At 29.1% G+C, this 144,179-nt stretch overlaps 8 protein-coding genes and 1 long non-coding RNA gene across 12 annotated transcripts; 4 read left to right on the top strand and 5 right to left on the bottom strand.

Annotated features, from left to right (window-relative positions):
• Positions 1–10,066: 10,066 nt before the first annotated feature.
• LOC141535895 (pancreatic triacylglycerol lipase-like) lies at positions 10,067–12,212 on the bottom strand. Its single transcript, XM_074256060.1, has 6 exons — positions 11,793–12,212; positions 11,314–11,417; positions 10,802–11,109; positions 10,639–10,734; positions 10,254–10,514; positions 10,067–10,180 (listed from the first exon to the last, which is right to left on the bottom strand). The coding sequence occupies exons 1-6, from the start codon at positions 12,156–12,158 to the stop codon at positions 10,116–10,118; spliced, it is 1,200 nt and encodes a 399-aa protein (XP_074112161.1). The 5' UTR covers positions 12,159–12,212; the 3' UTR covers positions 10,067–10,115.
• Positions 12,213–50,476: 38,264 nt separating this feature from the next.
• On the bottom strand, positions 50,477–51,491 carry LOC141536487 (uncharacterized). Its single transcript, XR_012480735.1, has 3 exons — positions 51,442–51,491; positions 51,305–51,370; positions 50,477–50,572 (listed from the first exon to the last, which is right to left on the bottom strand). It is a non-coding gene; the product is annotated as an uncharacterized LOC141536487 (long non-coding RNA).
• Positions 51,492–53,457: 1,966 nt separating this feature from the next.
• On the bottom strand, positions 53,458–54,802 carry E(y)2 (enhancer of yellow 2). The gene is made up of 3 exons (XM_074256676.1): positions 54,547–54,802; positions 54,008–54,070; positions 53,458–53,833 (listed from the first exon to the last, which is right to left on the bottom strand). Exons 2-3 carry the CDS (start codon positions 54,055–54,057, stop codon positions 53,605–53,607), a joined length of 279 nt encoding a protein of 92 aa, XP_074112777.1. The 5' UTR covers positions 54,058–54,070; positions 54,547–54,802; the 3' UTR covers positions 53,458–53,604.
• Positions 54,803–55,234: 432 nt separating this feature from the next.
• On the top strand, positions 55,235–56,715 carry LOC141536271 (uncharacterized). Its single transcript, XM_074256675.1, has 3 exons — positions 55,235–55,651; positions 56,045–56,273; positions 56,468–56,715. The coding sequence occupies exons 1-3, from the start codon at positions 55,392–55,394 to the stop codon at positions 56,579–56,581; spliced, it is 603 nt and encodes a 200-aa protein (XP_074112776.1). The 5' UTR covers positions 55,235–55,391; the 3' UTR covers positions 56,582–56,715.
• A 91-nt stretch (positions 56,716–56,806) lies between these two features.
• On the bottom strand, positions 56,807–60,378 carry LOC141536270 (intraflagellar transport protein 81 homolog). Its single transcript, XM_074256674.1, has 10 exons — positions 60,075–60,378; positions 59,846–59,988; positions 59,602–59,713; positions 59,399–59,515; positions 59,104–59,316; positions 57,691–58,441; positions 57,409–57,557; positions 57,252–57,332; positions 57,011–57,174; positions 56,807–56,941 (listed from the first exon to the last, which is right to left on the bottom strand). The coding sequence occupies exons 1-10, from the start codon at positions 60,177–60,179 to the stop codon at positions 56,845–56,847; spliced, it is 1,932 nt and encodes a 643-aa protein (XP_074112775.1). The 5' UTR covers positions 60,180–60,378; the 3' UTR covers positions 56,807–56,844.
• Positions 60,379–60,518: 140 nt separating this feature from the next.
• Positions 60,519–63,641, bottom strand: LOC141535719 (solute carrier family 66 member 2). Of its 2 annotated transcripts, none has more exons than XM_074255814.1 (4): positions 63,246–63,448; positions 62,347–62,483; positions 61,859–62,075; positions 60,519–61,016 (listed from the first exon to the last, which is right to left on the bottom strand). In XM_074255814.1, the coding sequence occupies exons 1-4, from the start codon at positions 63,434–63,436 to the stop codon at positions 60,830–60,832; spliced, it is 732 nt and encodes a 243-aa protein (XP_074111915.1). In that variant the 5' UTR covers positions 63,437–63,448; the 3' UTR covers positions 60,519–60,829. The 2 variants fall into 2 exon arrangements, with proteins under 2 accessions (XP_074111915.1, XP_074111914.1); XM_074255813.1 differs by having other exon boundaries at positions 60,523–61,016; positions 61,859–62,042; positions 63,246–63,641.
• Positions 63,642–65,346: 1,705 nt separating this feature from the next.
• LOC141535720 (mitochondrial import inner membrane translocase subunit Tim21) lies at positions 65,347–67,865 on the top strand. The gene is made up of 4 exons (XM_074255815.1): positions 65,347–65,495; positions 65,690–65,898; positions 66,102–66,436; positions 67,433–67,865. Exons 2-4 carry the CDS (start codon positions 65,691–65,693, stop codon positions 67,577–67,579), a joined length of 690 nt encoding a protein of 229 aa, XP_074111916.1. The 5' UTR covers positions 65,347–65,495; position 65,690; the 3' UTR covers positions 67,580–67,865.
• Positions 67,866–68,891: 1,026 nt separating this feature from the next.
• Positions 68,892–79,073, top strand: Tg (transglutaminase). Of its 3 annotated transcripts, none has more exons than XM_074255809.1 (9): positions 68,892–69,256; positions 74,192–74,541; positions 75,762–75,894; positions 75,976–76,519; positions 76,597–76,866; positions 77,283–77,362; positions 77,439–77,583; positions 77,664–77,970; positions 78,096–79,073. In XM_074255809.1, exons 1-9 carry the CDS (start codon positions 69,118–69,120, stop codon positions 78,399–78,401), a joined length of 2,274 nt encoding a protein of 757 aa, XP_074111910.1. In that variant the 5' UTR covers positions 68,892–69,117; the 3' UTR covers positions 78,402–79,073. The 3 variants fall into 3 exon arrangements, with proteins under 3 accessions (XP_074111910.1, XP_074111912.1, XP_074111911.1); XM_074255811.1 differs by lacking the exon at positions 68,892–69,256 and adding an exon at positions 70,543–70,581; XM_074255810.1 differs by lacking the exon at positions 68,892–69,256 and adding an exon at positions 73,429–73,800.
• A 27,588-nt stretch (positions 79,074–106,661) lies between these two features.
• Positions 106,662–140,689, top strand: LOC141535718 (uncharacterized). Its single transcript, XM_074255812.1, has 7 exons — positions 106,662–106,889; positions 106,982–107,177; positions 114,730–115,210; positions 121,505–121,778; positions 128,725–128,895; positions 129,414–129,490; positions 139,681–140,689. The coding sequence occupies exons 2-7, from the start codon at positions 107,000–107,002 to the stop codon at positions 140,102–140,104; spliced, it is 1,605 nt and encodes a 534-aa protein (XP_074111913.1). The 5' UTR covers positions 106,662–106,889; positions 106,982–106,999; the 3' UTR covers positions 140,105–140,689.
• The last annotated feature ends 3,490 nt before the right edge of the window (positions 140,690–144,179 follow it).

Raw genomic sequence — 144,179 nt, 5'->3', positions numbered from 1 at the left:
GGCAGTAAAAGAGGCCTGTCAGGTTGCAAGGAGAACCTGATAGTGGATCGATGCGTCTTACAAGATGCGATCTACTATCAACGCAACCTGTCAATGGCTTGGATTGACTATCGCAAGGCATTTGACTCAACTCCACATGAGTTAATTTTATATCTACTCAAATGCCTGGGAGTCAATCCCGAAATAGTGGAATGTATTCGGCGTACAATGCAGCTCTGGCGAACGCGATTTCACATTGGAAGTGGAAACGCATTGCACGTAACCGGAGTTGTAGAGTACAAACGAGGGGTCTTCCAAGGCGATTCCTTGAGCCCTCTGCTGTTTTGCATTTCACTGCTGCCTATATCTGTTGCTCTCCGTAAAACTCGTGGGTACTCTGTGGGGCCTCCGGGTGATCGAAAATATTCGATCACCCATCTGCTTTACATGGATGATCTGAAGCTATATAGTGCTGATGAAGATCATCTACAAGCAGCCCTCAACATCGTAGCAGAGTACACACGAGATGTCGGAATGTCTTTTGGGTTGGACAAGTGTGCGGTCGTACATCTGGCGAGGGGTAAGTGCTCTGATACTGGTGATGATGTCGAATTAGTGGATGGGAGCGTCTTAAGCCAATTAGACGCCGGGGAGTTGTATAGATATCTAGGAATGGAAGAGCACCGCATGCATGCGGTCTCTGAAGTCCGAACAACTCTCCAGAGCGAGTATGTTAGGAGACTCCGGAAAATTTGGTCCTCCGAACTTTCCGGCAAAAACAAAGTCTCAGCTACTAACATGCTCGCTGTCCCAGTCTTACTATACTCTTTCGGTGTCCTGAAATGGACCCGAAAGGATTTACGAGATCTCGACATCAAAACCCGTAAGATCATTAATATGAATCGGAGCATGCACCCCAATTCATCAGTCGCCAGATTATACCTCTCCCGGTCCATCGGTGGGAGAGGTTTGCAGAGTTTGGAGCGGCTTCACGACCGTTTGGTCCTGGGTTTAACTCACGAAGTTGTCAATTTCACTGCAGACGAGGATGACTTTCTTATGCAAATTGTACATAAACATGAAAATGCGCATAAGGGGTCATTCTTGTATAAGGCAGCAATATATGCGGCAAGAACCCTTGGTCTTGGAGAAATAAACGCTCTTATGGAACTCCGAAAGGAGGAATTTAAGAGCGTCATCAGGAACGCCGAGGAAAAACTACTCCTTGGCGAACTGATGGACAAGTCCATGCACAGCGTGTTCTTTAAACACGTGCGTGATCATGGCTTGTCCATCCAGCTGACGTTTTCCTTCTTAAAGTCAGCGGGCCTGATGTCCGAGACTGAAGGGTTCATATTTGCCTGCCAAGATGGTGTCATTAACACTCTTGAGTACCGTAGCAAGGTGCTCCAGGTGCAGCTTCCGGACACGTCCTGTAGGAGGTGTAGACAACATCCGGAGACGCTTATGCACCTTTTGTCGGCATGTCCAGTGCTGGCGAGAGGTGCATATATCCAGCGTCACAATGCTGCCCTGAGAGTACTGTACTACTATCTTCGTCATTGCTACGGTATTGACGTGACACCAGTGCTGCCTTATTTGCCAGGAGATATTCCCCAGGTTGTTGAGAATGACAGTTGCAAAATTTATTGGAACATGCCATTTGCAACAACCCGGCGGATAGATCACAACAAACCTGATATTGTGCTCTTCGACAAGGCCACTCGTGACATTTATGTCATTGAGTTCTCGGCCCCGGCTGAATACAACATCTCAGCCAAAGAAGAGCACAAAAGACAAATATATCAGGATCTCCTGTTTGAAATTGGTAAACTTTACCCAGGTTACCGTGTCAAGCTTGTCGTCCTGATTGTTGGCGTCCTAGGAGGGATGAAGCAGTCTTTTGTATCCTCACTTGCCAAAGTTCCAGCTTGCTCATCAAAAGCTGAGTTCTTGGCAGTTAGGATGCAGAAGGCTGTTTTACTTGGTTCTCTCCGTCTCTTAAGGGAAATGACTTTGGCCTGCTGTGATCACTAACCGCCTTTATTATTATTATTATTATTATTTTTATTTTATTATTATTTTTAATAATTATTATTATTATTATTATTATTATTATTATTATTATTTTGTTATTAAATGCTCAGGGGGGTTATCCCCGGAGTCCGATTCTCCGAGGGCCCAGCCTGAGCTCCGTCCGTTACTGCTGGACCACTCCGCACAACAAGGCGGTTAGTGATCACAGCAGGCCAAAGTCATTTCCCTTAAGAGACGGAGAGAACCAAGTAAAACAGCCTTCTGCATCCTAACTGCCAAGAACTCAGCTTTTGATGAGCAAGCTGGAACTTTGGCAAGTGAGGATACAAAAGACTGCTTCATCCCTCCTAGGACGCCAACAATCAGGACGACAAGCTTGACACGGTAACCTGGGTAAAGTTTACCAATTTCAAACAGGAGATCCTGATATATTTGTCTTTTGTGCTCTTCTTTGGCTGAGATGTTGTATTCAGCCGGGGCCGAGAACTCAATGACATAAATGTCACGAGTGGCCTTGTCGAAGAGCACAATATCAGGTTTGTTGTGATCTATCCGCCGGGTTGTTGCAAATGGCATGTTCCAATAAATTTTGCAACTGTCATTCTCAACAACCTGGGGAATATCTCCTGGCAAATAAGGCAGCACTGGTGTCACGTCAATACCGTAGCAATGACGAAGATAGTAGTACAGTACTCTCAGGGCAGCATTGTGACGCTGGATATATGCACCTCTCGCCAGCACTGGACATGCCGACAAAAGGTGCATAAGCGTCTCCGGATGTTGTCTACACCTCCTACAGGACGTGTCCGGAAGCTGCACCTGGAGCACCTTGCTACGGTACTCAAGAGTGTTAATGACACCATCTTGGCAGGCAAATATGAACCCTTCAGTCTCGGACATCAGGCCCGCTGACTTTAAGAAGGAAAACGTCAGCTGGATGGACAAGCCATGATCACGCACGTGTTTAAAGAACACGCTGTGCATGGACTTGTCCATCAGTTCGCCAAGGAGTAGTTTTTCCTCGGCGTTCCTGATGACGCTCTTAAATTCCTCCTTTCGGAGTTCCATAAGAGCGTTTATTTCTCCAAGACCAAGGGTTCTTGCCGCATATATTGCTGCCTTATACAAGAATGACCCCTTATGCGCATTTTCATGTTTATGTACAATTTGCATAAGAAAGTCATCCTCGTCTGCAGTGAAATTGACAACTTCGTGAGTTAAACCCAGGACCAAACGGTCGTGAAGCCGCTCCAAACTCTGCAAACCTCTCCCACCGATGGACCGGGAGAGGTATAATCTGGCGACTGATGAATTGGGGTGCATGCTCCGATTCATATTAATGATCTTACGGGTTTTGATGTCGAGATCTCGTAAATCCTTTCGGGTCCATTTCAGGACACCGAAAGAGTATAGTAAGACTGGGACAGCGAGCATGTTAGTAGCTGAGACTTTGTTTTTGCCGGAAAGTTCGGAGGACCAAATTTTCCGGAGTCTCCTAACATACTCGCTCTGGAGAGTTGTTCGGACTTCAGAGACCGCATGCATGCGGTGCTCTTCCATTCCTAGATATCTATACAACTCCCCGGCGTCTAATTGGCTTAAGACGCTCCCATCCACTAATTCGACATCATCACCAGTATCAGAGCACTTACCCCTCGCCAGATGTACGACCGCACACTTGTCCAACCCAAAAGACATTCCGACATCTCGTGTGTACTCTGCTACGATGTTGAGGGCTGCTTGTAGATGATCTTCATCAGCACTATATAGCTTCAGATCATCCATGTAAAGCAGATGGGTGATCGAATATTTTCGATCACCCGGAGGCCCCACAGAGTACCCACGAGTTTTACGGAGAGCAACAGATATAGGCAGCAGTGAAATGCAAAACAGCAGAGGGCTCAAGGAATCGCCTTGGAAGACCCCTCGTTTGTACTCTACAACTCCGGTTACGTGCAATGCGTTTCCACTTCCAATGTGAAATCGCGTTCGCCAGAGCTGCATTGTACGCCGAATACATTCCACTATTTCGGGATTGACTCCCAGGCATTTGAGTAGATATAAAATTAACTCATGTGGAGTTGAGTCAAATGCCTTGCGATAGTCAATCCAAGCCATTGACAGGTTGCGTTGATAGTAGATCGCATCTTGTAAGACGCATCGATCCACTATCAGGTTCTCCTTGCAACCTGACAGGCCTCTTTACTGCCACGTTGTTCATATATCTGTTGCCATACAGGCTCTATCTGCTGCAAGATACGGTTATTTAAAATTTTTGTAAAAATTTTATAAACCGCATTCAAGCAGGTGATAGGCCTGAAATTCTTAGGGTCAGACAAGTCACCTTTTTTAGGTATCAGTACGGTTCGCCCTTCTACAAGCCAGTCCGGAATCGGATCGTCAGCTCTAATGTATGATGTAAATATGCGGGCCAGATGGAGGTGGGTAGAAGTAAACTTCTTCCACCAAAAGACATTAATGCCGTCTGGTCCCGGGCAGCCCAATTTTTGCTGCCATTTAGAGCTGAACGAACTTCATCCACACTGACTGCAGGGCTCTCTTCATCAGCATTCTGTCGACGGTGTTCCCGACAGAATACTTTGAAGTCGTGCAGAGCTGGAGTGTTGGCGTTTACGTTTGGTTGATCTCCATACAACTCAGTCCAAAAAGCTTCCACCCGCTCAGGTGTTGGATAATTCCCGGTAACATCGGTCTTTGGTGTCAGAAACCGTGAAGGGCTGGATCGAAACAACGAGTTGTCGACCAACCGCTTCAGCCTTTTCTCTAATGACTTTTTAGCAGCCACTAGAGCCCGCAATTTATTAAGAGACTCTTCCTTGATGACATGAAGAGTACTCTTGTTCAGTGTGTGATGACGCCACCGAAGTTCAGCAGCAATGCGCCGAATTCGGGGCGTGTATGGTGTTTGAGTTGTGTCGTACTCAATCACACACTGAATGCGGGAGACCTGTTTCCGGACATGTCAATTTTCAAGCCAAGTTGTGAGATGCGCTGTTTCAACCTTGCCTCGATCGAGAGACATTGTCTCTCTCTCGGAAAAGCCGAAACTGCTGCACCATACACAACCTGGCTCACAGTGAGCAGGGTGGAATCCTCCAGGATGTTTGCACGGAGATCTTCGTTTACCGCGTCAAGCTGTTGTTGGGAGTAAGTTATCTTTTTAGATATACTTACTTGCCGTCCTACAAAGGGATTGTTGTTGTCCAAGGAGGAACGGCGTCGCTCTTGGTGTAGTTGCGCCGGAAAGGAAAGTCTATTAGACTGCCTTCTGTCCGGCACAAGCGATCTTCTATTTCGCCGAAGATGAGCGGCATAATAATAATAATAATAATAATTATTATTATTATTATTATTATTATTATTATTATTATTATTATTATTATATTTCGTGGTTTGTAAAAAAAAATGAAATCAGCTAGAAAGTAATAAAATGATCAATGAAAAATTTTCATACTGCTTTATTGAAAATTGGAGATTAAATTCATTTATGTAATTGATATATTTTGTGGGTTTTGTTTCTGAAAAATCAATTTAAAATTATTTACTTTGTTGAAAAAAATTCTTATGTTTGAGTTCATATTGCAAAGAAATTACATAACATACTTAAATAATAATCAACTCGAAAACTTATTGATTAAATTAATTATGTTTCATTTCATCACAAACATCCCATAACTAAGCTTTATCATCCGCTATTACCTTATCTGCTCATAAAAACAATTTATTACCCAAAGATTTTTCGAAAGATTTAAAACAAAGTTCCTTTATGAGTAACACCATGTTGCTGTGGATGCAAGTAATTTTTTTCCGAGATTTGTGTTAAAAAATTTACGAAACTAATGTTGTACAAAAATGTATCATACCCGTACGAGTGAGTCTAAAGTGTAGAGTTTTTATTTTAAATATTTTTTTTGTTGTCGGAATGCTATTTAGTTTCGCGCCAAGTTATAACGGCAAAAGTTTACCCGGATACTAGTTTCATCGAATTCTTGGCGCTTACACTTGTAAACTTTTTTTTATCCCAGCCCAGAAAGTAGGCTCACTACAAGACTTTAAAATTTTTTTTTATTACATTTCTCTTGGCAAAAAAAAAAACAAAACAAAACAAAACAACATTTGAGGCAATTCAAATAAAATCTTTGATGAAGAAAAACTAAACACGGTTAAAGGATGTCTGTTAAACTTTGATACCGAGGAACAAAGCATCCCGATATTTTTCCCAGAGAAAAGCTTTACTTAGAGTACAACGCGCGTCATGTAGTACATGTCTAACTTCTGTTTGGTTTGCTCGAGGCTCAGCTCCGTGCTAATTACGGAGTACTCTAATCTACTCCTCGGCACATCTGGGAGACATAACAAGCCATCTTGAATACTGAAACATTCGTTTGCATACAACTAAAGTAGTAAAGTAGTAATGGTACCTCTGCATCCATCTTTTCGTTACACTTGTCGAATTATGATAAAACTAAATTACGGTTTGTAGATACAATGAACACACTCTGTTAATTTGTGTTAACTATTTCGAATTCCTTATCCTTGATTTAATTAACCCACTTCGCTTTTCACAAGAACATACATTAGCTGTAAAATAGTGGACAATTTATGGTTTACATTCTGATAAGTACAAATTTTATAATAAAAATTAATTCATCAACCCTCAGGCTAGATTAGTATGCGTTTGACGCAATATTTGTAATATTAATTTTTTTTGTACGATTTAATTGAGTTGCATCTCAAATATTAATCGATATAATTTTTCGGAGTAATTTTTTATAGTTTGTTGGTATTATAATTTTGTTCAGTCCACATTGATCATTATATAGTGGGTAAATAATCTTATCATGTTATTATTATTTTTTAAATTTTTATTCACAATTTGTAATTCTCGAGAGTCACATAGTGACTGCAGGCTGCTAATTATTATTGATTGCAATCACAAATTATAATCATTTATTAAATTGGCGGTAATATTTACGTATATTATTGATTTATGTTAATTTCATGAAAGTAAATTTAATTAATTGAAGTAAATAAAACAAGATGAAACTCATTCAATCAAAACACTTCGCCGAGTTCCACAGTGAATTTACTCATGTGTAAAGTTTATCAAATTAACGTAAATATTTATATATTAGCGACTAAATGTCGTATGCTCGCTCACACTAGTCATTACTCATCATAAGTCTGTGTGCAAACAAACACTTGTGCCGTCAAATGAACACGCAAGTGCCATTAGACGAATGTTGTAAATCCGAACAAACATCAAACGTAACTCCAAAGCTGAGTTTGGAAATTCAATATTTTCTCGAATGATGTTAAAATTTAACAGAAAAAAAAAATAAATAAATTATTTTTCTACTATTATGATTGTTTGAATTTCCTCATCAAAACACTCAAGTCGCTTACGAAATAAAAATATAAAATACGGAAAAGTGCCACAAACATATGAATAATGGATCGCCTGTTTTCGTAGACTTTTTTACTGTACGCGTACACGGTTGACAAGAAAACTCTAGAATATACTTGACTGATTTTTTATTTAACCTTTTTTTTTTTAATTATATATAAGTTTATATTTTTTTAAGAAGACGTTTTTGTACTAAGAACGTTATTTATAATGAAAGGTTTATTGCGTGTATGATAATTTTATTTTTATCTATTCTTTTGGTTTCTTCTATTCAGAAAGAAACGAGATTTAGAATTGACAAATAATCATTTGAAATTCTATTTATGTGCGACGTTATAAAAGTTGATGGCACTTGATCGAGCCTTATAATGGGATTCTGCAAATCGCTCGTAAACCCAATACGTTTTATTTTTCTGTGAATAACGTTCAACATTTATTGCAACGCATTTTATGGTCTACAAAAAAGCTATAGATTATGTCGTATATAAGAAATGAACATTGAGAATTTTAAATAGGAATTTTTAATGCATAATCTAAACATTTTCGACTTAAAAATGTACCATTATTTTTTTTAATAAAATTTTTTTGGGCATTATTGGAAAAAAACAGTTTGCAATAACATTTTCATAAATTTAATTTTTAACTTTTAAAAATTTTTATAGATTTTACTTCTAAAATTTTTTTCAGCTTATTAAAATTTATTACAATATATAAACAACGTACTTGGATATTTTTTGGATTAAAATTTCAATTCACTCTCGATTTTTCATAGTCTAAAAATTCTATTGAAAGAATGATTAATTTATTGGTATCCGATAAACATTTTATCTCCTTCGAATTCCGGGTAAATTTTCAGGGTTTGTCTTGCTATGATTAATGTTTGACATACATTTAATCTCTTTTATGTCTTATTTATCTCTAATATGAAATGAGAATTCCGCAAAATTTATCAGCAGACAGTAAAAAAATGAGCTGGGCTGAGTGAAACATTATTTCTAAGCGTAATGACATTTTCAAATAAGATTCCACAATTGTAAATGAAATTTTGAATAAAAAATCCAAAACCAGTGTTTACCTCTTAAATAATTTAAAAAACCAAAAAAAAGTAATTCAGCAGTTATTACTGTCAGACATTTTCTTGGAATCCAGCCAAAAAAGGGACTTTCGTAATGTAAGATTCCTTACATTTGGAACACTCTCCTTGTTTTCCTCTTTGTCTTCTTCACCAAACGATTTATTGCGCAACGCGGCATAATCAGTAGCGAAAATAAAGAATCACCCGGATATTTGCTAAGATGAACACGCAAGCATAAACACACTTATTTGACAACATAAAAAATTTTTAGTCAACTAAATTGTGAATTACTGTCAGTGTTTCTGCACTAAAAGTACATAAAACAAAAGTAAATATAAATATCAAAGAAAGCATCTGTTTGAATATAATAATAAGAGTGTATTTTAAAAAGATATGACTACGAAAAAAATATTAATTCATCACGAATATTTATATTGAGAAATAAATATATGACTTTACAATAATTTTGACAAAAAGTCATTGGAATTTTCTTGTAAAGCCGTAAAAAAATTCAGTAAATTGAATTTCATGAAACTTTTTTTTTTATTTTGAATCAACACAGTAAAAATTATTATTGAATCTAATTTGACTATTGAAATATTAAAAATAACAATATAAAATTTTTATCCAATCTAAAATCCGCATTTGACATTAAAAAAAACTTCGTTAAATCCAGCTCATCATTTTTTTTTTTCTAAATTATTGTTAGAAAATTAGAGTGATTTAATACCAAATTCATTTCAAGTTAAATTTCTTCTAAAATCTGAATTTCATGTAAAATTTCTAATGAATGAAAAATTTTTTTTCACAGATGTATAGTAACTTTGTATCTGTAACGCAAACGCGATGCAAAAAAAGAAGTGTCTATCTTACTTTACTTTTTACTTGTAGAAATTTTAGTGAAACGTGCCTGAGTCCTGGGTCATTATTCTCAGTGATAAAAACAATGAGGGTCAACTGTATTGCAACCGTACTAATAAACCGAGTTATTATCACGTTTGTGCTCATTCATTGTGCTTATAATAACTTTATACCGCGTTTATTCCTGTTTTGTTGTGGTGGGTTACAATGCGACACCCCTTTTACTTTATATATTTATATATCCATGTATACATAGAAATACATAGAACATAGTACACAGCACACAAAACTTCACTAGCACTCTACAAGTACGAACATAAGTCCTGTTGTCATTTGAGGAAAAACTTGTACAATAAATAATCGGGTTTGTAGCCTTTCTTCGTAGTTGCCTGGTTTTCCCGAAAATGGTAAAAACCTGGAAAGCAACTGTTTCGTATCGAATGTAATAAATAGCCGCGGATTTTCTGTGAAATTGCCCTACGAACTATCATTTTCTCTCAAATTTTTTTTGTACTTGTCATTTGTCGCTTTAATATTGTAAGTAATGTCACAGAAAGAAAAAGTTTCAATAGATTTCAAATAAAAAACTATCATTGATAACCTAAAATGTTTTTTTTTTTTTTTTTTTTTTTTTTCGGAAATGGGAAACATATAATTTATTTCTTAATTTAAAATAAAAAAAAATACTCGTTTTATAATTTATTTACAATAATTTATTATTCTATACATTTAACTTTACTTTACAGCAGAACCTGCGACAATTTGAGCCTCTAAATTGGCGAGATCATCCGCGGTAACATCTGAAAAAATGGAGCCATTAAAAAATCAATTACCAAGAAAATATTATTTTAATATCTGTTGAATATTGTTTACTGTAATAGGGCGGAGAGCTAGCAGTGATAACAAAAAAGGTCCCCAGCACTGGATTATCTTTATTTCGATAGTTTTCAGCGTTGATACCCATTTCAATGCAATTATTTTGGTCACAAGTCTCATGAATAATTTCAATAGCTCTCTGAGCAGATCTGTCCCACTCGTGAGACCAAAATTTTCCCGCATTGTACGCCGCGGCAATTAGCGACTCTGTGAAATACATGTGTGACAAACCGTGGCTGCATGTTTTTTGTTTTATCCCTAGAAAAAAAAAAAAAAAAAAAACATCCAAATGTTTAATAAATAAACTGCCGTTAAGTTTTATGTTTATAAATACAAGACCATAGAATTCAGTGTTTAAAAATAATTTTAAGTAAATACGTACATTTTTTTGGATTAAATAAACTTGCATACCAGGGCTTTTTGGTTCTACTGCATGAAGGTTGCTTTTTCCCTCCGTTCGGGTAAAAGTCAACGTGACCTAAAGATATAAATAAACAAAAATGACTCGGTTCTATTTTTATTAAAAAAATATTAGTTATAGCTACCGATGGGCTCCTGCATCCCGAATGAAAATTTAGAAGACGACTTTCCGTGTGTGTGAATTATGTCAACAAAATCAGCGTCGTTTTTTGTTAGTGAAAGGTTACTTCTCAAAAAACACGGCCTTGCGGGATCCAAACCTGTTATGCGAAAAACTTTCCATGGTAAAGATTTTTTTTTTAATTCGTCCGCGGCTATGCCACATATATGGGCGCCAAGACTGTGTCCTACCATGTGTATCGGACCCCAATTCAAATCATCGAATTTTTCTGGCGAAGAATCACGAGTTGCATTGATGATATGAGACAAAAACCTAAAATATTTTTGATGATTGAAGTTTTTAGTGATCGAAAAAAAAAATTGAGAAATTAAAACGATATTAATCAATCCTTTGAAAAATTATTCAACAGATTTAGAGATTAGCAGCTACAAAAATTTGGAAAATTGGACTAATTTTATTGGTGCATTATTCCGAGTATCGATAGTTATTTTACATTAAATTTCATAATTTACTCACTTGACTATATTACGACCTACAGTCATCACGTGCTCAGCAGCTTTGTAATAATTAACTGTATTTGCATGTTCGCCCCAGTCTACAATTACAATATTCACGTCGCCCTAAAGATAAAAATTTTTAAATTAACATCATAAGCAGGGTAAACACTGAAAAGCTATTTTAAAATTTTTTGACTTTAAATAAAATTGCAGAACTACTGAAAAAATAAAACTTTGATAAACATTAAATTAAAATTTTTAAAATACAGCTATCATTATAATTTAAAAAAAAGCGTTAAGTTTTGTGAGTACAATTTACTGTCAATCCTTTTACAGAATTATGTACAATTAAAAATTGAATGAATTCAAACAGCAAAGAATAATCAAAATTTAAATTTGTTTATATATTCAAGAATTATTAAAAAATTTTTTGAGTCGTTCGCAATCTTTATTAAATAATTTCAGCAAAATTTAGTTAAAGAGTGTAAATTTACTTACCCACAACCGAAAAGCGGTTTCCATTCGGTCGACCCAATTTTTTTTACCACTTGACTTGAACCCATGCACAATCATAACAGTCCGACGTTCTATTCTAAATCCAGTTCCATCCAACTGGAAATTATGTCCTAAAACAACTTCCGTGCGAATAGGATTATCGCGGGATGTTAAATAAAATTTAACATTCACAAGATTTGGATTTATTTTTGAACCCAGTAACCACTTAAGCCCGCGCCCGAATTTTGAAAAACAATGAACGCTTCCATTTTTCGAGTTAGATCCATTATCGATCAAACTTTTAGCGTTCAATAAATTAAAAAAAATGGCGACTAATGTCAAGAAGAGCACACGTTTACTGCTTGACATTCTGCCGCGGAAACTGACAAGCTTATGATATAATTCATGAGTTACAAGATGCAAGTCATGCGTTATAATAATAATAACAACAATGATAAACTAATAAAAGCACAGTAGTTAGTCATGACGTAGATACGTTATCAGTTATCCACGTTTTAAATTGTGATGATTATTTACTATTATTGTCGGACATTAGATTTTCGACAAAGTAATGCTTGATATAATTTGTAAATTGTTTTATTTTTTATTTATAAATATTGTGCGTATGTTAGTAGGTAAACTTCTCGGAAAGTTTCATTTATCCGTTATTCAGCTGGTAGGTGACCTTGACACTGTTTATAGCCTCGAGGAAAGTCAAACGCAGAGTGATTACGCGTCATCAAATAATAACGATTATAATTGGATAAAAGATCGAGACCGGAATCGTTTATCATAAATGATTCATGAATAAATAATTATTTTACGGATTAGATAATCAGACAGTGATAAAAAAATATTGTTCTTGTCAAAATAAAAAGTGTCATACTAATTAGCGTATCAGTATCTTGCTTAGAGCTATGTCGAGGTTAGTTAGAATAATACGCTACGTCATAATCCTATATAATTTAATCAAGTATTAAAATTTATCATAATTATCATCAACAGCTAGTTAATGCAATACGAATATTAATGACAACAAATTATTATTACGTAGCCGATTGTTTTTATTTTTTATTAATTTCAACAGCGATCAAAAATGTAAATATAGTTGTCAGCAATATATCATGTATTGTTAGCAGAGCAATACCAAGTTTAATTGTCAAAATAATAAATATTGTAAGTGGAGAAATCCTGTTTTATGACAACATTAAAATAAAAAGAATTATTATTAGAATAAAGAAAACAAAAATTTGTTAAATATTAATGAAGAACAATATTATTAAAATTGTTATTGGAGAGGAGTCAGCTGGCCGAAGAATATTTTAAGACAATGGTAGCGCTTTGAAATTAATTAACGTTATTACTTTTTCATGAAATTCAAATTTTTTTTGGAGATTAATTTTTTTATAGAAATTTACGGTTATTTTGGGAAAGTAAGTTTTTCTTAATTTATTTGAAAATAATGAAGTTTAAAAATATTTATAAATAAATAACATTTTTTTTCCTCGAAGTTTATTAGGAATTAAATTATTTAAGGGAAAAAGTTTTTTTTTTAATGTCAATTATATCAATTTAAAAAAGAATTTTTTAAACAATGAAAATTCAAAGAACTTACATTTGTTGAAAATTTAATTCTCCGATGTGTGATGGTCGAAAATAGCTGAAGCTCTAATGCTAAAGAATTAACGAGCACTCTTCTCTTCAAATACTGTAACAGATAAAAATTTCAATCAATTTAGACTTGCAAAGAGATCGATTCAATTTAGGATTCCTTAAATGAAAAAAAAATAATTCCAATTTGATTGATATTATTCCTTCACTCGTGAATTTAATAGTATAAAAATGCAAATCAATTTGTTAGGACATGCTTGAAAGCAAATAGAAGTGAGACAAGATTTATATAATCCACAAAATTAGCAGCGGGCTATAATGAAGCCTAGACAAGACGTGAATTATTAGGTCGATATAAAATTCAATACTGGGAAGAAACGTGAATGCGCTATACAGGTTGTTATATTGCTATATTCTGAGCGAGGTAAGTAGAGACGCTCGATTCTCGGTTCACTCTAGCTCGACTAGCATCCCCTATTAAAGTGGAGTTGAATCTACGGTACGGCATTAATGAAGTTTATTGGCTAATTTATAAGAAGCTAAGTGCCCGATTTAGCAAGATAACTGATCTATTTTTTCGTTATCCGTATATCTTAGCACACAATACTGAGCGCGTGCTTTTGATGGGCTACAGGTTGAAATCGCAAAACGTTGCGTGCTTTTATTTTAGTGATCATGAAATGACAATCATGAAATATTTTAATTGTCTATGAAAATTATCTTATACAACCACGCATAACCTGATTTGGCAATTTATGGGTATAAATGGCTATAAAATAAAATAAAAGAGTAATTTTAAATAATTTTTTTATTCACTATTTCAATAATTTAAAATTTCTTTAGTTTATTTTTCAAGATTACAGACACATCAAAAATTTTGTGATAGATCAAACCATATCAAGCTATTTATGAACATCTCCTGATATGACTATAATAGAACTCTTTCTCACAGATAAAATCCCAATTTAATAAATATCGAAGATGGATGTTACATCCTAGTTTGTAGTGACATGCCAATCTCGTTGAACAATCAGAACCGAGCAGACAGCAGCAGAACCTTAGGTGAGGAATTCTACAAATCGTATCCCTCGAATAGTATCCCAATATCCCATGGGTATGAGTATCTGAATCTGAATAGATCACAATGTAGTTCAAACCACAATCTGCTTCGGACGTTGATGATGATGAGAAATGCGAGGAGTAACGATAACGTACGCATGTAAACCTAAACCCAAACATTTTGTTACACCGATAGATACAAAATTCTACACGTGTTCATTTACCTCTTGGACAACTGGACACATAATAACCAAGCTTAATGAGATATCATTTTAGCGTGGGATAATATGTATGGTTATCATATGCACAACTGGCTTTCAAAATGGTCAAACCGTTTCATTCATTCTCTCTTACTCTGCTCTGATGAACATCGCTCAATGTACCATCACAATCTACAATAAGTTAACTCTTTAGCAGTTTACAGAGTATGACGTTGTCAGTGAACAGGATACTGCAAGTACAATCGTCTATTAAATATGTTATGGCTGTGAAAGAAAAGTTGACTACCAGGTGGATGTAACTCACTCAATTTGTGCTTCACAATTTTAATTATTATTATCGAAAACAACGTTACATCGACAGGTTAACGGGTTAAATAAGTTATTTGTCTCTTCATGTACAAAAAAATATATCTCACATATAGGCAAACGTATCAAGAAATGGTCACATACGTTTTGGGTGAAATTACATATAAATTAGAATCTGTGAGATCTACATTTTTTTTTAACTCGCCATTTCGTGAAGAAAAAATGGTTTTTTCTTTTTTGTCAGAGGGTCATAGCGACATCTATGCTGAATAAGATTTTTTTTTCTCATTTCTAATAACTATAAGAGCTAAAATAATGCCTGGCAAGGCATGTTATTTTTTTTTTTACCACCTACTTTGTCTGTCTGTACCTATAATATTTTTGATACCTCTTTGATCTGATTATTATTGGTATACTAATAGTCCTATAAAATCATATCAATGCAAAAGCGATGGACATAGGTTAGCTTTCTATATTCATGTAACAAATTTTTATAATTATTGTTATTATTTTTTTATTGTTACAAATAAAATAATTGTTTTTGTTAACAAAAAAAAAAAAAAAAAAAAAAAATCTGGTTTCAATTTTTATCGACAAACTAGTAATAATGACATCGTTAACTTCAATAATTTTTAATTTTGTAATATTGCATGTTAATCAAAGAAATATTGTTAAAAATGTTTTAAATTTATTAATTCTCAAAAAAATAAATTATTATTGAATGAAATGATTCTAATTAAAATCCATCTTCTATTATCAATGATAATGTCAAGTTCAAGGAAAACTGACAAACTCATTTTTCAGCATTGTTGTCTTTAGAATAAGCACAAAAAAAAATTAAAAAAAGGATGGATTATTTAAAGTTTAAGATGAATAGGTTGAAAGAATAATAATAAAATAAAGAAAAAAATATCAGCGTGTTTGAGCAAGAATAACTCTGGTACGGAGAAAACTCTGATTGTCTCGATTACGAGAACAATAGCCACGATATCTTGAGTAATGAAGTACCCAAGGGAAAAAGGAAAATGGGTAAGGAAGTGAGAGTAACGGATGAGAGAATAAAATAATAACAAAAAGAATAAACTATAAGTAAAATAAAGATGGAGAGAAAGTATATAAGCGAGAATGGTCCCTTAACCCACGACAACCACGTCTGATCGAGCGTTTCCGTTTTTTCGGATATATAATTCGAGTCGCGTACAACCTGGAAAATGAAAGCGTCTTTCTTCCATCCTCTGATTGGAAAACTACCAATTGCTTCCTGCGGTCGACGGATTGCCAGAACGACGAACTCGTTTCTTCGTCTAGAGATTAACGAAACCCGTCCCGTCCCGTCTTCATTGTCTTTTTTCTTATTTCTATTTTAAACTCTCTCCAGTAGCTTAATCTCATCGTATTTCTTATCGCTGTAAACGACATAACAAATAAGCTTGTCCACGTCTTTACTAAATATCTAATCAACAATTTCATCAAAATAACAAAAATAATTTAAAATTTACGATAAATAATTCATACACCATTCTATTGAATAAGAATTATTAATTACGAATTCTTTACTGACAAATTGTAGTCACGATGTAGCTGTTGAGAATTACGAATTGTGAATAAAATATTAAATTTCGACTCAGTGATTTTTTAATATTTATAATCATAATATAGATACTTTGAGTATTTTTGAAAAAAATTTTAAAAATAATGTTGCTATGATAAAATTATTTACCAATCATTCAATGAAAAATGTGACCAAGAAATTATTCAAAATCACACCAAAAACTTAACATAAAAAATTAAGTATGATCAAAAAATTTATAGAATCGTGAAAAAGCACAAATTTAAATATAAACCTTTCTAATGATTAAAAATTTAACTGTAAAATTTCTTTTTGAAATCAAACTGTGTCGGTTACAAATTTCATTGTTAAATCAATTATATAAAATATATGAATGATGAATATAATAATTTTGTATGAATTAAAGATTTATAGCCTACTTTTAAAGTCATAACACCCAAATAATTTTTATTGCAGGATTTAAGCCCTAAACTTTTTCCATGATCGCCATCATCATGACAGGTCATTAATTTCCAATGAATTTAAATGAGGGTTGGATATTTTATCAAAGTAAAACAACCCTAGCCTTACGGCCATCTCCAGAAAAGGGAAAACGTCTTCCTTTAAAGATGGCTTCAAGTTAAGCCATTAGTATTTACGCTCAGCAATATATTTTTCAAGCATAAATATTAAATAAGGCATCAATGAATTGCCGAATCTCAATTAGATATCAAGGGCGCTTGAATAAAGTACACTTTTAAACTAGTTTGTATAAATTGAGGTACACTTATTTTATATTCAGCTGTAATATAAGCTGAACTATAACTTTGCTGTATAGTATAGGCTAAGTATATTACAGTATACAAGGCACGTTGCAGCCATTATAATATCCAACTATCGGACTTGAATAACATTACTCACCGACATCAAATATTTTGATCTGATTTAGAACTTTTCTGACTCCCAAAATAGCAAAATTCGGGAAAGCCATTATAAAAAATGAATCGGACAAATTGGAATTATTGAAAAATTTTAAATGGCAATTAAAATACTTGAGGCATGAATGATCATTGAAAATAACGAGATACCAATGGAGTATGATAGTTAGATAAAATGCATGTTGCTGGAGTAGATGATTAGAGAACTAGATGTTATGGGAAAGAAATTACAGTGGTTGAGTTGGAATTCCGGCGTGAGTACGCCGCGAAATAGTTTTAGGTAGTTACCAACTTTTAATTGGCAGACAACAGCTTTGTTGCCAGAAAACTGACATATACACATATATATGTGTACTACGGCATTGACGGCGGGAATAGCTGCAGGCAAGTAGACTGTAATGTTCCTTTTCATACATGCGTACACTGATGGAAGGATTTCTCTGAATTTGAATTAAAGATTTCTTAATATCTTACAAATTCTTCTATCAATCAAATTCTTCTATTACTAAATCCTCAACAAATTCTTCTATCAATATATGTAAAAAAAAAAAGATGAAGACGATAGTTGCTTATTGTTCAATAAATTAACCAGACAAATCTTTGTTTCGGTAGTTTAATGAACAATCCTTTACTTCTTTAGTTGCGTCGACCTACCACAGAATTTAGAAGCTCCAGAAGAAGAGGGCGCAGCAGGTAAATGACTATACAAAGTAATGTACATACGCGTAAGCGAAAAGGATGATACTGGTATTGCTGCAGCTACATTCACTACAATTAACCGGTAATGGATTAACTGCTTATCTACCATTCCTTCCTTACAACTTTCAAAGTCTACCCGGCTGGAATTGTTGGTGGTCTTACTTAAACTTTCTTATCGCTAATGAACATAACTATTTGGTTAATTAAATGATCGTTAGATTTTCATTTAATTAAATTTATTATTGTTTTATTTAAGAAAAGGATGACTATAGCTCTGGCGTTAGTTCCTGGTTTTCTCGTCGATATCAAAGTACCAGGTGTTGGTGTAGTTGATTATTAGATTGCAGAAGAATTGATTCAAATAAATGGAGTTAATCGCAAGTGCATCACAAAAGTAGAAGCTAACTGGTAATGAAAAGGCTTTTCGCCTTAGAAATTGCTTGGAGGTTAGAGATTGCCTCACTGCTGCAGACGTTACGTAACTGTAAATAAGCACGACAGTCGCGAGGAGCAAATGAACTTGTCTCAATGCTTCTTTACTTTTCTAGTATTCGTAATAGGAGACTCTGGATTACTCATTTCTCTTCTGGGAAGAGATATTTATCTTGAGCAAATATAATAAACATACTCATTACGACTGATTGTAAGACTTTACTGCAATTTTTAAGTTAGACTATTTTTTTTTGTGATAATTGTTTAGTTTTTCGACATAAAAATTTTTTTTAATTTTTTGATGTTCAATGATATGTTCAATCATATGTTCATCCATGGCCTCGTATGCCCATAAATAATTTTTGATATACTGTTAAGCTTATATCCAGGTATATAAAGACTAATACAAAAATAACATACACATATGTGGCTTAATATGACTTGGTTTATACATAAATAATTTTTCGACTAAATTTAGTTTAAAAAATCTCTTTAAAAATCATTTTTTTCGTTAAAAGTTTTTTCTGATTGGTACATAAAATCTAAGTTATTTTTCTTAAGAATTAAAAATGTCAGATAAGAAAGAAAAACTAATGAATCTCGACGATAATGATCAGAGTTATTTCATACATTTGTATGTAACAATACTGCTCGACATAAATATTCATAATATTCACAAATGTCTGAACTCGTATATACTCGTTCGTTTTGCACACTAACTCTCGCCAGTGAAACTAGTAGTTGCTAAGAAAAGGTTTTAAGAGCCTTAAGCGGTTGCTATTTTTCAAGCGCTACTGCATAATCCACACAAAAGCTTGGAGCAAATTCGGAAAATTCAAACAACTGAAAATACGAATATTATACATAGACTGATTAAGTATCCAAACGTTTAACAATCTGTGAAATAGTCGTTTGATATAAAATATCTAAAATGTAAAAATGAAAAATTTTGTTGAGCGCGTAAGAAAATTGAAATTTAATAATTTCAAAAGTTATAAATTTACAATTTATCATTTTATCCAAAAGTTTGATTACAAATTATAAATTTTTAAAATTATCTAGCCATGCTGAAAATAACATTTTCTACATTTCAAACTCTTAAATGACGAGAAAATCTTCATATTATTTGTATATTCTTTGAAATGAAGATAAAGTTTTCATATATAACTTAGTTTTGAATAAGACTCCATAAAACCCTAAAACCCTGAAGGCTAAAAATTTACGGTCTGAGATAAAAGCTCAAAGTAACAAAACAGAAATAAATTTTTTATAGCTGAAACAAGAAACAAGGACTAAGACCTGTTGACCGGAAGGAAAAATAGAATATAGCTTTGAACGATCAATAGCCCCGACAGAAAATGAAGAAAAAGTTTTTTTATTCGGACGTCAAGGTTCTTTGATCTACTGACTTGTCATCGCGATAAAACTTTACCGAAGATTTATATAACATAAAAAAAAAAAATTCGAACATATATATTCATACATAGTGTTTATTATACCGAGTGATACTGACTACAAAATTTTTTCTGTGTGATCCCTAGACGTATCAGCCAATATGTAATTTTATCTCACTCGGGTTCTTCTACTCGACTTTGTTTTCCATTCACTTATCCCACTGACCATTATTTGGGGATATTTTACTGAGAACTTGATGTTCATAGCCTGAAGCGACTGATTTTTTTCATCAATTTCAACTTTCTACAGCTTTAGCAATAAAAAATCACCGGTAAGCTAGATGAAAGACTTATTTAAAGAAACGATATAAATATTTTAAAAACAGACGAAAGACCAATGATCGTAAAAAACATTTAGCACAGGATCAATCGGTTTCAAGAGATGAAAGTGATCCGGTTGAGCTAAAATAAATAGCAGATTTTCTTTGATATATCCCACACACATAAATATACATGGTGGAGGAGATGATTGGATAAAAAGCAAACAATAGTTACTTTAAACTCGTTAAGAGTATCGATGTAACCGCACTCCTCGATCGTGTTTCCAACGTAAACTAGACGAGAACTAAAAGGGTTGAGTGCGGACCGTAGATACGGTGAGCAGTAGCATAGATAAAATAAAGGATAGACGAAAGGCCAATTTGGAAAACCCGAGTTTCCAGTCGCCCCTTCAGGCAGTATTTTCAATGTCAAGCGTTAAGCCAAAGTGATCGACCTACCGGTAAAGTATAGAGATCAATTGTCGATAGTTATCGCATCTGGTTGTTTCTCTCCGCATTTATTTTATCTATTTTTTATTTCATTTCATTTTTGTTTTTTTATTTTTCTACTGAACGCGATAAAATCTGAAAATACGATTTTCGGGTTGATCATAAATTCCTGATGCCTGAAATGTAAATGTTCCTACAGCTAAAATAAATTTACTTTTTATCACACACTTATTACTATTTGGATTTATATTTTTACGTTAGTACGTGGGCCCTCTAAAATAAATATTTATCCAGTTTTAAGTCCGAAAAGAGGGGATTTTCGATTCCGAGAATGAAACAAATACTGTTTCAGTGATTTTTTTATAAATTTCAGCTGAATTTGTTTCGGTAATAAATTACGGCATATAATTTTTTTTTATCGCCAAACAATCAGTATATTTTGATAACCGATCGACAAAAACCTCAACCTCTCACAATTTCTTATTTACGGGCCATAGATTTATCTCGGCGAAACGATGAGAATGGGCAAGGACGTGAAAATTTATACGAGGATGCTTCCTCTTTTCCTCCCTCTCGCTCACTTTCTTGTAGTCGTTAAATTTACCACCCGATTACACACCATGAATCGGTACACTTTTGTGTACTTACTACCCTTGTACCGTACCCCTTCTACCAACAAAATCCAAATTTATGTTAATCGATTGTGTCGAAATTTTTAGAAACAAAAAGGTTCTGACGATAAAATTAAATCGTTATTTTGTAATTAATAAGACACAAAATTTACTGATAAAATTTCGAGACCATAACGTGAAAAAAAAACTAATCTACAATAAAAAAAATATTTTTATTTCAAGAAAGAATAAAATAGGAATCTCTGCAGTGGAATTTTTGAGACTATTATAATCACAATGTGATAAAAATTATACCAAGGCTTAAAAGTAATAAAATTAAACAAAATAATAGGAACAAAAATAAAACAACGTCCTTGCATTCATGCATTGAGTATTTTAAATCATAAAGATGATCGAAGATCAGTCATGCTTAACTTTGAACAATGCTCAACCGATTTAACGGTATATAAAAATACTTTGAAGTATTATATTTGGATCCTTGTCGAAAAAACCATAAGCATGAGTGGTCAATAAAAATTTAGCGATACGTAAAATCAAGGCAAAGCATCTGAAATAATTGACCAAATTGTATTCTCTATACAGCACACATGAAGTTAAATGAATTTCTATATAAATAAAAACGAATTGCTGTATCTTGTTAAGCCCATAAAGTGAGAACAGTTAGAGCAATTTTAGTTTTTTATTTTTCTAAATATTCGTAACATGCCGAATTAAGTTATTTTATAAAAAAAAAATTTGGATAACAAACCCCTTAAGTAAGAAATCTAGGTTATTTTTAAATACAACGATATTTATTTTTACTACATTGATAGAAAAAAATTGACTTAATTCAAGAAAAAAAAAATTAAATCAAGAATATCACTAAAGAAAATTTTACCTTGTTAAATCAAGCAGGGAAATTTTAAAAATGATGTTCTTAATTTTTCTTTTAATGATCGAGAAATTTAAGTTTTTTGAGACTAATTAATGCTCAGTGAAGCTGGCAGAGATTCCTAGTACATAAAAAAGGAATAAAACCAATCGTGTTAATTTAAATTGTTTGAGTGTTAACATAGACCGCGTTTCAACATGCCGTTTTGAGCTATTGACTTGACTATTAAATTATAAATCTCGAACATCAATCGAATAGTAGAGAAAAGCAAGTGAGCTTAAACTTGGCTTAAATGTTTGTAAACTGACCATAAAATGATCCCGTCCATGTAATTTGAAATTCATCCATTTACACAAAACTGCCAACTAACTTTATAAGCAAGCTTAGTTTGAGTTTGAGCCTCATTAAAATAGCCGATCAAAACTTTCCAAATACTGGATTTATTTTCAGAAGAATTAAATGTTGAACGAATTAGGTTGATAAAAAAGCGCTTGTAGCAGGATTACACATTATGTGTAATAGCGAGGAGAAATACTAATGTATAAGGAAATATATAGGACGATTAATCTAAGCAAGGAAAATAGACTTCCATAGTGAGAGAGAAAAGCCCCGCAAGCGAATAATTGTTAGTACAGGCAATACATCACGGGTCTGTGGGCAGGTATGTGAGAATACCAGTGTGTAAAAGCACATAAAGGGATGCTTAATTAAACGTTTGTGTTAATTGCAACAACTTGGCGTCAAGGTACCTTTTCCTTCCATCCACCCATACCTCCTTACTTTAGCAGGATCGCAAACTCAAGAATTCCTTCGTACCATACCATTCAAGTCATCTTGATTCGTGCGAGGATACCAAGCGCTTTATTTGCTCTACTAACTCTCTAATACCAGTTCTCTTTACACGTCACCCATATATTAGAGTAAACTGTATTTTACACTATTTAAGGATGCTTCACCAGAATATATTTTGAGAAATTAAGCCCTCATGAAGCACCTGGAGGGTGAAGATGCTCAAGAAGATATTTTATTTTAGTGTCAAAATTCGTTCGTAATTTTGCTGATTTAGAATTTTGGTTGTTCTTAAAGTAATTAGCAGGGAAAAAAAAATTGTTGAATAAAAATTTATTTGTTGCATTATAAATGAATTCCTATAATAAAAATTTCCATCGTACTATCAATTATATATATATATATATATATATATATATATATATATATATATATATATATATATATATATATATATATATATATATATATATATATATATATATATATATAACACCTAAAAATAATCGATGATTTCACTTCAGTGTCTTCTAACTTGTTTTTATTTTATTTTTTAAAACATCAAAATAGGTCAATTAATTTTTATCTTCAAGTCAAACTCATAAATCAAAGGAACAATAAAATTTATTATTATTAAAATAAATGGAACAAAAAAAAATCATAAATCTAGCTTGTATTAGGTAGTCGAATACTTCAGTTAGTGACAAAAGTACAGACACAAAGATTCAAATTCGTTAAACATGTCTAGAAAAATTTTTTTCTACTTTTAAAGTTTTATTGTGTTATCGACCAACATTTAGTCCAAGCATGTGGTTGTCAGACATATACATACATATCAACCATACTTGGAACGAAACCGGTTTTTAGGAAAATTATCAGATTATATAAAATTAAATGACCTTTCTTTGATCGGAACTTATCTATCAACTTCATACACTGTTAAAGACGAAAGATTGCGTACTCAGGATTTGACTATTCCACAACAATTGAAGTATGGAGTCAGGGTGTTTGAAATTTGGGTCTGTCCACATTTATCGCATTTCGAATTTTATCCAAATCCTGGAAAATCAGGTTACAGTTTTGACGATCTTCTGTTTGACATCAACAAATTTCTGGATGATTTTCCTGGGGAATTTGTGATAATTTTTCTACATGAGAGTGAAATTTGTGCATCCGCTTGGGCAAAAAGACATTGTAATCTCATAAGCGATTATATTTTTAATGCTTGGGGTGGATGGCGAATGGAGACAACATGGAAGCTCAACGACATAATTGAGATACATCGGAATAGAATTTTGCTCGCTAGTGCAGATCCGTCATTTGCCAACTGCACTTTCAATACTAAGCGACAATGCCAAACAAGGAGTCTCCGTCGTGTATGTATATAAACAAAGGTATACATATGATATTAATAACGACATAGTAATCAATGCCTACTTAGAATTTGATCAGAATATGAACGTACAGTCTAACTGTCACATTTTCAACATACGCTTCAATATTCCTAACTTTGATCGTCGAGCAATCGCAAAAGACGGTGGTTTTTGGGCGAAAAACATTTGTGGAGTACCTGTTAATTTGCAGTTAGGAAAATTTTTCAACAGGAATTGTCGTGGTATAGTTATTGTTATGTCTGATTATGTCACTCAAGAATTAATCGACAGAATAAATGATATTAATTTCAAAAATGCATCTTGGCGAATTGGATGGGACGATTAAAGTTTTTCGCCGTTAAAAATTATTAATAAAATAGAATCATTATTTTGCAAAAGTTCAGTTTTACAAAATATGAAAGTTGACGAGACCAATTATCAACTTTGTGTTTATATTAAATCAATGTTATTTAAAGAAACTAAATTTTTTAATTATCAAAATTTACACGGAAAAAAAAAAAAATTGTTAAAATGAATATCCAACGTATCCTCAAATAACGTTTTCTTAAAATAATGATCCGGCTTAACCCCAATTTTCCATAATAGTTTTAGTTCTTGATATATCATAATAAGTTCTTTTTATTTAAAGGTGAGTCGTAAAATAGAGGATCAATAAAACTTTTTATAAGTTAATTAGATGATATGGACAAATGTTATTTTGAAATGAAATGAATTTTTAAATATATCTATCGATAGCCCAAAATGTTTATAAGTTAGCTACAAAACTAGACTCGTAGTGAAAATTTGATCAACATGTCAAGTGAAATTTTTCGTATGATTTTAGTGCTTTATTGTATTACCAACAAATATTTAGTACAAGGATGTAGTTGTCAGATATATACATACAAACCATACTTAGAACGAAACAGGTTTTTGGGAAAATTATCAGATATGAAAAAATTTTACAACCTTGCTCTGGTCGGAACTCATCTATCAACGTCATATAATGCTCAAGATGAAACGTTTCGCACTCAGAATTTAACTATTTTGCAACAATTGAAATATGGAGTCAGAGTGTTTGACATTTCAGTGTGTCCGCAATCAACTCACTTTGAACTTTATCCAGACCCTGGAGTGAAAGGTTACAATTTTTACAACTTTCTATTCGAGGTCAACAAATTTCTGGATGAGAATCCTGGAGAATTTGTGATAATGTTTATTCAACAGAGCGATTATTGTGATTTTTTGGGCTCGATAAAAAGTAATTGCGAGATCATAGCGGACTACATTTTTAATGTTTGGGGTGGGTGACGAATGGTAACAATTTGGAAACTAGATGACATAATTGGGATCTATCGAAATAGAATTTTAATCGCTAGTTCAGATCCTTCATTTGCTGAGTGTTCGTTGGATATCAACTCAAACTGTTTTACACATCAATTGCAAGCTATGAAAGATAAAAAATTATACCAAACTCCCCTATTAACATCCATTGTTGTCAGAAAAATCAAAATTGCGAACCGGATATGCAATACAAAATACCAATGTTTAATTCGCGATACTACTTTTTTGAATGAGTATCTCGATCGAAAATCTTTGGCTCGAGATGGTGGTTTCTCTCTGGGAGAAGAATGTAGACTACCTATTAATCTGCTAATGACTAATCATTTCAAGAATTTGAACTGCGGATTGGTTATTGTAATGACTGAATTTGTGTCTCAAGACCTGATTGATAAAATAAATGACAGTAACTTTTGAAAAATTAATTTTGGCGAAGTAAATTTCAGTTACAATAAATCAAAAAAAAATTTTTATCAAAAATTAACTAACATATTTTCAATATTTTGAAATTGAAATGAATTCAAAACTTTAAAATAAAATTATTTTCGAATAAAATAAGTTTAATTTTAAAAAATAGGAGTGACGTAAGGTACATCAATAACGTCTATTTTTTTCAATTTATATTAATGTCATATAGCCATTGAACTTAAAAGTTCAGTATAATAAAAAAATTATCGTGAGTGTTTAAGTAAGAACGTAATAAAAATTAATGTGAGTATAAAAACTGTAAAATTTGAAATATATCAAATAAAATACTTACAACTTTATTGATTGCCTAATAACTTTAATTACGTTATGTTTTAAAGTAATGAAAAATATAAATTTACGTGCAGAAAGCCTTTCTAGGATCAAGAATATTTTTCTTCAATCAAATAATTTTTTTTCAGAGTAAATTAAGTTAGAAGATTACGTTGATTAAAACTTATATTTTGAAATACACTTAAAAAAAGATTTATCCATGAACTCAAGTGTAACTTTTCATACTTACGATTGGATGCACCATCAATCGTTATTTAAAAAAAAAAAAATAAAAATTGTAAGTTTTTTCAGTAAATATTATCAAATATTTCAATTTTTGAAAATATAACACACTAAAAATTCATAAATAGAATAAATATTTTCCATTCTACCCCAGAAATCCACTTCACCTTGCGACCCCATATGTTACATATATCATAAATAAGAATAAACCTGAACCATCTTTATTTCTCTATTTTTTTTCATTTTTCTCTCTCGCTTCACTTCAATACTAGAAATACTATCACCAGAAATACTTTCAGATCCTAGTGGAGTATCAGCAAAGATTTGCATACAAAGTAACTAAAGTTGGAAAATACGAAATGTGTACGATGAAGCTAAGACTCTTTCAGCATGCTCCACTATTTTGAGAATAATATTTAACCCTTTATGCACTTGAATATTTCAGAAGTTACGCGTTAATCGTTTTAATACCCCGAAATGGTTTTATCTAAATATTTATCACGACAATTGAGCAATCAAATCAACAATAAATTATACTCGGAATTTGCCGGAAATTGAATCAAATGGGAATAATCTTTGGTAACAATGTTGACTATTTCTGAGTATCTTTCTTTCTCTCTCTCTCTCTCTCTCTCTCTCTCTCTCTCTCTCTCTCTCTCTCTCTCTCTTTCCCGGATATTCATTCTCTTCAAATTGGATTCTCTTGTTCACTTACTCGGTCGCTTGTAACCGAACACCTCTACCGTAAATCCCCAGGTGAATTTAATGGGTATGAGTGAAACGCAAGTTAGTGGGGAAATGAAAAGGTAAATGTGCAACCCGGCAAATCGATAACAATGATGATCATTATGATTACTGTACTAATAGTAACGCTACCGGTCAACTGTTTCTCTCTGCAATGTTTGCTTCATTTTACCTCTCGCTTTACTTACACTGATATATACATATATACGCTTAGTAACGATGTTAAGTATACTTGTACACTGTTTCACCTAGTTATTATCGAATAATCGATTATTGTTAGAGTGAATTGCAATATTTTTTATTTTACTTATCTACGGCATAATTAATTAACGCACTTTAATCATTTGCTATTTAATTTATTCAGTTGTTCATTCATTAGTGTTTGTTGCAGTCAATAATTGATCGACTGATGTATATTTCTTTGTTCATATACTAGAAAAAAATTTTTAAAAATTTGAAACTCTTTTTTCATTTTTTATCACTAATAAAATTTTTAAATAGAAAGTTTTTCTTTCTCTTATTTTGAAATTTTATTTTTTTTTATGTGCGAATGAATTTTTTAAATTCTCAATTCAGAATGAAATTTTCAACACATTAGAGTAAAATTTTACAGAGAATATTTTTCTTGAACCAGGTAATTTTATTTAGTGCTTAAGTTTATTGTTGACCCGAGTCTAAAGATGGAGCTTTAATGAGATTACATCAATCCTTTTCGAATGAAATTTAGCTCACAAAAAAGGGACTACAACGGGTTCTTTGGGGATTTATACGTCAAATTCAATATTATTCTAAAGAAAATGATCCTAAGATCGTACAACAGCCATGTCTGAATGAATATCCAGCGAAATGGTTGAAAATTAGCTTTTAGCTGAAATAAAACAAGCTATTCTAGATTTTAGAACTTATCTATCAATTTTAGTTCTTTTAAAAAAAAAACAAGCCTGAAAACGTGAAACATGTTTGGATGATTATCTATATTAAGAATTAATTTAGATAAGAACATCCAAAAGATGAACAGTTGGTAATGTTTAAAGACTCGAATCAAGTGAACTTGAAAAAATCTTGAAAAAAAAATTAATCTATAAACTCTGGATGCTGCATACCTAAATGTGTGTGTACAGAAATAACTAATGGAACAAATAAACCAATTAACGCTCTTATACAAACATTAATTTAAAATTAGAGCTAATCCGTTTAGCGAATTTCAGCTGAACGATTTTGAAATGTCCTGTAAGTACTATACGAAGTAACAGAGAAAATGCAGTAAGCCGTTACGCGAATCGTGCGACCGGATCCACTGAATCCACTAAGCAATGGTCCGGATAATCCGATACGCTTACTTGTATTTGCTATCCCCTTCGCTTCTCTAGTAGAATCAACAACAATAATAATAATATCACTTTAAGTTAAGAGTAAGGGATAATTCTTGATGGTGGTGCACACAACTTGTATTATCTTGCTTACCCGAATCTCGAATTATTTTTCAAGATATATACTCAACATTTTTATGGACTCGTTACTTTTTCCTGGAGCTTATTATGCTAAATCAAGATGTTGATACGCGAATATACGTAAAAATACACTCGGAAATTTTAGGATAGAAATGTGTTGGTATCGGTGGTCGATGCACCTAAGAATGATGACTTGAGTGTCGCCTAAAGCGAAGTGGGTTGTGTTTTGTTACTTACTGAAGATTACCGGCTTACAAGAAACCTCGTTGCAGCTAAGAGAAAGATCAAGATAATGACAGAATGCGAATTGGAAGGAGAAAGATAAAGACAAGGCGGTATCCTTATCAACGCCCCAGCCCATGGGTCTTATTTATCCATGCCACAGTAGCTCGGAGGTGAACTGGGATGAGAAGCCAGGAATTTCGCTTCTCAGTACATATACTATGCTATAGTAGTTTATTTCGAGGAAGAAGGAACAGATCTTACGACGCAAACTAAGATGCAAATTACTTAACTGCAACATCCTTTAATGACTAATACTTTGTATATAAGATTATATTTTCTGTGAGAAATTAATATTTTAATAATTCACTTTAATTAGTTAGTTGCTTCTTGTATAAATTATTTATGATGTTAATTAATTATGCCTTTGTCTTAAGCTGATTTAATTATTATTTTGAGAAATATGGCACTTTGTTTTGTCAACTGCCTCTATTATCACTATGATGATTTATTGGAGTAATTAGTAATTACAAGTTATCAGAAAGAAGCTAATTAAATTCAAGTAAAAAATATGTAGATATCATGATATAATGCGAATTTAATGAATGTCTGAAAAATTTGTAAATTTTGATCCAGAATATAAAAATATTTTATTAATTTCCGAACAAGCTTATCTGACATATTGGTTTTTTCGTTAATCATCTACTAATAAGACAAGATCATTGATGTAAATATTTTTTCTATCTTCATGTGGGCTGATAAGCCATTTATGAAAATTTTTTTTTCAATCTAAATGTTTGGTTTTTTTTTTTTTATTTATAGTAAAAAATCACCATTTTTTGTTAATATTTTATAGAAAATGTCATCAAACAATAATTAAAATTTATGAATAATTTATTTTTTCATTATCACAAATATTTCATAATTAAACCTTGTTACCCTTCAGATCTTATTACTCGCAGATATACCTTATATAAAAATTAAACTCAAAGAGACATGAGTGAGATAAAATAAATATCTGTTTGACGTAAAAATCTAAATGTTATGAAGGTAAAATATATTAAAAAATTTAAATAAAAATATTATGAAATAGTAAAGTTTGTTTATTATGATAGTAGAGATTGAATTTAATTTGAGGAAAATCCAGGGTGAGGTACAAGAGTGTTTCGTTGGCCCAGACCTACATTATACGAGATATGCAAACGCTTTTGGTCTTGTTGAAGCAATCCTAGAGTCTAGAGCAGTGGAGTTGTATCTCCACGGGCTGGATCAACTCAAGATGAAAACTACTCTCTCTCTACTGAGACTTTTAGCCCGGTACACTACTAGAGCCGTCTTGCCGTATATAAAATAAAGATTTCCTCGACATCAAACAACGTGTACGAATCTCGTTACCTTAAAGACGCTTAGTTCGTTTTACTCAAAACTGCATAGACTTATACATATACATTTTTATGGCTATATATGTATATGAAGACAGTAAAATAATAAAATACTTCAAGTACCGAGTCAAGTAAGAGCTTCTTCTTCTTTTCTTCTATATCGTTTTATACTCGTAAACTCAAACTCCCGTACTTTATCCTCTCTGCTACACTAAATCACATATTTCGCAGAATTTTTTTTTTATTCTATTCCATATTATATTTTTCCATCAATTCAATTCTCTTTACAGAAATAATAAATAACAGCGCTAAGTATAATTCAACTCGTTCTGGCATCAAAATTTAATGTATTACCGGATGATTTTTGCTCTCTTCGTGGTACGAAATATGAAATTGAATTTTTGAATATAGAAATTTGACTGGAATATTCATTATACTAAAACTGTTTTTTAAAAAAATTCAGAAAATTTAAATAAACATTTCTTCACTTGCAGATGAGAATATTAATGAAGAATTTTACTTTAAATTCGAGTTGTTGGTGAAGCTTATACATTATTTAGATTCGTCGACTTAAAGAACAAAAATGAATGTTATTTTATTAAAAAAAATTTGCGTTTTTAGATTTTTTTATTTTTATCCAGAAAAATCTAAAAATTAATCTATCTCACTCTGCAAGGCTAGAAAAATTATATTTATTGCTTTAATCGCATTTCTAAGGATCTTTGGATACTTATTATAAAAAATCTATACTTCTGTTTAAAAGCTGAAATAATTCTCGTTTCAAAAAAAAAATTATTGAAAAGTTTAGAAAGGCTTAAAATTAAGGACTCAAATTTTTTATTCGAATTAACAGAACACTTTCACAAAATTTGGAAATGATTGTCAGCTGTCGCCTTATAAAAATAATTTAATCTAGTGGAGTAACCTATACATAAACCCATAATAAGTAAATAAAAATGTATGAAGTATAAATTTTTTAATTCACCAGACTATTTCGGTAATAAAACTCAAGTATTAATAAAAAATAGCCATCACCGATAAAAATAAATTAGCAATAAAAAAAAAGGTTTTTTTTTTTTTTAATTTTTTTTGACGAAACAAATAAAGTGACTTTGATGTGCACTATACGAATGCATGAATGCATGGAAGGGAAAAACGTTTTAACACGCCCGACACGTGAAAACAATTTATCGCGAGAGCACGGGTGGCTTGCGGCGTAGAGTGCACCAGGCCTGCACCGGAATAAGTTTGTAACTCGGTGGTGGCAACTAGGCACGCCAAACTATGTCCCTAACTTGTCTACTTCACTCTTACTCCCCCGGCGAAATACATACATATGTATACACGACACACACACACATGTACAGCGGTATAGGTGGATGTGAACATACGAACACGCCAACCAGCGCTGTCGTCAGTCTGCATAAAGAGAACTACGCGCAATAACAACGTAACTATAACCGTGTCGCAGTCGTGGTAGGTAACTAAGTCTGCATCAGTGAAGCACGGCTAAAGTTCACCCATCCAGCCCCAGCCATCCTCATATAATTTCTACTACAATACATGGATGTCTATAGAAATTTTCTGTTACTGCTGTTTATTTGCGTTCTTTTTTTTTTTTTTGATTATTTTCTTTAATTTTTTATACTTTAAATTGACAATACTAATTAATATGCACTAAAAAAAAAATTTTTTTTAATTTTTTATGAAAAGTATTTTATTTTCGCAAGAAAACCTTTAAAACCTTTAATGTGCAGTAAATTTTGATTGTTCTTAAGCCTTTCGAAGATTTTTAAAATTAATGTAAACGTGTGTATATTTTAAAAATTTGTTATTTACAAAAATTATTGAACGAAATAATAAGTAAATAACTGGCGTTTAAACAACTTGAATACAACAGTAAATACTTCGTTAGCTTGATTAACTGAACAGGTGAAAATTTAAAAATAAACATTTTTAAGTACATACTGTACGACATTTTTAATTTAGTACTTCGGTTTTTATTTATTTTTCTCCTCGGTAAAATTAGCAAATATTTTTTTAATTTCGCCGAACACACTGAAAAACACCGTTTGTTCCCGCGAATTAAATATTGTTATATCAAATAATTGCTTGCAGTCTTAATTACACGCTGCGTGTTTTTAAAATTTAAAGATAAACGGTGACGACAAAAACGCACGTGAAAAGTTTAAAGTGGTATTTAAATTTTAAATTATAATGGATAAATGCCGAATACCAACACCCGTAATAAAAAATAATGTAATCAAGAAATTTAATTGCGAGTGAGTTTACGCAGCCACTGTACGACAATTATAAAAATTATGTAAAAATGAAGGATTAAAAAAAAAATAATATAAAAAGTAAAAGTCGGAAATAAAAAAGCCTATCAGCTTTATAACTACTTCCTGACCTTTTTATTCTAGTCTTTTTTTTTCTTTCTTTTTCTCCACTTCTATTCTTCTTTGCATTCGAAATATTCAAATTATATAGTACAGCATCGTAACTTGGAGTCTACTCTACCAACTTCACGGCTGGATTATCCCTATTATTATTCTTCAATTTGGATTAAATCCTTTTATGCGGATATTGGAAAATACGGAGATCAACTCAATCTTTTCGAGTAAAAAAAAATTTGTCGTGAGTTAAAAGTTTTCGAAATCTAAAAGTCCTGTCCGAAATGCATGTTATTATAAAAGGCTTTATAATTATTGAAATTAAATATTTTATCAACTTGATCATAAATAATTCCGAGAAGTAATTTTCAATCGTTCGTTTTTTTTTTTTTTTTTTTTTTTTTAATGAAATAATCAACGCTGTCGAATTAACATTCTAAGGAAAAATATTTTTGTTTGAATTACCAGTATATTGGATTTAATGCAGAAGTAATTTTAATCTTTTAAAAATACATTTTATAAAATCCAGTGAAGCGTGAAAAGAAATAAATGTTAAAAAATTTTTAAGTCCTTTTTTCGTTCCCAAAATGTACTGCAACCACGAGAATGAAGTAACGGAGTATAAGTTTGATACTTGGTAAGCTTTTTATCCAGTATAAAGTGTGCGTCTGACCGCGTCACACTCACAGTCGTCGAATATACCATCGAAAACGAAAAATCGATTTCCATTTGAACGAGACAGGAAACTCTTTGTCACGCGGATTAACGCTTCAAGTCTCTCGGCTATCGCGCTTTCAAAAAGAGTTTTTAGCTCCGTCGACTGGTGGATCAGGCCAGTGAACATAGAAGCCACGTTTCTTTCTTCTCGCAACACCTTTGTTCTATTTTTTATCTTTACCCACACAAGAATTACCAAAGTTAAAAAACGGGGCCATGCTTGGGTCAGCAGTGGGAACCCAGCTTCGGCGCACCTACATTGAACCATTTTTGAATCGAAACCTAATGATTAGCTGAGCGTGGGCCAAGACCGGGAAGCTTAGATTTGGCCGTTTAATAGCGACCTAGGATTGGCCAACCTAGCCTTGACCATTCAATAGGAAACCCAAACTTGGGCCAAAACTTGGTAACCCGGTTTAAAAATTATAAGAAATAAGTCAATTCTTTTTTTTAACGAAAAGATTTTTTGCATATTTAGTTCGGAAATACTATGATCAGGAATGAGAAATTTTTTTTTCATTTTTATTAATTTTTTTGTGTTTTACTATTTTAGTAGCAATTAATCATTCAACAGTAAATACCCGAGTAAAAAAATATTTATATATATACAATTATATTTGATTCATATATAATTATATGGAGTTTTATATATAATCAAATAAAATTTTATATCATTATGTACGACGATATTTACAGAGAAATATTTCATGAATTGATGCTTGATATATATGAAATGTAATATTTACCAGTGATTAAAAACTGAATGTACTTCGTTCAACTGCTCGACTTTGACACGAACGTCAAATATTTTTTTTCTACGAACGTCAGATTTTTTTTTTATTCAATGACAACTTTTCATGAATTTACATTTTATAATTGTACAAAATGGTACTTTTCATTCAAATTAATTGAAGAAATTAATTTCGGAGAGTTAAAATACATAAATTGTTTCTGTTGTTTAAATAAACTGATAATTTTTTTAACCAATTAAAAAAATTTTTTACACGAAAAACATTTAACATTAAATGAATATTTTTATTGAAAACGATACTAAATATTTTACTAATTTTTTTGGTATGTTTTTACCTAACTTGAATTTTCATTCAACCCCAATCCCCGGACTAAGTTGTTAAGAAAATAAAAATTTGTGAGAGTGAAAAGACCATTTAAAATTTTTTTCGAATTGCTGTAAGACAGACTAAAATAAGAATTGTTTGAGAATATCAGAGTTTTGTGTTTTATATTCTTATATTATGTTTAACGATCTGAATGTAATTTTTTGTTATACATGTATTGTCATAAAGCGGCTTGTATAGAGCCACTTAGCGTTAACAAGTCTACTTTTACCAACGAGAGGTCAAAAGAACTTTCTTTGCTAATTCTTTGTGATATTTTTTTGTTGTTTCTAACAAATGTCATTATTGATTGGTAATTATTTGATAAAAAAATATAAGAACATTTCTATTTTATTAATGAACCCGAAAAAAAATAATTAAACTTTTAAATCCGTGTATAAATTTTCTAATATTGGCAATTTTTATTTTAATAAAATTTTTTTTTATTTTTATTATTAATATTTTCATTGATTTTTTAACTAAACAATTAAATATAAATATATCATAATTACGCTATCTTTTGTACCCTTTTGCTATTTCTTTTTCTTGAATTTTTTTTCTTACACTTACAAGAGACCGTGATTTCAGCTAATTACGAAAAAAAAAATGGTAAAATAAAAAAAAAGGTGTGTCAGTAAAAAAACCACATTGTTCCTGGTTATTTCGGCAAACTCTCTGATCTTTTTTTTTATTTCTCCAACATGCCATGAAAAAGAGGTCAGATTTATGAGAACGTTTTTTTTATACATAAAAGAAAATGTAGACGAAAAATAACAAAAAAAAAAAAAAAAAAAAATATAAAATAATTGCTCCCAAGACTAATTGACATATCTCGTAAGAAAAGACAATAGAAAATTATAAATAATGCTTTGAAAACTTAAAATCAAGCCAATATTTTCTTATAAAATGTAAAGATCAAAGAATAACTTGAATTAAAATATTCAAAGAAATAAACCAGGGTTAATGAGATGGAATGAAAATATTAAATTAAGAAAAACTTCTAACTCATTCAACAAATCTTTTAGGTAGTTTATATAAGAGAAGACACGGAGGAGGAAGAAATTAAATTCCCGGGCTATATCAGATAGACGTGCGAGTATTCGTTTGCCTAGTCGTTGACCTGTATCCCTTGTAAGCGTCCCAGTTCTTTCTTCATAGTCAGAGTTTAATTTTTCACAACGTAAGCGATAAAATAGAAAAAATAATAAAAAAAAAACGAAATAATAAAATTCAACCTGCTAAGTGAATTTTAAACGAGGATTCTTGTTATAAAACGAAGATACAGTCTCGTTATCGTAAAAATAAAAAAAAAATCAATCACAGGTATCAACAAAATAATAAAAAATTAAAAAATATCGGATTACACTTTAACGACAGCTTTAACGACTCGGAATTCTCTGAAAAAGCATTTCTGTGTACAATGAACATGAAAATTCCCTTGGCAGTAGTCACGAGATCATACGTTTTTACTGTCAATTCCCAACTGTATGTTCATAAAATATATATATCTTTTTTTTCACATTTTGTTTCTGTTACTATATCAGAATAATTTTGTTGCAATGCGAGCGTATTAATATAGCTAATGCTTAAACATACAAAAAGATTGAGATTAATGATCATAATGATTAGGAGAAGAAAACAATAATTTTTTAATCCCTATTAAAATAATTTATGTAAAAAATATAAAATATTTTTTATCACAGATATCTTAAGCTAGATTTAAAATACATTGATGAAAATAATGATAAGTGTAATAATTTAGGTTAAACAAACTAATCACAAAAGCTATCAACATTCTCAGTACATTGTTGGGCATCAAAAACATCCAAAGCGTATAACTACAGATCGAGATTGCCTTGCATATTGAACTGGTTTTGTGTTTCTAACTCAACTCATTTTCATTTGCTCGATTGGCCCGGCAGTACGCAAGAGAAACCAATTCACAAGTTCTAACAACGACGGTTGTAAATACGAGAATTACAAACTTGACTGAATAAACACACAACAACGATTGGTAAAAAAATCTGCCCGCGAGTTCTATTCCAACAAGAAAATTAATTAAAGTACTGCACACTTCAGTAGAGCTGAAGCACGTAACGAGATAAATAAAAAAAAGGTGAATTAAAGTAATCGATCAATTGACGAAAGTCCTGAAAGTTTTATTCAAAAACTGTCCAATATTTACATTCAATTGTGATTGGAATGGAAATAAAAAAAATATAGTCAAGAAAAATAAATAGGTGCAATAAAAAAATTATAACTCAAGCTCGAAATGATTTTCAATTGAATATCACACGGGTTTCGACAGCATTCGTAACTTTTATAGTTTTTTTTTTTTTTTTTTTTTTTCCACGCGTGCTCGAGTGACGATAACCGTCACAGTCCAATGCGCATTTTTGTTCAATCCTCTCTCTAGTACTCGTATCGATTTCAAATCACACGAGACTTGCAATACATGCCTAATAGCAAAATTTAATTCCTCCTCGTTTCTTCTATTTTTATCATTTTATTTACTTTGTTTTCTTTGTTCTACTCTCGTTCCTCTAATTCCAATTCAATCCATGTTAAAGTTTTGAACTCGTTTAAAACATTTCCATCTGTCAAGTAATTTTCTCAATTTAACTGGCTTCCCGACTGTCAGCGATTATTCATACCAGTGTTTTAAATATCCTCTAGTGAAACTAGTGGACATAATTAAAAAATTTCCAATCTAACTAGTTGTCTAGCTTTAGAATTTCATTTCCAAACTTTGATAATTTTATTACATAAGATCGTTTAATCGCGTTATTGTTGATAGAACATTCTTCCACTTGTTTTTTACATTCATGTTAGTGTTACGACTTTCAAGTGTCGCTATCTCAGTCTCTAACTAGCGTGAAATAAAATCTTGATTCTCAAATTGTGAGGATGTATAATAAAGATTCAATAAAATTAAACTCCGATCAGATATTTAGATAAAACTTACACGGATGCAATTAACGTCCTTACGAAATAGCTTCTCGAGTTCTTGATTTTATTTTAATAGTAATCGAAATTTGTACAATCAAAGTTTTAATTAATTAGAAATTGTTCGCCTGTATTCTACGATAAATTAATTATAACTTATAACTTTTCATTAATAACTATTTAGTTTAATTTAATTTAATTTGCAATGATAGGATTTTTTAATTCAATGGAAAATATGTTATGTGCAAAAAAAAAATATTTCATTGTTTAAAAAGAGCCGTTTGGTAGCCAAAATAAAAGTAGATTTATTATTTTCGTTCCTAAAAACTAGAGAAGTCTTAGAAATTGATGCAACAAAAAAATTTTGTTAAAAATATGAAAAATTTTCATGAAAGATTTCATGAATTAAATTAATTAAATAAGTTACATAGTTCAAAAATTAATTATTTAAATTGTTAAACCCTTTCTAAACTAACCGACGAATTTTGTTTCATGAAAATTGGTTAAGAATTGTGGAATTTACACTGGTCATATTCGTATACATAAATGAATAACTTTTGATCTAAATGCATTTTATGACTTAATTTGACAAACTAAATCAAAACATAAAATTTTCCAAAAGTTCCGTCATGAGGATAAATACAATAGTTAGATTTCTATGACATCCACCAATAATAATAATAATAATAATAATAATAATAATAATAATAATAATAATAATAATAATAATAATAATAATAATAATAATAATAATAATAATAATAATAATAATAATAATAATAATAATAATAATAATAATAATAATAATAATAATAATAATAATAATAATAATAATAATAATAATTATGATTATTATTATTATAATTACGAAGAGAAAGGCGGGTGAACTGAATCGAGACATATCCCTGGAAAGCGTTGCATATATATTCAGGTGATACGAATTAATTATTTGCCACAACAGTCGCTTGATTAATGTAGTACAGCGAACTTGGACATTTTCACAGAATCCATTCAAGTATTCAGCTGTTATCAAACTGTGTCCATATCCTCTTAACAAACGGACAATTCTATTTATGTACGATTAATCAGTATCAGACAATTATCGATAAGCTTATTGATATATATGTATATGTATTGTTGATGTCGCTGTATATTTACTGTACTTGATAAATACAAATATCCATATATTTATGCAGATAAAATCCATCGATGTATTATATTAGATTATTTATAATCGTAATTCATAAATGATAATTCATTATTTTTTTTAAGTTATCAAATTAATTCTGATATCCACTGCTCTTGTTTATTTGTTTGCATATCTCTGCTCGAGAATTATTATGTTATTTGTGGTTTCAAATAATCAATTCCAAAGTTTAACCTATCCCATGACCTAACCGATAAAATAACAATAACTTTTTTTATAGAAAAACATAAGAAATTTCACAGAGACGGAAAGTTAAACAAACGATTGTGAACTGCATAAACTTGGTAATAATCTCCTGTGGGAGCCTTTGGTCACAAATGCAAACGATAAAACACATTATTCTCAATATTTATTTACTATAAATGTTATAGAGCTTATCATAAAATGCTGAATTTACGACACAGTTTATTGTATTTTGTAGAAATTATTTCAGACTGGTAAATGTTTACTCAAACTTTGAGAAAAATAAATTTTCTAATTTTTCAGTATAGGTAAAATTTTTTAACATTTAAAAAAGAAATCCCCAGAATTTGATAATTATTTTAATCAACTTAAAAAAAATCAGACGAAGAGTTTTTGTGTAATTAATGCTTAAAAAAAGCTTTTGTAATAATATAATTTTTCGGTTCATTTCAAAGAGAAAAATTAAAATTATTTTTCTGTGTAGACGAATGCATACTTATGATCACGCTATAACTTTCTTTATATCTTCCCACTCATCCAATGTACTATTCCTCACACCTTCGCTCACATTTAAGCGTCATATTTTTTATGACGTCAGTCTTTGATATAGCTTAGCGGATGTATTGTGACAGTGGTCAACATAACGTGAAGCTTAAGTAAACAGATCATGTATATTTTAAAATAACATTTGTTTACCTCTATCTCTTTCAGTTATCTTTCATATCCAATACTGAATCTATAAAAGTAAAATATGTCTCCAGTTTATAAAGAAAAGTACTTGGTGTATAAGATAAGAAATAGGTCTAATGATATAAATGAATATTTTCGGTGAACACAATACTAAAAAATTCCCTCGAGATATTTGTTGTCACTTGTTTTATTCTGAAAATAGAATTTTACCTGTGAGTATTCTCGCGAGTCCTATTTGCCAAACCAAATAGTATCTCGGTTCTTGTACTACACTAGGTATCTCATGTCCTCTTATTTTTCTTCTTTAAGCTTGTTTCTTTATTTTTTCTGCTTTTCTCTGAGGAGATATTTTATTTATTGATTTTTAGAAAAGAGTCGACTATTTTGTGTTAATCATTTACCATTTTTCAAAAATTCAATTTAATATTTTTAGCACACTACAAAATATTTAAACGCGTATATATTTCTAAAATGCTGTATTAAGCCCCAACAATTGATTTCATAATCATGAATTATTACAAATATTACGTTATCCCTCAGGGAAACTATAATGCTCACACCTAAATTTAATTAAAATCCATTTTTAAGCAGACTCAGAATTATGATGTTTACAATGGTTAATGAGATTATATGTGGACTGATAGGTATATATATATATATATATATATATATATATATATATATATATATATATATATATATATATATATATATATATATATATAAATTAGCATGCGCATGAATGAACTAGAAATAATTAGTTAGGTAACATTATACTCGTATCCTGAAATTAAATACAGTCTAGTGTGATTTACATTTAATGAACTCACGTGTTTAGTATGCTGAGCATTGAACACATCATGTTACGAGATAACTATATGACTTTAATATTACTTCTCATCATTCATTATTGACTAGAAATATTTAGAGGATCTCGCAATATGCTAATAACAAAAATTAATTTGAAAAAAAAAAAAAAAAAAATTTTCTTAGTTCAACTTTTCATCTTTCAAATCAATTAAAAAAAATAATAAATTGTTAAATTTTGAAGAATACGGCGTATTTTTGAAATATTCTTCTTTATACCATCAGTTTTTTTTCAAAGGTACACAAGACTCATTTTATTTTCAATGAAAAAAAAATAATTGTAATAGAATAATAGCATGTTACTAATGATATATAAATGCAGTATGAAATTCGTAGAAACGATTAAAGTAGAGTAAATCGCGTGACCTCAAGAGTTCGATGATAAGGCATTCCTTCAAATTCTTTTCATGATACCATGTCCGAGATTTAATATATGATAAAGCTAAGAAAACTTTTCTCGCGCTTATTTTGCTAATTATTTCGATAGTGATTTAATTTTTTATAAAATAAAAATACATTATTTGTGACTTGGATTATTTGTGCCAAAATTACCTGTATTTTTGCGTAATATAATGTCAAACTAAAAAAACTGAAAGCTTTTTGCAAGAAGTATTAAAATTGAATATTTTTTATACTTAAAATTTATTTAACACTAAAATGTTATTTTTACGGACAACAAATATATTACTATATTATCATATAACAATAAATCATGGTGAAATTTTAATATCAAGTGACGTTTACTTGATCGCACATAATCTCAATAACCAGCACTATTTATTGAGCCGAATAACCACAGGATTTTCGGCTTGCATGTATACCATTTACCGCAAGATATTGTGATCCTGATAAATGAGTTAATTTATGTCTAAAGCTTCACTATTATTTTAAGTATAAATTAACATAATTTTTCTCTTTTTATGTTGCATTAAACACATTAATCCTGACTCTATTAATTAATAAAAATAAACAATTTAAAAAATTTTCAAATTTTTCAAAATTCTTGTAAATAAAAAGAAAATCAAAATTTTATTTTAATTGTTATTAACAATTCAATTTACCAGTGGCGAACAAAATAACCTAGTTTTCCGTAATTCTTAGCTAAAAATACGTAAATATCAGTTATCAGAACCCGGGGACCTAAAAGTGCATACGGGCTTTCCTCTTCAGCCGAGGGACTACAAATGAGAACTAGGTCAGGCTATATCGGTAGTTAGATACAAAGAGAAGGACAGAAAGAGAGAAAATTTAAAGAAAGAAGAGAGATAGAATAATGTGGTGGTGTATACAACACAATGCCAGAGTATCAACCAGAACGGCGTAGAGCTTTTGACATAAAATACAGATGTCTACAATAGATATGATTTCTTTGATACAACCATTCTATGAATGTGATTCTATTCCTTTTTCTCTCTAAAAAAAAAAAAACTACACAATAAACCGCAAAAAAATTCTTGCACAATTTAAAAGAAAAAAAAAAAAAAAACTCATCAAACGAATTAAAAAAAAAGTTTTGATACAGTACAGCTATAAATTACTTAAAGTCTTGGTCATTTTTCTCTGAAACTCGTTGATTAAATTTTTAAACGTTTATTGAATACAAAAATGCGTAAGCGTTGAAAACTAAACTTTAGTTATTAGTTATTATTATTAACACTGAAAACGTAATTTGTAATTTACAATTTGAGGGAAACCGAAGTGTAAGTTTGAAATTAAAAATGAAGGTATTGAAAAAAATGACGATAGGAAAAATTGTAATAAAATAATATAAGTTTCAACACATCGAATTCTGGTGGAAATTGGACTGCATCTTTTATGATCGACTCATGAATATCTTAACCCCAGGCTGCACCAGCTGCGTTGCATCCAGTTGGAAAATGCAACCAATGTCGGCGGACATGTGAATAGATGAGAATCGAGATAATAGTGAGGAGTATATATGTAAAGATCACGAGCGTGCATCTCCCCCGAGAAATTTACTTCCCATTATTATACTAAAATACTAATTTTTTATTCAAAATCACAAGAGTATTCTACCTACTGCATTATCTGGATAATTTAGTTTTGGAACTTTATTTTGAATCCAGATTTTTCATACGGAATTTTTTAATCGATATTTTTTATCGTTCAATAAATGATACATGGATAACTTTTTTCAAAAGCTCTACAAGTTCAGTTTTTAATTAAAGAACTTTTTGAGGTGTGAAATTAAAAACATCACGCGTTAGGATATGATTTATTTGTCGAAATGAATTATTTTCAAACATGTTTTGAATCAAATAGAAAAATTTCTTTAAGCTTTACCAATATATGTTTCTTGATTTGAGAAAATTTTAGTCTATTACGAAAAAAAATTTTCAAATCGAACTTTCGGGTTAAAATTTTTTTTCTTGAATTACGTTACCTTTTTTATCTGTGTACTAAAGTCATCTATTATACTGCAAAAATTTTTGGTAAATCACGCTAATAAAACATATGTTTAAGCAAAATCAATAAGCTACCAAATATTTCGCTGTTCATGAAATTTATATCACATGAGGATGAAACGGGGATGTACTATTAGAAATTAATATTCAAGCATATTAATAATTCATCAACCGCTGATGAAAGCGTTAATGCTAAAAAATATCTCTAATTTAAAATTCTGTATCAACAAAAAACATTCATTTTTTATCATTTTCTTTGTTGAAAATTAAAAAAAAATGCATAAAAATTTTTAAATCAAAAAAAGGTGTGAAAATTAAAAAAATAGTGTTTTTTTAAACTTCTATCAGAATTTTGAGCTCGAAGAGCTCAAAAACGTCAAAAGTGCAATTTTAAGCTGGCCTTCAGTGTCAACCCTTTTCCTAATTTTTTACTTGATGCTTAACTTAATTTTAATCAAGAGCTATCAAATTACCAAAAATATTTCGTTCAATTTGATTGCCTTAATCCAAATTAAATAAATTTATCTAAAATTAATTACAGTCTGCTGAAACGCTTAAAAATTATTCAATTGTACCAATAATAAAACTAAATAAATCCCGAGCTTTATTTCCAAATTTTCTCTTTGGATCATGCATTCATTTATTTTGAATGCTAAATATACAACGGGAATAAGCTCTCGACAATTCAGTAAACACAGATCCAGTTGAAATACGCGAGCACCCATCAACATGGTTAACAAAAAACCGAGCGTTTATAAATAAGCTTATCGTTAAACAAAAAGTTATAATGCGAATAAATTGAATTCCCGTGTACACATTTTATTCATGATATTATAAGTAATCAAATCATCTATAAATCCCGGACAAAATCGAATGATCCAATTAAATTTATATCATTTTTTAATTCTAAAAATTGGCGATAAATTAAAAAGTCCAGCGAAATAAATTTTTAAATTTTTAAATAAAAATATTTTCAACTTAATGATTGACAAAGTATAAAATAATAAAGTAATTATTTAATAAACATGATACGCGACACTTGAATTTCCAATAATTGCTAACGACACTCGACGAGGCACCCAATCAATTACAAACTTTTCAAGGACTAAAAATCAATGACCTGTCAACATTAACTGATAAAATGAACATATGCTAATGCTCTTTATTTAAATTACTAATTAAACATTTGAATCTAAATAATCATTGCTCTGGATGGTTTATTATTGAGTACACATCGTATCAAGCCTATTTAATTATGAACTAATAAATAAATTAAAGTACTCTCATTTAGTGATAAAATATTTAGTAATTGAGACATAAATCACTGCACTAAAAATAAATTATTTGAATCAAGAAAAATATTTTTTTTTTTTTTTAAATTTTGTTTCAAGATCTTCAGTTCGAAGTTATTCAAAAAATGTATTCGCGAATCAAGAAAAATAAAACCCGAGAGGAAAGAGAAAAATTTTAATGTTCAAAAATTTCACTGTTATTTTAACTATCATAAAAAAAAAGTCTCAAATTTTGCGAATTTATGGGAGCGTTAATAAAATAATTTTCCAGAAAAACACTGACCGGCAATTCTTTAGATTTTCTGCCTTGCCTCTAAGATATTTTTCTTCAATATTAGTTGCAATATAAATAAAAACTAACACAACAAATGTTTACTAGCACACTCAATACAGATCGATACTTAATAGCATTAATGATCATTGTATATTGTGTACATAAAATCTATCTGTTGAAAGTGAACCAATTGGAGTGAAAATAAAATAAAGAAAACAGCTACAGCAGACAGAAAAAAATAATAAAAGAAAAGCTGTTGTATATGTTTCAAAAGTATCGGATTCTTGAGTTGTTTACGCGCTGGCAGAAATGAGAATTTCACATCAGAGAGTCTAGTCGAGTAAAACTCAAGTTAATTCTGCACCGCGAGAATTGATTTAATTACCATAGTAAGAAGTAGAAACTCTTACGAAGGTGATGTTGGCAGCGAGTGTACTCATTCGTTCTTACTTTATCTTTTTAATTCTTACTATTTTATTATTTTCCTCTTTTACTTTACTCGAGTTGTTATATATCTCGGACTTTGTTTCGTTTCGCTGATCCAAGTGCGCAGCTCGAGGAAACTACGAAGAAACAGTAGTAGTAAAGAAAATCGTCAGACATCTTCACGAGTCTGTTTTTTACAAATTTTATTTTCTTTTATTTAATTGTGTATTTATTTTTTTTTATGTTTCTTAACACTTGATACGTTTGATGAAAAAAAAAATTAATTTTTCGTGATGGAAAAAAAAGAGAAAATTAATTTTTCTTTTATTACTGTTTTATAAAATAATAGATAAAATCAACGCAATTTCTTTAAAAAATATCTTTAAAATACTCGTGAGTATTATGATTAATTTTTCTTCAGATAATTATTTTAGTTCAGAGAAAACAGAAAAATATTAATCATCTACATTATTAATTAATTAGAGTACTAAAAACTTCTACAGCGCGTAGTTCATAAGTTACAAGTAATAAGAACAAACTAAGAGAAGATTGAAGATTGAAGAATGAATGGAGGAGACAGTAGTGATAATTGTAAATAAAAAATAATTGAGAAAAACCGTCGACAATTTAATATCTTCGGAGCCGTGATTCCATTTCATTTATAAAATACATTCACTGCACAACATATAAACTCACTTCTATAGACATATATTTATAAATAGGAAAGTTGTCTCATTAGAGAAAATTGATCAAGTTAAAGGAAGCAAGAAGACAAAGAGAATTCACTTCACCGTCGTGTAAATTCACCCAATATTCCGCTTAGACTTTTATTCAATAAGATTCAATTACGTAATTACATAACATTCGCATGAATTATTGGAAAATTTATAAAGAACTCGGTAAATTCACAAAACATTAATCAAATTTAGTTAACGTAAAAATAAATAATATTTACTCTTTATTTATTTTTTGTAATTCTTGTATTATTTTTATTATTTTCCAGTACACTCACGTCATTAGAGACAAATGAGAAAGCGGCCAAGGCGACGATCAGTAAGAAATAAAAAAATTCACAAGTCCGAAGGGCAAAAACCAAAAATTAAAAAAAAATATTGAGTCTATAGATCGCAGGGCCGATGTTCACGACAATTTCCAGTCACCACCACTAATTGCACGTCAGCCTCGATTTTTCGCATTTCATTCACACTGACCACCACGGAAAATTCAACAATTTTATTTTCACAATAAATTTTTATTTGTCATGTAATTTAAAAATTTTTACTACCGCTCCCAGTCACAATTACTGTTTCAAAATGACATTGAGATATTATATTACAAATAAAAATAATTTTTATTGCTGTCGGGCATTTCAACAGTGACCTTTCATCACTAATTAATTTTCTGAATTTCACCACTGAATTTATAAAATACGTTGTAATTAAATAGCTTAAATATTTCACGTCAAATTTTTATCTCTCTATGCTTTTAAATTAAAAAAAAAAAAAAAAAAAAAAAAAAGCTGTAAGTCTTTTTTCGTGTTTCAATTTATATAATAAAAATAAATGAATAAAAATATTTCTTTTAGTCTAGAAATAATAAAATTATTCAGACTAAGAATGAAAAAAAAATTAGCAAGTTAAATTAATGCGTGTCCATAATATAAAATCAATGAATAATTGATCGATATGTATTGAATAAATAAAGTTTAAAAGTAAAGTAGAATTGAAAAGTAAAAAAATATTCGTGAGAGGCGGCACCAACTGTGTTTTCCTTATTTCTCATTCAGTTTTACGAAAAAAATTAAAGCTAACTTGGTGAATAAATAATTCGCGATAAAACCCACCTTTCTGTGATACTTGTTTTGTTAGTCGTATACGCGGTTGGTAAATTGCTTGGGTCTATTGCAACCAGAGCTTTTATTTTATTATCTTTCTCTTTTACCAAATGAATGCCGACCTTTCGGCTTTATCTACACAATACAAGGTGACTGGAAGTTTCCACGACTGTGCTTATCGTCAATTGATTTACCTCTCAAGTTGATGCTACGAGATACCGCCTACACTGAGAGAAATTCCCAGAAAATCCCAAAAGTTGCCATAACTATAAAGGGACAACTATTTTTATTTAGTTGATGTAACTAATTAAAATAGTTATTACAACTATTTATTGTTCACATAACTATTAAAAAATTAGAAGTAAATTTGTGAGAAAGAAAAAATATTTTCACGATATTTTAGAATCTAAACTGATTCTGATAATTCATAAAAAATAATTAATGTATATCAGAATTTATTTTGAAATATTTTCTAACTAGGAAAACACATCGAGTTTAGTAGGAAAAAATTAGCTAAAACATGTCTTTCATATTATCGAACACAGCCTGAACACAGCCATAGCATAAAAGAGACCCGAATGAACTGGAATAACGCAAGCTCTGGTTATTTCGCTAATAGATTTTTCAGCAGAATGAAAAGATCGCTCCTGATACAGAATAAATGGAGTAGAAATATACGTGAAGAAAAATGAGTGGGTGAAAACGAGTGAGAACAGCGCATACCATAATATCGAATAAGGGAGAAAGAAAAAAAAATAACACGAGTAATAAACCGGGTGAATGTAGTCAGCTTTAACTATTATACTATTCCCATACTTTCTCTCACTCCCTCACACTTTTTTTCTACTCCATCTATTCGTTTTTAATCTCAGAATTATGTTCGACAATTATTTGACTAAACTTCAAGTATAGAAGTAAAACTACGATTTAAAAAAAAAAATTTTAGATAACCGTTAAATGTCTCAATATACTTTTTGTTCTTAGGATTTCTATTTTTATCAATATTAAACTTCAGATTTACAATTATTAGATTTTTAAAAATTTGTCAGTGAATTTTTTGGTTAAAGTTATTGCTTTGAACAAAGCTTTAAAATGTTACTAAAAGTCGAAATAAAAAATATAAAATTTTGACAAAAAAAAAAACTAAGAAATGAATAATTTTTTTTCAACTCACGATTCTTTTTTTTTTTTTTAATTTACATGTTTTTTTTATTAAAAAGTTAACCTTTATGTATATTTGCGATTGAAGCATATTTTTTAGTTTTTTAAACAGTAAATTTTGTTCTAAAAATTTCGTCGTTAAATCGTTAGCTTATGAATTTTTAATAATGCATTTCCTAAAAAAAAATTACAAAAGTTGGAATAAAACTTAACCGGTGAATCACTTAAAAATTTCAATACAATTCTTGAAACCCGTACAGCGCGACTGCATCTGAAGTATGCAGTGTAAATAATTAAGTTAATCTATTTCCTTCGTCTCTAGTCAAGTATACATGTACGCACTGAGAAGTTTATTGGAATATGTAAAGCTTCTTCCGCCTTGTATACCGAAGAACTACCTGCAGACTTTGAACGAATCGAGATTGACATAAAAATAAGTAGAATAAAAATAAGCTGTAAGGATAAATTCCACGATAAAATATTCATCACATCCGCATCTACTTCTGAAGAAGTACAAGGACAATAATCCTGTTTCATTATACTTTCCTATTTACTGTACATGTTTTTGTTTTCTAGTTCAATTTTCATTCTTTTGCCTGCTATGGATCCGCTTACATAAAACGAAGCATTTGATATATAAATAAATTATTAAATAGGAGCAGAGAATGCAGAACTCTCTCAAGAGACAGTAACATTAAACTTGGACATCAATTGACAAAACGTAACTCTGGAGGATGACAAAAGTTTGTTTGTTCGCAAACTATAGCATTATCCCTTTATACTCAAAGAGTTCTCTACCATTGAAACAGTATAAAGTGTAGAGAGAGTTTAGAGGAGCAAGTAAAAGGTACGCGCCTCTTCTACTCTTTGTCCTTGGACATTGTTCCACCAATTTAGTAAGTTTAAGTTTGTTCCTTGAATCTATCAGGCAATTATTGAGGGTCCATTCTATTCACTCGAATTCGAAAATATCGCCTCAAGTTTTCACAACTAAGCGTACTAAAGGCTTTTAATGTTATTGATTCACGAAAATTCACCATCGAAACTACCGTTTGCTTTTCACGGTAATAAAATTAAGGGGTAAACATTTAGCCAACTAAATAAAGTGCTATGAAATATTTAACGATTTAATTAAATCGTTTGGAACTCTAACAGTTAATTTTCGTGATAAAAACAGGAGCAAATATTTTTCCACTAGTTACAATTAGAAGTTGTGTAACATTTAAAAAATAATTGTAGTAAAATGATAATAAATATCAAAACTTGTTAATTTAATAGCATATTTTTTTTTTTTTTGATCAGAAACATTTCTCAGCTAGATCTGACTACCCTTCGTTATCTAATTTCGAATAGCGCGAAAGATATTACCGTGATAAAATAAAAGAAAAAATAAAAATTACGGTAAATAAATAAAGGTTATTTAAGTTAAACGGAATTTATCAGTGTAAAAGTAAAATAATTTTATTCGTGAATTAATAAAAGTAAAGCAAAGAGAATAATTAACGAAAATGTACTTAAAACATTGAGAATCCCCGTGTAGAAGCGAGGACGCTTACCCGGCCATTAGACAGGCGATTTGCATATTCTATCAGGCTTCGAGCGTCTGCAGTTCTGTTATTGGTGTAACTTTACCCTTTAAAGTACCTCCTAATATTACACCCAGCTATTCATGAAACTTGTTCGATGCTCCTGGACTTGCAAGCGTTATTATCCTAACAGATAACACTCTTTTGCCTAATATGCATATATACACTACTTACACTCCCATTTACTTGAGACCAAGATCTTGTTCCAGTTAAAACTTATTATCCCTCTCTTCTTACTGTAATACATTACCCGAATATATACTTGGATCTATTTCTGTTAAGTGAATCCTTCAATTATATTCTGATATTTATATATCTATCAAGCAGTCCCATCAATAATCGCAAATGGATTTCATCCAGTGATTTATACATCAAGATATAACACCCTCACCGCACTATTAAATCTCATTAAGAACTTATAATCCTTTCTCGTCTTCGAAAGCTTGATCTTAATCTTAATTTATCTTGTCATATACATATAACTTAATAACTTTAAATAATAAAAAGTTTTACTTTAAATTATACTGAATCATGACTCAAACCACGTTAAATTGTCTATATAAGTTATTGATAATAAAAATTTGTAAAACGTGATATGAATAGTTAAATTTAAAATTATCCGTGGAAATTGTAAGTGTAATATCAAAAATAAAAAATGACTTTTTTTATGATTATGACTTTAAACACCTAAAAGCGAGCATTAAATTTTTTATCTGAAGTAATGCACGCAATAAAACTAAAAAATTATTCTTTAGATACTAAAATTGTAAAATTTTATTTAAAGAAAAAAATAACGAACCAGTAGAAGATCTTGATGAATCCTTCGATCGGCCATGGTGCAGCTGAATTAATAATTGATAATTATAGCTGATAAAACTAGGAACAGTGGAGATTTCTGCATCTATAATGCGTAAAAAGAAATAAAAAACAAGAGTTATAAAAAAGTTCAATAGTATTTTTTTATGATTATAGCCCATTACTGCAATCCTTAGAGGATTTATGTTACGTGATATTGTAATCTAAGTACTTGAAGAGTTTTTCTTTTCTTAATAAGCATTTCAACAATGGTAGCTGCCGTTTTAGTATAATAAAAAGAAATTACTTGAATAAATGCAAAAAGCGTTAATGTTTTTAATAATCAAAAAGGATTGACTGTTAAAATTGTTTTAAGTATTCTGAATGAATTTTATAGAAAATTTTTAATAGGAAATAATTTTTAAATAAATATCAAAAATAATTAGCTTAATTTATAACTGAAACGTTTAAGTACGTATTATGATTTAATTTAAAGGTGAAGAGTGAAGTTTGCTACTCAAAGAAGCTTATTGACACAAGTCGGCACGTAAGGTCGAGCCCTAGACCTTTTGAATATTTAATCATTGATTCAATACTTGATAAATGATTTAATAATTTAATAACGAAGTTTGTAAACTATTTTCTGACAAACATCAGTTCAGTTTATGAGAAAACCGATGCAACAAATGATTTATTCTAGTTTGCCTGCCAGTAACCATTAGAAATTATTCATAATTTTTAAATGCTATATTTTTTATAAATTTTTTTATTCTCTTATATTTCTAAAAACTTGAATTTTTCATCAGAGCATTTAGTCATAATTAACAAAGAATATTACCTATTTGAATTTTCATATTTTGAAAATGAGCTTCTAGATGTCACGACTGTTCTCCAACGCATGTACCTATAGAGCAAAAAAATGTAATTATTAATAAATGTCATTAATAAAAAAAAATCCAAAAATTAAATACTTACTTTACAAAGCATACAGTTTTTTGATCATGTTCATAAGCACTATCTTCTTTAATAATTGCCACTACTTATTCACTTTTTATAAAATATTAAAGTTAGCCGACGTTTCTAATTTTTATATTTATTAATTTGGATCAAAAAAATATATGACATTAAAGTTAGCTGTCACTTAACAATTTTTTAATTTAAAAAAAAAATTTTTTTTCCAAAAAATTATTTTTAAAAAATGGCATTTTTAATTTATTAAAATTTCTACAAGTATATTTTTTTAATAATTTTTTTTTTGCTACAATTTATTTGTTAAAGAAAATTAAAAAAATTATAAAGTAACAGCTAAATTTAGTGTCATAAAGTTAACAGCCACTTGACAATTTTTTAATTTTATTTAAAAAAAAAATTATTTTAAAAAAATTGTATTTTTTTTTTTTTTTATTTCTACATGCCAATTTTTTTATCATAATTTATTTGTCATAAAATTATTAAAAATGTGCTAAATTAATTTTCATCTAAATTTAATGTCATAAAATTTTTTTTAATTACTCTTAAAGATTTTCAAGTTTTTGAAAAAAAAAAAAAAAAAAAAAAATTTTTTTTTTTATTTATTTGTAATAAATTTTTTAATAAAAAAATTCTAAACATTTCAAGATGTCGGCTTACTTAATTTTTAAACACTTTTTATACCCGCACTAGTGTTTTGAATTGAAAAAAAAAAAAAAAATGAAACACGGCAAATTTTTTTGACAAAATGGCGGCGCGGACTACTAGCATACTAAAAAATACTTTTCACTCAAAAAAAAATAAAAAATACTTTGAATTCATAATTTGTAATTAATAAATATTCTAAAACAAATGAAAATGACTGTTGAGAATTACTACTAATGGCTAAAACCGCGGACAACGCGAGAACTATACGACGCAATAATGTAAAAGTGACTCGATCGGCTTTTGTTTTTTTTTCATACTTATCTTTTCCGCATTTTCGAAATTATTATCATCGATTGTACGTCAGAAGCTAAGGAACATTATTCTGTAAAAGTTTTATTTAATTTTATCACGAAAACCTGTTAATTAATTAATTAATTCCGAAGATTGAATCCTGCGACGTGTCGACACTGCTGCTAGCGAAGGTTTGAGAGTGACCGTTGGAAATTGAAAATCGACAGTCACGCCATGTTGCGCAGTACGTTCTGCGCAACGCGGAAGTTTGTAACACTCCCTTATATGGACTCAGTTGTTTACTTCCTCGAAAAATATTGAAATCAACTACTTTTTGTTTTTTTTTTGCAATTCATTATTAATTAATGATTAATGAAAAACGAAACTAAAATTTTTTTCATTGAAAAAATTCTTACGAAAAAATTTAAAAAAAAATTCGAACATTTTTTTTAATAATTTTTTACTTGAAATTTAATTATTAAAAAAAATAAAAAATTGTTTTTATGTTTTTACTTTTTTACATTGCCAATAAATTAATTTCATTTTTATGAATTAGAAATAAAAAAATTATTTTCTTAATTCCCATCGATATTTTTCAAAAAAAAATCTAAAAAAAGACGAAATTTAAATATAATTAAATTTTATATTTTTAAATAAATTGAAAAATTTGTGAAAAAAAATTTTTGTAAATAAGTATTTATTTTTTTTTTTTTTTATTTAATTAACTTGAAATTTTTTAATTATTGATGCAAACGATCTTTATTACTATAAATTTTGATATATACCCAAATTTAATTTTTTTCACTGTTTTTATCTTCAAGTATGACGAAATTTTTTTTTTTAATTTTTTATTATGATAGTTTAGATAATTACTGGTTGTTTTTTTAGTAATTATTCGTGTATATACTTTTCAAACTTTTATTTATTTTATTTTGATGATAAAATTAAAAATTTATAGTGTTTTAATCAATCACTTGTATTTTGGACTATAAATATTTTTAAATTTAGTTTATCAGATAATTTAAAAATTACAAAAAAAAATTAAAATTTCATCAGTCATTCATCATAGAATAATTGCAGAAAAATATTTCAATAATTTATTTTCTTATAAAATAGCATCATTTATTATAAATTTTAACTGAATAACTCAGAAAATAATTGAATAACAATATACTTCCTCGATTACTGAAGTAAAAAAAATGTATTTACAGTTTTTAAGTATTTAAGTATTTAAATCTTCAGCTTTTCTTCTTGAGCCATCAACTGACTTTTTATTTTTTGCAATAACTCTTTTTTAACTGAGTCAGGTACAAGAGTACGGGCTCTGCTGGTTACAGTTGACAACATGCTGTCATAGGTGATATCATTTCCTTTCTCTTTGATCAATTCCTTACAAATTATTTTAACTTGGTCACGCCATCCGCATTCAACAAGGCGCCGTCTAAGGAGCTCTTTCAATCTGTAAAATAAAATCCCTAATAAAATCCGTAAAACAAGTTATCAGATGTCTGCTAATTTCAAGATTATTAAAATAAATTGTAAATAATCTAGAACAAAATAAACAATTGATTAATAATTAATGGGTCAATTATTTAAAATTTTATAACTAATAATAAAATGTATACAGACTTACCCATCACGATCACCAACCATAACTAATCTTTGATGCGGTGCAGTCTTCATAATGATTATTTTTCTAGAAATTATTTTAAATTAATGACAATAATTGGAATATTTAAATGACATTTAAGTTAGCATTCACTTGATCATTTTTTAATTTTAGTCAACAAACTGACTTGCTCCAAAAAATTATTTAAAAACAATTGCATTTTTTATTTTTTTTAAATTTCTGGCATTTTTTTTTACTGTAATTTAATTGTTACAAACATTTGTAAAATGATCAAATATCTGCTAATTTAAATAACACTGAAGTTGACAGACATTAAAAATTTTTTTTTTAGAATTTTGTAGCAACTAAATTAGTAAGAAAAAATTTAATTAAAAAAGATCACATGTGAAAATTAATAAAAATTTCAAATGAAAATTTTTAGAAGCATTTTTTTATTGTAATTAATTTGTTAAAAAAATTTTTAAATTGACAGCTGACCGCTAATTTCACTATTATTAATTTAATTTTCATAATCAAACAATAATTGATAATTAATAATTTACCTGTTTACTAAGTTGATGAATAAACAAAACACTGCTCACGGCTATTTGTTGTTGCTGTTGTTTGGAAAGTGTATTATTTAGGTTAGGTGGTCAGTGTATAATAATAAAATTAGGCAACGTTTAACAATTTTTTTCATCAATTACAAGTAGAAAAAATACTTTTTAAAAATTGCACTTAAAGTTTTTTAAAAAGTGAAATTTTTTTGCAATAATTTTTTCAATAAAAAAAATTAAAATTATAAAAATTTTGGCAAAAATAAATAAGAAACAAAAATTGACAAAATTATAAATGCAATTTTTTAAAAATAGTTTTTCAGAAAATGAAATTAAAAAATTATCAAGTGGCTGCTAACTTTAATGTCAAGAAGTTCACAGATATTATAAATTTTTTTAGAATTTTATAACAACTAAATTATTATAAAAAAAAATTAATTAAAAAGTTTCACATGTGAAAATTAATAAAAATTACAAGTGAAAATTTTTAGAAGCATTTTTTTATTGAAATTAATTTGTTAAAAAAATTTTTAAAATTGACAGCTGATCGTTAACTTTATAGTATCATCTTAATTTTTTAATAAAATGACGGTAATTTACCGATAGAAATCAAATTTAATCTTCTACGAAAAATCCTCACTAGATAGCAGAGTGATGTCGTGGAATTTGGAATCGTCCCAGTATTATTTTTATTATTTTTATTATTATTATTGTAGACAGTTGTTAACGTTCACATCTTCCGCTGTCATGTACTCCTGATGTATTTTCTTGTGTTTCATCAAATGTTTTGTGAATAATTACATTAAAAACAGCAACATTAACTGAACAAATAAAAAATAAGACAAAAAAAGATGAATCTACCAAGTGACGATGTTTTTGGGTTTACTCAACAAACAGCGATGATACTCGAAGGTTTCGAGGCCGCTGACTTGATACCAGAGTTCAAAAAACGTAATATATCAACATCAGTCCTGTCCGAGTTATCAAAAGAAGATTTTATGACACTAGGTGCTTCTGAAGAACTTGCTGACAAAATTGTCAAGCAACTGGGTTTTAAATTACGTAAACCAAAATTGCAGTTTAATTCTTTGATTGACAATTCAACTATCAGGTTAATATGAATAAAAATGACACTGAAATTAACTGACATTAGAAAGTTTTTTATAATTTTATAGCAATTAAATTATTTTTTAAAAAATTTGGAAAAAAATTATCAGTTGTCAGCTAACTTCAGAGTTAACGGTAAAACAGACAATTGGATTGTTAGAATTATTTTTAATAAAAATTAATTTAGCAGATATTTAATAATTTTTTTAATAAATAAATTATGGCAAAAAAATTGACACGTAGAGATTTTAAAAAATTAAAATGAAATTTTTTAAAAATAATTTCTGGGAAGAAATTTGTTTGTCAAAAAAATTTTTTAAACGATCATATGACTTCTAACTTTAATGCCATTTATTTTTTATTAATGATTAATTTTTTTATAATTTATTATTTGCAGAGAAGAAAAATTGACGGACATGTTAAAAAATACACACCAACAATTAGCACTTCTTCAAATTTTTATAAATTTTAATCGCGTTAAATTGTCTAAGCTAACAGATGACTTTGTAATTGATCTGAATAAAAATGTTCGAGCAAGTGAGGCACTTCATTTGGTGACTAAATGTGCGATTCAACAACTAAATGATCTTCAATCAGATATACGTCAATTGGTGACAATTGTTGAAGTAAATATTTTAATCAATAATTAAATACTTATGACACTGAAATTGACAGACATTAGGAATTTTTTTTATAATTTTATAGCAGTTAAATTATTATGAAAAAAATTTAATACAAAAATTAAAAAAATTGTCTGTTGTCTACTAACTTCAGTATTATAAATATTTTGATTATTAATTGCTTTATTAATTTTTTTTAGGCCGATGAAACTAAGAACCAATCACAGAAACATAAATTAATTGGAGCTGGATTATTTATTGGTTTAATTGGATCTTCAATACTTATAATTAATATTCTTAAAAAATCTCACTAGTTAATAAATTATTTTCTTACTTATATTTTTTATTAAATATTCTTAAATGTTTTTCTAGTTTCATAACTTTGTAAAGGCGTTATCTACTTAAATAATAATTAACTGTTTATTAAAAGTTATTAATTCATTAATTATTATCATGCTGTGAATATTATTGATTGCTAAGTGTCAAATTAAAAAGTGATTTTTAGAATTTTTTGATCAAAAAATTTTTTATGAAAAAAATTTTAATCTCTACTAAAATGAATCAATATTTTAATTTTTCACTCCAAAATTAGAGTTTCAGTTCCATCTTTTCGTAAAACAATACCATCTCGTCGTTTGTTTTCAGCAAAATTTTCAATTTTTGTTTTAAATATTCTGCAATAAATTATACAAATAATGTAATAACTCGTTAAAAAATTTTATAAATTATTCTTAAGTACTTACGAAATAAGACTCGTCCATTGGTGAGTTTGACTAACACTCTGCTTAAGTAATTCCTTCAAACTTTTTTCTTTCTCTTTCAACATTTTATATTTCTTCTCTTCACTAATTATAGACTCGTTCAACTTGTCCTGAAGAGACTTTTCACCATTAGGATTTGCGTAAGACTGCAGCAATAAATACAAAATATGAGTATCTTATCTTGTTCAAATTAATAAAATTTATTCAAGTGCTAGAAACTTACTCGAACTTCATCTTGGATATTCTTCTGTATTTTCTTCATTTTCGCAATTTTTTTCTGAAGCTCCGTCATTTCTTGCGTGTTCTAAAAATAAAATTACCACAAAATAGAAAAAAAAAAATTAATTTTTCTAAAATAAACCAAAAATTAGCAGCAATACCTCTTCTATAAGCTTCCTAGTACTTTCAACTTCGCTGATCAAGTTGGATATTGCATTTTGTGTACTTGAAGCAATAGAATCATAGCTGCGCTTTGCGCGTTCGTATTTATCATCAACATCATAATTTTTTTGTCTTAGCGGCTTCAGATCTTGAAAGTAAAATTATCAATAATTTTTATTAGTTACATTCTATTCGATTAATTAATAACTGCCGAGATTGATAGATTATAAATAAAAAATTAGTGGCTTAATGATGAAAAATTATTAAATAACCAATATTACCATTCAGCAAAGAAGATAACTTTGACTTCAACGTCAATAAGTTACGCGTCAATTGTAAATTAATATCGCTAGCATTGCTTTCATTAAAATTATCAGAAATGTTGTACTCATAGTTCATCATATTAACAGCATCCATAGTCTTGCTATCACTCAATTTATTCTGCAAAATGATATCAGTGCGACTCAAGATACCGCCTTCAGCTCTAAGTTCAGCCAATTCAGCTCTACAGCGCTTGTACATGCCGCTTTTGGTCTTCAAACGGGCGACATAGCGCTTTAGATCTTCACCTTTGGGCATCGAATCTTCAGCCAAGTGTTTTGTCTTAGCGCGTTTGTTTTCCAGCTTTATAGTCAGCTCAGCTAGATCATTTTCGTTTTTTTCCAACTTATCAAGCGTGGTGCGTTTTATTCCAGCAATCGCTGCTGCCTGCTGTCTGAATGGAGTTATCTTTTCGCTTCCGTTTTCAGTGATTTTGTTCTCTGCAAGAGTCTGGATTTCGCGAACTAATACGTCTAATTGCTGACGAAGCTTGATTATGTCATCTGGGCCAATGTAAGGCGTTTTCACGACATTGTTCAACGCATTGACGCGCAGTTTCAATGAAGATAGTTCTTTGGACATTTTTTCGTTGTAAATCGCCATGAGGATCATCACTTCTTCTTGTAATCGCTGTTGCAAAGACTGCGGGGTTAACTCAACGTCGGTTTTTTGTAATGTTTGGAGTTTTTGCTCGGCTTTTTGTAATGATAACTGAAAATAATTTTAATTAATTTATTCTTAATATTTTATTAAAAGCTTTAAATTTAATTATTCTGGATTTGAAATTGAAATTATGATTTAATAGAATTAAAAAGAATCTTAACATTTGAAAAAATGATTCTGATAGTTTTTAAATTTTTTTTTTTTGTATTTAATTTATTGAAATATTGATTAATTAGCTTTGAAAATTTATTAACTCATAATACGCCATAAATTTCTGTAATTTACATTATTTATAATACATTTTTTATGCCATTGAAATTGAGAGACAGCTGATCATTTTTTAAACAATAAAATATTGCAAGAAAAATTTATTTAAAAAATTCCATCTCTAAAAGCTCTAAAAAATTGTAAATGCAATTTTTTAAAACTAATTTTTTAAATCTAATTTATTTTTCAAAAAAAATTAAAAAAATTATTAAGTAACTGCTAATTTCAATGTCCATTTTTTTTTTAAATTATTTAATACACATATTTTAATTTCCTCACCACGTTACTACTTTTTAATTTCATGTTATGATAATTTACTTAATTAATATTTTAAAATAACAAATTTTTAACCAAAATGATTAAATGCTTGTTAATTCACTTCCCATAAAATAAAATAATATTAAAAATGAAATATCCAAATTTGTAAATCAGAAATTAAATACCTGTAATGATTCAATAGCTTTATTTTCTTGCATACGCTGCAATATTAATTCATGATCTTTATCTTTTTCCAGCCTCAATTCCTGGGCAATTTGTAACAAATGTGCCTGTGACGTCGTTTTTGATTTTATTTTTTCAATCCTGTCCACAAGTACTTGGCGTTCTTTTTCCATCGCTCGTAAATCGGATTTGAGTTCAGCGGCTGCTTCATTTCCCTTAAAAAAATGTATTAATTCATTGAACCAAAAATTGTTTAAAAAAAATCTAAAGACTTTTGAAATTTATTTAAATAATTACTTTTATACCAGCTTCACGTTCTTTGTGTACAATCTTAAATTCGTCAACAAGTTCTACATATCTATCATATAATGCCGATGTTTCAGCGTCTTGCAAATATTCTGCCGGTACTTCAATCTATAAATTAAAAAAAAAAAAATCATCAACTAGATAAAAAACTACAGTCTATAAGATTAATTAATTAAAATAGTAAAATAATTTACTTTTATTAAAAATCGTGATAAATAAGCTCGTTTTCGCGCGATGTCAATATTTTTAAACAGCCATTGAAAAATACCACAAATAGTATCTTGGTCTCCTTTACTCAATCTTTGTCTGCAAGAAATATTAAAAAAAAAAAAAAAAGATTATAAAGTGTGTCTACGGTAAAAGACCCAGTTATTAACTGGGTCTTTTACTTTGTCATTTATTATTTTATTTTTTAAAAAATAAAATAAAATTGAATACCTAAATAACGAAAAATCTTTATCTGTTTGATATTTGAGTATTTTTAATATTGACAAAATTCGCATAGTTGATTGTTCAACATTCTCATCGATTGTGTTTATCCTCGGTGTCTCTGTTATTTTTGATAACACATCACTAAGTAGCTAAAATCAGTCAATTAATTTATTTTTCAATCACTTTCATACTGAAAGCAATTAATTACAAATAATAAAAAATGATAAATATTTACTTGTAATAGATCAGTGGATGTAAGCGCCTTGAAAGATATTAATGATAAATTTTTATTTAAAAATTTATTTAAATCAATAATAATTCGCTTTAAATCTTCACCCATTTTTAAATTTTTGATTTTAGTAATAATACGAAAACTAATTATTATAAAACAATGTAATTATGACAGGAGCATGGTACTTGTTATGACACTTGTGTTGATATTAACGTTGCTATGGTAACACACACTCTTTATTGTGTAAATATACAAATATAATACATGTATGAATTTTATAAATAATTTTATTTATTTTATTTAAAATTGAACAGAAATTATAAATGATTAATTTAAATTTACAGATATTTTAATTTTTTTTATTTTTCAGTCTACTTAATAAAATACAATTTATATTTTATTTTAATGTGACAGAAACTGTAAATAAATATATCTTTTTGAATTATAGTCAGTAAATATAATTAAAAGAAAAATTATTTATTTATAATCTAATTTTACAGTCAAAGTTTGAAAGACAATTTTGATTTTATATTTAAAGTAATAAAAAATTATGTGTATAATTTTTATCAAATATAAATATTAAAATACATTGTCAAATTGTAAACTTTATTTTTTATAAAGTTTTTGTTTAAATTGGAAAGACAGTACAGAAAAATTTCTTAGCTTATAATTAATCTAGATAATTTTTTTATTTTTTGGTTTCTTAAATAAGTCAAAAATTAAAATGGCTAATAAAATAATAACTATCAGACTTATCGTCAGTCTGTTCGTAGCACCGGTCTTACAGGAGTTTTATTTCTGTAAATGTATACTTGTAATAAAATTCCCAAGTCAACAATTACTTGTAGAGCTCCGCAGATACCGAATTGAACTGGAGCTTCTCGGTGAAGAAAGTAACAGGTTTTGAATGTGTCACCCACAGTCCACATGGTGACCATCACGATACTGAAATTTGATTAAAATAATTAGTAAAGTTTTTTTTTAGTTAATTTAATCTTTATTATTAAGAGAATAAGAAAAATTTTATAAAAAATGTTTTAATATGATAAAAATTTTTTTTTTAGTGACATTTAGGGTCATTATAAAGGTCTTGAATTGAATTAAGCCGTTTCAAGATTTCATATCATTCTCACCGATAGTCAATTAATAAATTATCATAATAATGATAAGTATTTAGGCTGCATTCGAAAATTTTCTATCTCTGGACAGATAATTAAGAAATTACGTTGTATCTTGTGAACTATTGACATTTTTAAAGATATAAGCTCATCCAGATGTTACTCTCATCAAGAGCTTTCATTTGAGTACCCACATCAATTTTTCATATATTTATATATATTATATAGATATGTATATATGAAAAATATATGAAAATGCATGTGGGTACTCAAATGAAAGCTCTTGATGAGTGTAACATCGGGATGAGCTTATATTTTTTAAAAAGTCAATATTTAAGAAAGTACAGTGCAATTTAACAAAATTCATTATTTAAAAAAGCAAAATTTTATTTATTTATGGTTCATGAGTCACAGCAGTCACATAGTGACTGCAAGGTTACTAGTATATTTCATTCAAATTGATTTTTTATTTTTACAAGATACTTTTCTGTAAAATTTTACTGAAATTTCAGAACGATCTACATAAAAAAAAATATTATTTATTATGAGTTAATAAATATCAATTATCTAAGTTATAAATTAGGAAAAAAATTGCATATAAAGTGTGAAAAAAATTAAGTTAAAAATAAAGTTGATAAAGTTAGTTGAGATAAAGATAAAAAGTATTACCTCATTCCTTCAGTGGATTTGTTATCGAGATTACGTAAAAATTGAGGAACCCCAAGCATCGCTTCAGTTAAAACTGCTAATAGGCCGACTGTTTCAACGAATATCGGGTAATCGACAAATATATACATGGCAACTCCTCCAACAACGCCGAATAGCAAGACAAAATCCAAATAGGACTGGAAGTCTGTCCATTTCCAAAAGTATTTAATGTCCAAATCTATTTGAATTAGTTTTAAATGGAAACTACATGAATACAAACAAGGATGTTACAGCAATACATGATGCAACTAAATTTATAGTCAAATTATAATAATAAAAACAGTGAGAGAGTTTCTAATGCAATGATTATAAGGAAATGTTAGTCACAATTTTTTACTTGGTAAATTATCTGAGGTCAATCATTTTATAACTTTAGTCATATTTATATTAAATTTACAGCCAAGTTGTAAAATTATAGACCTCAATAATTTATATTTTTATTAACATACCTGTGAATACTCGATCTTTTAATTTAATTATCTGATTTTTGCTATTGATATTCACGCATAATTTTATCATGAATAACATTGTAATAATCATTAATATACTTTGGAAGAGAAGAGGTAATTCAAAACGTTTTCCGAACCTTGAAAATAAAAATATACATTATTAATGGCGTGCTTTTTTTATTCCAACAATTAATTACTTGATGGTAGTTATTAAATAGCCTTGCAGCTAAATATGAACTTGCATTAATTATAAATTACTGTTCATTATTAAGTAACAAGTTGTGAAAAATATTTACAATATTAAGTTGACTTAATACTAATACAAAAAAACATTTTTTATTATGTTAAAATAAATTAATTAAGTTTCAAAAAGAATTTATTATTTTCAATAAATTGATTGAAATTTTTATAACAAATCAATTATGATAGAAAAAAATATTTAAAAAAATTTGTTTTCATTTCATTATGTGGAATTTATTTTACCAAGTATTTTTCATAGTTATTAAATTGTTATACATCTCTTAATTTCATCGTTATTAATTTGTCATATTAGAAATTTGTATTCTAGAATTTAATTTTTAACTTAAACTAAATTTTTCTCAAGTATCAGTATTTAAACAATATTATTTTTTACATTTAACTCCATATTTTATAAAAAATTTTAATTGAATTGTTTTTTTAATCTTTCGTAATAATTTTTTCAATAAAAAAAATAATTATAAAAATTTTTAGATGACGGCTAATTTAATTTTCATAAAATTTTCTTGATAAACTTGTACCTAAAAATAAAATTGTCATTATTAAAAAAAATCAGATAATTATTAAAAAATAAAATGTCATTAGATCAACATAATAAATATAAAAATCATCATTTTTAAGAATGATAAAATGAAACTTACCAAAATAATATCCTCAGAGTGTTGGCGATTAAAAGCGCTAGACAAACATAAAGAGAAAATCCTTCAGCATCTTCCTTTTTTTTAATTTCTCTGTATTGTGGAATATAAGGAACTATTCCACCAAATATCATAGCACCAGATGCAATCCAGCTAGCAATATCACTAATCGTAATATCCATCGACTCTGCCATATTTACAATGCTTCAATAAAAATTTTTAAATCTTAAATCAGTCGAATAATAAATAAAATTTTTCTAAGTTCTTATTTATTATGTTACATATATTTTGATTATGTTATTTTTTTAGCTGTCAAATCATTTTTTGCAACTGCGACTAGAAACTCTCTCGGTATTTTACTATTTACTTCTGCTTGACATTCTGACAGAACAATGTTTACGTGGTTATGTTTATCCTAACCTGTAACTTACAATTGAAAAAATTAAAATTTTTATAAATATTTTCTTTTTCATTTTTACAGAAAAAATTTTTTAATTAATGTGAAAAAATAATTTTTTAGCCTTTAATCGTGAATTTTATTTTTATTTCTGATAAAGAATTTGAATAAAATTTTTTTAGTAATTTAAATTTCGCGCTTTTTTTTTTAATTTAAGATGGCTGCCGCGCAGGCGCACAGAATAGAGATGACTTGGCAATTTAGATCTCTAACGTATCAGTTCAATCGTCAAGTGAGTAACGATGAAGAACGTACACGTCGCGAACATCTCGCTCTGTTCATAAGTGTAAAATTGTTTTATTAAAAGTAATTGTCAGTAAATTATGAATATAATAGTCGTGAATGAATGATTTAATTCAAGTTACGTAGAAATGTTTTTAGTAATTTAGTTAAAGTTCGCAAAAGTACTTGTTAAAGATGGACGCGATAAATTTTTTTATTTTAATGTCTGAACATGGCACTGAAACTAAGATAGCATCAAAGTTAGCAGTTACTCGACAATTTTTTAATTTCATTTAATAAAAATTAAGTTAGCCGACATCTGAAAACTTTTAGCAGTTTTTTTATTGTAAAAATTATTATAAAAAAATAAAAAAAAAATTTCGTTTGTAAAAAACTTGAAAAATTACAAATGCAATTTTTAAAAAAAATTTTTTTGTTATAATTTAATAATAAAAAAAAAATTAAAAAATTTGAAACGTTGGCTAACTTAAGTATTGTTTTTATTTAAGATAAAAATTTGTTCCAAAAAATTATTTTTAATTAATTGCATTTTTAAAATTTCTACATGTTAATTTTTTTTTTGACATCATTAATTTGTTACAAAAATTCTTAAAATTATCAAATATCTACTAAATTAATTTTAATTAAATTGACGGACATTTGATAATTCTTAGGTTTTTTTTTTTTTAGAACAAATTACGGAAAAAAAATTATTAAAAAAATTCCACAAATAAAACTTGTAAAAATTTATAAATGTAATCTTAAAATTAAAAAAATAATCAAAAAAATTATCATGTTGAAATTTTAAAAAATTAAAAATCTCATCAATTAAAAATAATTTTTTGGAAAAAATTTATTTGTTAAAAAAAAATTAAAAAATTGTTAAGTGCTAAACTTAAACGTCATGCTGATTTCAGTATCATTCTGATAACTTGAGTATTTTAACCCGTCAGGACATGGGTGTTTTTTAGTATCTCACTTGCACTGCAGCGATATTCATTATGTTAAATGTTGTTGCGTGAGAAAAAATCTCATAGCCCATGTCCTGAAGAGTTAAGTGTGAAAAAATGAAAAAGTGAAAAAAAGTGTTAGAGAAAATCAACAGAGTTTTCAGAAGCTCAGGACAATTTTGAAATTTTCATCATCAAGAATTGCTGCGCGCAGTTGTACGGTAGAGAAATAGCAGTTAAGTGACGTAGTTTAGCTGACAAACACTTGCATCTTCCTGAAAATGTAAACCCTTCTGCGTATTATTTCTCTGCCGAGGTTTGTTGAAATTTTAACATATTTAATTAAACACGTTAGTAATAGTTGAAATATTAAAATTTTTCATCAACATATATTTGACAATTGTTTTTAAATTTTATTATTGAATTATATGCATCGCTTGTGTGCTTTTCTTTCCCATGATAAGTTTCTGCAAGAAATATTTTTAAGTTCTTGAAGCCCGGTAACTTTTTTATCGACGCCGCTTACTTGTATGTATGCGTGTCCATGTTTTTCATTTGTGAAATTTTGGGGGTTATAATTTTTGTTCTGTGAAATTTAAATAAACAATGAAAAATTAGTTTAAGGTAAGTCGTAAAGTGTATAAAAATTTTTATGATTTAATTTTTTTACATAATTTCGGCGAAATTGACTTTTGACAATTGCTATGTTATTATTAAAAAAATTACTTGTTTGCATTTTTACAAAAAACTTCACATATTAAATTTAGAAAATTAATTTTCAATTTTATTCAATTTAATTAATGATTCGTTATTTTCAGAATGGCAACAATAAGAGTACTAAATAATATTCTTCGACATAAATCATGTAAATACAATGGAATTTCATCATTATCGTCATTATCTTTTAATATTGATAAAATAATATTAAGAAAATATTCAAATGAAAATGAAAAGAAGAAATCAGAAATTACGTATTTTGATAATCATGCAAATGAAAGTCAAGTATCAACGTCATTTGCAGAAGTAGGTAAAATTCTTTTTAATATTTTATATTTTTAAACTTATCAAAATCATGAAACTCCTCACATTTTTTAGAGCTTTAATTTCTTAAGTTGAAAAAAATAATTTAAAAAAATTGTAATTATAAATCGAAAATTATTTTCCTGACTTTGGCAAAAAAAATCAAATTTAATGAAATCATAATTATTAATATAATTGATAATGTTCCAGTTAAAGAGAACACCAAGTCAGTATGGTACACGAGTGTGATAGTGGCTGGCGTGGGCATAACAGCATTGATGTTCTACACAATTTTCCGGGAACTGTTTTCAGAAAAAAGCCCTAACAATATTTACAGTAATACCGTAGACAGATGCATTAAAGATCCGAGAATTGTTGACGCACTCGGCGAGCCGATAAAAGCCTACGGCGAGGAAACTCGTCGGGGGAGACGTCAGCGCGCGAGTCATGTTGTTTTTACACGTGATGGTAGACCGCATATAAGAATGCAATTTTACCTCCAGGGAGAACGTAAAAAGGGGACCGTACATTTAGAGATGAGAGAAGTAATTGATTATTTTTATATCTATGCAGTAAGGTAAAAGACCCGATTATTGACATTGGCCCAGTTGTTTGACACTTGCAATTTTATTCTAATAAATAAAATTAAATGTTTTCAAAAAATCTATTTTCTTAAAATTTATAATTCAAAAATTATATTTATTAATTTATTAGAGTTGATTTGTTTTTTTTTTTTTTTTTTTTTTTTTTTTAATTAAAGTAAAATTGCAAGTGTCAATAACTAGTCCCGTGTCAATAACTGGGTCTTTTACCTTACCTTAAATTTAAATAGCATCAATTTCATTGGTATCGATGTTATGTTTATTAATATTTAAATTTATGAATTTGAAGATGTCATTCGAGGAATTTAAAATTCAACAGATATTCTAAAATTTATTTTAAAGTGCCATAATTTTAAATGAATAGTGTTTAATTCATCGCTGAAAATATAATAATAATTCATTGATTGTCAAGTGTCTTCAAACTATAACTAAGAATTTTGGTTCGCGACGAATTTTATTCCTTGATCTTATAAATTGATATCGAGCGAAGTACTCAACTTGTCAGTTCTCACCTTTTATATATTTCATTCACTATGTAATTTTAACAGAGAATCAATTATTCACAAAGTTATTAATTGAATAGGTTTCTGTATGAACATATTATTCTTGATCCATCAAGTTATTCTTATAAAAAACTCAAGATATTTATATTTAAACTGACATACGTTTGACTTTATACTATGAATAATTAAAAAAAATTTTTAATCTAATTGTTAAATATACTTGTAAAGTTCAATTCTGAAATTGCAAAACTTTTTTCTGGCGGAAATTAAAAACAATTTTTTTTTTTCAATTATAAAGAAATTTATTGTGTGAATTTAATTATTTTATTTTTTTAGAGTTTACAAGAGTGTATGGTGTATGGTTAAATTAAAGCAAGTAAATAATGAAATTTGAAAACAGTTCAATTTGTTGATTAAATATATTTTTTGTTACCAGGATGATAACGGAAAACTCGCCTATCGATACTTACTCGTCCAACTGGAAGATATCCTCCGTACAGTCATCGTTTTAGAAGACAACAGAGCAGCGGAGATCAAACCAAGCTTCGAGATGGAAAATTCTCCGACCTCATCAATCCAATAAATAAACAAATAAATTTACTTTTATCTTCATTGTTACACTATCTTTATAACTCTAGTCTTGAGTATGATGAAACAAAATTATCCTGTCATTCATTTTTTTGCCAATAAAATTTATACCGGCTTAAATTTTTTCGGATTTTCCGATGATACCGGAAATACAGTCTACTTCACACATGAGACATGAGTAATGTTACATGTCGAAGTGAATAATATTTAATCCTGAAACCGAATATATTTAAAAAATAGTGTATTGTACTAAGAGAAAATACAATCTCGCTTTCAATCAATCTTCTACATTAAAAATTGACACACCCATGTAGTTATCGCAACACATTTCATATTACTATCGACCACATTTATCTACACATATATACATATTCAAACTTATAGTCACACATTATTAATAATAATAATGTGAATTTTTTAAATGAAAATTATTATTATCTATATTATTAAGAGAATATAAAATCAGTTTTTTTTTAGTGAAATTTAATGTCATTGTAAAGGTCTTGACTTTATGCCTTTTCAAGGTTTTATATCATTCTCACCAATAGTCAATTTATTATGATAAGTATTTAGACTGTATTCGAAAATTCTCTATCTCTGGACACATAATCAAGAAATTACAGTGTATCTTGTGAACTATTGACATTTTTAAAGACGTAAGCTGATCCCGACATTACACTCATCTAGACCTTTCATTTAAGTACCCACATCAATTTTTCATATATTTATATATATATGTATATATGAAAAATATATCAAAATGCATGTGGGTACTCAAATGAAAGCTCTTAATTAGTGTAACATCGGGATGATCTTATATTTTTAAAAATGTCAATATTTAAGAAAGTACAGTATAATTTAACAAAAGTCATTATTTAATAAAGCAAAATTTTATTTATTCATAATTCACAAGTCACGGCAGTCATATAGTAACTGCGAGGTTGCTAGTTATTATTTTTTTCATTATCAATGACGTAGACATTCAAGAATGTAATTATCAGCCCATAAACATTTTTATTAATAATTAGTAATTAAAATTACAATATCACATGTTACGAAATTTCGTGATATGACTCTAGTATAATAATAAAATAATATTACACCTAGACTAGATAAGGATATTAAATTTAATTTAGCCTTTAGTAACAGTTGAAAGTTCAATTAGAACATAACTCGGTACATCGAACCTCTGCGTAATATAGTTGTAGTTATAAATTTATTAATGAATGAATGAATGAACGATACGAGTAGCTTCACGTGTGAGTATATAGTAGGGATGCCTCGAATTGAGAATTGAGAATTCTCAAGCTCTCAGTCAATGATACAGCGAAACTTTGTAGTGATGTGTTTATTAGAGCTATGCAACAGTCACTCTCGCACTATACCGGTATCAACACTGTTGCTTTAATTTTTTTTTCTCTAGAATTTTTTTAATTGAGAAAAAAAAATTATTAATTATTTTTTTTTAAGACTGATAAATATTTTTTTTTTATTTATCAATAAATTTTTGTGTAAAAAAAGTTGAAAAAAAAAATGGGTAATTGTTGCTCGACATGCTCGAAAAAATTTCGATCCTTATTTCGGTTTCGAAGACGACAACACAATGTGTGGATGAATAATTTGTGTACTAAACCCGAGTGTCTTCCGAAGCCACCGACAAGTGATGAGATTGGTTTGTATAAATTATTTATTAAAAATTTTTTAAGTAAACAGTAAGATCGTTTGTGTAAAAAAAAAAAAAAAAAAAAATTATGAAATTATAAAATTGAGAGATTGAGAGAAAAGATTGTTTTTATTAAATAAGAGAAGGTCGTAGATTAATAGTCTGTTAATGTAAAGTAATACTGACTCCCACGTGTACTTAATTAAATAATGATAATAGTATTAAAAAAAAAAATATATTCAAGTGGAATATAATATTTTATTATCATCGATAATACTGTTTGTACATATGAATAAAAATGACGCAGTGTACATACAATAGCTGTTAATGTAAAGAATTCATTATCAAGGAGAGTAGCTACCGTAATTATTTAAGAAATAATATCGAGTGTTCAAGGCTTTAAATTTGTCGTTGCATAATTCCGATATGTCACGGTTTTGCTGTGAGATCATAGCCGAAGATGGTAAGAGTGAAAAGCAGTATTGAAAATAGAAGAAATAAAAAATAAAAAAAAATTAAATCTATGCATACTTTAGTATGTATGTATTTATTAATGGGAATAAACAGGGCCAAAGTGTTTATATTATTCTTAAGTATATAATGTACTAATGTGATGTTAGAATAAAAAGGCCTAAGATTATTCGCGTGGGAATAAATAGGCGCGTGGCTCGAAAAGCCAACAACGTGTTTCAGTTTAGTTATATTACCTTGATCAGCCGAGAATAGATTTTCTGTAGATGCCTTTATCCGAGAAACATATGTATTGTGTATACAGTATACTACAACTTTACACATGCTGGAAATTTGTTTTGAAATTCTATCATTACAATCACTTTACTCGCATTTGGACAACATGTCGATGCGTTCAAAGGCAACTCAAAATAAATTTATTGCTTAATTCTTGATATATATCTATTTAGGAGTTATTTGTTTTCAGTCTGATTTTCAAAAGTTGAGTTTTTGTAAAAATTCAAAATTATGAGTAAATTTTTTAATAAATTCCTCGATTGAGATTTTTTGAAATTTCGGGTTCAATCATGTAAAAAAATTCTTTTGAATTCTATTAAAAAATTTTTCATTCCAAAACACTTTACCAGATTTAAAATTTGCTTAATATTTATCTTTAGCCAATAATCAACTGCCCAAACAAAATGTTTGGCTTAAATAAATTTTTACGGAAGACTGAAATAATTTTGACTGAAGTAAACATTTTCCGGAGGTAAGGAAATATTTTTGGCTCGAGAAAATTTTGCTTCGTTTGAGATAATTGCAGTCTTCCTTGACATTTCCTTCAGTCAAGATTCCTCTGATTTATCCAAAAAATTTTCCTTTGTGTAAGTGACTTTTCTTTTTGAATACTTCAATATATAAAAATTAATTTTTCAATCAGAAATTTATTATTGTTTTGCAACGAAAGATCAAAATTTGCTTATTTATTCCAATCTTCGAAAGCTTTGTTGAAAAAAAAATTTTTTAAGTTTGAAATAGTGTGAAGAATTAATTAATATTCTTGAGCTTGGAAAAAATAAAAAAAAAAATAAAATAAAATAACAGCGGAAAAATTTAGTTTATTGTTACAACCGGTTGTCAATTGCAATTTTCTTACTATATAAATATAGTAGACAATTTGTAATGGTGATTTAATTTGATTTAAACGTATAATTTCAACTAATCACCAATCAAGCGTATCTTCCGGCCTCTACGTCATAAAACATATTAAAGATTTTTTTTCAATTTTACTCCATAAAAGTATTAAATTTTTTTTTTTTACTTCTTGTAACAAAAAATTTGTATACTCTATTAAATTTAATTTAGACTAATCTTTAATAAATTCGAAACATAATAAATATTTATTAATGAATATTAAAATATTATTCATGACAAATAATAAATATAAAATAAATTAAAATAAATAGAACAGCGTTAGCTCTTATTTGCGTAATGAATGACTGCATAGATATATTTTTGGACAAAGTCTTATGTTATTAATAATAACGTAACTCATTGTTAATAAACTTCAGCTAAGTACTCTCATTAATCCTTCAAACCTTGTTGCATAATTTGTCTATACATAAACTGAGCAATGCATAATAAATATCATTAAAATTATTTTTAGCAAAAGTTTGTATCAAAATTTCACAAAATGAATTATTGATACTAAATAAATAAAAAAAAGAGAGATAAATTGATTGACAGAGCGACCTTGAGGATTATCTAAGTATGTGCGCATAAATATATTTTTGGTGAAACGTAAATTTATTTAGCCGTTACAGATTGTGTTTAGATTAGCTGGATATTTTAGATATTGCTCTTAGCGTTAATCTGCCGAGTAGAAGTCGAGAGAATGCGCTCCCAGTTGCGATTACGATATATATATATATATATATAACACTTAGTGCTCTCGTTTCAGCCGATGCATTCTGTTACATTATTGTCAATCAACTGTATCGGCTCATAAGTAAGGCCTGGGCCTCTACTCCTCACGTCATCCTTCTGCGATTTATAATTCTATTAATATAAATATAAATTTTAATATATTTGCATATTTATAATATTTACCGGGAATAATTAAGATCTTTTGATAAATTACTATTCAAATTTACTTCCATTTTTTTCGCTGGGAGCATTAATCAGTTTTATATTACATACATATTATTGAGTACAATTGATTTTTCAGAGTGATAATTTTTCTCATTATGGAGCTAAACATTAATAGACTACTAAATCGTTTTATAAATAAATTAAAATTTTAAAGTAGTTTACAAATTAATGAGGTCATTTTTTTTTAATTTTCCGAGCATCTATTTTTAATTGATTTAAAATAATTTATAAATAAAAGTTTAGTTTCTAAAAATAACTCTAAAGATTATTAATTAAATTAAAATTTTAATTACTTAGTTAAATTATGAGAAATTTGTGAAGAATTTTCATTAAAAAAAAATTACGGATAGAAATAATTATTTTAAAATTGACGGCGTGTAATTTGAAATGAAATATTTTTCTATCAATGACTTTGTTTGTTTTTATTTGGTAAGTCATAATTATTAAAAATAGAGTTAAAAATTTTAATCATGAGTCATTTCATTAAAAATTTAAATTTTATATCTGTTTAATCCTAAAACGTAACTCATAATGTATCAAAACTATTATATTTTCTTGATTAGGGATTCAAAAAAAAACAAATTTTTTTTACGTGTAATTTCAATTTTTTATTTTTTATAATAATTTCTAAATAAAACAATTTTTTTATCAAAAAAATAAAATAAATAAAGCTTCTTTATAAATAAATCTCGACAATTGACAATTAATCAACAGTAGCATCTCTGCCACCCATTAGAATAATCAAACACATAATTACAATCAATAACTAATAACAATAAATAAAATTTTATCCAGTAAAATACAAAACAAATAATGTAATAATTTATCATTAGATCAACTACAATGAAATAATGAAATCAGAAAAGACTTATCCCAACAAAGATTATTTGCCTTAATAAATTTTTCCACATCTACCTAACATTACACCTTACATTACATCTAAAGTACGCGTGGGCATTAAGTAGAATCTCCGAATATGGTCAGACATTTGAATAAGAGAATCTAAGGTGTTATTTTAATTCCCACATTAACAACAAATTGTACACTCACTCAATACTGAACATTAAATTACACGGTAACATTTATTGTATAAAATAAAAGTACCTAAATTTGGTAACGATTAATAATAATCGAAAGAGTAAACTCCATAATCGAACAAGGAGCTTGTCTCGCCATCTACTAGGAATTTATCGTACATCCAAGTTAAGTGGGTGACAGCTAGTCGTTACTTATATTACTCTCTCTTTCATTATATTTCAAATCGACATCGACATCTTTTACTTAGTTCCCGCCAATTATGGCGACACTAAATAAAAGTTGCACGTGTGCAAGGTGAAGCCTTGAAATGAGACTTACATCTCTCAGCTAATGTTAAATTATTATTGCGTGTAATTAATAGGTACGCGATCAATAAAATATACTATAATACAAAACTGCAGGTATTTTTTCCTCTTCTTCTTTCATTTTTACCTTTACGCCGCATCCCACCGTCGGTTCAATAAATATAATCTCAATGAATTCATACGACTACGCTTTGTTTTGTTCACTAACAGTGTGCTAGTATTTCACTAGACTTTTAACTAACATCAAGTATTAGCGGACGCGGAATTTCATTTTTAACTACTCGTTTGATACCAGACATTTATTGTTAGTTATTATTATCAATCGCCTACTGAGCTTCCCACGGTTACAAGTTTTAATTACTTTATTTTGTGAATTTTTATTATTTTTGCCCTTTTTTTTAACACTACACTTAAAAAAAAAAAAAATTGTTGAAATAATAATAATATAATTTGAATATTCAAATCACGATTAAGTCCCTGACAATTATCTCAATTACTTGAGAGGGTAATCTGCGATTCACAGGATTACGAGGATGTTTTACAGATTTTATGATAGCTACCGTGCCCCCAACGATGGGTCCTTCAGACCATTTCCATTTAGATTTCATTGTGAGTACGTGAGAACTAACGAGAGTACAATTTTGGTTTTTTGGATAAGAAAATTGTTTTATCTAACATTATTATTAATAATTTTTTTTTAATTTAACTTTAACACACTTATCAATTTACATTTTTAAGAATTATAAATTACAACTAAAAAAATTTATTTTAGAATTTTTTATTAATTAATAATAAAATTTATGAATTATTTGAATTTTTTATACTTTTTTTTAATAAGTTATTGTAAACAAATGAGTATACAATTTTTTTTAAGATTTTTTGACTGCTAATTTGTTAAATTAATTTTTCATTATTGTCAATTAATTATTTTTAAAACAATTTTGAGGTCTTAGTAAAAATATTAATGCATTTAATTATAATTTTCTTATTTATTTCAAAGGGGGAGATTTCGATATTCCAATGTTGACAATCCTGAGATTAGACCCGCTGACTTCCGAAAATGGAAAAGCGCACAACACTTCGCGGTATGAAATAATGAACCGCAAAGAAGGTGACTCGCGACTGGTGGTCAGACGTGGACAGGAGTTTTTCCTAAGGATTTTCCTAAATCGAGATTACGACCCCGAAATCGATGGAGTGTCGATCGTGTTCACGCTTGATGGAATAAAAAAGCCGAATTACGGGCACGGGACTTTTATGGTTACGCCTTTGCTGAGTCCCGGAGAAGAATCCGAAGACGCATGGCACGCAACTTTATTCGCCAAGGAAACTCAGGACATTGTGATAAAAGTATAAAACTTTTTTGACTTAACTTTATAATGGTAGTAAAGTATTAAAATAAAAGTTACGGGTTATACATGTGACGTGATCGTTAAATCGTAACGCAAAACGTAACTGTTATTTTTACGTTGCAATTAAATTTTATGGTATTAAGTTTTGGATTTCGGGATATGATTCCATTTGTCCTGAGCGATTAAAAGCACTCTTGATGTTTCAAGCTACAATTGTAGTGTTAATCTACTCCAATATCTTATTGTGTTCGATATAATATTCTAATGCGAAAAATATGTAATGACAAAAATTTTTTATCTCAGTACAAAAAAAAAAATTTTTTTTCGAGTTTATTATTAAATAGGTGGCATCATGTACTGTGGCGCCTTTCCATTACTTAGACCATAATGAATATAAATTTATTTTCGTACATGTCATAAACTCGATCGTTCATCAGATACTTACCCGTAAAATTACGACTTGCATAATATTTAAATTTACTTCTGGCATTTAACATAAGTATTCCTCAAGAAAATAACAAATAATTCACATTTATGACATCGGTGTAATAATAATTAGTAAAATTTAATTTAAAATCTTAAATTTTCTGGCATTCATTCTAACATTTTAATAATTGCCAAGTAAATATTAAATTTCAAAATATTCCAAGAAATTATAATATCTGAAATTAAAAACATTTATTTAAAAAAAAATAATTAATTAGAATTAACTTGCAGTAGTTTATTATTGGACTATTGCTTACTAAAAAAACAATTGGTGTCAAGACTACTTAATCGATGACTAATTAAGCAGAAAACAATATAGTCGCAGTGCCAAAATAACTGGCGCCAAAATAAGTAGGGCGAAAAATCGGGTGAAAATTTTTCTTTTACCTTCCAATTACCGTAAAAAATTAATTTTAATTTTAATACTAAAGAATTTAGTTATATTTTTTTTATAATTCGAGGGATATCCGTGCATTTACAATTACTCAAAAAATAATAAATATAAAAATGATAAAGATTAAATCAGAACAATATACTATAATATAAAATTCATGACTAAGTTGAAGTTGGTTAGTATCGAAATATATCGAAATATCGAAAAAATATGGTCCCCGATTCCTTATTGGTCGAAATTAAGGCGCGCGTATGCGCGCAATTTGAATTCCTAGTCAAATTTAAAATCAAGTGTTGAAGAAAAAAAAAATTTATTAAAATTAAAAAAAAAAAAAACAGGTATCTTCACCAGCAGACGCGCCGATCGGCAAATGGAAAATGGAAATAGACACGAAGCACAAAATTTCCGGTGGTGCAATAAGTTTCAATGTCAACGAACCGTTTTATTTATTATTTAATCCCTGGTGTCCAGGTAAAAATCAATTGCTTTTACTTAAACCCTTCAATCCGTAACTGCTGGTAATAAATAAAATAACACTCGAAATGTTTACAGAGGACGTAGTTTTTATAGACGACGAAGCTAAGCGTCATGAATACGTTTTACTAGACACCGGTTTAATTTGGCGTGGAAACAAAAACACAATAAGCGCTTCGCCATGGAACTTTGGACAGTTTGAACGTGATATACTAGATTGCGCTCTCTATTTAATGTCCGACGTAGGAGCTGTTAGAGCATCGTCACGTAACGACCCGGTTGTAATATCGCGAGTACTTACAGCGTCAGTTAATTCCAATGATGACAATGGCGCTCTGATGGGCAATTGGTCGGGCGATTACAGCGGAGGAACATCACCGACCAAGTGGCTAGGGTCCGTTAAAATTCTCCAGGAGTTCTACAAAACCAAAAAGCCAGTCAAATATGGGCAGTGCTGGGTCTTCGCTGGTGTCCTTGCTACTGTTTGTAAGACTTTGGGTCTGCCGTCTAGGGTTGTCACTAATTTCTCCAGTGCCCATGACACTCAGGGTAGTCGCACTGTCGATTACTTTGTTGATGAAAAAGGGAATATTATGGAAGAGCTGACTACTGATTCCGTTTGGTAACGTTTTAAGTAGACTTAGATTACAAATTTTGAAATTCCAGTTAGTGAGGGTTGACGAATTGTTATTAAAATAGGAACTTCCATGTCTGGAGTGAGGTCTGGATGCAAAGAAAAGATCTTGGGTCGGATTGTGATGGGTGGCAGGCAATTGACGCAACTCCACAAGAAGAAAGTGAAGGTTCTTTCCGTTGTGGGCCAACTTCAATCGCCGCGATTAAAAATGGTGAAGTTATGCGACCATATGATGGAGGATTTTTGTTCGCTGAGGTCAATGCTGATAAGGTTTATTGGAAGTACAATGGACCTACCCAGCCCTTGAAATTAGTGTCTAAGGATACTCAAGGGTAAGTTTATAGTTGCAGGACATTAGCTTCATTTTTGTTAGTTTTGTTTTTTAAAATATTCGATAACTTCATTTTTAGAGATTTGAGCTTCGGAAATTGGAAATTCTATAAATTTTAATTGATTAATTACAATTTTTTCGGAGTTAAATTTGCAATAAGTTAAATTACAAAAAAATTTTTCACACAAAAATTTGACCTTACATTTTTTTATTCTCGCCATCAGTCATTGAACTGATAATTATAATGATTTTAACACTCTCTTTTCTAATAAACTCAATCAATTTCTCAATATCATCAATAATGAATTAATTATAACATTAATATATATATATATATATATATATATATATATATATATATATATATATATATATATATATTTTTATATATATAAAACATGAATTAAATTTAATCAGAATCGGCCAATACATAAGTACCAAAGCAGTCGGAGTATGGGGTCGCGAAGATCTCACCCACGCCTATAAATATCCTGAAAGTAAGTAACCTCTCTATATTAAATTTAAATTTCAACATTCAACCGATTAATCAATGCTTCATTAATATGCATAAAGCTTCAAATAAGGAACGAGAAGCCATGTTAAAAGCTCTGCAACAGAGCGAGTCTATATTCAGTCGCTACTATCTTAATGAGCAGTTCAACGATATTATTTTCGATTTTAAGCTTATCGATAATGTTCTCGTTGGAGATCCTTTCAGGTTTGGAATTGATAATTTATCATTTAATTCAATTTTGTCTAATTATAGTTAACAGTATTTTGTTTTGTTAATTATTCTAGTGTGGTACTAGTGATGAAAAATCGCAGCAAAGAAAACAAATACCGTGTCTCGGTGATCTTGAAAGTAGACGTCGTTCTATACACGGGAAAAGTTGGTGGTTCTGTAAAAACTTTTGAAGCAGATCGAATTATTAAACCCGGTGCTTATGAAACAGTCAAGCTTGATGTATCATGGGAAGAATATGGTCCAAGAATGCTAGACCAGTCTGCTTTCAATATCGCTTGTTTGGCAAATGTCAAGGACACTAATTTTGAGTACTACGCTCAAGATGACTTCCGTGTAGTTAAACCTATCATTGATGTTGACGTAAGACTGTTCTTATTTATTTTTACTTATAAAAATTTTTATTTTTATTTTTATTTTTACTTGAATTTTAATAAAATTTTTTACTTGTAAAAATTCAAGATTAAATTTTTTTATTGTTTCCACAGAGACAATCAGAAGCCGTGGTAGATTACCCGCTAGAAGCGACGGCAAGTTTCATCAATCCTCTACCGATTCCGCTAACAAACGGAAAGTTCTTGATCCAAGGACCTGGTTTGGACACTCAATTAAAGATCAGAGTAAATAAGAATATTTTGCCTGGAGAAAAAGCCAGTTGCAAATTTTCAATGACGCCAAAGTTTGCTGGACGCAGTACAATTGTTGCTAAATTTTATTCTAAGGAACTTGATGATGTTGACGGATTTGTTAATTTTATGGTATTAGCAGTCCCTGTGACTAATGGATACCATTGAGTACAGGGTGACATGATTTATAGATTAATGTAATTGATAAAAATGTGTGATCGTTTGAATTTAAGAATCAGTCTATTTCTGAATTTTGAGCCCGTTGAATATTTTAGTTTTAAAATTTTTAATTTGAACTATTAAATAACCCAGGAAAATTTTTAAATTCTTTTTTTCAAATTTGGGAATGCAAAATAGTTAATTTTCAACAAGAAAAAAAAAATATTGATTAATTTTTATGTTTCTTATTATTTAAGGATATTTAAAAAAAAAAATAATAATTTTTACCGTAAAGAAAAATTAAAATGAAAAATTCAAACTGTAGTAGAGAAATTTGACCTGTGCACGGAAAAAATTAATTATTGAGTAGAGAGTAGAGAGAAAAAATTTTCTTGAATAATGATTTACATTAAAGTTTATTAACTAACTGGTACCTTAATTCCAGCCATAATTAAAAAACTAAATTTCCAAAAATGACATTAATAAAATAATAGTAAATTGACAATGAAATAAACTAACTCTTTTATAAAGAGATAAACTAGCAAATTTTAGTAAAAAATTATTTATTAACTCGATTAATTTATTTAAATTTCGATGTTAATTTACTATTTTTAATCCTCATTGTCATTTTATAAAATTCTTCTAACATACTTTTTTTTTTTTTTTTTCCAAAAATAAAAACTCAAATTATCTGAACCCTTCAATTCAAACTTTTCACATATCATTATCAACATTATCAACAAAGTATACATGCCCTAGGATGTACTTAAAAAAATAATTTATAATTTATAAAATAATATACAATCATTATCAGCCTTCCGTTACCAGCTGTCGTTTTTATCACTGTATTATTTATTATTACTGTCATAAATAATTGTAATTAACCATCGAAGCCTCATTTGAGTTCTGGAAATTGAATATTAACCAATAATCACTAATCACATACATTTCGAACCTACAATAATTGATGCAATTAAAAAGATGACTGCCTTTATTTGAATTAATAAAATTAATTTACTAAAAAATTAAATAAATAAATTCAGAGTAAAAAGTCTATTTTTACAATAAATTAGCTGCAATAAATCAAGAAAAAAAAATATCCAAGTAAAACTTGCTGTCACATTTGACGAGACGATTTTTAAATGATAAAAAGTAAAATTAAAAATCCTGTATAACCAGCGAGTACTTAAGAAATTTTTCATCTATGAATAAATTCATAAATACGTTTATTAAATAAATTACCATTTTATAACTGTCAGTACGGATACATAATAAATAAAATAAAATAATTATTCACTCGGACTACTGAGTGAATATCTTCTTCCGTCAACTTATTTATTAACTTATACTATATACATTAAATATTATTAGTATTAGTAACTTACCGTTCACCGCGTGGTATTAACGAGTGACAAATGGAATAAACGAATTCATTTTGAGAAATTACCTCAATTAAAATAAAAACAAACTACAATAAATAAAAATAAATGTCGAAAGTTTAAGTCCATAAAAGAGCCAAGAAGTTGAGACTTATTTTTAAAATGACGATGATGAGCGTCATGCTGACATGCAGGCATTGATGTCAGGTCATGTATCATCATTCGGAAAATTAATGTTGAAATATGTGCGGACGTTGAATGATAACTTGTGTTTTATTTTATTATACAAGATACAAGAAGTTAAGAAGAATAAGAAGAAGAAATAGAAAAGAGAGAAGATATTTTTAATATTAATACATCTGTGTATGTTTGTATATAAATGGATAAATATATAAATATATGAGTGGTCCGGTCAGTAAGATATGTCTAAATACATAACATTGACGCTTGATGGACGTCTAGCGGCCCCTGTCTACAGGGGTCTTCAGAGTAGTATAGAAGAGGACGAGAAACAAGAAGACGATGATCATGATGATGATGATGATGAAGAAGAAAAAGAAGCTTCGTACATATATCTCTGGCTGTATTTGGGCTTCTTAAGACCCAACGCAGGCTTGGGCACCCTGCTACGCGCTATGCATCAACACCCAACATCCCGGGCCATTGTATAACTCATTAAAATAACAAACACGCCTCTATCTCGCTAAATCAACATTCTTTTGTTACGGTTGAATTTTCATATTTATCAAAATTAACATTTATGTTTTGGGGTTTTGTTTTCTGGTTCGAGATGTGTATATATATATATATATATATATATATATATATATATATATATATATATATATATATATGTGTGTGTGTGTGTGTGTGTGTGTGTGTGTGTGTGTGTGTGTGTGTGTGTGTGTGTGTGTGTGTGTGTGTGTGTGTGTGTGTGTGTGTGTGTGTGTGTGTGTGTGTGTGTGTGTGTGTGTGTGTGTGTGTGTGTGTGTGTGTGTGTGTGTGTGTGTGTGTGTGTGTGTGTGTGTGTGTGTGTGTGTGTGTGTGTGTGTGGAAAGAGAGGGAGGGGGTAGATTAATTTTATGGCACAGAAGTTAATAGTTTCAAGGTTAATGGTACGTCTTTAACGGTACAACCGTTGATTTATTTGATATTTACAGAGATAGTGAGAAGTATTGTGATAGCTTGAGTTATTGGTTTCAAGAGCTGGGTTTCGTTTGAAATTAATTTACTAACAGAGTTTCGTCAGGTAGTGTGGTAAGAAGCGATTAGATGGCGGTAATGTGGTGATTTTTGATGTTAGCTTATTGCGATGGGCTGATTTCTGATATTTAGTAGAAAAAAATAATAATTTCACCATTAAATTATGTTACAATTTTTCAAAAATTAAAAAGATATACGCAACATATTTTTGAATAAATAATTTATCAATAAAAAAATTATAATTAATTTTTTACAATTTTAAAGATTATCCACTTAAATAAATATTACATAACACAGTTTAGAAGACTTTGATAATTAAAGCGTTGGATGGATAATTTAGCCGAAATTTAACAAAATAAAAATAAATAATGCAGCAATTTTAATTTTGAAGAGCAATTAAAAAAACATCAAGACCAATATATTTATCTACAATAATAATTATCAAGTATATCACCAGCTCGGTTAAATGTGTCTGAAAGTGCTGATATTTTTAAATAGTTAACAATAAGCAGTCAAAGCAATTACGATATTCCTCGTATTTGTAATTTATAAACACATTTTTCCGGTTAAATTCAAAGAAGATACATATCCATACATGCATACATAATTGGACAATTACATATATTTCCATATCTACTAGTTAAAGAGTACATAACAATAAATTATTCGAGAAGTTGTTAGCTTTTCAGAACTCACTTATTACTTTCTCATCAATAAATTCATCCTTAATTACACACACCTTTAATTATTTTCAGTAAAATATTTATTTTTTAGCAGATTAAGATTGAGATTATCCTTTTAAAATTACCCGTGAAATTATGTTAAGGCCCATGAATTTTCGGTTAACGAGGATCATTTGCCACCCGATAGTGTCAATCGCGATGAAATTTTAACAAAAAAAAAAAAATAAATAAACCAAAAAAAAAAGCAGAGCTTTAATTATCAAACTAATAAATATAATTTGGGTAAAAGAGAATAAAAAAGTATTTTAATAAAATAACTGATGACTTTAAATATTTTGTTAGATAATTCTATATATATTATCGAGTCCTACTTTCAAAAGTTCGGTTTCCAAAGTTGACCTGGTACCTGGTATAGAACGAAATTTCTAGTGTTATGATAAATTCCCTTTTGGAGTCGAATTTAAAAAGGGCGGGGCAAGATGGATTACCTATATTTATCGGATATGATATCATGAAATTCGATCTAATAATCAATTTTCAGTGATGTAGTCGATAAGTTTCAAAAATAAAAAATGTTCGTGTGATGGATCACCTCCTAAAAAATATAAATGTTATTCCATGAATAGAGAATTTTATTTTAATTTAATAAAAATTCTTAGAGTTTAAAAAAATAATTTTAAAGAGCAAAAAAATAAAAACTAGTTCTCTGAAATAAATTTATAAACTAACATCAATACTTCATTCAAATGAACAATAATTAATAACCCGCAATTATCTTATCTATATAGATAAATAAAACGCAATGATAATTTTTATTTGCGAAAACAAATGACTACCGGAGTTCTCTATTTAAAGCCAATTAAAAAGACATATACTTGTCAATAGATTCGACTTTATATGTATATTAAATTAAATGTCATGCAGCATTATAATCTATCTATCTATACACAAGGTGCAGGCGCAGATATACAGATGTAGATACGCGAGTAAACACATTAATCCATTTAATACGCGAATAACACACGAGATAGGTATTTTTAATTGGCATCGAGGCGACGAAAACAAATCGAGTCTTTACGATCAGCTGTAGAATTTATATTCGTTAAGCCCAAGTATATATATTATTATTATTATTATTATTATTACATCTAGTTAGTCATACACCATTATTATGATTATCATCTATATTTCTATATACTTCACTATAGTACACCAACGGCATTAATTTCTTTCAATGAGACTTTAAGTTACACCCGTTAATCTTACGTTAATCGATAGCTTGCAATCGCAACTAACAACACGACTTTATAATTGCGACACGATCGTTTCAAGTTTTATAATGTTGAGATTTTTTTTTTTTTTTTTATTGAGACAATTTATAAAGAGCAATGAAGTTGTATACAAGCTATCTAACGAGCAGTATATAAATAAAAAATATGCTTGATAAGGTGGACTTCAAACGAAATATTAGTATGTCATAATTTATGATAATTATAATATATTATTACATATGAGGCTTTAAATGCCATATTTGATCATTTAAAAAATTTTAATTTTTTTCTTGTGCTTATTTTTTAAATTAAACCACAATTAAAATTAAACTTTGAGCAATTTTTTTGATTGGGATCAAAGCCAGTTGAATTATAAATTTTTGAAAATAACATTTTTAATAAAAAAATGTGAAAAAATGATTGATTTAATAAATTGTATTATTTTTCGAATAAATTTGATATATAATATCTTACTTTGCTTGGATTAAGTTGTTCTACTAAATATATACAATGAGCGAGATGAAACTTCTTGCTACTATTTTTAATTAATGGCTTTTATTGTGATTAAAAATATAAGCAAGTGTATATATTTGTATGTATGTATGAGAGCGTGTGGTTAATAGGTTCAAGTTGACTTAGATCGAACGGCACAATAATCTTTAATCGATTATCTTGCGTGGAAATTAATTGACGCCATTTACTTATAATTGCCCGTCTGGTTACAATCCTTAAAGATTTATTACATTATGATAAGAACGATTAAACGTTTACACATACTTGAGGTTTAATCAAATTTGAATAATAATAGAGTGTTTATTATTAACTTTTAACTTCTAACTTATTTTTTTATTGTCGTTGTTAAAGTAATCACTAATTAATGATTTATGCGTCCTAAAACACACGCTCAAGATTTTATGGTAATTATTGTAGCATTTTAGGTAAATAATGTTCCTACGAAAATAAATATGATAAAGAATATTTTTAAGATATTTAGTCTTACAATATTTTTTTTACAAGTCAAAAAAATTTAGTATTTTGAAAATACATGAAAATAGTTTTTCATTTTTGTAGTAAAAATTATCTCAAATTTCCACAAGGTCATTAATTTTAATTTTCAAAAATTCTAAAAGATTGCGCTACTGGGCTCGTACTAGAACTATACGTGAAAATTATGGAGGGTAGAGATCTCTACCCTCCATAGTGAAAATGGCATTTTTTAAGTTGAAAAATATTGAATGTTTTCCTGAATAAAATTTAAAAGTATAAAAAATATAAAGTTTTCTAAATTTTATCTTACTAAAAATGGTTAAAATTAACGAATTAAAAAAAAAATTCTGATCTTTGATAATTAAACTAACTATCGTTTGGTCCCAAAATTAAAAAAAAAAATGTTAAAATATTTAAAACACAAAAGATAATTTTTCTATATTTTTTATGTTAATTTTCTCCGTCAAAAAGAACAATACATTAGTTATGTTAATGACTAAAATAAAAGCATTTTTCTCAAAACAAATATGAAAACTAAGAACTAAAAAATCTCTTTTCTAAATTTATATTCCTACTAAGAACATAATTTGACAAATATTATTTCTTGTATTCCGTAAAAGAATGTGTTAGTTTTAGTCTCAGATAAAATAGTTCAAAGCGTGTCCATAAAAACAAGATTTAATATACTGATAGGACTCAGCTGAGTTTCGAATACATTTAACTATTTCACTCTACTCTGGCTCTGGCCCCGTATCCTTACATACTTAAATATATGCTATGCATTATACACAACTGTATTATATGACTCTAGAAATGCATTCTCTTAATAAATTTAAATATTATTATGCATACAAGTGAGAAAAAGAGAGCCGTATGCGAGCGCAACATACCTAACACGAAAGATAAGCCCATCTAGAAACGAAAAAAAGGCAGAGTAAAAAGTAAAACCTTAACAAATGATCGTGCCCGCACATTTTAACAGATCTACGATAGGACGTAATATTACGTCCTCAGGACACACCTGCGAGCTAAAACGTTTCACGATGAGGTTCTCGAAGGACAAAAGATTGTAGACTGTAGCCGTAGAATGTGGCTGAATAAAGTGACGGAATGAGAACAACAGAACAAGAGATAAAGATTAGTAATATTAAATGAAAAAAGATTAAAATATTTTTTGGTTGAGTATAAATGGGTCTGTGTCTGTGTCTACGTGGAAAACAATAAAAAAAGGGATCGCTGAAGATCGTCAGCAGATGCGGCTAGACAATTTATCGGCTGACACCTCTTCCATCTTGGCTTTTACACCCCAGCCGATCGACTGACTGACTCTTGTTATACAACGGATTAACGTTTCGTCGAACCGAACTAGAACCATTTAGAGTTTATTGAAACCGGACCGTCTACTTCGACATCGGTGAGTAATATCTGTAGTGTAGAGAAAGGTTCACTGGACAGGGACTGAATCTAAATCGGCGACCCCTGTTTCCTTTTAGACACTATGCCAGAATAATATATGTATAGAGAAATGTGACCGCATGATTAGTTTAAGGGATGATATGTCCGATCTTCACTTATATTTTACATTCTTTCTGTACTTTGATATTGATGGCACCCCCTCTCTTCAGTTTTGAAATTTATTGATGCTAGTGTTGCGTAGGTTTCTGTTGGAGTGCTTTTTTCAAAGTTTGATATCTAAATACGAGATTAATAAGACAGACGATGTTTATGATGGGAAGTAAAAATTTTTCAATTTTTTCGAATGTCAAAAATTTAATTTAATAATAAAAAATCATTTAGTGTTGGAGACTTAAAATTTTTATAAAACATCAAAATTTTGAACTGAGGAATTTTCAAATCCAAAAACTTTCATGAAAACCAAACCATTGAGTTTTGATCGGTGTGCGATGGATGATTTTTGACAGTAGGGAAGTTTTGCCGATTTATATACTCATTGATGCCGTTACAATAGCCGTGACATCTATTTTATTCATAATTTTAAATTTAACCTTGACATTATTTTTCACAGCTTGTTTTTTATGGTTGTAGCATAATTACACTTGGGCTTATCATTTGTAAATATTTAAAAACGAGTGTGTCGCTATGTGAGTTCAATAATTTACATACATACATGTTTTATATTTATAATTCATCGATCGCAATTAATTATTTAATAAAGATGATCAGATGGATTTTGAATTGTATAATTTATAAACATTTTTGTTAATAAGTAAATTAAATGTAATGATTATTCGTATTGTCAAATTAAAAGCAAAACTATTGTTTTAATAGTGGTGAGGAGGTCAATTAAGCTGAAATTTGTTTTGTGATCAACTTTCAATAGTTTCTACACTTAGTTTTATAACTCTCAAAAATGATTTTCTTAATTCAGAATATTTTCTTTTTAATTTATCATAAATTTTTTTATTTTTCAATTATATAGTTAATATATAATAAATTTGAGATTATATACTTGAAAAAGAATTTCGGTGTTTTGTCATCTGAAGTGAGTTGTAGTTGTGATGTCTGAGAACGAATTCCCTTTTCTCCTATAACTTCATACCCCAGAGATTATGGCAAAGTGAGTATGCAGGGGATCTAGCCAATTAGGGTAAGATTTGAGGGAGTAGGGCATAGGGTGCAGAGTGAAAGAACCGTGAAAAAGCGTACACAAGGGCTTTTAGTTTATTTTTAATAGAAAAAGTACCGACAACTTTTGGCAAAACATGTTACACGTTACATGCTGTTAGTATATATTGTACTATTGTATCGTTTTATGTAAATTTACAAAGATACTTGTGTTTGTGGGCAAATATTTGACATTTGTAAGTTTATATGAGATGAACGGAATAAAATCATGATTTGCAGAACATGGTGCGGAGAAGTGTCAGTCAGTCAGTTTTGGCCGATGTCAGTCAGCTCATTTGAGGGTGAATTTGTAATGAATGCTTCACTTTATCCATCTTCAAATAACACCCTCTCTCTGTTCTTCGTATTATGTACACTGTACATTGGATTATTTAGGCAAACCCGTGAGTAAATAGACGCACCTATCCCTAAATTGACTTTCGGACAAAGAGATATATGTATTTTAAATGCTTTACTAAACTCTTTATAATTTGTTATCGGGTTTGTTTAGCTGTACTGCGTTTATACATAAAGGATAACAAACGGGGTGATTTTAAAACTTATAGACAGAACACGAGTCATTTAAAATTTTTAAATGAAAAAAGTGTAAGAAATTAATTATTTTATTAGATCATTTTTAGAATAAAATTTCATCAGATATAATTTTCAAGACAAACTAATCTTTATTAAAAAGTTAATGTGACGTTGTCATTATTTTCGCTTTTCGTTGCTATGGTAGCCACTTTCGTAACGGTTACCATGGCAACTGCTACCATAGCAACGGTTACCTTAGCAAGGGCTACTATGGCAACTTTTAAATATTAATGAATTAAATTTGTAAAAATATTGATTAATTAAATTGTGTTGATTTGTTAGTAAAAATAAATTTTACGTGAGACTTAGATTACGTACATCATAGACATCGATAATGAATTTATTAAAAAATTTTTAATTTATTTATCGGCGTGTTAACAATTATAAATGAATTTTATTTATTAATTTAATGATGTTCAGAATTTTAGACTCCGTTAAAATGAGTTATGACGTTTTAAAATAAAAATTAACATATCGTTTTTCCTTTTTATAATCAACAATCTATAGAAAGAAAAATATTATACGAGATCCAGCTTCTCAATTCTCGCTAACAGACTTACTACAGGTTTTATTTATTAGACCCCCGACGTTGAAATGACACTTTCGGGGGTGTCAATATCCCGCAGAGATATCATATCCGCTTTGTCATTTGCTTGCTTACTTTTTTTTACAACTTTCGGTATAAATTTATATTTATGTATTTATAGATTCTGTGGCTTTTATTTTCTTAGAATGAAAGTGTGTGGGTAAGATAGAGATCAGGGTCGTTTGCAATATAAAAGAGTGCGGTGGTATAAGTATAAAAAGAGCTGTTTGTCGTTTATTTGATCGTTCCACCTCGTTTACATGGAATATTCACGCTTCTTCGGGTAGTATCATCAAATGTCTCATGGACGCCGGCTGATGTTTGTCCGCAATGGCCGACCACCGTTTTTGCGGTCGCGGAATTGTGCGCCATGGCGTCGTTTAAATGCTTGTTATATTCACAATATATATATACATATATGTTGATATTTAATGTTAACTATTCGGAATCGAGTTCATTGTTATTGACTTTCTGGAATAAGAACAAAGGACAAATTTAATAAGAATATATTATTATAATTATTGTTTATTCTTACAAAAGACATGCATTCAAAATTTGTATTATAGTCGTTCATTTTTTATGCTAATATGTCTTTAAATATTTGTCTGCAATTATTTTGATTGTATGAAATAAATAATACATTAAGACAAAGAAAATTATTGTTCAGACGAAGAATTTATTTGGTTCAAGAATTTTTTGAAATGAACTATTTGAATTTATTAATTTTTTGATAAAAGATTGACAATATTTGTCTTTGTTAAGAAAGTTGAATGTATGACTGTATTAAATACTTTTTTGGTCACTTTATGTCCAAATTACTGTATAAGTAATTCTGAAAACAAAAATTAGTAATATTTTTTTACTAATTACCAATTTTACTAAAAAAATATCAATATTTTTCTGAACTTTTTTTAAATTGATTTAAATTTGGCGGGCAACAGCTAGTTTCTAATAAGTCTCTATTTCTTGTGTTATAATGATTACTATGAAGCCTAATGATAGCCATAAATTATCCTTAATTTAAATAATCAATAATAAAAAATTTTTTAGCACCTAAAAGCGTTAAAAAAAGGCCGCCCATTAATAAAGTAAAATTTATTTTCTCAAGAATAAGTGTCTCGCCGTTTATTCCCGTGGGTGAGATTCGAGTAGCGCTTGACATCGAAATCCCGTAACGTATCTAATTGGGGGCACTTTAGCGATGGGGCGGGTGAACAGGATGAGCCATAAGCCAGTGGAAGTCCGCTTTGCTCAGCTTCAGCTACTGCAGGAGATCACCCTGGGCTTATAACTGCCGGCTAGGTATCCTCAGGGTGGGCTGCCTCTTCAGGGTTGCGCTCCTCGTTCGCTCCCGAGCTGTAAACCACCTCCCTTTCTGGGGCTGGGGTCGGTTAACCGTTGTCCGACACTCTTATACTTACACACCCGCATAAACTTTACGTATATCACAACACAGCTCCAGAGAAGCTGAGAGTTTGTTGTATAAACGCACATATTCATCCTCTCTCTTCACTGGCTGTGCACTGGGCAGATAAAGAGAGAGGGCCGAAGGGATATCAGTATATACGAGCGGACTTGTATCTCCGAGTGAATCCATCGTAAGTAATGCCGATTATCCCCACGGCAATTGTTTTATCGACCGAGTATATGGTATAGTATGCTGTGCTATAAAATGAGACAAAGAGACTCGACAGTAGAGAGCGAGAGCAGGAGAGAGGTTTTAGAGGGTATAACCAGAAAAGACAAGGGAATGTTGTTAGCTCTTCTTCTCCAGACTTTTTCCCTTTCAGACTTAGTATTTATGTATTTCCCATCTTTTTTATACACATACATTAAGGAATTTAGATTGATGTGGAGAAAGAAAACCCTGGCAAGAATTTTCTGTGCGGTTTAGACCGGACTTAGTTGCGATATAAAATGTCGTAAATTGTTTGAGAATAAGAGGAAAATCTTATGTAAGTAAATAAGATAAATTAAGGAGAATTTTTTATGTTTACTTTTGTTTTTGAATTTATGGAGAGTTTAATCTCCAGTTAATTTATTTGCTTTGTTGTGTTTTATTCTGTGGAAGGGAAGGAAATTAAGTTAAGGTTTACTCTCAATTCAAGACAGTAAGACAAACGTCCGTGTTTAACGATATCGAGGGCCTAGATGGGGTAGAGACATTATTTTTAGAATGTAGTTACCAAATTATCCGCTAGATGGCTCTGGGTGGCGAGTTTCTCGCATGTACTAGAAATTCAGCCATTGAAAGTGATTTTTGGGCATTAAATAGTTGGCATATCTGTTTATTTAGTAGTCAGAAGTAGTTTTACCAATGGCTTGATTGTACATTGTAATTCATCTGATATTTTCGATGCAATTGGTTTGTCAATTCACTTTATTTACTTGCTTAAGGCATATGTTCGCCAATAAAGAATCACTAGTATAAAAGAACCCAATAAAAGGTTATCTGTTATCTCTATTAAACATTCTCTTAGGATAAATATTTAAAAGTTATCATCATAATTGTCTACGTATAACCCGAGGCGAGGACGTTGATAACTGATGATCTCTAATGTACCTCACACTTTAGTTTGCTTACTATTACTCCAAAGCTGAAGGTACACCAATACTTATTCAAGGCATTAAATATAATGTATCTATATATAAATGGTAAATGTGTATGGCTGTAATACAAGCGTGTATATTGTACAACAGCATTAACTGTGTAAGTACATGCGTATAATGGTACAGTTACAATGCTAAATAGTCACACGGGGACTCTAATCGAAATGACTTTTTTAATTGGCTAAACTTATTTAGTCGTTAACCGGCTGGGGAAAGATATTCACCCCCTAATTTTTCTTTTTACCGCTATTTCCACCCAAGGAACGAGAAATAATTTTAAAATGGTTCATTTGTAGTCTCTTTACTCTTCGGGTTGAATTTTTGGTATTAGTAGGATCTTGGATTTAATTTTACGGGAGGTCGGTAGATGACGCTAGTCGTGGAGACTTGTAATTGTTGGCTATACTTGAAAAAGGCGTTCCGTGGGTTAAAAGAGCGGGATTATTAGAAAAATAACTTTTATCATATCAAATAGTTCCGTAAAAATTCAAGAAATTATTTTAATTATAAATATTAACATTTTTCGCTCCATTATTCTTTTACTCGGCTCAAATATTTCATTACCCTAAAAAAAGTTAAACGTGGTAAGAATTGGCTTTATTGAATAATTTTAAATAATCGCATTTATTATATATAATAAATATTTACAGTAGTAATTATGAGGAATAAATGCTGTAATTATTAACATTTAAGACAATTATTAAGTTTGTATTTTTATTTACGCGTAAAATAATTACTTTTTATAGCGGCTGATCAAAATAATTTTTAATAATTTCACGGAAATGTTTAGTACTGACATGTTGCTATAGATGGCAGAAACAGAGAATAGAAGTTGAGGTGGATCGTCATTCCACTAACCGAATAAGTTTCTCGATGGTGTACAGCAGGGGCTAAAATGGAGGCTCGGGATGAAAGAGGGAAGAAGATAATGGGCAGGATGAAGACGGTACTGGAGCATAATTCGCGCTTCAACATTTATTTTACGAGCGAGGGGGGCAAGAGGTCGTTGGATAATTTTGGAGGTGAGGGCTGATTTTCTTAATTTGTTCCTGCGGAGTTTACAGTTTATTCTTAAATGACACAGTCTCGGGGGTTATGTTTTTATTAGGATTGTAATTGAGATGCCAATATTTTATTAAAAAACTTTTCAAGTTAATAATTTTATAAGTCAATTAGTAATTGCAGTATAAACTTTTTTTTTTGTTTTTAATTTTCTTGATGAGTATATTTCATTTTATTTAACAATAGAGAGGCAGAAAAAAATTTATGAAAAACAAAAATTTAATTTTTAAAAAAATTTTACCATGTAGAATTATTATAGTTTTTTCTATGGAATAAATTGACTAAACTGAAAATTTTTATTAATGATTTTTGTCAAAATAAAATAAAATTATTAATTTTTTTTTCTAATAAGTGCGTTAAATTTTCGAACTATGATTTTTCTAATTTTCAGTTAACAAAATAATTTCTTTAATTTTTTTTGTATTAAAAGATAAGCAAAAAAAATTTTCACCAAAAAAAATGTACTGCAAAAATTAAAAAAAAATTCTGTATCTCGGGTCTAAGATTAAGCAACCGATTGGCGCTTCGAAGCAGGCTATGAATTATTTTAAATTTTTAACTCAACGAAATTAAGCTTAAAATAATTTATTAATGATGACAGAGTTGGATTCTATGTGATATAAAATTTATTAAATTCATTATAATTGATCAGCGACATGATGACTTAATTTAATTTAAGTGCGATAAATTATTATACGGACATTTTATTGCATTGAAGCATAAAATTCGGTTTAGTTAATTTATAATACAATAAATAATTTAAATTTTAATTCAAATTCAGAACGGCTTGATAATATATTTACGTTAATTGAATTTGGAATATATAAGTTATTGATTATGAGAAGAAAAGGTTTTGGTTAATATCATTAATGTCATTTGTTATTAAGTAATATCTCTACAAAATTTAGAATGTGGAAGAAAAGAGTGATACAGTAGGTTTTACTTTGTAGAGTTAAAGTAACATTTCGAATGGGGTAATTATCATTTTTACTGAAATCGTTAAGATAATCTCAATGTGAAAACTCATTTAGAAACTATATCTTCACTCTTATCTTTCATGAATTGTCTATTATGTATAAGAAATGTTGATCGAGTAATTAAAGGACTAAAAAGACAAAATATGGATTAATTATGTTACAAGAGTTAAATATACTGAAACAAAAAAAAATTTTCAAACAAATTTTTTTCTTCAATTCTATAGAAAAATAATTTCGCTTAATGAATCATTAGAACATTTTTTATTAGAGTAATAAAAATTTTAAATAATAAAAAAATCTTCATAAAATTTTTCTAGATATTTGGAGGTTTATTATAATTTAGTATAGGCAAATGCATTTTATTTTCTACTTAATATTTAAATAATTATCGAGGTAAATATCTTTTTAGGAGAGTAGAGAGCTTACAATGGCATAATAACACGTATAATAAGCAGAAAAAAAATAAACGACTTGTAAAGATAAATAAATGGTCGAAATTAAGGGGAATTAGGAGTAGAGACTGTTATATGAAAATGTATTTTTTTAAAGGCACGAGCGAGAGTGAGTGGCACGTTTAAAAAAGTAAACGAATAGTGTTGTTTGTGTTTTGTATGGTAATCATCGTATAGGAAGGATCCAAATTAGCATCTACTTCAGGAGAAAGGTGTGAGTAATAAAAGATTGTAGAAATACATATAAACATTCACAAGAATAATATACAATAAAAATTTGTCTTAACCATTTACTATGGTTGTGTATTATTAAGTTTTTGATGAATATGTAACAGTTTTAATGTGGCTGTATTTTAAACTACGAAATTATAATTCAAATTTTCGGTGTTTTTTTAAGTAACGTTACAGATAATTATTGTAGAAAAAATTAAATTGTGGTTTCAAAAACTACAAAAAATTTGAAAGAATCTGCTATCGTTTTTTGAAAAATAAAAAAATAATTTTTTCTTCAAATCGTCGTCGGGATAATATTAAATATTTCAATAAAAAGAGAATCATAATAGCAAAAGCTACATTCAGATATTTAAGTTGAAATATTTGAGTAAAAAATATTTAGTATATAATTCTTACTGTTTTATCGATTATTAAACGAAAGTAAGTAATTTAATTAAATGATATAATTCGAAAATTTGGCTGATGTTGGCGCTATTTGTACTGAAATAAGTTTACATCTCAGTACTGTAAAATTTTAATTGTTACAAAAAATTCTATCAATGAATTTATTTGAAAAATTATTTTTATTTCATTCAATCGTAATATTTTTTACAAATATATAAGCTCAATTTAAGAGTGAAATTTTTTTAACTAAAATTTTTATCTACAAAATGATGAAAAAAAATCCATAAGTAAAATAAATATTTCCTTCAAAATAAATTTAAAAATTAAATGAGAATCGTGGAATCGTAAAAGTATTAAAAAAATATAAATGAGTATAGAACGAAATCGCAACTGGATTATCTCATAATTTACACATAATTCATAACTTCGAATAAAATAATAATAAAAATAATAAAGGAGGATTATAATTAAATAAAAATCTAAAATCTAAAATGAAAATAGTATATTACACACCGAGGGAAGTAAAGTAAGAAATGTCTCAGATCACATGTAATTGTTGGCCGAGGCGAAGCCGAGGTCAACAAACATGTGATCTGAGGCTTTCTTATTTACTTCCCGAGGAGTGTATACTATTTTTTTCCCTGACGAAGGTGTAAAGCGGAAACTTTGTTTAGCGCAGCGGGGCTAAAGTTGACGCTTTACACCCGGAGGGGAAAAAAATATATTATAGGTGAGTGGTGACGTGGCCCGTGCCCATCCGTGCGTGGGTTACCGGGTGATTTTATGCATGAATTTGTTTGTTAATCGAGATGAAAGGAGGATTAAGTTTAAAAAAATGCTCGGAGGTGACAGAGTGTCAAAACACATGTACAAGGAGGGCTGGCTTGTTCTCGATGAATAATAATCTATGATACTAAATTCTCAATAACAATTAGATAAGTTATAAATTATAAGTTTTATTTATAGAGATAAATATTCGATATTAGATATTAGATATTGGAGTATAAACTGTCTGCTGGTTAGTTTGAACTTAAAATTCCGATAGAAAATAATATTTTAAAAATAAGGCAATAAATAACAAAAATTTATTATCATAAATTGAATAATTATCGAATAATTATCGTGATGATTAGAGTACTATTGACTTGAGAAATGCGTAGCAAGTAGCTACATGATAACAACACAATGAAATTTAACAAAAAACCATGTGAAAACGCGTACATTCTCTGTGTACACAGATGTTTGAGGTATAAAACCTTGTAAACAAATGTTATGTCTACCGATTCCAGTGAATAGTTTGATAAGCATATTTACTTTACACTGTGTTATATTGTGCGGGAACATTTTTTTTCGTGCTTCTGCTTACTGTATTAAATCATTTGGTATATGGATATTACTTTTATTTTCAAAATATATATATATTTTTTTTTAATTTAATAATACTGCCCTTGTAAGTACTCAATACTAGAAAAATTTATAAGCAGGCAAAAAAAAATGTATACATCCCATACTTTTTTATAGCGATTTGAGGGTGTTAAATTTAATTTTTTATCAAGAACGGTTTAGGACTAAAAATAAAACCAACAAAATGAGTGTTTTCCAATTTTTGCTTTCTTTTAGCTAATTAAATCAAGTTGATCTTCATTCAAAGGCATTTCTTTAAACAAAAATCAAAAATAAAATTCTTGACTCTAGAATAAATTTTCTTCACTCCAAAAAATATTAAGAAAAAAAAATATCTGTCTCAAGAAAATTTCTTCTTGCTCCAAAATAACTTTAGTCTTCCTTACAATTTTCTTGGTCAAAATAAAATTTTTTTTATGTATATTTTGTATACAACGGAACAGAAAAATCTGATTAGTAAAATTTGCTCAGATCCTAGTTACTTTTTAATCTTCCAAATGGTACATTGGACTCTATAGACTGCACAGTAGAAAGTTTTAAAAATCAAATCTTAAAATAGTGAATTTTTTTTAATTAATATTTTTAAACAGGGTTTACGTGTAAAATGATAAACATTGAAGTTGGAATTATTAATTATTATACTTTAACTTTTTCTCCATATACATAACTTCTGTTACTATTTTAAATGATATTTTTTGCTACATAATTATTGAACTGTAGTATTCGAATAATAAACATAAAAAAATGATTAAAATCATAATTTTACTAATTGAAATAGTATTTATCATTCACTGACTATTAATTATTACAGTTTACTTTTACCACAACTCACTACTTTAACAAATCCATCAAAAAATTTCCGTTTATAAAAAAATCCTAATTTACATACACGTAAAACGTATCCCAATTTTTTATTTTAATTTATAAAAAAGTAAGAATTAAGAAGTGTTGAGGAATGAAGAATTGCCTGATGTATAAAAAGTACTGTACAGATCCTCGAAGAAAAGTGCTGAGCCATCATGTTAATATTTATTTATCGATGGTTTAGTCACCGAACCAAAGTATTGTACATATTATGCATACTCCAAAAAAAAAAAAAAAAAAAAAAAAAAAAATCCAAATAATACCCAGGTCGATAACGCTCGCGTCACTTATTTTTTTATACTCATTATATATTTCTGGATCAGCATAACTAAAATCCGACAACCGCTCCCTTTTCTGTCACTTTATAATCTGTGTATAGTGTGTATATATACGTATATTCAATTCCATTCAATTCAATGGTAAACACTGTTCCATATCATCATCATCATTATTGTGATTATTATTATAATTATTATACATTTCTTCAAAATCTACAAATACGATTATCATTTTTATTATTCTAATCAGTTAAAATGGATGAAAAATTGGGCCCGTCACTGAGACTCATGTAAACTGTGGAGGATAACTCTAGGTATGTTGATGTTGATGATGATGATGATGGCGTGTCGCTTAATATCGCTGCATCTATCCTGTAGAATACGCTCGCTGGAACGCGGATCACTGGCATGGGCAGTATAAATAAGACAGACCAACGTTTTGTTAGAGTAAGAGTATACATTTGGTATCACGCTGACCGTAGTACCGTCTATGGATGTATGTGCGGATGTATAAATGTAAATAAAATAAATCTATCTGTTTCTGTTTAGTTGGAATGTGTTAGATCGGTACGCTAGAATATCCTGAGTGGCTGTAGAATAGACCCTATGCCTATGTCTGTGCCTATAAGTCGTTTATCGTTTAATAGATTGTGTATGTGATGTATTGAGTATCACTTGATTGTTATCTGTGTATTTGTATTGGAGATCTGGCCAGTTGATGGTTAAGCATGTGGAGTTGATGAGGGATATTAAATTATTAGATGATGCTATCGCTTGTGGTTATGGGTTGGAGAGATTGATTTTTTTGAGAATTTTTTAGTTCGTCTCTAATAGAGTCTAAGCTTGAAGAGACGAAATCTGTCGCTTCATCTGACAATTTTAGAGTTTTTTTTTTTTTTTTTAATTATTCTAGAAATTTCATCATTGAGCTAATTGTTTGGTTTATTTCAGAGAGTTAATTGTTAGTACACAGAAAAAAATGAATTATAAGATATCCTCTAGTTCTTGTAGCCCGAGTTATTAATGAAAAGTATTTTATTATTTTAAAAAAATGATTAATTTTATAAGATTTGAAACTATTATTCCCGGTCTGATTTTGGACGGTCAAATCATTAACAGATACCATTTCAGCTCACAATTGTTAAAATTTAAGAAATCTGATGACCATATGTTACTTAGTAAAAGTATGTAATGATTTCAGGTCGTGATTTCACCCTAAATTTTTCCAATTTTACTTCACATTTGTTCAAATTTTTTTGAAGATTGCCTCCATTAATTTAATCGAATAGTAGAAATAAAATTTTGTAGCGTTTTATTTTTTCGTATTCAAATTTTATGCAACAAAATTTTGATGTCTTATGGTTAATTATTATGATTAAAAATACCTTTACATACTTTTTAGCAATAAATTTTCCTAATTAAATTTGGTATCATCAAAAAGGTCATAACCTGAATTTTCAAGATTTTACATATTTTTTGGTGACAGAAATTTTTTTATGCTATTTTTGAAGTAGTTTGTTTATTCTATAAAATTTATTTAGCATTATTGATCCATTAAATACTCAGTAATTAATCTTGTCATAAAAATATTATTTTTTAAATTTATTTCAAAAGTACCCTAATAATCTAGATTGTGATTAAAAATATTGAAAAATCTTTAAGCCAAATTTTTTTCGGTTTATAATTTGCACTTATCGACAGTCTTATATGGACTGTAAACTGCTAATAATAATAATTGATAATTAGTGAAAAATATAGTGAAATTATCCCTCCTATTTTAAATAAAATTTTTTTTAACCAATATCTTCAGTCAGTAAGTTGGTCATATTGCCCAACTTTCACCACTAAAAAACTAATTAATTTATTAAAAAAAAACTGTCGATCATAACTATAATTACCTTAATCAATTCCCTCGTCATATTAATTACTCCCCATCAGCCATCACCCGAGAGCAATAAAAAAGGCAAAAAGTGAATCTCTTTCACAAGTTAACGAATATATCCGCGTTAATTATCTCGACAAAAATTAAAAAAAATAAACTCTCTGGTGCACGTGTGTGGTTGAATCAGTTTGATATGACGATATGTTGATGCGTGGGCGTGTGTAACACGAGCATCAGAAATCAGAAGGCAGACCCACACATCTGCATCCGTATAATCCGTGTTCAGTGTGTAAGGGTCTTGCCACCGCTCTGCGTGGGTGGCCTTCTGTACACATTTACATTATACATCTACAACCACTGTTTTCACCACCACCATCAGCATCTACATCTACATTCATATCTTCATCTACATCGTAACCAGCTAAACGTCAGTAGCTTTCTACCATCCCTACCAGCATAAAGTTTGGCCCTCTACTCATTCTTCACTTATTTTTCTCTCACACCCTTTCGCCGTCTACTGTCTGCTGAATAAGTAGCTTTTCTTCTCCATCTTCTATCCATTTTCTGTGTATATAAACTTCGCAAGTCTTCTCTTCACATATATCTGACATGCATATATATTTCAAGTCTTTACTTCTATTCGGTTGAGATGATAAACGACCACTTTGTCCTCCGCTTTGCTTCTATTCTATCCGCGCAACTCTGCACCCTATTTTTGCAAAAAATTTTATTATTTAAGAAAAATGTGTTTTTTTTTTTTGTTTAATTCCAAAATATTCAGACTTTTGAATTTAAGAAAAGCAAAAAATATTTTAGAATTAGTAGAAAATTTTACTCTAACAAAGTAATTAATTGTTTTCTAATAAATTTTTTGTAAAATAAAATTTTATTCTTGACAGAAGTTCTTGACAGCGAATGAATTTATTTTTAGTTAGAAAATTGATGTTGGGCAAAAATTTCAATTTTATTAACTAAAGATAATGTACTTTTGAAAGAAATTACAATAGTTATCGACCATAGATACAAAGATCTTAATCCGAGAATTTAGAAGTCAAGAGAAGTCTTGAGCTTGATCAATTATTTAATTTATACTCAGAACTTTACACACAAAAAAAAACTTTACTTGAATTATTAAGTAAATAATTCTGAAGAGTTTCATCTTCTTGATTTGAGTAACAGAAAAATTATTAAACAAAAAAATTTTTCGTCTTTATTTAAGACAATAAGACTCTTCAAAATTATTTTTTTGGTTTAAGAATTTTTCTCTTGATTTAAGTTAATTTTTTTTTCAGCACACAACTGTGTGAGTCTAAAAATGACGGTGTAAAAAATTTTTCAACTTACATCAAGACAATGAAGCTCTTAAAAATGAATTGTTTTTTTTTTTTTTTTATTTAAGTTAATTTTTTCCTCTAAAGTGATAAACTTTAAAGAACTCTCGCGTATAACAGTGAATCAATAAAAAAAACCACCCTTAAAAACGTTCACGTATATGAGATCGTTTCTAAAATAATAAAAACCGAAACGACGTATCCTGTTGTCTACATTATTTTGCGCCTTTAGCAGTTTCGGTGAATGAGAAATTTCCGAGTCAATATTTAAGACTATCGTCGTTGAATATTGCTGTGCGAATGGTTCACCATTGACGAAATGAGTTGCCGACGGTTTAATCTTTGTAACAAAGTATTCCGCAGAATTCCCAGTAGGGAAGTAATGATATATATGAATGCATGAATTTTTACGGAAGAATAATAAGACAATTTACGTGAAAATGTGAGTCGAGCGTGTGGGAAGTAGCTTACGCAGAAATACAGAAGCATAAATATGTGAAAGCGTATAATATAATGTAAGGGTGGAAAATATTTATCTGTAGATGCAAACGGGCGTAACCGACGGAACCCTTATTACTGATGGCTCAATTCACCTCGTCGTTTACGCAGGCGTGACTTATTATTTAAACGGTGTCTCTTTATGTTGCGATAAAAATCACCCAGTTTTTTAAAAACGAGGGTAAAATACAATTACACTCACTCTGTAATTATTTCATTTTTTTTTCTGGTGAATTTATATTTATGAAATATAAATATAAATACGAGTTTAAATTATATATCATTTTATTTTATGTTTAATTGTTCATGTACCGCTTTGTTTTGTTTAATTTATAAATTAAAAAATTTTTAAGTACACGTTCGGCTTTTTTTATTATTAGTATTAAAATAATTAAGATATTAACTTCCGTTTGTTTTGTAAAATAAAGAAATTAATATATGAAAATTATATGTGTGATATCATTTTTGTATCATTTATTTTAAATTATATGGTATGTAATATTTTCGTATTAAAAAAACGTGTACGAGTAATTGTCATGCGTGTGGTCTCGAATAAATGAAAACTATCTTTTTTATCTTTATATTTATGAGTTTTATGGAAACATTTTGGTTTTATAATCGTGGATTGTAAATTTTAAATTTTTCGTGATCAGGACTCATATGTAATTTTATTTTATTCTTTGAATTTATGTTTAATTGAGTATGTACCTTATACGGATATGCTTTTTAAGAAATATGATGCAGACAATCTAGCAATCTAGAGTACTGATGGGTATATATAATACATGTAATTGCTTAATTTGTTTAAAAATACGGTTTGTTTTACTAATGGCAAATTATTGGTCATTTTTACCAACGGTTCGTCTTTGGCGGTTGAATTATTTTAATGTTGATTAATTAACGGGCATTAGTTTTGAATTATTCATTCGATTGAAGTTATGTACAATTAAACTAAAAGTATTAATTATGACTACAATAATTTTATAAATTATTGAGTTTGTATTTTAAAACAGTTGCAAGATTAGATATTTTCTTTAAAAAAATAACTTATAGTATTTTTATAAGACAATAAAAATTTTATTAAAATTAACATTGACTTGTCGTAGAGAAAAAATGTTTTAAAATAATCTTTTTGATTTAAAAGCATCAATTAATTTTTATATCAGTCTAATTAAATTTTTCTTTTAAAGATCAATTTTAGCTTGGAAAAAAAAATAGTTGAAGAATTACAATCCATATTACAATTTATATTACATTTTTTAAATTGAATATTTACAAATTTAATTCTTTAAGAAGTTAATTAAAAAACTGTAAATTTCTATTCAAAATTTTAGAATACAATTTTTGAGATTTGATCTCTGAAAAATGATATTTAAAACTATAACTTTTATGTTTTATTTTTTTTTTTTTTGCTTAAACTGTTGTTATTTGTAAATTTCATTCCTATTTTCTTATTTTCTTCAAATAATTTTTTTAAAATTTATTTTAAAGTCGCAACACCAATATAGTCTTTTGTCGCTTATAAAAATTACTTTTAAAGTTCATTACTTACTAAAAATTAACAATTTTATAGCATTTTTTTGAAACTACGATTTTAAAAAAATGTTTGCTATCAATTTAGATGAATTAAATTTTTTTTCATGACACTATAATAATTTTAATTGAAGTTATTTCGACATGGTTTTTTTTTTTTTTTGAAAAAATAAGCCACCATTTTTTATTAATATTTGCTCGCTGTTATCACTCACCAATCACACCACGTTTAATTTTTTCGAGTAAATTATAAGCAAATAGTGTTACTTCATAAATCTTATTGATTTTACAAAAATATATTTTTGAACCCCATTTTGTGAGCCAACTGTATAAATGTTTTTTATCATGGCAACCAAATTTTGTTTATTTTCTTGAAAGTGAGCCGAGTTCCCTCCCCTCACCTAAATCGCAGAATAAATTTATTCAATTCGATCATACGATAAAGCATAATTTAAAATTTATTACTCTTATTATTCTTATTAAAAATGAGACATTTCAGCATTCTTATCTACGGTCAATAAAAGGCACACAAAAAAAAAATAAAAAATTACGACAATAAATATCAATACAAAATTGCATATAATTTGTGAAACAAAACAACAATTGTTTTTATTTTTTCATCCATGGAAGATTTAAAAAACTAAAAGTTGATATCAGGATTGATATTGAGCTAATTATCCGCTATCGATCATCACCGGGCAATAAATTCTCTGAAGTTATATACAATATACAATACACCTTATGTACAATATAGTAAATATATTGAAGGTAGTAGCGAATCGAATTGGTGGAGAGTCTTCTTCAGAAAAGGCCCCGGGCGAAATCGTCGGAGGTACAAGTTAAGAGAAGAGATGAGTATAGAGACACGGTGGTTCTTATATTATGCAAATTGCTGCATCCGAAGAGGAGAATCTAAATGGGCGGAGAGAGGAAGTAAATATGTAATAATAAAAGAGAGTTTTATTTGGAAAATAAAAAAACAATCCCGGATCTATATTGATAGAAAAATTAGCTTCATTCAAGAGAAATGCATTCATAAAAAAGTAAATTTGATTCACGAAAACAAATCTTTAATCAAGATGCTAATTTTTAAAAGTCTGATCATTTTGAATCAAGTTAAATTAATTTGAATCAAAAGCAATTTCTTAGTTGAAGAATTTTTCTGCTTGATTTAAAATAATCAAACTATTCAAAATAATTTTGTTGGTTCAAAAATTTTTCCTCATTCTATCAAAACGTTTAGAAACATCTAAAGCCTATATTTTGACTCGATATCTTTACAAGTAGACACATCCGGTCTCTAAAATGTTCCCATATAATAGCCAATAAATAACGCGGGCCTAAGGGAAGAGAAGAGGGCCACTTTTGATAGCAATAATAATACAAGCGCTTCGAGCTATAAAGACCATATCAAATCAAGTATCAAGTCTTGTAATTTGAGTAAAGCTTCTTGACTTTCACCCCCTTTTTGCGCGATGCATCATTAACGAATCAATCGTTAATAATCATACATATATACCAACCAAAGTTCTATTCACAGTATAAAGAGTGTAGAACGTCTCAATGAAGTTTCACCAGACAATGATGAAGCTCTATACAATGTACACCAGATATGGATGAGTTTAGTCTAAAGTGAAAAGTTGTTATAGACATATTCAAAAAGACCCCCTTAGGAGCACCTACGGAGGTCTCAGAGTGGCTCGTTTCTTGATTTACGACGTGTGTTTAGGCGTTTAGCTTCACAGCTTCAGTTTTACCTATCGTTCTTTCCCCTATCGAAGAGCAGAGTTGTGAATTCGGTCCAGTTCATTTTATACTTTGGACTTTAAATTTTAGCTCACTCCCTTTCTCCATTTATTATACTAATTTTTAGGGTAGCAACTACCTAATGTAAACCGTGTCTATTTAAGTATCTTCAGGTAGTTTTTATTGTTCAATTCGGTTTCTGTACTGAGTTAGGGCATTTTACACGCTGGGTGCATCTATACTGGGTAACGAGGATAAAGATTCACTTTAAAGGGAAAATAAAATATGAAAGTTTGAGGTTACCCGCAGTTTTGAGATTGCCGTTTGGTAAAAGCAAAACCAAAGTTAAAGGTATAGTACATAGAAAAAAAGATAGCTAGATGTTTTATTTTATGCCAAGGCCACGATGGCCAAATAAGTCAAAAATATAATAATAAATAAATACATTAGAGATGGTAATAAAAATTGTAACTGAGAATTACAGTAATTTAAATAGCAAATATTTTACCAAGAGTACTCGTCAAAATGTTATCTTGGTTTAAGGAAACGGATATATTGGTTAATGTGAATTATTTTTTTTATCTTAAAAATGTTTATTTAGAAATTTTAAATAATTAAATAAAATTAAACTATTTCGTAATCAATACTTTTATTTCTCTGTTGTGTTGAATTACAAAATATTTTCGACTGAACAATTAAATACGTCGAATGCTGAAAAAAATACATTTTTTTGTTTATCTCTTTTAAACAATCATACATTTGTCGTAGAAAAAATAAACTACAAAAACTTCTTATATCTAGGTAATTTTTTGTTAATTTAATATAAAGTTACAAAATTTTTGGTCATCTGACAGTCCTAAATTGCTTATAGAGAGCTGTGTAGGAAAAAAATTTTTCATAAAACCCGACGTATACCAACACTGAATTGGCTAAGTGGTATCACTCTTTTTTAATAGCGCAATCCGATCAGGGTTCAAGCCCGATCTTGGCTATATTTTCATTATTTTCAGCTTGTAAGTAAAATTTATGTTTTTAAGTTGAGAATAGTTTCTTGAATTAAGAAACATTGTATTTTTGGATAAATTTATTTCTTAACACTATTTTTAAAAAATTTCTTTAAAAAGTTAGGAAAAATAACTTTTTTAGACCTAAAAATTTTTGAAAGCCCAATTGTTCTTTTTTTCTGTGTAGACTAAACTAGACCTCTCATATATTTTTTTAAAAATAAACTAGACTCAAGTTAACTTGTATTGCTCTTTATCTTGATCCTCGGTGCGGTATTTTTCTTTGATTATTTTCGATTTTTATGGTTTGCTCTTTTCCTCGCCCGGCAGAGCGCATTAGTATCGCGGTTTGCCGTTATATATCATCTTATACTATGTACATGGCTTTGGCTGAGTACTATAGAAGTATACTAATACCATCACCAACACTAGTACATAGTACATACACTCCAGGAGCCGTCAGGTCAACCAAGCTGTAATTTTATGATGGAAAGTTTTAGGGGAAGTTAGTTTTAGAAGAGAATAAGCTGTCGACGGAAACCACCAACAGGAATACAAACCTTTGTGTCTACCACACAAACCTACTACCCTTCTTGGGAAATTTATCAGTCACGGTTATAGTCATACATTTTTAGTTTACTTTCTTTTTTCTATTCATCGGCTACTGGAATTTTTGGTGCCGACTGCTCACTAAATTAGTTAACTTTTCCAAGTTTTGAAGAAAGTTAGCGGTAAGTTTTTTGGAATATCTTCATGGGGGATTATTAATTGTTTCTGGCGAAGAGTTATTAAAATTTTTACTACTTTTCACACGGATAATCTGTTGTAAAAAATTTTTCAAGCTGAAGGAAATTTATTTATTTTTTTTTAGAGAAGAAATTTCCAATTCGTCTAAGACAATTTTTGTTTTATGATTAATTATTGTGATCCTCATGATTGATAAACTTTTTTTAGACTCAGAGCAGGATAAAAAATTTTGGTTGAAGACGAATTATTTCTCGTAGCATTCAGTGTTATTTAAATACTGTCGGTCGTAAATTATTGTTCAGATATCAATGAAATTTGAAATATCAGTAGATTATGGTAAGATAATAATTTCATTAATTATTTTAAGAGAATTAGTTAGATTTTGAATTTTCAAATTCATGCATTTAGCATTAAGTCTCGTGAAAAATCACAATTTTTATTAGTTTTTATGAAAAGTACGAATTTTAATTAAAATTAAAACAATGAGGAAAAATATATATTAAATATTTTCCATAATTTAAAGTACAGATTTGAAATATGTGATAATACTGATTACATAAAAAAATTAGTCATATATCTGGCAAGTTCTATATCAAAAATTATCTCGATATATTAATTTTAGTAAAAATATACCATGAAAATATGGAAGTCCTTAATTTGACAATTCTTGAGATTTTACAACTTTTCATTTTTAGTAATGTTGTCAATTTCGGTGTCATCCTTATGAAAGTGAAATGGCTTGTTCCGAAAGATTTTTCTATCAGTCAATAAAAAAAAATTTTAGAAATGATCCTCATAACGCAACAAGACTTTAAAGTACAACATGCTAAAATTACAATAAAAATCCCCTTATAAGTGTCGAAACACGAGCAAAAACCAAAAACCTCAAAAAAAAAAAAATGATTCGCACGATCGTAAAACCAAAAACGTAATCTGTCCATAATCTCGAAATGTCTTTAGCAAAAACTTGGAGCCATCAGCGTGAAATTTACTCAATCGATCTCTTTCGACGCTCAACTCTGCAAAACCAGGCAAAGTACGGATGTTGTCGTACGTGTTGCAATTCTCTCCTCTATACACCTCACCACCATTTAATCTGCTCGTTTCACTCAATCCCTCTGTCTCTCTCTTCCTTACCATAAACGTAATCCCTTTCCTGACCCTTATCTAGCGCCCTCACACCAATCCGGATATCTCGGTGTCCTCTCCACTCGAGTGCACTTTACCTCCGCACCCATCCTCCAGACTCTTGAAATCCTTACCGGGTCATATACTCACCTTTTCGCTAGTCCCTCGATACGATGAAAACCCAAAACAATATTCTCGTAGGCGTGGTTTAGTGGCTGTCAAACCGCGCCCACTACGGTGTTATTAAAGATTCCTTTCTATGGAATACTACCTACAATGTTCCTCTCTGCAAGAGGCTTATATTACTAAATTACCATTGCACACACACACGTGTCTACTCTCAACTATCTACACCTTTCTCTTACACCAACAAGGAGCTAGCCGTACGCTTAGATTACACACACGAACAGCATAGCCCCGCCCACTCCGTGCTAGCTAACACCACTTGAGTAGCTGAACCCCAGTAGAGTTATTCTGCACACTCTGAGTGCGCGCGCACCGTCCTTTAAAGTCCTACCACACTATACTAAGTCCAAAGAGTGACGAGAGTGTTCTACCACTACACTTTACCACCCAACTCACACACTCCAGTTTACACCGTATAGCACGGAGGTGTAGAACTATACTTACAGTCTCTACAGTAGTTACACCGCAGAAGCGTTACACTGCGTGAAGAAGTGGAAACTTGACTAGTCTTTTGGTGGGAGGGGGGCTTATAGTGCCGTCATAGTATAGTTTGCTTAGTGTTGATGTCGAGTAGAGGCTGTGGTGGGGCGTGAGATTGTGGGAGGAGGAGTAGGAGATCAGTGGTGATCGAGAACTCGAGAAGCGCAGACGCGTTATGGTGTTGTGTTGCCTTCATACAAAAATATTTTCATATTTCGTTTATCCTTCGCATGAGTAACGTTCTCGCAGCCTCTGTTCTTCATTTTTTAACTATCGACTCCTCAAGGATTGTCATTAGTATCAATTGTTAATTGATAATCAATCATTAACCGCTAAAAGGTTATTTATAATTTATCGTACTGGTGATCTGTGAGTGAAGTGATAGACTTAGATATATATATATATATATATATATATATATATATATATATATATATATATATATTTGTTGGATTTTCGAGTGGTTTAAAGAATTAGGGATGTTAGCTAAGGGCGAGAGGGGAAAAGCGACGGACTTTAGTATCGCGGCCATAATGGCGCCCAGGGGTCCGTCCTTTGGACATTACCACCTGCAGGGACTTCAGGGTCTTGGTGATACTAGTAACACCAATGTTGAGTGTACCAACAAGTTTGACGCTTCACCTACTCTTGATCACCGTGAGTTTATGTTTATTATACCTTCCGACGGATGAATGCTTTTATCGCTTCAAATATTTATAATTTTATATTTTTAAAAAATCAAAAATTACTCTTCAAGATGATTTTACTTTTTAATTTTTACTCCAGCGGTATTTTTTGTGCTAGAAAGTAAAAATTTTATTTTCTTAAACCAGCTAAGTCAAAAAAATACTTCAAAAAAATTTTTTTTTGCATTAAAAATATTTTTATATGCAAAATAATTTTTGATGGTCATTAGTTATCATTTATAATTTTTTTTATCATACTTTTGATAGTTTTAATTCAAAATTATTCGTGATTTAAAAAAAATAAATCGTCAAAGTTGACTTTAAATCAACTAAAAATTTTTTATCATGATACAAAAAATCTAAAAAAAATGAAGGTTTTTGCCAGTGGTGACAGGATTCTGGGTGGTCATAAACTTCTGGATGTTAAGAGGGAAGCAAACGTTGCCCGAAGCCAGATCATATTTCTACATAACACTCCACTCGTGCTCTGCATAGTGTATTATATATCGTTGATTTTTTCGTTATAGTTATATAGTTGCTGTTAGCTTTAACTTATTCGAAGCTTTTTAGATCCTCCTTAAACACACATCATATATAGAATTCACACATGAGACCCGGACCACCCCGTCAGTGGTAGTGGGTAGTTTTTAGTCTGACAAAATGAGTCAGTCTGGTCAATCTCTATATAATTGATGGCCAATAAATAACAAATTTTATTTTTAAAGATCTGGATCACTTGTAGATTTTCCAGCCGCCACTTATCTAATTAATTTAAATTGAAATAAAAAAAGTTATTTATGTGAAGAGTGTCGTCTTACCGTCGGTGAAAGTCTCTCTAGACTCCAAACTGAGGAACGGTAATACTCACTTAGGCTTATGTTTATTCTGCATTTAATTATTAATTTCATTGTAAAATAGTTAGTTATAAAATTACTCAATTACCTGGAGACATTTAGTGAGCTAAGATAAATTTATTAGCAAATTTATGCCGGATAGTGTACTTGCCTTTTCAATTACCGATGCGGAGTCAATAAATTACTAAAATTATAAAAACATATCAGCACTTAACGGTGAATTATCATCAAATAATTCATTTATTTTTCCGATTAATTGGAATCGCTTTCTCTTTTTAATTTAAAATATTTTTTTTTTTTTTTTTATATTAATAATTACAATCGCAATCAAAGCAAAGCAAAGCTGTTCGCACTTGATATCTGAAATGTCCGTGTGATATTAATAGCATTGGCGTGTGTATAAATGCGTGGCTCTAAATGCACGCAACATTATTGTATATATAGCATTGTGTGCTCTCTGATGTGTTTTGTTATTGTACTCTTTACTCATGGAGAGATGTGTAAGTGCAATTGCATTACACACGCAATGGGAAACACATTTGGTACACATGAGGTTAAATTAGAGGTAGTGTGCTTATACTTTGATTCTTTGATGCATCTTTCACACGAGCCCTTACACCTCTTTATGATTTAAATTAAAGTAATTATAATTATAACTGGTGCAATATATGATATACTTCATGTTTTTTTTTTCTTCTTATTGTTGCATTACATGTTGAATAAATAGAAGTTTGTGTAAAGTTGGGTAATCATTTTTTTACATTCAAGGTTTGGAGTAATTTAAAAAAAAATTTTTTTAACTTTCTCTTTAAGTTTTTCTCTTTAAGCCAATTTTTTTATGAGTATAAATTTTTACAACGTCTGACCATACATCATCATATGTGAAACTAAAATTTAAAAATATTTTCAAAGAGAAAAACTCATTTTATAAAAATTATCTTTTTTCCTCGAATCAAATATTCAAAATTTTATCTCCTTTGATCGTGGTTCAAAATTTTTGTTCTTTGCTTGAAATAATTTTTTATCACTTTATGATTGTCACTTATTTTTTTTTGTGAAAAAAGAGTCAAAATTCCGTAATCTTTATGAAATAAATATTTAAGGACCAAAATTTTTAATCCAAAAATAACTAAAATTAAAGTTCTTCCAAGTAAAAGATTTTTTTTTTAAATCACAATTTTTCATAAATATTATAAGAGATCTATAAAAATCCATCAATGTTTCACTTGCAGGACTTTCCACATGAATTATAATTTATTAAGATAAAAAAAAAATTCGTGGTCAATGAAGCTATAAGTAAAAGTTCCCGTTCAGAACTTTTACTCTCTACAAAAAATTTCGCCAATAAAAATTAAACCATACGTATAAATAAATGTAAATGTTTGTCATAAAAAATCAATAATTAGGTGCGAAGTAAAATTTACCCATAATTTAAAAAATAAAAATTAATGAGTGCCTGATCACGAAAAAAAGCAATAAATTTTTTAATCTACATATTTTAAGTATAATAACATACATGAGCATGAATATAAAAAAATGAAGTTGAGTTGAAATAGTAATTTTTCCCAGTCGTCCAGGTCCTCGTACCTGGGAGCTCAGATCTTGTGATTATCTCTACTCAGCAACTTTCTTACACAAAGCCCGTCTGGTACCGGTATATCGACATCAGATCGACTCTTCAGTTAAACTTTAACAGTACTGCATACTCCCTACATACAACAGAAACGCGAAACTATTGCAAGCACGTAAGAGAAACAGATGCAGCTGGCTTATTCACTCGACTCTTGTTTTGTATATATATATATATCTATATATGTGTATGCATGCACCTCTACCATGATACTCCATAAGCAAGTGTGTATTCTCGCTCAGCAATTATCGGTCTTGATGCTTCCTGCGATGAGATACATCTGCAAAAAGGCAATTTTTGTTGCTGTTAATTTAACAAAAAGCTTGAAGAAAGAAAAAGAGAAAAAGAAGGCTGGAGGAAAATAAGAAAAGAGCCTTGGAGTAAGCAACCTCCGATTAAAATAATCATTATACTTAACAACACGCGGCTCTGTCGATGAAAACATCATATCTTTCCTCTTCTTGTGTTCCTTTAAAATGTAAAGAGTAGAAAAAAATAAGAGTAGCTAAGAGCTAAGTTTTACCGTGTTATAGCGAAAAGAGGAAGGAGGAAAAGAGAGGCTCGAAAATAAAAAATGTGGAATGATTTGAACGGCGAGTGATCTTTCTGCATAATTCGCTGTCGGGTGTGAAGCAAGTTTCTTGTAAATTGCACGTAAATACATATTTATATGTAATATTTATGCGGGCATGCCATCAACCGAGAAAATTTCAAACGCTTTGTGTTTACGTTTATTATATTACTTATTACTCTTTCTATGATTATCTTAGTATACATATATGTAGATTTGAGAGTATAGTTATGTGCTCATATATGCGCTTCAATAAATATACTTTGCTTATTTGGTTTATTTAGTTTTTATGCGCACGAGTTAATGAGCGATAATTATACACTGGGTCGAGTGTGTGTCCGTTATTAAAAATTTATGGGTTTTTTATTTTTATGGGTTCATTATATATGTTATATATGCATGATTTGTTATTGATAGGTTATGGGCCCAGGAAGAAAAAAAAAAATAATTTTACCATGAAATTATGTTCCAATTTTTCAAAAATTAAAAAGATATACGCAACATATTTTTGACTAAATAATTTATCAATAAAAAAATTATAATTAATTTTTTAAAATTCTAAAGATTATCCACTTAAATAAATATTACATAACACAGTTTAGAAGACTTTGATAATTAAAGCGTTGGATGGATAATTTAGCCGAAATTTAACAAAATAAAAATAAATAATGCAGCAATTTTAATTTTGAAGAGCAATTAAAAAAACATCAAGACCAATATATTTATCTACAATAATAATTATCAAGTATATCACCAGCTCGGTTAAATGTGTCTGAAAGTGCTGATATTTTTAAATAGTTAACAATAAGCAGTCAAAGCAATTACGATATTCCTCGTATTTGTAATTTATAAACACATTTTCCTGGTTAAATTCAATGTAGATACATATCCGTACATGCATACATAATTGGACAATTACATATATTTCCATATCTACTAGTTAAAAAGTACACAACAATAAATAATTCGAGAAGTTGTTAGCTTTTCAGAACTCACTTATTACCTTCTCACCAATAAATTTATCCTTAATTACACACACTTTTAATTATCTTCAGTAAAATATTTGTTTTTAAGCACATTAAGATTGAGATTATCTTTGTAAAATTACCCGTGAAATTATGTTAATGCTCATGAATTTTCGGTTAACGAGGATCATTTGCCACCCGATAGTGTTAATCGCGATAAAATTTTAACAAAAAAAAAAAAAAAAATAAATAAACCAAAAAAAAAAGCAGAGCTTTAATTATCAAACTAATAAATATAATTTGGGTAAAAGAGAATAAAAATGTAACATTAATGGTTAATTGGCCAATAATAGTAAAAATAAGTGTTAGTATTTTATAACAAAAAGTTATTTATCCAGAATAAATGATCGTAAATCAGTGATTATTTCTGCGTGGAGAACTCGAAACGCTGGTGGCCGAATTAATCACCCGACGTAAATCCTCAGTAGTGGGTTTTGCGCGAGATAGGTAAATAGTTTGCATATTTCACGTCAACGTGTGGGGGCTTATGTGTCCCATACTATATTCTACATACTATATTCCATACATATGTCGACATATATATGCTTTTTAATGGTTTTACTCACACCTATGCCACATGTCTGCTTATGTATGCGCATGAGTCTGTGTATTTTTTGCTCATATACGAACACATATGACTAAAAATATGTGTGGATGCGCAATGGTTAACTTACTATCGTCATAAGTATCTTTCCAACACTTTTAATGAGACTTATAGTATACATATGTAATAATAATAATACATATACATAATTATTATACATATATTATTATGTTTTTAGCCTTGACTTTTATTCAAATTATTTAATGATTATTGGTGTAATAATTTTTGTTTATTTGTTTTCATAAGGTACTTTCAGTAGCTTTTTAGAAATGCTGAAATTTTAATATATAGTAATTTGATTAATGAGACTTTTTTTTTTTTTTAAATGAGATATGATATTTATTTTAGATGAGAAAATTTAATTAAATTACTTTCTAGAGTTTATTTTTGTCGTAATATGTAAAGGGTAAAGACCAAAAATTTAATGATACGAAAACTAATTTTTTGCAAAAATATCTTTGACAAAATTATATTTTATTATTTTGATAAAGATATTTTTATCAGATTTATAAAATTATATTTTTTGGAGGGTTTTTTTTTATTAAATTTGATAAAATTTTTTTTTCATGCTATTTTTGAAATAAAATTTTGTAAAGAATATTTTTAAGAAAAAATTTTTTTAACAAATTAGACATGATAAGAAATTTGAGCTAATTTCAAAAATATTTTTTTTTTATAATCAAAAAATATTTTTCACAAAAAAAAATTATCTTAACAAAATTCCAAACTCAAACTTTAATAAAAAAAAATGAATATATTTCATACACTATAAAACCCAAATTTCCATAAACTTCAATATACATACTTCCAATTCTCTGACACAGAAAAAAAAAATTAACCATATGATCATTGATAAAGAAAAAGTAATGATTACAAAATTAAACAAACTGAACTACAATGCATTCGTTAACATTATGCATTCTGTAATCTTAGATCAACTTGTACACTATATACACTAATTACAATACATCTGACATAAATAAGCATGTAATAATAATTGTTTCCTCTGCATCATCTTTAATAAGTAATTAACACTTTATAATCCGCGTGTTTTAGCATAAATAAATTTATAATTAATCAGAAAATAATTAACTATTTTAATTCACAATAAAAATTTCAACTGTAAATAATTTATTCATTACATTATTATATTAACTTTGCCTGATTCAATTTCAATAAAGAATGATACAGTAATTACGACATATGACAGTTGAATCTAATAATCATCGCAAGACCATGGCATTTGACGACGTTAAATAAGGACTGTAATGATAGTTCATTTGCGTGAAAGGTTTCACTTAGATACCATCATTGCGATAACTACTTACATTGTGTATCTGCACAATGCAACTTTGTACAGACAATCGCTCAAATCAATACAATTATGTTAACATTTGAGCCTGATTGGGTTAAATTGCTGCATTAATATATGTATTTATTTTATTATCGAATATTTTGGAGGCTCACTAACGTCATACCCCGTAAATAATATTTTATGGTGTAAAATGTTAGTTTGGTAACACGATAGGTTAACTAAAAATTCGTTATTATCAAGACGGGAGAAGTTGTTATCAATTAATAATAGCTCTAAAACCTGTTTTCTCGTTTTAGAGTAGAATATTTAATATTATTACAATAATAATAATAATGGTCACAAAAAAAGTAAAAAGTTACTCTACGAGCGGTTAATCTTAATAAATAAAAATGAGGCCTATTTACGTGTTCAAGTTACATTAATTAAAGAAAATGTATGAAATGTAAAAGTTAGATTTTTTTAAATCGAGTTTACGTGAAGAAAATTGCTAAAAAATTATTTTTTAATTGTAAAAAATTTTTTTAACAAAAAAGATTTTGAACATTAAAGCTTTGAATTTTTTTTTTATTTTAATTCGATGATGGCAACTATTCTCATAGATATTGAACTGAAGAAAAAAATTTTTATCCAAGAATTTTATTTTTTAAAAAAATTACTTTTGTTAAAAAAAACCAACTTATAAATTAATTAATTCTAGAACTCCTATTTTGATTAAAAAAAATTATAATATTTACCGACTGATGATACGAAAATTTTAATCCTAGAATATAAAAATTAAAATATTGTTCAAAAGGATTTTTTAAAAATAACTATATTGGAACATTCTCATTCATTGCATCAAAAAAAATATTCTTGTGACTAAAAACATCCCTTTCGAAAAATTCTAGGTCAAGATTTACATTAGAATAATTAAAAAATAAATCAAATCAGCTGGCGACACACCCAATTAATAAATTAGCAAAAAAAAATAAAACGACAGATTAAAAAAATCTTAGCTTACATAAAATAAATATAAAAAAATGTTAACACATCCGTTCACTAATTAATACCGTGTATTCTACTTAGAATGAGTATATTATTAACTGTAATAAGTATTTTACAAAATATTTAAAAAAGTTTATTCCGAGTTGGCCGACGTTAATTGAAATAAATAGTATAAGGCAAGATATTATTTATTAAGAGTATTATAATAAAATGTAAAGCATGTAAATTGAAAACGTGTTCTCACTTTACACGCGTACACTTAACACTCCAGGGTATAACTATATAATTAGATATATTTTCATTAATTATTACTGTATTACGTAGCTAAATATACGAGACTACTGACAGTTTACATTTAATTACTTTATTTTTTCAGCCTGCAATTAATTAATTTTTTCTATAAATGAATAAATAAATAAATAAATAAATTGCACAGGTATATGCTTAATGTTTATTTTAGTTTTAGTACTGCAAGTAGTTGTATTAATACTACACTGCGTCAGTGTCAGTAGTAAATATGAATATTTTATTTTATTGCAGGAGTGTTAAGATCCTCGCCGGTTAATATCGTCGCGACGGCGACACTGGTAACTGGAGATGCGCTTCTAGACGACGAGGACGAGGACGAGGTCGACGAAGGTGTCGGGGAGGCGGAGAGTGTCGGTACTGAAAAATCAATTAATTGTGAAGACGATGAGGAAATAGATGTTGATGTCGAGGAATGCAGCAGTATTGATGACAGCCCTCTGGGCGGTGATGATTTGAGTGAACGAAAATATACCAAGAATATTAATAACAATAATAATAATAATAGTAATAAAAATAATAATGTTGATAGTAATGATAACAATAACAATAGCAGCAATAATAGAAATCGAAAGAACAATAAAAATCCCCACCACCGGCGGACTAGTTGCAATTCTGAAGAATTAAAAAATGTCGAGTGTCATCTTGAGACCAAAGAACTCTGGGATAAGTTCAACGAACTTGGCACTGAGATGATCATTACAAAAACTGGGAGGTGAGATAATTATGTCTAATTTTTATTTAGTTTTCACTTTTTTTATCATTGTTTAGAAAGTGGTTCAATTTTTTTTTTTTTTTTTTTTTTTTTTTTTAACGAAAGAATCGAATTATTAAATGGTTTGATTTTTTTGAACAGTCAGATATTTTTTTTTCTTGAAATTTATTCATAAAAAAATCGAAAGACAATTGATCATTTTTTTTTTTTTTTGGTGCGACAAGAAAATTTCACAGGAATTGTAAAAAACAATAAGTGAAATTTTTTAGATAAAAAAAACAATTTGGAACTAATTTATGCTCAATAAAATCCAAAAAAATTAATGTTTACTAATTTTATTCCCATAAATGGTATACAAATATGACTTTATCGAGTCCACATTACTTCATACCAACTTTTTGCAGATAAGTCGTAACATAATTTATCACCTTAATGACTCAGTGTAATTAAGAAGAACTAATCAATTCTTTAAAATCTGATGTATAATATTTTTAGTATCCCCTCTGAAATAATAATGTTATTAAAAGAAAACACGCGAGTTATATTAATTTAATCAAGATATTATATTAATTTAATCAAGATCAAGATGTAAAAACATTCTTTAACGACTTACATGTGTACGTGTTTTTTAAAATGGACATATAACAGTTAGGCTAAATTTATGTCTTGCCGATAGGCATTTAAAGATTTGTCGGATGTTTGTTTTATTTTTAATGTCCATGCAGGTAAAGGACTTTTGCGGTAATTTTATTGACACTTTAGCTTTGATGTATTCCTTCTCGATTTTTGCACTTTCAATTCTACTAATGCAAAATTAAACATGATTTTTATATCAATTAAAACGATTTTTGATTGAATTATCAGTTGCAATGTATGCAAAAATATTTCCGTACCTCGGCGTTTGTATTCGCCGGCGGATGGATGGAATTTTTGTATGCGTATGTGTATGTGATCATGTAAAACACACGTTAAACACGAATATCTTATAATTCCGGCGTGGTCACGCATATTCCGAGCAGCAGAAAGGCATGCAGCTGCGACGTACGACCCTATACGTACTTTACTTTTAATAAATTAGCATAACCTATAAAATTGGACACCATTTTGTGGAGCGAGCTTTATGATTGTACGACCTGTTAATTATTTTGAAATATTTTCTACGTATACAAGTTAGCTACCGATTGATAATTATAATGGATAAATGAATGATAAGTAATAAATAATTAATATAAGTTAGTTTTTCTGTAACTAAGTAGCCTGATCATTTCTATGGCTTATCCTTATCGACTTAAAATACCCCTGATAAAACAAAAGGAATCAAAAGAATTAGAAATAACTTGATTTTTAATCATTTTTAATGATATCTAATCCTTCCAATTCTTTCTCTTATGGACGTTTAACACGGAGAAATTCTTTTTAATTCTTTTTTTTAATCAGAGACATAAAAAAGACATTAATTATTCGGTAACGAGTAATTAATTTGACTACTAGACATGTTTATCGATTAATTGCCTCTTTTTTGTTATCAAAGCTCTTTAATCAACGATTTGATTGAGTTGTTTGTAAAATCTGTCACTTATCAGCCCCGGATGATTAATGGGACTCAGTTTCATGAAAATGTATTTTAGATTTCGAGTCAAAGGAACCGAATAGGCCTCGCTTAGGGTATAGAGATATTTTTATTTTAGATATTATTTAAAAGCTATTTATATTTATGGAAATTCATTAGCATGCAGTGTTGAACATACTTGGGACTTAATGACAGAATTATGGTAATTAATAAAGTATTTCTAATCATTAGATCAGTTAAAGTGTAACAATTAAAAATAAAAAAAAAATTTTTTATAGCTACTGAAAAAAATTAAAATAATTTTATTTTCTAGCAGATTAAAAAAATCATTTTCAACAATTTTACTGTTTTAAATTAAGATGAAAAATTATTTTGTTCAAGAAATTTTTTACTTGATTCAAGGAAAAATCAATTTTTTTTACTTCCATATTTTAAATTTCATTATTTTTAGTTTAAATATTCTGTTTATCTAAAAATGACGACAGAAAAATTTAATCAGAAGAAATAAAGTCACTTTTTATGGATAAAAATAAAGTATCTGAATTCAAACCACAGAAAAAAAAAATATTTTTTTGAAACAGTAAAAAAATTATTTTTGGTGTAAGATAATAATAAGTTTGCACCAAATTTAAAATACCTCGAATGATTAAAACACTGTACTTTTGAACATTCCACACCGAAAAAAATGAAATGAAAAGATAAAAAAGAGATAGAAAAGTGAGTAGGTGCGGACGAGCAGCTCAGACGAGACAGGATGCAGTAGAGTGTACAAGTTGGTCACGCGAACCCTTCATCAAGCAATACACATATATGTGGACGTATATATCCACATAGGGCACACAGTAGTCATGGAGCATATAGGCACCTACAAAACAATAAAAGACAATAAAGCAAAATCATCCAGTCCGTCTGCTATAAGTTCTGCATTATTATAATTATTATTATTATCACAATGAATACTACACCTATTGTATCTACGATTATAATTACAGCGACACCTGGCCGTCATTAGCCGGACAAAGGTATTGACACAAAAGTGAGAATACTTTTACTGTCTACGAGATGTTTCGATCTATATCTGCTCCTGGAATTACTCAAAATTTGATTTTGATCCTCTAACTTGATTGTGATATCTAAGCGAGTTAAGTTTAGTCAACACTTCTGTCATTAGTCGAATGTCTCCCTTGCAATTATATTAACCTCACAGTTGACCTTGTGCTAAAAAGGATCGAGCTGATCTTTAATGCGTGTTATTACTAATTGCTTCACAGTTTCCAAGTTTGATGACGATATTTTGGGATAATGATTATTGTGATATAAATTACCGACAGCTTGGAGTGGTGACGAATTAGTAGGCGGTGAACTTTTGACTTGAAGTTAGGGTTCCTAATTCTATTGTATTTTATAGGACAGTATTTTAACGGTTGGTAATAGACAAGTGTGAAGTTTGATGTTCTGGTCGTCGGGTGGGTGAATCAATTCAAACAAGTATATTAAATATAATTTCTTTGATAAAAAATACTCACAAATTTTTTTAACAATAAATAAAATTTGAATTTTTATTGTAAAAAATAATTATTTAAGAAAAACCACGTTTTTCTAGGCTCAAGATTTTTTTTTCCCGTAGAAAAATTTTTGTACGATAGGAGGGGATTTAAAATTATTTTTACACGAAAAAATTTAAATAGAGGAGATGATTCTGAGCTTAAAGTTCCTTTATTAATTAAAAAAATTTTGAGTAGTTTTTTAATTATTATATCTTTTAATTGACCAATCAGATGCCAGTAAACTTTTTTTTTAATTTCAACCTCTCTCAAAACATAAAATGTAATTTGAGAATATTTTAATATCTATGCTCATTTACTATTTTTATTAATCATTGTTTGTGTATTTATTTTTACTACTTATACACAGAAAATAATTCATTTGAATGAAGAGAGTAATTTTTGAACCAAAAAAAAAAATTTTGAAAAGTTTAATTGTCTTAAATCAAGACGTAAAATTTACTTAAAGCAAGAAAAATTTCTTAGTTTAAGAATTTTTCTTCTCAAATCAAGAAAATGAAGTTTTTCAAAATTATTTATTTGTTTCAAGTCAATTTATTTTATGTTTAGTCTCCAATTCTATCACTTTCAACGAAATTCTTGGTTTTTGTAATCTTGATTCAAGATTTTTAATCTACAATCGATAACTATGTACAATTCTCCGCCAATAAAATCAAATTATTAGATTAAATAATTTTGCTAATGTTTCCGAGGTCACTTGAAGTTTTTTATAGATTAAAAATTTTATATTACTTTACTATCGGAAGCAAAATATTAAAAACTGGTATTCTTAAGACATGTGTTACTACAATGTTATTATTAAGTTATTCACCGAAAAAAAAAAAAAAAAAAAAAAAATAAAATAAAACATTTAAACGAGTAGAGACTGAGTTAAATTAAAAGTGTTGAGACCGGCTGAGTGGAAGTTTTAATTTAATACTGTTAAATAGCTGGAATCATTATTACACCCCTTTAGCTTTTAACATTTTTAACTTAGGTAGTTCCTCACTTTACTATTGTATCGATTCCGGGCTGTTAATGTTAATTGTGGCTTTCATTGTGTTTCTGTAAATTATTTTTAGATATGTATACATATAATGTTTAACACGACATATGATGGGGAAATAAAAAGTGACTCACAGTCACAGCTACCTTTTTAAATACAATGGCATAATTTTTAACGGTTGCTATTGTGAAACGTTTTTTTTGTTAATATTTAATTTAATTTCACCTGAATTTGGTGAGCCAAGTTTTTTAATCAGTTTAATTAAGTGAGATAATAAATTTTTATCGGTACAATTTAAATATCAATTAATTCAAAATTTTAATATTAATCAGCGTGTCATTTTATCGCGGTTTGATTTTTAATAAAAACGAATATGGCCGCGAGAGCAAATATCAAATCAAATAAGTATTTATTCTAAAATATGCTTTTAAATGTGTTGTTTATTTTATATGTATATTTTTAGTTAAAAAGTAATTTAGATTCACTGTTTATTGCGAAAAATATCAAGTATTTAAATAATACAATTTTTTTATTTTGGAAGAAAAAATGAAAAATTTTATGGAGTTTTTTTTTATTAAGTATTTTTATAATTATTGTAAATTAAATTGAATATCACTTTTAATATGTCCATTCCAATGAATGTAAATTTAATTTCAATAATGATAATTATATTTGTTTAATTCAAAAAAATTTACTGTAATTGACATAATCAAAAATGTTTAATGAAGCAATAATTCTTTGATTGAAAAATAAATATTTTTTATTTAAACAAAACATTTGATACATTATAATACTTTTAATTAAAAATAATAATATTTTTTATGAAATAATAATAAATAATTCTTAATTTAAATTAAGATTTTTCATTTCTTATTTTTTTTTTAAAAGAAATTTCCAAATTTTTTGTTGAACTAAAAATTTCCAACAAAAATATAAAATTATTTATTCTGTAAAATCCCAATTAAGATTTTCCAATTAATTTATCTTTCATCAAAAGATTTCAAAAATTTTTTACTTTTACTCAATACATTAAATATCAACATTTCTTAAAACAAAATATTTTAGTTTCTTCTTCTCACAATATTCACAATCACCAATCAATATTCGTTAATCTGTAACAATCACCCCAACGTAAATAACAACCTAAAAATGTCTCACAATTGATTACTTATCTGCCGACAATTACATTTGAGTCATAGAAATTGCATACAATGATAAAAATATAATTACACATCTAAGTACTCATTACCAATACCCACTACTGCAACTATAATTGTTATCATTTTTTTGTAGTCATTTTCGAGCAATGACTAATGCTTTACTGGAAGTAGTAATCACCTAATTATGATTAAATGTTATTTCACAGCAGTAAAACTCATCAATTTAGCAAACACATTAAAATATTTTATTTTTCCGCTCCACTTTATCCCTCCCTTTTTTCCAAAAAAAAAAAAAAAAAAAAAAAAAAAAAAGAATAAATAATTAGTATCAAATTTTAAATTTTCATTAACTTACATCACATCCGTCCAAAAAATCATTTTCTAAAAAATACTCTATTGAATTTTTGTTGATATTTAATTTAATACAAGGAACAGAGTTCTATTCCAAAAATACAGTCTAACAATTTGTATTTTATTAACATTTGTATCCTAAAAAATAAAAAGGTGTGACCCTGTCAAAAGACGAAAAATTCAGCGCTTAATTCTGTTGTTGGCAGGTGTCCTTACATATATATACATATATATACGTCCTCGGACTCTCATACCCCTTGCTGTTTTTCTCAAGGCCTCGACCAACTAACCACTCGGTCTTTAGGCCTAACATCTAATACAACAAATAAAATTTATTTATCCTGGCATATAATGTGTGATAGGATAACGTATAACATATAGCACATAGCATGTTCTCCGCGGGGGTATTCCCAGACGTTTTTCTCAAGAGACTATGCCAGTTTTTCCATTACACGATTCTAGTGACATAACCCCAGGGAACTTATGCTAACGTTGTCACCCATGTTGTTGTAGTCGTAACTCCCCCATCTATTTTATGTTTCACCTTAGCCTTGTACATAAAAGTGTTTTTTTAACGTTAGTTTTTGACCAAGTTAAAATTTGGAAACACACTTATAAAAAAGCGAGAATCCTTGACGTTAATTTTTTTTCTTCTTTTTGCAGACGCATGTTCCCGACATGCAGAGTCTCGTTCAGCGACTTGAAGCCAGAAGCGCGTTACGCCGTACTTATGGACATTGTCCCAGTTGATGACAAACGCTACCGGTACGCTTATCACAGGAGTTCCTGGTTAGTCGCTGGAAAAGCTGATCCTCCTGCACCCGCGAGACTCTATGTTCATCCTGACTCGCCGTTCACTGGGGAACAGCTTAGGAAACAGGTTGTGTCCTTTGAGAAAGTCAAACTCACCAACAATGACATGGACAAACACGGCCAGGTAATTTATTAAAACAAATTTTAAATAAATCCGCTTGAAAAAATTTTTTGATCGGTTTAAATAAATTCACTTCGAAGATTTTATTTATATTTGTTGTATTTTTTTGCCCTTGATTTTTAACATTGCATCAGTACATATCAGAAAATTTTCTCATAAGTTTTGTCGATATTAAGTAGAACCAAAGTTCTAAGAACCGGTTTTCATTTCCACCTGCTCAATTTAAAATTCTATCGTTAATATTATTGTCATTGTTATTATTAATATCAGCGTTATTATTAATAAAAATATGTAAAAGGGAGTAAACCGAGAACTATAATATCTGGAGATTATGCTCGTAATGTAAAATCGGGAACAAGCTGATGTGAATAGGATTGTCGTAGGTGTAGGTGTTTTCAAGTTGACACCCAGCCAGTTAGCACGGTGCATTAAGTGTCTATACCTATAAGCCAATAAATTGAATGAATGTTTGCCCGGAGCTTTTGTCATGACCATCGAGCCCACGCCCGCTTGCTTTCTTTTCTCTCCTCGCTACTTATGTGTATAAGTGTGTTTTATATTGTACACATACATATATCAGGATCCTTTTCATCCGAATCAGCTTACCTCTTTCTCACATCCTCATACACGTGATAATATTTTATAACCCGTGTTAGTGGTAGTCATCAACTGTATGAATTATGCCTATGTATCATCATCATAAGTAGCTACGGTTGATGATACACACCTACGGATCACCAACAAGTGATTAAGATAGTAAACTTAGATACTTTTGTGTATATATCCTTTTCACCGAAAAAATTTTCATTTTTTGTTATTTTGGTAATTGCTTTTTAAAATTAGTTTTTGGAAATTTTGTTTGACGAATTACTTTTTTGAAATTAGATCTAAAATAAAAATATTTTAAAAATTTGGTACAGTAAATTTTGAAAAATTCGAACTGAAATTTCCAAAAAAAAAATTTTTTTGTAACTTGTAAATTAATGGTAACATTAAAAAAAAAATTTGTTTGCATACGGCGCAAATCATTTTCGTGCAAAAAAATTTTTGCATATATTTAGAATATAATTCATAAATTAAAAATAAAAAATACAAGGCGATAAACAGCGAAACCAGCAAAATCAGTATGTATACCATTCGTATAGTAAAGTTGGAGCCACGTAATGCCAGTCAAGTATCTCAAGAGTAAATGAGAGACATACTCAAGTGGTATAGCATATAATAGTTCTCGCTGTATAGATTATTGTATATAGACTCAACCGCGTGTATGATATCATATAGAATAATAATAATAATCACAATACTACTACTAATAATAATAATACTACTACTACCGATGAAAATGAGCATTCCTTTTGCTATGCATAGTGCCCATGCCACTATTTCATCGTGCTCGTATGACGTGATATTATAAAGTATGATGTGTATATAAGAGTTTTTATAAAAAAAAAAAAAAAAAATAAAAAAAGTGAATATGAAGGACCCCCGTCTGTGAATTGCTACTACGTGGTGGTCCAAAACCCAACTGTCTGATGGCGAGGATAAAAGTCTGTTTCATACCTGATGGAATTTATTTTTTTTATTTGACTCTGATATTCACACTATACATGTACATACGTGCGTACCTTTTATTTTCATTGATATTTTTAACAAAATAAAATGAAATAAAATTAAATAATTTAACTTGGCACTTTGTAAGAGACGCTTCTCGTGTTACGTTTCACGTCTTGTTATGTATAATATATTTCTATGGAAAAATTAACGTTTGGTTAATAAGTGTGTGTGAGTAAATTCTCACGGTTTTGAGTGTTACATTTCTTGGGGACACAGGAGTAATATGTTAAATGTAACACGTAAAAAGGTGAATACCAAAATTGATTATATTTTTTTTTGCGTGCATGGGAATTCATTGCAAAATTTTTTTGAATTATAATTTATTTAGGATTTTCGGGGTAGAACTTAAAAGCTCAGAACTTATTGACAATTATTTGCGTGTACACTGATAAAAAAATTGACGACTCAAGAGCCAAACTTTTGAACGAAGACTTCCATTTTGAAAAAAAAAAAAAAAAAAAAAAAAAGAGTCAAGTCAATTTTTTTACCAGTGTATGTATGCCTTAGATTGATCTTTGATGTTTGTATTTTGTATTCGCAACATTTAAGATACCGTACGTTTTATTGGTTTGTTATCAGGGTCACGCGGATAACCTTATTTCGCTGTAGTATAATATAGTAGTATATGCTTTGGCTTTAATAGTCGATTATGAGTACTAGTATTGTGAAATACTCTAAATCGATTGATTTATAACTCTTTAAATTATCACTTCCGCTCATTAAGGAGTTTAATTATCTTTTGTGATAGTTTTTAACGTTTTGCCGGGGAGTCTTTATCGTTTCTGAGAAATCGTCAAATAAATTTTCAATTAAATTTTTTAAGTTAGATTTGGAGTTCTTATTTTTTTTTTTATTCATTTAAGCTCGATAATAGGGTCACTAGGTAGTACAGAAGTCTTACAAGAAATTAGATAGTGAAATGATTAATGGGGATTTTTTCACCGAGTACGTTCATCATTGACTACATTGTTGCTATCAATTATAATAACAGTAATTAATTAAGTTTTTTTTTTTTTGGAATTAGTCAAATTTTTTTAGAATTTTTGAACTTGTCGAGTAAATAGTTGAATAATAATTTTTGATGCGAAAATTCAGCTACGTAATGAAAAATTATTCAAATTTTTGTTTATTTGAAATTTTAATACTGAAATTGACAAAATCTAACATTAAAGAAAAATAAAAACTAAATGGTGATATTTTAAAAAATTTATGTGCAAAATAAATGTTAAAGGCTAATTTTGTTAAATAAAAAACTTCTCAATTTGTATTCGAGTGTATGAGTTATGAAGTTTGGAGTTATGAATTGTCTGGTATAAAAAAGCTAGCAATTTTTTTTTCTCGCATTCTTTTAAAGAATTCTTGTTGTAGGTGTTTTATGTTTTAGTTATTTTTTGTTTATATCTTTATCGATTTACATACGCGACTGAAACTTGTGTTAGGCTTGTAAATGCGATAACACGACGATACAAACCGTGTATTTTAAATATACATATATAATATATATGTATGTGTACAGTGAGAGACCGGCCAAGCGTGTCGTGACAAGCTTCCTGGCAGAGGCCGAGGGTAAACGTCGCTTTTCTCGACAGCTTCTGGAATGAGGAGGACAGAGGAATATAAATATTATAAATAACAATAATTATCCCTGGAATTTTATCGAGTTAAGAAAATTAAGTGTGATTTGTTGTGTTATTAATTTCCAGTTTTAGTCAACATAAAAATAGTTGCGTATGGAGTAATTAATTACTCTCATTTTAGGCCTATCTAAGTTTTATATTATTTTGAGTAAATTTAGAAATGTATTCTACATAATTTTTAATATTAAATTTGTCAAAAAATTTTAATTTTCGATCTAAAAACTTTTTTATCTTTTATTTGTTGAGAAAAAATTTTTTTTTTAATTTTAGTGAAAAATTTGAAGGTTTTAAAATGGAAAATTAAAAACTTTTGATAAAAATATTGAAATAAAATTGACGTAAATAAATTCTAATTTTCTTATAAAAGTTAAAAAAAAAATAAGCTTGTTCAATTTTTATTAAAAAATTACAATAGCATAATGTCAAATTTATGATAAAATTATATTTGTTTTAAAATCGTAATTTTTTATAAAATTTGTAATATACATTAAAATTTTTTTGCATTTAATTAAAAAACAATTGTCATTTTTTATTTCAAATATTCTTATATTAATTTTTTTTAAACAAACCTAAAAAGCGACAAAAAATTTTCTTATCAGATAAATGAGTGTCATTACACCTGGAGGTCAAGGATGTATAGAAAAAAAAAATGATGAAAGTACCCAGTACAGTAGCAAATCGATATTTAATTGGTCTGCGTCTGGTAGGCTCTAAACTTTTATATTAGTCTTCTCAGAGGATGACGGTGTATAAAAATGTAATGATTGAAAAAGGTGTAGCCGGAGTAGAGCACGTTAAAAAATATAATGTAGCGAAATAAAAAATCTAAACGAGTGAGTGGTTATAAATCACGCGTGTAATGCCGCTATCAACGTGTATTACATGGATGGCGCGTTGTTTGATAAATCACCACATGCAAATCACGATCTTCAATACTTGGTAGCACCGATTATCACTGGATATATAAATACATATAAATATGATACAAGCAGAGCTAGAGTGTGTGTAATATTTTTTTTTTTTTTTTTTTAGAGAAAGTTTCTAATAGGCGTCAAATAGAGAGCAAAAAAAAATATGAATGATAATGGTAACTTTGTTTATGGATTATTGATTGACATATATTTATTGAAATAAAAATGATAAATCAGAAGTATCTTGTCGCAATAAATATCCAATAATTATAGAACAGTAGGATGAAATTAAAAAAAAAATTCAATGCGTAATTAGTTGAATTATAAAAAAAAGTAATTTACTTGATGATTTATGTGATTATTTACACTAATGAATATTTCTTAAGATACACTCGTGGCCTTTATATTAGTCAGCTACCGTAAGTCATTTGTATATGGCTGGCATCATCAGTAGCCACTCGTGTTTCTTGTTCATATTTGCACAGTCTTACCGAAATAAAAAGGAATAAAAAAATTTTTTTAAAATAGTATAGGCGATAGCCCATAGGTGACTCCAAGGAGCAAGGAGAAAATCAAGAGAATTTGTTGTATATACAAAATACATATACATATATATAAAAATATAAAATATAAATATATAAAAGTCATGACGTTGGAAGAATTTACCGGATGTACTCGAGTATGATTATGATAATTTATCGTTCATATCTCGAAGACTAAAAATTCAAGGGGAAAAAAATGTGTACCTATACTCGTGTATCGTGTATTTAATATATATTAATAATATCTGTATGTATGTGGATATGTGAATATGAATATACATTTATAGATGTATACACTTAACGCACCGGGCTTTTAAGTCAAGTAAGTCATCGAATTAAAGATAGCTATGACAGGTTTATCAGATGCCAAGAGGTTTTCTTTCTCTCTTCTCACCTATGTATAAATGTAAATTAGTTTTATCAAGTACGCGTACTAAGCCTGTGTGCGTGTGTTGTGGATATGGATGTGGTAAAATAAAAGAACAAGATCCTAAGGTGGCTGTTATGAGTCCCCAAAGCTTTAGGCCACCTGCGGGCCGTTAAACAGTTTCAACAGTTGCGGAGAATGCTTACAGCCGCTGTCATATTTTATATTAGCGATAATACATGTAACTTTTAGCTTTCCGTTCTATTTTCTCATAACTTATTTATTTCATTTATTTTTTTTATTTTTTTTTTTTTTCAAAAATAATAATAATAATGTCATGTAAAAATCGAGAGAAAATTCTCACTCCCATAACTCTGAGTATCGGAGTAAAGAAATAAAACAAGTACGGAGTTTTTTTTTTTAGCGGAGTGGAAATGTTTTTACTCAAACAAGTCTCAGATGCAAAATTGCTCAAAAATACTTTAAATAATTTATCTCAACTTTAATTCTGTGAATATTATAATGTAACAAGTAAATCATAATAAATTATTATTATTACGTTTAATGAAATACAATTAATTACTTTAATATTACTGCAATTTTTAAGATTTCTTAACAAAAAAATGATTAAGAAAATATATTTATATAAGTTTTACTTGAGACAAAAAAATCTTACTGAAGAAAAAAGAATAAATTATTTTTTAAAATTTCAAAAAAAAATTTTTTACAGTGTAACAATAAAATAATTATCTAAACTAAAATTTTCCCACATTTCTAAGCTTATTACAGTTGATATTTTTAATTTTATCAAGGTGTTATTTCGGTAATTACATACACGTGATAGAAATAATAGTTATGTATCAATGCGAATTTTAAAAAGATATCAAATATACAAACGATATTCCCGTATAATTCAAACTATACCACGAAGAATTACACGTCAATAGTAAGATAGCAGAGTGTCCTATATATTTAACAAATTGGTTTGTACACATACGGGTTAAAAAAAAGAGTGAAAAAAAAAAATAAAAAAATCCTTCGGTTTGATGATTTGCACGCGCTCGAGTACACATCGTTTAGGACAGGAAATCGATCATGAAGTTGACTATCGGCTCGATCGCGTGTTCACTATAAAAGCGCGTGCTCGGTTCTCGTTTGGATCACGCGAGCTTGATTCAACGTTATACGTCTGAATACATCAATGCACTTTATGTGTGTGCATACACTGAAATGAACACATGTGAACATGTGTATTTATTTATAAATGTTTTATGCATATGCATTTGCGCATTGTTCATACAGGTACAAATATATTTATCTAATATATGTATATGTATACAAATGTATATATGAGTGAGTCTAAAAGTTAGATACCCCGATAACAATTTTGATATTATGCGTCGATATACAAATGCCGTAGACTATTTTTTGATGTATCCATCAACGTCGCGATTTTAATTTATGGATTACATAAATTAATTATCTTTTAGGATGTATGCGGTTATAATAATGCGTGTCGTGTTATGTGTGCATGAGCGAGTGAGAGACGAACCCGAACCGGGATGTAAAGTATATATCTATATATATATATATATATATATATATATATATATATATATATATATATATATATATATATATATATATATATATATATATATATATATATATATATATATATATATATATATATATATATATATATATATATATATATATATATATATATGATGGGAGGGCAAGAGTGAAGAGAGTGAGTAAGAGGTTGTGATATGATGTGAGATCAGCTAACCGTGTTTTAATTAACGTTTTTAATTAATACATAAGTGATGTGTGTGTTTTTTGTACTAATTGTTTTTTCTTTTTATCATTTTACAGATTGTACTTAACTCGATGCATCGGTATCAGCCCAGGATACACTTAGTTAAATGTCGTGCTAAAGATGAAGATAAAAATCACAAAATAACAGATCTTCAAAAAGAGGAACATAAGACTTTTATATTTCCTGAATCAATTTTTACCGCAGTTACTGCTTATCAAAATCAGTTGGTAAGTTCATTTTAATTTATAATTATTTTAGTTATCTACTGTAGAAAGTTAAATAATCGATTTTATTTTCAAAGTAACTAAAAGATTCAATAAAAATTGTTTGTAATGAAATAAAAAGCGTCAAGTATTTTTGACAATCGGTGTTATAAAACAAGAACTCAATTTTTTGGAGCAAGATACATATTTCTTAAAGCAAGAGAATTAATTTTGTTAGAATAAGTGAAATTTCTTATGTCAAAAAAAATTTTTTTTTCGCTCAAAAAAATAATTAGGAAAAAAAATATTTTCTTAGCTCAAGTGAAACTTTTTTTTTGTATACATATAAAAACTTCAAACTATCTCTCGCCACCTATCGATCGTCACGGAACTATGTCTTGCCTCTATAATACTTATTAGAAATCTTAATTTTGTATTCTCTTTTTTCTTTTTTATAAAAACCAAACAAAATTCTGTGACAGAGATAATAAATAAAGTCCAAAATTTCTTTGATTAAAATTTTCATTTTGTCTTCTTTTCAGATAACAAAATTGAAAATCGACAGCAATCCATTCGCCAAAGGTTTCCGCGATTCCTCGCGCCTCACAGACTTCGACCGGTAAGTAACCCAAACTCTTATTATTCTCAGCTAAAACGTCCAATCTCCAATACGCCTCTTTCTTATTTTATTTTTGAACTTCTACAAAATATGAACACCAAAAAAATGAATATTGAAAAAAGCAGCTGGAGTGCTGTCTATACATTCGTCTATAAACAAATAAAAAATTCCTGTCATAATTTAGTGTTCTCACGAACGGGTTTTACACGTACACTTTAAAAAGTCAATTGACTTTTTGACTCTCTATCTCCTGCGTAGCATGATGTTGCTGCCGATGATGGCCCTGAGAGAATAAGAACTCGGAGTATAAGATAGAGAGATTCGATAAAACTCTTTATTTCCCATCATCATCATCATCATTATCATCAGGGCCCTCTCATCCTATTACCGTATATTCCCGACGAAACGTAACCCGCCCAAATTTCTCCTCCTCTTCTACAAATCAACACCTGTCGTCTATTCTACTTTTAATCTCCAAACTCAAAAATAAATATTCATCTAAAATCCTTCATTTCCTCTCTCCTTTTTGTTGCCCGAAAAATCTTTAATTCAAATCTTGAAAATTCTTATTTATATTGCGTCAATACTAAGGCAGAAGTCGAATGGCAAAATATAAAAATTTTATAGAATATAAAAATAATATCACGCACATATCAAATGACAGTATAAAAATTGCACCGATAAATGATAGCATTTTGAAGAGTTAGTAGTTTAATAACTCAATGTACTGAAAAAAAATTTTTTTTTCTCCTAAAATACAAGGGATAATCGAGCGAGGATTCTTACTGTAAGAAAACTTGTATAATCCTCACCGCAACACCAAGTTTAATCTTGGGACTAATACTCCATGGTATTATATAGGTTTAGCAAAAGTAGCAGTGGTGCCATCATTTTTCTCTTCTTTACCTTGTGTTGGTAATTATTATGCAAAGAGCAGCTGTTTATTTACAAATTTTTGAACGTTAAAAAAAGAAGCCCTTACACACTTATCAAAGTGTTGGTTAGTATTCATCAATTAATATCTGCAATTCGTGATAAGTCATCAATTAAAAAAAAAATAGGCTCCAATAAAAATATGTTTTGCTGAGGGGGATTAAACTTGGTACTGTTTTTACAAAAATACCAGAATTTTTTCACCAAAAAAAAAAAAATTACTTGAAGAAAAGATCTATTTCAAAATAAAATCAAACTAAAAGCTTTGGTCTTAAATTATTCTAGGCTTTGCACACTAATAATCTCATACGGCATTTATCGCCAGAGTCATATGGCTGATAATCCAAATGAATGCTGATAGGCCGAGGTACCAAAATTAGGTGCTCTAAATGTGTCATGATTATTCTTAGCAGCTGATGTATTTGACCGTCTAATATCCAAATCCTCTTGACTAAACCTCCATCAAATATCAAATTTTCAAATCCTGACCTATTGAACCACAAAATTTCCTTCTAATCATGAATCTCACCCCTTGAAACTCCGAAAGCTCGATATCAAAGACCCTCAGTGCGAATAAGGAATAAGGATCGAATAGAATAAAATACAATATTGTAGTGAGGTGCTGCCGCGGATAACACATAACTTTGGAGCATGCGCATTGCCTCCTTCTAAGTCGCGGCGTCGGCAAAGTTAATAAGAGAGCGGCCTTATATGCGGCAATACCGCGCATGCACCCGCCCACTTCACGCCGGCGCTGATAGATAGATGCCCCTCCGGCTATGAAAAGAAACAGGAGATACATACATACATATATATATATATTTCCCGAGCCTTTAGCTTTTGAGCGTATTTCTTTCCTTCTGTATCCTTGCAATCCTTTCTTTCTATTCGGTTCCTTCATTTGAAATCCTCTTCATTTGGGTTTCGCACGCTTTCATCCTGTTCCATTTCTTTAGTACCCTCCATCCCGAATTCTCCCCTTCCTTAAATATTATTATATTATTTAAGATTTTATTATTACTTTTTACTTTTTATCCTTTTTATTCAAAGTGCTTACGCCCTCATATTCACCGATACAACCGAACACAAGCAAAAGTACATGGCCAGTAGAGTAGACCGATCGTTCCCTGAGTGCAGCTTAAGGGCAAGGAGGGCAGAGCATTCATCTATATTAGCTTCGAGAGCAAGCGGCCTGTCATTATCGTAGCCGCCTTTTCAAGTCTCTTCTTGTCTTGTTTTTATTATTTTTGTTCTTCTTCTTCTTCTTCTGGTCCCTCACGTACGTCCAATCTCGACCAACACATCCACACGTTCAATGTGAGTGCAGATAACAGACAACAGACATTCTGAACTGATCCACCATCAACACATCTACTCACGGGCCCATTAGCACTTCGCATTACCTTTCCCCACATGCTCTATACCGTCAAAACAGAACGTTAACCAACATTTTTTTACCAAAACTACTCCTGGCTCCTTTGCCTAGGGTGAGAAAGCCGCGGGGTTACCTGCCGAGTGATCAAGCTCTACTAATAACTGCTGTTTAAAGGCTAATGCAAAATATCATCATCCTTTGATGATTCTTAAACATTTAACTGGCCACAGGCTTTTTTCTTACAGTCAATTGAAATTTGTGGATAATTGTTTCTTACAAGATTTAAAATAAATGCGACATTCAAATCTTCCAGATGTGTGAGTCTTATATTCTTTAACTTTTGAATCTAACGTTAAATATCTAATGAAATTTTGATTAGTGATCTTTAAACATTAAATTTGGGATCAAGAAGAAATTGTTGATTTAAATTAATTTTTTTTTTTATTGGGTTAAGCCTAGAATAGTCAGAAAAAGCTGATATTTTGGTCAATATACGGAAAAAAATAATGTAGTATAAAAACAAAATTTCTTTTAAAATATTAATTCAAAAAACAAATTTTTTTTGCCAATTACAATTTTTGTATCACTTGAAGAGATTTTTAAACTACTTTCACTTCATGTTCAAATCTTTTGAACATACATCTAATGATCTTGAAAATTAGTACACCAAAATTTGTTCAATCTCAAAAAGTTTAGTTTAAATCACAGTTTGTACATCTCTCCTCAGGGTCATTAAAGGATTAACGTAGTTTTTTTGAATTAACTAATTTTGATCTAACATCAGTGATAGCCTAATAATCATTTTGAGTTTCGATAACTCGAATTCCCTCCAAAATATTCCTCTGCTTAAAGTTGGCAAAAAATATGAGGGTAATAATGATGATAATCGTTTGTGCGATTAACCCTTGAGTAAAAACTGGGACTCCCGTGTATATGATATAGTATTATATTATATTATCGAGTACCTCAACTTGAGTTTGAGTATAAATAAAAGTCGTGTTAAAATAAAACAAGATGATGAGGTATACATCACATCACATCGTCCCATACCAGATCCCAGAGGAATGGACGTAGAAGATGAAGCGAGTGTAACGGCGAAGAAATTAATAGCCATAAAATATGAATAGAAATTAGCAGGTTCGGGGTGGCGTGACGCGTTTGCTCGCTCATTTCCTTTCGGCGCGTTGAAAAACAACAAAACAACAAAATATCGTTCGAGCCTGTAATTTACCCGGCTGCCGCCGACCGCGCCGGTTACTCTCTCTTGCACCCGTACAAGAAACTCTCCATCACGAAGTACATGAACATCTTATGAACCAGCTTACGTGTCTCTCAACACACTTACACTCACACACTATTGTCTTGATACATACAAGTTTGCCTTCAGATTTTTTTTCCATTTACCTTTAAATTGATAAAAAAATTCACCATCACCATAAGCTATTAAGGGAATTCAAATTCGATTTTTATTGTATCAATTTTATCATTTGCTATCTATTTTATCATTTTTTTGCACAGAAAAAAAAATTTACTTGAATCAAGTAAATAATTTTGAAAAACTTCATCTTCTTGATTTGAGTGGAAAAATTTTTAAACGAAGAAATTTTTCTTGGGTTTGAAATGAGATAGAAATATTGAAAATTATTTTAAACCAGAAAAAAAAATTGAAAAAATCATACCCTCCATTTTTAACCAAACGCGGAATCGAACCCTAGACCATAGAGTCGATGAATCGACTCATCAACGCTCAAGTATCCAATCGCACTATTCTTAAAAAAAATTATTTCTGTGTTGTAATTGCGAATGTCCAAGGCGTGTATTAGATTTAGATTTGAATCTTTTTTAGGAACACTAAGATTTTTTATTATCAATCCGAGGACCTTCAAATGGGTAAGAAGCCGAGTCGAAGTGAAGAGTCTCGTGGGATTAAAGTCCGAGGAGAGGCATATGATAGAGTAGGGAATCATATACCGGGGTGTAACCTATTATTATCCTACCACTTATCTAATAGCTTATATGTCAGCTCGAGGGTGAAAAATAACAGTCCGATGGAATTCGAATATTATTGCTCCGAACTAGTCTCTGTCTGCAAAAAATTTTTATTATTTATGTATTTAGCGCTAGTTTTACTAGAGATTTTTGGTTAATGTGTTTTTGAGAAATTCGGCTATGGAAATTATAGGGGGAGCTTTTGGAAGTTAAAGATCCACTAATGACATAATGATAATTATATAGATATTTATCTAATAGCGGTTTGGGTTCGAAATGTTTGTCAATAAAAAATTCTTTTAATTTCATTAAAAATTTATGACATTGATATTTTTGGCATTTGATCTAAAATTTTTATTCATAGTTTTTAACAATATCGAAATAAGGAATCTTTTGGAAATTCATTTAATTAAAAAATTCTTTGATTTTTTTTAACTTTAGTTTAGTGGAAAATTTTTGGTTAAAAAATGATATTTGTTAGTTTTTTTCAACTAGAGCCAAATATAATAATGTAAACATGGAAAATTGATTATTGTAACTTTCAAATGAAATTAAACTGACGGATTTATAAACAGAGATAGCAGTTATAAATTTTTAGTTGATTTCCTGTTGAATTATTTATTACTTTAAAAATATCAGAGGTTTGAGTGATTAATATTTCACTGCTAAAAATTGCAGTTTGTAATTTTTTCTTGCAAATTATTTGATGATAAAAAAAAATATATTAGTCTATGAATTATTTCTCAAGTTTTCTGCATCGAAACCTGCAATTATTTTGAAGACATGCAAAACATATAATCACAAAATGAACTTTTGAATAGGATTGCGTGCTAAAATACTAAATAACATAGCAATTAGTTACATTATACTAAAATGGATACTTTGTATCTATCTCATGGATAAAAATCCTTTCAGAAGATGCATTCTTATGAATGACAACAAAAACAAAAAATAAAGAAGTTAATCTACAACAATTTTCTTGATGAATGGAGAATAGTTCACTTGATCGATTTTTAAATATAATGATTTATATAATTACGAATTTCTATTTTTATACCTAACACGAATTATCGAACGGAAAGAATTGAATAGTAAAAATTATCATCTAGTTAGTCTAAAGTTTTTTTAAATTTAGCTAGATAGAAAAAAATATTACGATACTTTCATACAGAAATTTCTATTGATGATGACTTTAAATTACAAAATTACAAAAAAATTTTTATTATAGATAATATAATTAAATTTTCTCCGTGGAATAATAAAAATTAAATTTTTGTCGAATTGATTATTATAAAAATAACACATGGGGACGCTCAGGTGTTCTTCGCGTGGATCATGTCGTCGCGTTTGAAGCGGCTCTTTAAAAAAAATGTTAACTGAAAAAAAATAATAATAAAGTGTCTAAAGAGCCGATACTTCACACACTTAAACTGTCTTTCGTGTGTAATATCGTGACGATCGGGCGACCTGATCATGTGTAAAATGAGAGGATCGCGTGTGATGTAAGTGAGAAAAGCGATGATGAGAAGAGCATCATCATCATCATCCTCATTCTCATCATCCACCTCATGTACGTGGTAGATGGAAGATGGAAGCGTTTGTATCACGATTGATCTTTTTCCATGCAACGTGTAATGAATCGTCATTAACGGCAATCTTTTGCATACTCCTTATAATAACGTGTTCGGCTTCTATTAGCAGAATAAAATATTATAAATTTATAAGTATTTTATTTCTTATTTTAATTCTTATGGACCGAAGGATGTGTTGGTAGCATTTTCTTGAGGTGATGGGAGGAGTTGCAGATTTGAAATCTTTGATGTCTTTTACTTAATCATCGAGCTCTATACATATTTAAACAGCGTCTCTTTCTTTAGTTCATGCATAGAGATGTTTTTTGTGACGTGCCATGGGTGTGAGTGATTCATAGTTCATTATCTATTTATACCTCTGATCTGTACTTGTTTTGGGATAATCATCAAAATTTGGGGTCTAATGTTAAGCATTGAAGATTGTTTTTGTGGTGAAAGCAAAAAAAAATTTTTGTTGAGAAAATATGAGCAAAGAAGTGAATTTTAATCATTGGGGACAAGCTTGAATGGTTGCGGGGAGGTGTGACAAAAATTATTCTAAAATTCAATTAAGGCTTTTGGTAACAATTTTTTCTGTTAAAAAAAAATTAAAATATTACTAGAAAATACTCAAATTATGTCACGGTTAAATTAAAAAAAATTTTTGAATCTTTAAATTTCAATTTTAAAATTGTCACGCTCGTGCTTCCTTAATCAATGTGAATTTTTAATATAAATATTGCTTTTTTTTTTCACGGTACCTAAGACCTTCTGGGATCAAAGACATCTGAATGTTGAATTACAAAAGCATAGAAGGAAATAACTGTTAATGAACAGCTTGAGCCCTGTGAGACTCAATATCGTGAATGATTGTAATTATAATTTTTTATTGTTCCTTCTTGTTCATATGTATAATATAAATATGAGCGAGGAAGCTTCATGAAAACATTATAAGATAATTCAAGGCTAAGATTGCATCCGAGGGCCCGCTCGGATTAGTCTATTATAATGCACCAGAGCTGCGTCATTTCCGTTTAGCTCTCATCTACTCTTCACTTTATGATCCCACATCTATATTCATTTTTTATTATTCTATTTGTATAGACGTAATTGAGCTTTGCAATTTCCTTAAAAATTTTTTGATTAACTGATTATGAGGAAATTAAGTAATTTCAATGCTTAAGTTCCATAATTTCTTTTTGTTATTTTATGTTTAAAATAATTGAATTTTAAAATGGTTTACTTCACGGTCACTTAATTGTTTATACCGTAAAAAATTGAAAAATAAATATTTCAACATTTTTTTTTTTAAATTAAATATTTTGTTATCTTAAAATTGTTAGTAAAATGTCCTTACATAATTTTAGCAAGTGATATAATTTTTTTTTTTTGAGATTGAATGAATAATTTTAATTTTTTCATATTTTTAAAAAATTTTTATAAAAAAAAATTTTGAAATTTATTTTTTTTCTATTTAATAAAAAGAAAATATATAATTTTATTAAAAAAAAAAAATATCCAAATATTTTTATGGATTGAAGTATTGAACATCTAACTTCAGATTCGAAAATATAATTTTTTTATTTTAAAAAAGAGCAAAATAAAAAAAAGTAAACTAAAAAAAAATTTTTTTAATAAATTTTCTAATTTAGGCATTTTTGGAAAAAAAAAAAAAAATTCAAATTAAAAAAAAATCATTTTCAGCAACAGAAAAATCAATTATTTATTATTGATCACATTTTAAAATTCTTGCTCCTCTCAAGAGTTTGAAGTTGTACGAAGCAGAGCAAATTAAACCGGCGGCGATAAAAAAAGAAAAATCAATTGAAGCAGTTTGGGGTGGCAGTGGCCGGACTAATAGACATTGAAAGCTCTTTAGTGGTGATATTTCACCGGAACGTGTGAGAAAAGAAATGGAGTAAGGACATGTAGAACCAGTGGACATGACGGTGTGTGGTCCGGCACGTTCAGTGAAGGAACGATTAGCCCCAGGCACCAACCCTAATCCCTTCCTTCCTCTTTTACATTTAACTTTTACTTTTACTTGTACTTTTTCTTTCTCTTGTAAAAAAAATTTTTATACGTCTTACATCCGCAGACAACTGGTTGGATGGATAAAAGCAACCCACCTTGTACCTCAATGTTCCTCAGATTGAGTTCGGAGGCACGAGGACTCATACTCGTATCGTAATATACAGGGTTTAGGTCTCTATCGCACACGTTATACATTACACATTTTATGCCATATACATGCGCGCGCGCGCGCGCGCGCGCGCGCGCGCGCGTGTGTGTGTGTGTGTGTGTGTGTGTGTGTGTGTGTGTGTGTGTGTGTGTGTGTGTGTGTGTGTGTGTGTGTGTGTGTGTGTGTGTGTGTGTGTGTGTGTGTGTGTGTGTGTGTGTGTAAATGTATGAAGAAGTAAAGGGAGATTGGTATCAAGTTACATGCTAAGCAGCATGCCCGTTGTAACCGAGACGCGTTAACTTGGCACACCGGATCCATTGTTCTCTTTTTTATTTATTTTATTTATTCTTAAAACTCAATTCTCATCTACTGGTTTCCATCATTCAAATCCAATGAAAATAACAATCCAAAGTCCTTTGTTAAGACAAATCAAAACCCAACATACATGCACACATCACTTGCTGAAAATTAAATCAATTCTGAGTAACAAACAAAAACGATTGTAAATTATTTATTTTAGTTCTTTTAATATTATTACTTTTTATTTTAAGAGAAATTTGAGAGTCGGCTTATAGATTCTGCGCACCGCTAACCCCGAGGTGGGTGGGCTCTATTATCACCATGGATTTGCCGGGGTGGATCTTAAATTTCGGCAATATCAAGTCGCTAATAAACAAACTTTACATTTTTTTTATTTTTCAAAATTATCTTTTCTTGGATTTTGTGGGATAAAGTTTTAGAATTTAAGTTGCAAGCAAAATATTGGAGATATGAAAAAATTATAAGAAACCTTTTTTGTAGGAAATTCATTTTTATACGGAAATAATATTTATCATTTTTATCATAAGTCATCATTAAATCAGAATTTGAATTTTAAAGTTATGAAATATTTTGGAGTAATTAAAAATTTTAGCTATCAAAATTATGAAAAAATTATTGAAGATACAGGAAAATCATAAAAAATTTTCTACAAAAAAAGTTCTCATCAATTTTTAAGTATCTCTTATCATTTAGCTAAGATTTTTAATTTAACATTTTGAAAAAGGTACGAAAAATTAAAAAAAATTTTTTTAATCAGTCAACTGACATAATTTTTTGTAATTATTTTTTTAAATTCATAAAAAGTACGATCCTATAAAAATTGAATTTTATCTAGCAATAAGTTGTACAAAGAAAGCAAGAATGAATATGTTATTGACTTAAAGAATACAAATCATAATTGTTAATTTATTTATTGTTTAATATAACGGAGCCAGCGTATCTATAATGATATCGAACTGTGTATCAATATATGCGGTACATAATACACATGTCGCCGTAATGGATACAATATGGATAGTATAATGTAGTGTGTACGATTGCGTTAATTACGAAGGCATACCCGCGGCGATTAACTTCAGCAGTCTACGGGAATAATAATTCGCCAGTCAGCGCGGACTGTACCTGCTGATGTGTTCTCGTCGATAGTAATCAACCGTGAAATCGATTCACAATCGGCATCGTGATTGACCCTAATTAAGCTTGCGGATATGTGCTAATCAACGAGAAAATCATTCATCATTACGTTTTTTACCTTAATTTAATCCTCTATGGAGATTTTTAAGAGGTTTGTTTATTAGCGTTTCCGGCAAATTTCGACATTTCTAAATTACCTATACTCTTTACTCTTTTTACAAGATGTTATTTATCAATGTAATTAACTGAATTGTTGGGTAATTGTCTTATCGCTTTTTTTCTTTTTGCGTAATTTATCTGGCTTTTAAGTTAATTTATTTAGGCAACCATCGATAAATTGTTTCAAAATAAAAATTAGTTTTTTAATTTCATTTTCTTGCAATTTTTTTATAAATTTAAATAATGATACAATTCCTCTCAACAATTTCTTTTATTGTAACTAATTCTAAATTTTTTTTTTCACTAAAAACTAATCATCCGTAAAAAGTTGCTAGTTCCTAGGTTACCGCTAGATGGCGAAGTGATTAAAATTTCTCACATGCAGAGTTGTCAGTTTAAAAATAAAAATTTCGTTCTTTGAATTATTTAAAAAAATTTTATTTTATTTTACAATTATTTTTAAAAAAATAATAAAAATTGTAACTAATTAAAAAGAAAACTAACGAATAAAATATTTTTGTTCCAGAGATCCGATGGAACTAATGGAGCAGCAATTAGTCCGTTGCGGAGTGCCTCCAGTGCGTCTGTACGAGCACCTCGCGCTAACCTCCCCTGGAGCGAGTGCTCTGAGTATCCAGCAGCAGCATCAACAGCAGCAGCAGCCACCCTCACAGCAGCACCACCAGCACGAGGGTCATCAGCATGCTCTAGCCTCCTGGCTGGCTCCCTCCGCAGCTCTGCTGTACGGCTCGCGCACCACCACATCTTCACCTTACCCGAACACACCCTCGTTCCCTTACCCACCTCTCTCCTGGTCCTGGCAGCCCTCGCCCGTGGCAATCATCTCCCGGCGATCATCTCCCTCGTCCGTCGGGGTCAGGTACGCGCCCTATCCAACCCCCACATCCACGCCACCGCCACATCGCGCACGCCCAAACACCCCCAATTAGCAATCCCCTTCCCCTTCATTCACCCCCACAATCGCTTCTACCTCCTACAGCTCTATGTTTTTTATCGTAATACCCACCTACGCCTTTTTTGTTATTTCTCTTTTCCATCTTATCCTCAGACGCCATTTTATAACACTTGAATTTTGACTTGTTGTTGATGAAATCCGTCGATAGATAGATTAGTAATTTATTTTTTATTGAATCTAATCGATATTGTCATTGATTATTCATTAAATTATTGTTATTGTGTAAATTTTAATTTGCGATTATTCAATTTTTGGAATATTTATCACCTTGTTATATTTATAAACCAAAGAAATAAAATATCGCGCATAATGTTGATTTTTATCTTATCTGATTAATTATTGTTACTTTCAATTATTAATTATTATTTTTATTGTAATGTGTATAATGTAGGTATATAGTGTACAGAGTACGTTAAAATTTATTTCAATATTTTGTTTTGTAAAATTCAGAAATACATCTGTAAATAATTTTGGTTTTAACTAATAACAGCGATGTCGCAATTCAATTTAAGGATATTGTGATAGTTTGTCCTATAAATATCATTATAAATGAATAAAAGAAAACTAGTGATTTAATATTAAAGCTTTGTTATTTTATTTATTTTCCCAAATTCCAGACTATTATCCTTGATCACAATTTTATAATAAAAATGAAAAATTTCAATACGACCATAAATGATCAATTTTTAATGGCTGTATATTTTGGTGTATACACGCCTCCAAAGTTTCTGTGAAATAATCTTGTTTTTGGCATTTTTCGGTAGAAAGATTAAAGTGACGAAAACTGAACTTGAATTTTACGTAAAAATTTAATTTTTTTGCTAAAAAAGTCCTGTGCATTAAAGCGCAATTAATCTAATGGATTTATATAATTTTTCGATTATATGTAGCGTTTGAAATCTCCGACAGAGGGCGAATGATCGTTAAATTTTCTCATTACAAGAGAGTACAGTAAAAAATTTTTATCGCAACTCTCGACTAGCTCATCTAATAGTAGTTTGTAAAACTTGTTTAAAAAATTACTGATGAAAATTAAGTTTTATTTCGTCTAAAATTTTATTGTCTGCAAAAAACTATTTTTATTTTTATATCATTAAACTTTCAACTTGCGGGTTAAGTACCGATAAATTTAAACTAATAAAAAATTTTTATTCTTATTCTTAATCATAAATTACGGGTCATAAATTTCTGCATCGAGAATGAAACAAATTGAGACACTATTTTCAATAGTAATAACTACTTTAAAAAAATAGTTTTACTTAAAAATTTACGTCGTAAAATTGAAAACTTTTCTTTTTCCAAAATAAAAATTTTTCATTTATTTTTTATCACTTATATGAATTCTTGATTAAAAAATCAGTATATTTAAATATAAATACTAAAAATCATAAATATCTTTTTATTTTGAAATTAATAATTAAAAATATGTACAATAATTTTTTATGCATAAAAAAAAAATAATAACAACAATAATGGTGAAAATGAATGAATAAAATTGTGAGGTATAATTTTTATTAATTAGATAAAATAAATTATCGGTTACAGGCAATAAAAATAAATCTAAATAAAGGTGTTTCGTTTAGGCTTCTTGGTTATTCTTTCTTATTGACCACAACCACAACTATTATATTGTATATTGTGTATATGTAATAGTAAGAAGTATATATATAATGTATAGCAGTAGAGTAGAGTATAGAAGTGTAAGGCAACCTGCAGTCGCCACCCAAGCTTCATCGCACCTCCAACTGCCGTGTAATTCTGTTATACCTATCTGAAATTAAATAAATTCATTTCACGGCCTGTCAGCGCGCAATTATTTTTAGACGCGGAACCATTTTAAAGTCAGCTCTCTTACCGTGACTAACACCGAGCCCTCTGGCCTGAACCCCGGGAGCACGTCCCAACTTAAAGGTATATAATGCTTTAACAATATATCCATATATATATATGTGAATATTATTTATTGTATATAAATATCTGTGGAAAAATAAATATCAAGAAAGAAACAGTAGAAACTACTCGATATAAAATTCAAATATAAAATATAAGAATTATAATCAAACTTTTATATTACTTTTTCGAGGAATAGAGGATTTTTATTTATGTTCGTTGTAAATTTGTTCAAGATTGTCATTTTGGTTGGATTGAGTGTTAATATTTGATTGAATCAATTTTAATAGATGGCTAGTATTCCCGGCCGCGGTAAAATTGATCTGAGTTAACAATTGTAGAAGATAAAAGTTAGAGAATTGTATTTTTAATGACGAGGTGTCTAGTCGCGTGTGAGGGAATTATTTATTTTAGATTGTATGGTAATATATCGACGTATTAATGAACATCAGTAAACTTTAAACCTAATTATAATTAGTTGTGTTGTTTTTGAATTAAATTTATATTAAGAGTTTATTTTATCAGATAATAAATATTTACAAATTTGAAATCGAGATAAAATATTCGACGTATTCGTTAGTAATTTGGCATTTGAAACTTTTTTAAGTTGGTAAAAATTTATTTTTGAGTAATAACTTTGTACTCGGATGTTTGACAGATTAAAATACATATTTATTATAATGAAAAAAAATTACAGATTTTCTTTGTATGCGAGTGTTTTTTTTCACTCCGGTACTATTGAGTGCACGGTAAAAAATTTCGTGTCATTGCATCAAAAAAAAATTTGCATTAATTATTGCAAAAATTTGCATTAATTTTACTGTGTGGACAATAGCGCGAAAGATTAAAGAGTATTTTTTTTTGTATATTATTTTAATCAATTTTATTATGGAAAATGAGATTATGAGGCGTACACTTTTTGATTTTTCAAACTTTGTAATATTTTTTTGTGTTAATTAAAGAGAATTTAAACAAAAAAGTGTTAAATTTACACACAAAAGTGTTAATTAAAAATAAATTTATACATAAAAGTATTAAATTTAAAACCCAAAAATTTTTTAATATAATAACAAAATTTTTTACAGTGTAATGGTAGTTGAAATTAACTCCGGATTTTTTACAGTGTAATGAAATATGAATATGATATAACAATAAATAAAGCTTAATATAACATAAGTGTACGGTACCAGTACCAAAGTGTAGATGATATGACGCTGGAGGATATCGGCGATTTGCCGGTGAGCACCGCTGGAGGCTTTTTTAAAGTTCCAGCATTGCAGAGGTAAGGAGTAGACTGTAGACTGGAACTGGAGACTGGATACGGATGGTACGGTTGATGGTACTCTTTTCTTGCTCCAACCCAAGCTTTTATTTCTGTCTCTTACTCGCTCTTTTTAGTGGATGGTTTGCGGCTCGCCGCAGATCATTCGTATCAACATAATTACAAGCTGCAGGAGCCGCCTCTCTGTTTCTCTCACCTCGCTCCACCCATCACAACATCGCACACGCTCATATATACGACATAACACGCTTCTTGCTATATTTTATATTTATATTTATATATATATCATATTAGTCGAATGGAGGCTGGGTGTTTACTGTTGTAAAAAATAATTTCGAAAAAATATTGTTTTTTTTAATTATCATTAACTTTATTCTATTCTAGATGGAGACTATTAAGAAGCGATTTTACGGAGAGAATGATAAGTTGATGCTAATGGGTATTAACAGTATGCTGAAGTTATGAAATATTGTGATTAAAGATTAATTACTGACGTGATAAAATAGTACTGAAAAGGGGGTTAATCGTGAAAGATGGAAGATGGAAGGTAATGGTTCATTAATGACTGTTTAATTATATACTTGTCCCATCATCGATGATTAATTTATTTAAAAATTTTTATTTTGTTTTTATGAACGTATTTATTCGTTTTTGATTATAAACGCAGCAAAAATTAATTTGTAATTTATAGAAATATTGATGTTAAAATTTTTTTATTTTTAAAATTTTAAGCTAATCCTATTTCATTTTACTACTTTATGTTATTATTGTATAAAATGTTTTTTTTTTTTTTTTGTAATAAAAATAAACATCCAGTTAAAGTTATGATGCATGAAATTCAGTAAAATACAATTTTCCTTGATTTTACAATGTTTAA

The sequence above is a fragment of the Cotesia typhae genome, unplaced genomic scaffold (genome assembly GCF_013202065.1).
Source record: "Cotesia typhae breed Kobodo isofemale line unplaced genomic scaffold, CoteBio_Ctyphae scaffold_152, whole genome shotgun sequence".
In the NCBI taxonomy this organism is placed as follows: domain Eukaryota; kingdom Metazoa; phylum Arthropoda; class Insecta; order Hymenoptera; family Braconidae; genus Cotesia; species Cotesia typhae.
This window is presented reverse-complemented; position numbering and strand designations above follow the sequence as displayed.

Coding starts and splice junctions, on each gene's coding strand:
- LOC141535895 (XM_074256060.1), bottom strand. CDS start 12,158: ATGTCAAGCAGTAAACGTGTGCTCTTCTTGACATTAGTCGCCATTTTT. Junction 11,418..11,792: donor AAACCGCTTTTCGGTTGTGG/GTAAGTAAATTT, acceptor TTTTATCTTTAG/GGCGACGTGAATATTGTAAT. Junction 10,735..10,801: donor CGGGATGCAGGAGCCCATCG/GTAGCTATAACT, acceptor TTATATCTTTAG/GTCACGTTGACTTTTACCCG.
- LOC141536271 (XM_074256675.1), top strand. CDS start 55,392: ATGAATCTACCAAGTGACGATGTTTTTGGGTTTACTCAACAAACAGCG. Junction 55,652..56,044: donor ATTGACAATTCAACTATCAG/GTTAATATGAAT, acceptor TATTATTTGCAG/AGAAGAAAAATTGACGGACA. Junction 56,274..56,467: donor AATTGGTGACAATTGTTGAA/GTAAATATTTTA, acceptor AATTTTTTTTAG/GCCGATGAAACTAAGAACCA.
- LOC141536270 (XM_074256674.1), bottom strand. CDS start 60,179: ATGGGTGAAGATTTAAAGCGAATTATTATTGATTTAAATAAATTTTTA. Junction 59,516..59,601: donor TATCACGATTTTTAATAAAA/GTAAATTATTTT, acceptor TTTAATTTATAG/ATTGAAGTACCGGCAGAATA. Junction 59,317..59,398: donor AACGTGAAGCTGGTATAAAA/GTAATTATTTAA, acceptor CATTTTTTTAAG/GGAAATGAAGCAGCCGCTGA.
- LOC141535719 (XM_074255814.1), bottom strand. CDS start 63,436: ATGGCAGAGTCGATGGATATTACGATTAGTGATATTGCTAGCTGGATT. Junction 62,484..63,245: donor ACTCTGAGGATATTATTTTG/GTAAGTTTCATT, acceptor TTTATTTTCAAG/GTTCGGAAAACGTTTTGAAT. Junction 61,017..61,858: donor AAATCCACTGAAGGAATGAG/GTAATACTTTTT, acceptor ATCAAATTTCAG/TATCGTGATGGTCACCATGT.
- LOC141535720 (XM_074255815.1), top strand. CDS start 65,691: ATGGCAACAATAAGAGTACTAAATAATATTCTTCGACATAAATCATGT. Junction 65,899..66,101: donor AACGTCATTTGCAGAAGTAG/GTAAAATTCTTT, acceptor ATAATGTTCCAG/TTAAAGAGAACACCAAGTCA. Junction 66,437..67,432: donor TACATTTAGAGATGAGAGAA/GTAATTGATTAT, acceptor TTTTGTTACCAG/GATGATAACGGAAAACTCGC.
- Tg (XM_074255809.1), top strand. CDS start 69,118: ATGGGTAATTGTTGCTCGACATGCTCGAAAAAATTTCGATCCTTATTT. Junction 77,363..77,438: donor CGCCTATAAATATCCTGAAA/GTAAGTAACCTC, acceptor ATATGCATAAAG/CTTCAAATAAGGAACGAGAA. Junction 77,971..78,095: donor AACCTATCATTGATGTTGAC/GTAAGACTGTTC, acceptor TTGTTTCCACAG/AGACAATCAGAAGCCGTGGT.
- LOC141535718 (XM_074255812.1), top strand. CDS start 107,000: ATGTTAGCTAAGGGCGAGAGGGGAAAAGCGACGGACTTTAGTATCGCG. Junction 107,178..114,729: donor TTCACCTACTCTTGATCACC/GTGAGTTTATGT, acceptor ATTTTATTGCAG/GAGTGTTAAGATCCTCGCCG. Junction 115,211..121,504: donor ATCATTACAAAAACTGGGAG/GTGAGATAATTA, acceptor TTCTTTTTGCAG/ACGCATGTTCCCGACATGCA.